Here is a 132,660-nt window from a genome sequence, read left to right as displayed (position 1 = left end):
ATGCTTCATTCAATGCATTTGCGGAAACTGTCCATGTCTTCTTGCTGGAATGGGATTTTGCTACAGCCATTATTTTTCTGGTTTCAGGGATCACTGGCAAGGACCTGTAATTGTTTTGTAGCACTCATTTCATTTACAGGTACCTCCAGTGTTCAGGCATCGCCCTCAGTACTAACTGGTGGGAGAACCTGTTCTAGTCATGTTAAGTTTCAGGACCGTGTGGGGCAGGAAACAAATTTGGACCAAGTTCTCTGACATGAGTCTAGGTTAGAGACAGCAGGTACTAGAGCCAGTTCTGTTATCTACTCAGACTCGATTGTCAGTTCATTGTGAAGATAGTGGAGACTTGAAAATTAACTTTAAATCTAAAATATTGAAAAAAAGACTTTAAAAGGATTCTAACTTAATATCTATAATTATAATATTATCCAATGCATTAAGTATTGAATTTAGAACATTAGTTTCAAAATAATTTGTAGGTTAGATTTTCTCACTCTGCATGAATTTCTGTGTCTATACAATGATTGCTAAGAAATCACAGAGAATTTTAAATGAATTCATTTCTTATAGCCAAATTTAAATAAATTCAATATGATATGGGGTATGACTTATGAAATGATGAAGGCATTAGCTTTGAGAGTCATGAGAATCTAGTGAGAGGCTGCAACAAGCAGTTTTCTAGCTTTATCTTCCTAAATGCATTAGCCAGCATATCAGTAGCTACTGAACAAGCTCACACTGGGTTTATCTGACCCTCTGATAGAATGACCCAGAAACAATAATCCTTTCTTTTATTGTTTGGGTGCTCTCTCTGCAGGTTTTCTGTGGTTATTGTTAGATTAAGGTGCTGTAATACTGTAAAACTGTAGTGAGTAATATTTTTGAAAAGGCATACTTCCTAGTGAGACACACCATGGAGGTCCAAAAGTGGAGCTGATAAAACCTAAGCCAGGATTGAGGAGGTCCATTATTGGAGATGCACAAGGGTATCTACCCCCCATTATTATTTGTATTATTCAATGAGCAAGCATTCAGTAAGTACTTCTTATCCGCTAGGCATGATAAAAATAAAAAGCCAAATAAAGCATGGCTGCTATCTTCAAGTGCTCACAAGTCTAGTAAAAGGAGATGTGTCATCAAATAAGTACAGGGCCAGTAAAGGGTGTGCGGCATTTTCCCTTGGGAAGGGAGATGTCAAGATAGGCTTCCTAGAAGAGGTGCCAATTGAGGGAATCTTGAAAAATGAGCAGGGAAAACCCAGGTACAGAGGGAGTGGGGAGGGCATTCTAGGTGGATGGAACTGCTGTGAGCCAGAACTTTATGTAAGGGAGTCTACATAATCCAGAAGGGTCGAGTGGGAATGGAAGGGGTTGTTGAAGCCATGACAAAGCTGAACCTCCAAGGGCACTGCAGTAGTCTTCTGTGTTTACATAGACTCTAATGAATGTTGTTACCAGTGATTAAAATGGAAGTATTGGCAGGCTCAAGAAGAAGAACATACAGTTATGAAATTTCAGGACCTCTAGCAGCTCCATTTTGGAATACATAAATTCTAACCTCAACAGAGATTGGTATAAGCATATATAACGTGCAGAATGATATTTTCTATTAAAAGGATTGAATTATTTTACTATTACCATTATGTTTACTATTTGCTGTGTTTATCATTTACCACTATTACTACATATTTACTATTAGTATAACTATTATGCTAATGTTGATTTACTAATTTGATTTACTAATACAGTAATATACTTATTAATCCATGGACTACTTTGTTGCGGTGCCATCCAGCAGCTCGGCTCCCAAAGAGGTAAGGACAAACAGAGTAAGACAACACACAGTAACCGCTCTGGAGGCGCAGCCTGGTGGCGCAGGTCCGATTTATTGAGGAAGTGTTATAGCTTTTATAGGCTGTGAGGCAACGTGCAAGCAGCTTACTGGCTATGCTAATTTAGTGAGGCTGATTGGTTCACGTGCTCTAGTTGCTGAGGGGAAGGCAGATTTCTGAGGGACATGCCTGGGCATGTCCTCCGCATGCCTCGGCCCCATCTTTTGGGTGGAACCCCAAAGGCCTTATAGTTAGAGAGGTTTTCCTACGTCTAACAAGGCATCGGCGGCTTGCCCACACTACTTCCCATTCTCAGGACACAGTTTGTACTTGCCGTACCTAAATTTGCTCCTGAGGGCGCACGGCAGACAGCGGGCGGTGTCAAGGGCGGACGCACAGCGGCGCGAAGAATGCTGCGGAGACAGAGAGTGGTGGCAACGCGTCTGCTTTATTGAGGAAGACAAGCGTTTATATAGGCTAGGGCGCTGGCGGTAGCAAGGCTGAGCCAAATAAGGCAATGTATGTGAGGGGAGGCCGCTAATTGGCTGGGGGACGGTTGGGGGTGAGGTACGAGGGTAAGGGGCGAGGTGTGGGGTGCGGATTGGCTTAAGCTGAAGGCGACCTCCGATTGGTTGTTGGAGGCTGTTGCTAGGTAAAGGGGCAGAGGTGAGGTTATCATTCTGGCGGGGGGTATAAGGGGGCTAGGGCAGAAGATAAGGGGAAGTTGTGGGTTGGGTTCTGGTGAGGCGCGGGAGAGGCAGGCCGATTACCCTAGGGTGGCCCCTATGGAGACCGGATGCTGGGTGGAGATAGAGGAGGCAGCCTTTACGGGCAAGAGTAGCAGGGGGGGCGACAATCTACCCGCGCCAAGCACTCACCCAGCAGGAGACGAGGCCTCATCTCAACGTGCTGGGCCTGCCCAACGATGGTAGCATGCTTGTTACCTCAGCTCCTGTTATGTTCTTGTCAATAAAAGCCTTCCCATCACTCCTTAATGAAAATTATAGCCATTTGGTGCATAAAAAAAGCTTTGAATCTGTGTGGAGGCCACTCTTTCTGAAACAGCTATTTGTTAGAGGGTAAAGGGAGAAGCGACTAGAGTAATTATGTGTTGACTTGGAAATTTTTCTCATCAACCCACTGCTCTGGGCATAAGTCCCCAGCCAAGGCTAACACATGCTCCTGGCTTCCAGTTAAGTTTGGAATGTCCTTGGTCGTTCCACTGATCAGGACCAGCAACTGCAGAGCCTATTGCTATGCACCCAGTCTCCTCTACCATGCTGCCGCGAAAGCAAGGGTGGCTTCTCTGTGCACTTCCTCATTCTGCTAATGTCCTCTGCCGCTCCATCGTGTCTCTCAAGCCCCAGAGACCCTATGGAGGACTGTCTGTGGCTTACGGTTCCAGGCAAAGGGTGGCAGGTTTGGCTTCTCAGGATGTGCTAAATAATATTGGAAGATTCTGCATGCATATTATTCAAATCCACAGAACCATGTTGGCTCTCAGATTTCTTTCACAATTGGGTCCAAATTTTATTTTATACAGAAGCAATTATTCATACATTGTTTTCAGATTTTGCTCTGTTTCCTATGTGCATTGAATATGAATTTTCATCTCCCTTTCACACATCCCACATTTACCAGGTCAGCTTGCGACCTTAACCTGCTATCCCTACCGTCAGTCCTTCATGTCTTTACATATCACTGCCAGTTATCCTCCTAAAATTGTTACATGGTGTCACTTTCCTCCTGTAAAACCTTTTTGGGGCTTTGTGGCCTTCAGCATGATATTCCAGGTCTTCTACGACAGGATGGAATCCCACCTTTCCTGCCTCATTTTTCTCTGCATCCTTCCATTAACCTGACACTAAATGTCAGGAATATCCCCATCCCGCGACCCATTCATGCTTTTCCCACAGTGTACCTCTAAAATTGCCACTGGGAAACCCTCCCTGTTGCCCAGTTAAGATCTGCTTCTATGTTTCCAAGCTTATGCTATAGTTAGTTATTTACATTTCTATATCCCCTACCAAACTTTTCTCATTTCAAGGTAGGATTTGTATCATTTCTCCAATCCTATAGTATGTGCCACAGCAGCTCAAACAACGGTGCTTAATATGTGTTGACTAATGGAAACCATCGATGACACATTTACAATTGGGAATGGTAACTTGGTAATCTGTTTCCTGGGAGTCTGGGCAGTATAAGACTTTATCCACTCCCCCACCTCTACCCCATACCCTGGCCCTGCCCTCTTAAATTGGGGCATAAGACCTATGTCCTCATAATGGGCAAAGCATTTCTTAAGATCCACAAACACAAGCGTGGCTGAGAGCAGGCTCTCTCCAGGAATCTCACATCTGCAACGTGAACTTGCCCTTACTAGGACCACAACCTACATCAACATAGTGTTGATCTCAAGTCTGTGTTTTAAAAAAAATCAAAACCGAGGGAAACATCAAAACCGTGGGAAAACATACACATATGTTAGAGATTCATAGTAGGTAGCTATGGATATTTTTTTTATCCTTTATCATTTGCAACGTTTACCCATCTTTTGTAATCAGCATATATTTGACAAATTTAAAATTATTAATAAATATTTTAAAAAGTACTTCTGAGAATAAATTGCCTTGAAATACTGTCTTGAAGTATGTGCAAAATAAATGTTTCCAGGAGATGGCGCAAAACCCTAAGCCAGAATAAAACACTTAAAAATAAAATAATCTACTAACTCAAGAATAATTGTGTGAAAGGCATATTTCTTAGGGTCCAGGGATCAGAAAATGGACAATGGTTCCAGAATTTCCATTCCTATTAAATATAATTTGTTTAACCTCTTCTATGGTTGAAAGTGAGACACTTTGGGGGGAAAGGGGGCCACTGTGCTGAGGGAATGTGTGGAACCCCCATAGGCTGCAGAACAGGCTAGCCTGTGTAGAAGATTCTCAAAGAGGAGACAGGCCAGATGTCAACATGATGCCACACCTGGGAAGGAGATCATGTAGTCCATCAGTTTTTAAGACTTTTCTCTAAATAAAGTCCAATATAAGAAACTAACAAAATTGGAGCTATCCTAATTGAAGTGGGTAGATGGTGGGGGGGAGGGGGTGGTATGAACTATGCTGGGTCTTCTCTTGCCCAGCCCACCCCCACTCCCACATACTTGGTGACTGAATAATCAAGTATTGACTATCTTTAATCTAAATATCTGGAATCCACAAAATACCTCCAAGAAGGCCTGGGGAAATTCACTAGTGCAGTCCTTTCATTTTACCACTGAGGAAAAGGGATGTTCAGAGGAGGGGATTTGCAAATTAAAAATTGAAAATTATGTATTTAAAAAACCCACATTAATTGCTTAGGTTTTTAAGGAAAAAATTAAAAAGGACATTTAATATACATCAATAAAGTTAAACACTAATATTTTCCACGAATTTGCCATCTGCAATTAGAATTTATAATGATTAAATTTCTGATATTTTAAACCTTGGATTCACTTAAATTTATTTTTATGCTTGTATAAGGCTATGAACTCAGTATTTCAGTTAAAGCTGGCTTTCATGAATAATATAAACACATTCCTGGCCATATTTATATCAATAAAGTTGCAAATATCTTTAAGTTGTACTTAGTCTATAAATTTTTGTGTTTTTATTAACTTTTCTTTGCTAGTAGGTTAAGAGAAATATTATGCATAATATATACAAAATACAAAATTCCTATTACCACCGTATTATTAACTCCTTGCATTAGTGTGGTATACCTGTTATAATTCATGAAAAAACATTTTTATAATTATACTATTATATTATAATATAATTATACTATACCATTGTTTACAGTAGGGTTCATTGTGTTGTACAATCTTGTTTTTTTCTTTTAATTTTTATTCTAGTAACATGTATGTGATCTAAAATTTCCCCCTTTTAACCATATTCACATATATTTTTCAGTGCTGTTAGTTACATTCACAGTGCTACCATCACCACCATCCATTACCAAAGATCAACTGAAAAGGAAATTCTGTGTGATTTAAGCATTAACTACCCATTCCTTACCCCCAACCCAGCCCTTGGTAACCTACACTCTAGGTTCTGACTCTGTGAGTTTGTTTTAATTCTTTTTTTTCTTTTTAAAGATTTACTTATTTATTTCTCTTCCCTTCCTCGCCCCCACCCCAGCTGTCTGTTTCCCGTGCTATTTGCTGCATGTTCTTCTTTATCCGCTTCTGTTGTTGTCAGCGGCATGGGAATCTGCGTTTCTTTTTGTTGCATCATCTTGTTGTGTCAGCTCTCCATGTGTGCGGCACCATTCCTGGGCAGGCTGCACTTTCTTTTGCGCTGGGTGACTCTCCTTACAGGCACACTCCTTGCGCATGGGGCTCCCCTACGCAGGGGACACCCCTGCGTGGCACAGCACTCCTTGCGTGCATCAGCACTGCGCATGGGCCAGCTCCACACGGGTCAAGGAGGCCCGGGGTTTGAACCGCAGACCTCCCATGTGGTAGACGGATGCCCTGACCACTGGGCCAAATTCCCTTCCCTGTTTTAATTCTTTCATATTAGTGAGATCATACACTATTTGTCCTTTCATGTCTAGCTTATTTTACTTAACATGATGTTTTCAAGGTTCATTCATGTTGTTGCATGGATCAGACTCCATTCTTTTTTACAGCTGAATAATATACCATCGTGTGTGTGTGTGTGTGTGTGTGTGTGTGTGTATCCCACATTTTGTTTATCCATTCTTTGGTTCATGGATACTTGGATTACTTCCATCTTTTGGCACTGGTGAAGAGTGTAGTTAGGAACATAGGTATGCAAATATCTGTTTGAGTGCCTGCTTTCAATTCTTCTAGGTATATAGCTAGTAAGGGATTGCTAGGTCATATAGTTGTTCTAAACTTAACTTTCTGAGGAACTGTCTTCCATAGTGGCTGCACCATTTTAATTCCCATCAGCAATGAATGAGTACTCCTATTTATCCACATCCTTTCCAACAATTGTAATACTCTGCTTTTTAAAAACAAATATTCTGATGTGACAATAAATAACTAATGATGTGACAGGATGAAACTAGTCATTTAAGACTTCTGCAATCCCATAAAAATTTGTCCAAATAGTGTCTGCAAAGTAGATGCAATGACCTATTTAAATGTGTTTACCCAAAGTACCTTATAGTTCAAGTTCAAATATGACTATTCTTATAAAATTATTCTTAGAAAGTTTTCCTTTATTGTGAATGCCATGTCTACATGAAGCACTGCCTATTATTTCCAAGTTGCCTACTTGATACGCTGCCTTTCCAATCTACAGCAGAAGTGTGTGTATTAAAACTTTTATATGAGACTTCTCAGCATAAAATTGTTTTGACCATGTTCTCACTTAAAAGGTGAAAGAAAAACCCAAAGGCAAATGGGGTTTGGCAGCCAGAGTGGATCTTAAATTCTAGCTTCTGCCGCTGCTAGCACTGGGACTCCAAGCCTCTGTTTCCCCATGCGTTATCAACAGAATTATACTGGCCTGAGTTGGTTATTAAGCCGTTGTCTCTCAATTTCGAATCCGCCTTTTCGTTCTCGGCTTTGTGATGTTAGGACTGGGTGGGACTCCGCAAACCACAGGTTTGCTTTGCCGGCGGCTCCCTGTTGGGCTCTGCCAATGGGGGGCGCTGAGGGGCAGGGGAAGGCTGAGGAGGGAGCAGGGACTTGCTCCTTCCTGTTCGTTTCCTGTTCGTTTCAGCACTGTCCCAGCAATGATTTTTTCAACCTCACGGTGACTGTTGGATTCCATTGCCTCTCACACTCCCGGACTCGCTCTAGTGTGTTCCCTCGTAGCTACCTGCACGTTTTGAGCAGAGCCGTCTTCAGGATCTTAGCTCGGGCGCCCTTCTGAGGCGGCAGCACCAGCTCCTAGGTTCTAATCAGCCCATCTCTTCCATCATTGCCCCTGCAACAAAACTGCTTCCTGCAGTTCCTCCCTGCTATTTCAGTGTTGCTCTTTCGCCTTTTCAGTTGTCCGATATCAGTTCCTTATAAGTTCTCTCAGTCAAAATAATTGGTTTATTCTCCTGGCTGTACCCTGACTCATACAGTATTTGGTACCAGCAGAATCCCAGTAAACAGGCTCTCAGAGTGGTATTCTGGGGTTGGCTTTGATAAGGCTTTTTTTTTTTTTAAGATTTATTTTTTATTTATTTCTCTCCCCTTCCCCGCCGCCCACCCCCTCAGTTGTCTGCTCTCTGTGTCCATTCACTGTGTGTTCTTCTGTGTCCGCTTGTATTCTTATCAGTGGCACCCAGAATCAGTGTCTTGTTTTGTTGTGTCATCTTGTTGTGTCGGCTCTACAGGCTCTTCATGCGGGCGGCGCCATTCCTGGGCAGGCTGCACTTTCTTTCGCGCTGGGCGGCTCTCCTTACGAGGTGCACTCCTTGCGTGTGGGGCTCCCCTACACGGGGGACACCCCTGCATGGCAGGGCACTCCTTGCGCGCATCAGCACTGCGCATGGGCCAGCTCCACACGGGTGGAGGCGGTCCCGGGTTTGAATCCTGGACCTCCCCTGTGGTAGGACGCCCTATCTGTTGGGCCAAGTCCGCCTCCCTGATAAGACTTTTGACCTTGAAAATAGGTCAAAAGCAGGTGCCTTGGGGACTGCCTTGGGGGACTGAATAGCTGCTGCGTTTAACCTCTATGACTGCAATGATTGTGGAGTGTGATGGCGGTATTCTGAGTGCACTGAAGCAGTTACAGAAAGAAAATGACCAGTTCAAGTTATCACCAGAGAACCAGAGAACGTCTAAGGCTGCCTTAAAAGAATCCCTTGTTTCTTGTTGCTGCTCTGCAGGATGCAAGTTGAATTCACAACCTTGCCAGGTCTCTAATGTGAAAGTTAGTGCATTGATTGGGAAGGAGTGAGACCCTGAGATTTAGAACTGGGACATCTGGGTGAACTCAAGTAAATGGAAAACCTTGTAACTCCCAGTCCAGGTTTCTAAATTCTAGTGATTCCAACTCTTCTCCCTTATTCCCCCAGCCCAAGAGCTGCTTCCTGCATCTATTAAGTGTGTTATACCTTGGGATTCTTCTTTGGCCTCTTCAGTTCCCTAATAGTGTAACGGATATTTAACACTTGTTTTTAACATAGAGCATTAACAAAAACTGGTGTGGTTTCTGTTCTTCTGACTGGACCCTAACAGATACACTGCACAGGGTTGTTCTGAGGGTAAGATAAAGTGGGTGTAGCACATAGCTCAGCGTATCACACAGAGGGCACACAACAGGTAGATGTTCCTGCTGACCACATCTCTTCCCTACAGTATTATGCTACTTACAGTTGGGCAGGTCATAACTCCTCTCTGAACTTATTTTATTTATAAAATGAGTATATTTTCTCTAAAATTCAGGGTATGTGTTTGGCAGAGGAGGAGGAAAAAGGATAAGCATTCACATAGGAAGAGAGGAATTGTTGGACTGGTACTCTCCCTTTGCCTTGCTCTCATAGGAGCTCACATACACTACCTACCATCTGGAGCTGGGTGGTCAGGAAGGCCTCCCGTTCACTATCGTAAGTGGAAAAGAGACTTCCTCGAAGAAGCCATAGCTACTCTCTGCTGTGGGACACCCTTAGGATAATCGCCTAAATGAAACCTGAAGCTACTGTTCCCTCTCATAGGAACTGACCGTACCCAGAGATTGTGCTGACCAGCAGTAAACTATGCTAAGACTGAGGGAGCCCTTCTAAATGACAGGGTGGTCCTTGCAAGGAATGGAAAACTCAAAACTCCCGCAAACCCAGTGCTTAGAGCCCTGTGTGGACTCTATCTTCACCCCACTCTGGGGCATGGGTCACCACTGCTCCCCCTCAGCTCCCGCTGGAGCAGAGGCCTACCTTGCTCAATTTGTTTAGAAAGGGAAGGGAAGGGGAAAAGTCCAAATAACTCCTAAATATTTATGCTATGAAAAATATCTTTGACGAATGTTGATGAATTAGAGAGAAGAAAGAGCTGGAGGCAAAATATGTGTGGTTTCAAATCCTGCTAACCATGCTATGTAATTCTTTGCATGTGGGGAGGCTATTAAACTTCACTTTTAAATTCCCTTTAAGGCATTGCTTTGGACATATTAATCCTGATAGAGTATGGATGAAAAAAAGATAGCATTTATTGGAGCAAATAGTGGGTTACTTTGCTTCACGTCTTTGTTTACTCCTCAGAATAAATTGCTGTATGGATTGGCCCAGGGTTCTAAGTCACAGAGGGCCTTAAACATCAGATGAAGGCATTTGTTCTTTCAGTTAAAGTCAACAATGGAAACTCACTGAATGGTTTTGAACAGGATAGAAGCATAATATTTTTAGAAAATTTTTTAAAAATTTCAAATTTCCAAAATGAAAAAAGCATTAATACATTGTAATTTTACTAAAATTTTTTTAGGGAAAAAAGTATAAAGTAAACTGGTTGGGTTGAAGAAAAAAATTTTTTTTCATTTGAGATACTCATACTCTGATACTGCCCCAGAATCAGTATCACCCCACCATGTTATTGCTTTATTGTTACCACACTAATCAATCAACAATTAACTTGATTTTATTCTAAGTATAAGATAGGATATAATAAATTGTAGTGCTTTTCTGGAGTAACCAGCTTCACCCAAGAAATTATGCACATGATCCAGAATTCTTTTCCTACTAGAGGAAGAACTAGTAGCCAAATATATGGGCAGTTGATTTTGGATAAACACCTTTAGACAGTTTAATTACAACATCAAAGCTCAGACATAAAGGGAATTTGTTTAATTTTCAACAAATGGTCTGGAGAGATCAGTCTTTGTGCTCTTTGGACAGGATCTTATCAAAAGGCCGGGCTTGGCATCGCCTTACCTGGAGTCAGGACCAGGAAGTGTACTTGGTGGATGGGGGCACTAGGCAGAGAGACCATGGACAGCCAGGACAAAGACAGCCAGGAAAAAGGAAGGCTGAGTTCACTCAGGTGAAGGGGAGAGAGGAAGAGCAGGGGGCCTGAGAGGGGGAGGGAGGGAAGGGAGGGGGAGCAGAGAAAAGCAGTTGAGAGAATCTGTGACTACAAGCCTATGAAAAGATGAGCTCAACCATCAGAAAATATAAGGGAAGTACAGAAAGCATGTTTAAGAAAACACAGAAAGTATTGGAGAGCAACAATTTGAAGACATGAAGATGTTTTACTGCTTAAAATGTAAACTTCTAAATTTAAAGGAAAAGTCTCTGACCTATGATCTGTGGTTCAAGACTGTGATTTGGTTTGTTGCCATGGCCAGGTCCCAGAGCCTCCCATTCACTCAGGGAGAATATTCTCTTGTGAACCAAACTTTTCCTCAGTGTGTACTGTATTTAATTTTGGTGGCAGTAATGAATACAAGAAATAGAGGAAAAACCTTGGATAACATTGCCTTGAGTTTATATAACATCTTTGAAGACTTTCCATTGAAATAATTTTCTTCTCTCTTTACAATATCACTCTGAGGTAGGTAGGAGAGCTATAGTTTTACCCCATACTACAAAAAAAAAAAACCCCAAACAAAACAAAATTAAAAAAAAAACAATTTAAAAAGCAGGAGTAAACCATACATACACAAAGTCTAGACTAGGAATGATTTCCTTAGCTATGTTTAAAATAAGTTGGCCCAAATTATACAATGTTTAAAGTAAGTTGGTCCAAATTACAGTTAGATTGAATTTAGCCAAGTTAAATCACATTTCAAACCTAACCCCAAGCACAAAACTATAAAGATTCTGGTCTCATTAGCTTTTTAGTTCTTTTCCCCCCTCATCTCCTGAATGTTAGCCCATAATTGCTACTGTCTTTCAGCATTGGTATTTTTGTTCATACATTTTGACTAAAATAGTGTCTGTCCCACAGGTGAGTACACAACCAAGAGCTTCCCGGCAGAGCCTTCGTCTCCTTTTTGGCTTCCACACTCATTTATCTTTTTGTGACACCACAAAGTTCAGTAGACAGTAAAGTGTGACACAATGCAGTAGGTACTGTGGGGAGAGCAAAATGGGGAGGAGACACAGCTCTTGTCTTTAAGGCACTTAATGTGGCTCATAAAATCCACTTTTTCTTTATTTTTAAAACTAAATTTTCTTTGGCTTTTCTTTTTCTAGCGAATGCTATTTTCTGGTTTCTGTCTCATTACTATTGTTATTTTCCCATTGATTTTTAAAATACTAAACTAAATAAACTGTAGACTATTGCAAATCTGTATTTTCCTCAGAAAAGAATGTGCTCTTCATTAATGCCAATGATTTAATATTCCACTGGCCTTCACAATGGAATAGGCAAGACTTTCTGAGGTGAATTTGTTTTTAAAAGGCATTTTAAGGAAATTCTGTGGATTTCTAGCCCAAGATAAAATGAAATCTTCCCTGGAAATACAGCAGTGTTGGCAAAATCCTCAGCAATCCTCCCACCTCAGGAACAAAAGTGACAAAAGGGGGAAAACAGGACTCTAAGAAGTAAATGAGACAGGAAAACAAATAATAAACGTGTGGTCCTCCAGAGTCACAGTGTTGGAAGACAAAACTGAACAAAATACATCGTAATATGCAAGAGGTGTGCTGAAAGTGGCCACTGAGCTATGTGTTTTTCCGCAGCCACTCAGCTATCCTGGCACTCCGCTTTCTTTTTTTCAGATTCTGGTTCTTTATTGTCTGTAATTTGGCATGAACTGTGATCATCTGGTGCTCCTCCAACATGTTACTGAAAAACTGCTGCAGCTGAAAAGACAGAGAGACAGTTGATAAATGCAATCTAATTTCTCACTTAGACAAAATAAGATAGTTTCTATGAAGTAGCATCAAAATTTTGCAAAGGATGATGATGGGTAGAATGAGTAGAAATTTGTACCCTGAGATTGTGCGTCTTTGAAGAGATGCGGGTGCCTCAATATGATGAAGATCACATCTATCCCTGATGAATCAGATGTGAACTGGAAGTGCCATGAAGCAGGAACTTAGTCTACCCTGTTCATGGCTCTGTTCCGAAAGCACATAGTAGATACTCAATAAATATTTACTGAATATATACTGGATATTACACAAGGTTTGTGGACAGAAATACTGGGAGTCCTTTTCTTATTTCAAAAGAAATTTGCAGCTTCCAAAGCTCAAAACTAGTACATAACATTTGTGTCATTACAAAGTTTATCTTTTTTTAAAAAAGATTTATTTATTTAATTTATTTCTCTCCCCTTCTCCTCCCCCCTCCCCATTGTCTGTTCTCTGTGTCTATTTGCTGCGTCTTCTTTGTCCACTTCTGTTGTTGCCAGCAGCACGGGAATCAGTGTCTTGTTTTGTTGTGTCATCTCGTTGTGTCAGCTCTCTGTGCATGCGGCGCCATTCCTGGGCAGGCTGCACTTTCTTTCGCGCTGGGCGGCTCTCCTTATGGGGCACACTCCTTGCGCGTGGGGCTCCCCTACGTGGGGGACACCCCTGCGTGGCACGGCACTCCTTGCACACATCAGCACTGAGCATGGGCCAGCTCCACATGGGTCAAGGAGGCCCTGGGTTTGAACGGTGGACCTCCTGTGTGGTAGACGGATGCCCTAACCACGGGCCAGATCTGCTTCCCACAAAGGTTATCTTTTATTTAAGAATATTTTACAGATTTGTCCATATGTTAAATTCCCTCTTTAGCTCAGGTCAAACATTCAGTTATGGGAATATTTGCTTCAATATTATATATAAGCCAGACCCCAACAGATCAAAAGTTATATTTCACATCCATTTCTGTGTCTGTGGATTAGAATTCAGAACATATATTATCATAAGATGATAATGTACCCATACCAGCTCGAAAAAACTCAAACCCTAATGCACTCGTAATTGAGAAGTAATAGGGCTATCAAGCATTAATCATAATGTAAAAGAAAAGTACAGTTCTGGGGAAAAGTAGGACAGGGAACCAGGAACAAACCCCTGGCTCTCTCCTGCCCTGCCTGGCTGTGGGAACCGCCCACAGCTCCTTATTACTGGGGACGCCCGGGGTCTAGCTGCCACAGCGGGTGGGGAGTGTGGTGGGGTGGAGGGGTGGAGGCGGCGTGGGGATCTGAGGGGATGGGTGTAGGACTTCTGGCATGTTTCAGGACTGGAATGAGGCCAGGCTTCTAGCAGAGTGGAGCATAAGGACCAGGGTCAGAGAGGAGGGGGAATGCGGGAACTGCAGGTGGAGAAGGAGAAGGATGCAAGTGACTTGCTTTTCACCCTGGTTTCTCCTCACTATTTTACATACTATCATGTGATCTGTCGTATCATGGTAGGACGGTTGGGCATTTACATTTTTGGACAAGCATATTTCTCATAGCTAATTTGCTTTCAAAGTTGCAATAACTTAATCACTAAATCCATTTTTGCATTTTACTGTCAGTGACAACAGATATTTGGAACTTTGAAGACTGCTAAAGTTATACAAACTTTACTCATTCATTCAACAACAACAAATCTTTACTGGGTTCTGGAGAAGCAACAAGGAATTGATGCACTTAGAAGAAATGAACACAAATTCAGCCGTGATTCTTGCAGCTTTTGTCCAGCATGTTCTGGGTGTTCCCTTCTCACTCTCGTCCAGGGAATCTCTGATAAATCAGGTCCTGACGGCTCAGCCTTAGATAGGCCAAAACCCAAACAAAGACAATTCCCTTAGGAATTAGCAGTTCTTCTCCTCTGATAATAACAACTATCAGAAATTAGCTGTTTTTCCCCTTTTTGCTTATGATCAAGTGCCAGGACTTTGTGAAATACACATTTATTTGTTTAATTGCCATTGAGGGTGGGGTTGGGAAGCTTGATTTTCCTTTCTTATTTACAAAGGCTTTTTCTTTTCTGATTAACAGAGTTCTGAGTCTTAGAGTTTACTTTATATTTATAAATACATTTCTATTTTTATCATTTTATTGACATATAATTTCTGAACAATAAACTGTATCCACTTAAAGTATACAAGTAAATGAGTTCTGATCCATGTATCCACCTGTGAAACCACAGTCACAGTCAAGATACAGAACATTTCCATACCCAAAAAAGTGTCTTCATTCCCTTTTGCAGTCCCTCTCTCCCTCTGTCCTGAGCAACCAGGATTCAGCCTTTTGCCATGGATTAGTTTGCATTTCTTAGAATTTTATATAAATGGAATTGTATAATATGTTTTCTTTTGTGTCTGGTTTCTTCTACTTAACATAATCATCTTGAGATTCATCCATGTTGCTACGTGACTTCATTCCTTTTGAACTGCTGGGTGGTATTCCATTGTATGGATATATTACGTTTTCCTTATCCATTTACCTATTGAGGGACCTATGGATGGTTTCCAGTTTTTGGTTTTTGTAAATAAAGCCACTATGAATATTCACCATAAGTCTTTGTGTGGACATAGGTTTTCATTTCTCTTGGGTAGAAACCTAAACTTGGATTTGTTAGGTCATATGTGTCGGATTAACTGTTTAAAAACCTGCCAGTTTTCCAAAGTGGTTTACCAAGTTACATTCCCACCAGCAGGGTAAAAGAGTTCCAGTTGCTCTATATCTTTGTCAACTTTGGTATTGCAAATCTCTAATTTTTGTTATGCTACTGGGTGCCTAGAGGATGTATTTATATTTTACTCTTGTTTTACTTCATATGTGTGTGGCTTTTTTGTGGACATTTGCTTTTGCCCCTTCAGTTTACTTTCCAATTAAAGTAACTCTTTTTCTCCTCCCTGATTCTCTGTACCTGTGGTTTGGGTAGAGCTGTTTCTAGGAGTGGGTACGTGACCCAGGCAAGGCCAGTCAGGGTATTTCATCATTCATGAATGCAGTGATTGGTGCTTGTGACCCAAACAGGACCAACCAGAGTCCCTTTTGCAGGGATACTTGTTGCTGACAGAGAAACCAGGATCCTTCTCTACTTAGAATGCTGAGGATCAGGGAAATCTGGAGCTATGCTTGCTACCGTGTGGAAAAAACTCACTTAAGAAATCCACTCAAAGGGAAGCCAAGACATGGCAAGCCCTGTGGAAAGTTCTAGAATACAGATATCCCCACTCAATGGTGGGGATGGGCAAAAATGAGGCTAGAGGATAAGGCAATGTGCCAGGTTATGAAGGGCCTCATATGCTAAAGAAAAGATTTAAAAATTTCTCCTAAGATATAGTGTTAGTCCTCAAAAGGCTCATTATAACTTCATGGGATAGACAGATTTATACAATTGACTGCAGTATAATATGGTAAGTGCTATAATATAGCCATTCACAGGACAGTTTGGTAACATGGAGGAGTAAATCAATTCATGAGTTTATGAAAATCTTTCTAGAATAGATAGTTGGACCAGGGCCCCAAAGGATAATTAGGAATCATTCAGCCAAGAATGGGGATGGAAAGGGTACCCCAGAGAAAATGTAGTGCATTTCTGAAATTTAGAAGATGTGAAACCACAAGAGAATTTAAGAGAATCTTTAAATGCTTCAGTATAGCCAGGAGAAGTTGTTTGGGGGATGTCTGTCTATCACTCATTGGTGGGGATGGGCAAAAATGAAGCTAGAGATCAAGGTAAGGTACCAGGTTATGATGATCCTCATACACTAATGAAAAGATTTAAAAATTTTTCCTGAAAATTATGAAGGGCAACTAAATATTTTGGAGCAGGGCAATGACTGGTAGCAATGTGAAGGCTAGGATGGAGTAAAAACTAACCAAAGCCAGAGTCTCCTGCAGTAATTAGGTAAGAAAGGATGAAGTTTCACCCTCCATAAACAATCACAGTCTCTATTTCAGGGGCAGGATATAATTTTTAAAATCAACAATAAAACATTCTTTTTTGCAGTATAATAGCACCACTGAGAGCATAGACTATAAAACTCTGATAAGCATATTATTAGAACTCTAAATTGTATAAAAAATAATTTCCAAATTATCACTGTATTTCATAATATTTAAAATACTTACTTACCTCTATGACCTGTAAATCCGTACTTATAGTTCTCCCTATTATATACATTAGAGTGACCAATGACTGTGTTCCATACCTACAAAGCAACAAGATGCTAATCAGGGATGGAAAACATTTTGCAAGATAAAGTTGTATTTTATACTGTTGATTAATTCTAAGTATGCAACCCCTATTAATTCCTATCACTGAAATCGAATTGAAAGCATGTATGAACTAGCTTAACTTCATCTTTCAATAGAGAATCTATCATGTAGAAAATTCTATTACTACTAAAGAAATATTATAGTAAAAAAATTGTGTAACGTGTAGTTTTAAAAGTTTTACTTAAATATAAAAAGCTCTTCTTAAAAACAACAGTTATTATGCCTCAACATGCCATATGCCTAGAATTAAGAACTTTTATAAGGGAGAAAATAAACATTCAAATAGTGCCTCTTAAAAACCAGTAGGTAATTGTGCTCAAAGGACATTCTTAGGAAAGTAAAGTGACAACCTACACAATGGGAGGCAGTATTTGGAAACACTTCAACTTAACAACACAAAGATAAACAACCCAATTTAAAAATGGGCAAAAGGCTTGAATAGACATTTCTCCAAAGAAGGTATACAAATGCCCAAAAGGGACATGAGATACTCAACATCATTAACCATTATGGAAAAGCAAATCAATACCTTGAAGTACCATTTCATACCTACTAGAATGGCTACAATTAAAAAAACCAGAATGTTACAAGTGTTAGAGAAATAGGAACACCCATTCATTGAGTAAATGGGAATGTAAAATAGTGGATCTCCTGTAGAAGACTGTTTGGCCTGTTCATTAGAATTTAAGTATAGATTTACCATACAACTCGGCAATCCCATTTCTAGGTATATACCCAAAAGAATTGAAAGCAGGGACTCGAACATCTATTTGCACAGCGGTGTTCATAGAAGCATTATTCACACTGCCAAAAGATGGAATCTACCGAAAGTGTCCATCAACTGATGAATGGATAAATAAAATGTTGTATATACGTACAATAGAATATTATTCATTTGTAAAAAGGAATGAAGTTCTGATACATGAGACAACAGGGATGAACCTCAATATGTCATGTTAAGTGAAATAAGCCAGATGCAAAAGGACAGATACTGCATGACATCACTGATAAGAAATAATTAGAATAGGCAGATACATAGAGCCAGATTCAAGGAAACAGGGAACTGGGGATGATGGGAGGACTAGGGAGTTAAAGCTTAAAATGTGCAGAGTTTCTACTTGAGACTTAGGAAAAGTTTTGATAATGGATGGTGGTAATGGAGTACAACATTGTGAATGTAACTAACAGCACTGAATTATATGTTTGAATGTGGTTTAAAAGGGAAATGTTAGGTTGTGCATATGGTACTAGAATGAAATTTAAAAAAAAAAGCTTCCATGAAACTGCACAACAGAACAGTGGACCCTAAGTTAAACCATGGACTGTGGTCAGTAATATAATTATAAATATATGTTTCCATCAGTTATAACAAATGTACCACACCAATGCAAATTTCTAATAATAGGGTGGTATTTAGGAATCCTGTATTTGATGCATGACTGTTCTGCAAACCCAAAACTTCTCTAATAATAAAAAAGCAGGTAACATTGGATCAATTTCAGAACCGCTGACTAAAACACTCTGGAAACATATTTAGAATTCTGTATTTTTGTATGCTTTTTGAAGAGATGATCTTTATCTTATGAGATTCTCAAAAGGTCAGTGATGGCTGAAGGTTAAGTACCACTCTCTATTGAGCTCCCTCAAACAGACATAGTAATTTAAACTTCCCCTTGAGTTTAGTGACCCTGAATATCCAACAAGAATCATCTAAATTTAAAAAATAAACATGAAGTGTTGTCATGGAGAAACAGCAGATAATAGCTGCCCAAAATATTACTGTGGTTAAAAAGGCAAATAAAGAACTCTGGGATGCATTTAAAAAGTAAGAAAAACTAAAATAGGGCTAAAATAATGCACACAATAAGAAAATGGCTGAACTATCCTGATAACAGAAACAACTGATTTACTTCAAAAATGTATACTTCGAATTAACAAAATTTTAGAGTTACTTTGGCATGATATACAAAGGTGAAAAAAAATAGTGCTTTTGTTCTTTTTAAGTTCCCAGCTATAACTTAAACTATGTCTACTTGAGCAAAGGAGAGGGCAAGAGACCTATTTAATTAAGGCAAAGAAAACCTGAATTTTTCTAAGGGGAAAGTGGAAATATTCCTCACTTTTTCATCTTAATTGGCCAAGTAGAAAAAGGCTGTGAGACAACCCAAGAAATTTGGCAAAATCTGCAAAAAACAAAACAAATTCCAATATTGATAAAAGGGAGGAGGAGGACAGAGGTAACGTACCCAGGGCGCTAGATGCGTGATTTTCTACCAGACACAGGAGAAAAGTTACCGCAAAAGGCAGGGCTGGAATTCAAAACTCCCATCTCCATTGTATACTAGCTGCGTGACCATGGGCAAGACACTAACTTTAAAAATCTGGAATAACATATACTTAGAAATGTTGTTCTGGAGAGTATATGAGACCGTGTATATTGAAGCACCTTAATCAGGGTGCCTGCAGAGTTCATTCCTTCCTCCTCTTACCAACTTTAAGAGGACATATTTTGAGGCAAAGATGATTTATCACTCTTGCTGAGAAAGCAATTTCTTGAAATATTACTGAACAAAAACACACATAATACCAATAGTTTATTCCCACCAGTACTCAAATACATGCTAATTAACCTAAGGCAAAAGCCAGTGTATTTCTAAAAATAGACAACACTTAATACTAGAGCAGTGATTTGGGCACTCTCATCTGGCTTGCCTTCTGGCCCCCCTTCTCACATTTCCCCTCCCCCACCTCCCTGCAAGAGGGATGACCCTCTGCTACCACCCAAGCTGGTTTGTGTACCTTTTCAACCCTTTCAACTCTGAGCTCCCTGTCAAGAAATATAACAGAGGAAATAAAAATGAGTTCAAGTTTTCAAGCTTGGGATGCTAGGCAACAATATTCGGAGAAGAAATCAAGTGTTTGGTAAAAAAGAGAGTAAGGTTCATTTTGGACCAGTTGAGCTAGAAATTGATTGTGCCTTGTATTCTCTATTCAGATAAAACCAGGGCTTTCCTATAGGCTTCGAAGCCTACATTTTTTCCCCCCAAGAAGTACCAAAGCATCAAAACTAGGATGCTAGGGCACAAATATCATTTCTACCACTCAGTAAAAAGTCACAAAAATTCTGTTGCTTTATCCCTATTCAGACATTTTTTCATGGGACCGATCCATGACTGTTTGCATATGCTGATTTTTTCTGTACCTGAAAAATATCTTTATGGTCCATGGAGGCTCCACCTTGGAATCAGTACTCAGGCTGATGGAGTTAACTCCATTCACCCACCACCCAGTACAGTGATCTACACATGACAGTGAGGGGCAGGACCCAGGCAATATTTGTTTAACTCAATCAAATATTCTAAAATATGTTTCCAGATTGAGAATTTTTCCTGGAAGAACTCTTGGCCTGGATGAGGGGAGCAGAGGTTTCTGGACTGTTCCTGGTGGTGTGTCCATGGGTCTGCCTTCACGTCACAGCTGAAACTGTGCGACACGTGCTCATGGGGCAAGAGGGGCGGACGCAAAAGCACAGCATCAGTTATACCACCCAGGCTCAAGCCTGGACTTAGATATACATATATATTTTTGTGTTTGGGTCATCTGCCTCTACCTGCCAGCCTATTCCTCTCCCCATGAGACCGCATCAGAGACCACTCTGCACATGAAAAATACATAAACCATCTGGAACAAAAAGTAGATTATTCAAGCATTTTCATTAAAAGGCAACAGAAAAAAAAAAAGGCTACAGAAAAGTTACTCAATTTATTTTAAAATGTTTCTGGAATTTGGATAAATAAATAAAGTCATGTGATTAGCTCTCAAAGTAAAACAAATCTCAAACTCCAGAACACATCATAGCATCTCAAAATGTTTAGAAAATATAACATTAAGCTAGTCACTTGAGGTATGAATTAGGAACACATTAAAAGATTAAATATTTTGGATGGTATTCTCCATCCAATTATTTTCAAATCAATAATTTGAAAAGTAGCATTTCCTTATTTAGCAGGAAGTAAAGGAGAGAACCTGGGAATCAGAGCTGGAGGATACTGATTCTAGTTCAGGTTATTTAACCTCTGAATCTTGGTTATTAATTGAGAATTGTTTCACAAGTTGTTGTGAAAACCATAATTATTACATCTATATAAACATGTTATTTTAAGAGGTCAACCTTAAGGCACTTTTTTTTACGTTTTAGTTACGGCATTTCAGCACTGCTGAGGGATATTATCAGTGCCATAAAGTTGGAAATGACAATATTGAGAAGGGGAAGTACACTGATTAACAAAGGGATGCAGTAAAGCAGATATATTTAACATAGCAAGGTAATATTAATAATAATGAACACTAATTAAACATTTATTATGTGTCAAGCACTTTAGCAAATTTTTAAAGCATCTTAAAACCTAATTATTATTATCACCATCTTATTAATAAGGAAGTTGAGGCTTAGGAGGCTGGAAATCTTGTTTGAGGTCATACATTTAGCAAGCTTGAGAATGATCTGATTCTAGATTCTGTGTTCTTAGCTTGATGACACATTGTGCCTCCAATGGATACATTTTTAAAAGAACACAATAAATAAGAAGACAAAGGAAAGTAATGGGGAGACACTTTCCGTAATTTTCATAGGAAGAAACCACCACTCTACTACACTGCTCTAGAACTGCTCCTCAAAAGCTTTACCATGCTTGCAATCATTCTGCTGTCATAATCAGACATAACCAATGTATGCCTCACATACTCCTCACGAGCTGGAAATAGGAGACCACCAATGAAGAACACCTGAAATAAAGCACCTTGGCATGACATCCAAAACCTGCTATTATTCATCACTTCCAGCTTATCTTCGTACCCCATATCCTCCTTTCTGGTGTCCTGGTCCAACCCAACCATTATTGTGGCCAGTCCCAAGCCAGTCTCTCCGTTGCTTCCAGACATTTCCTGCAGTCCTTTCCTCTACACAGAAGGTGATTGTTTTCCAATTCTGCCTGCTCAAATTACATTCAAATCCCTTTCTTCCCTGGGATCCCCAAAGCTCTCTCCATTTCCCCTCTACAGCATTTATCAGATATCCTGTGTAGCAGTTTGATATGGCTCATGAATTCCAAAAATAGATATTGGATTATGTTTGTAATCTGCTCTGTACCTGGGCATGATTGAGTTATGATTAGTGTGTTGAGTCCCCCAACCCATTTCTGGTATTTTGTATCAGCACCCCTTTGGCTGACCAATACATCCTGCTTTAATCAACTCTACTCTCCCAACAAAAGCTTGAACTCTAAGTTGACTTAGAAGAAGTGTAAGTTTTATTACTAGAAAGAACCTTAGAATTGATCAAGTGCAATATCTTTCACTTTACAGAAGAGGAAACCAAGGATTACATGTGAACTAATAGGCAAACCGTAGTTAGATGTTGTTTGAGTTCTAGGTCTAGATGAAAGAGTTGGAGAATTTAGTTTCTCTCCTCTGCCTTTCTCCTAGAACAACCAGTCTATTAGCAAAATGATACTTTTTTATGTGAGCACACCTCAAGTGGGAGTTCAGCAGGATGACAGCTCCAAGATGCTGGGCAGTCAAAGCAGTGTGGAAAACTCCAGGTTTCCTTCTGCAGGGCTTCTTGGAGCCTATATGATGCTAAATATACACTGTGAATTTGCAAAAAGTAGGGGTTTCAAACAGTTTCCAAACTGATAGGGCAACTGTCATCTTTGCTTATAGAAGGTTTATTAATGACTTCCAGGAGTAATGTTCAGTGCAACACACTTGAGAAACACTAATTTAAGTGCTAATTTGCTAGTGAATAGTCACATTTTAGTAGATTTAGAATAAAATACTTTTCATATAATTAGTACAGAATTTAAATTGTCATAATCATCTGTTCACATATCCTTTTATTCTCTATCATTACATGAAGACTGGTGACATGCATACATATTCACCTCAAATATAACTGTTTACTAAGTGGTAATTACATAATATGATGTACAATGAATTAAGTAAACATTCCTGTGTTATTCTGAGCATATATTTTAATTTTTAAAAACAATGCTTAATTGCCTTCTAGAAAGCTGTAAACAGTATTACTGCCCATTCAAACAAAACCATGAGCAAGATTGTACAACACTACTGAGTATAAATTGAATGCCAAAAATAAATGTATTATATATATTAGATGTAGAAAGCATATTTATTTGAGTCTGAAAGACTTTTTGTAGCAGTGTGCAGGAGGAGTGAACTAAGATGAATTTATCACAAATAGAATAGGAATCTATTTCATGATTATGGCATTGTGTCTTCTAAAAATATTCTGAGACATGGTTAAAGTCCATGCATTTACAATTCTAGGAACTTTCTGGGGATAATAAGATCCACTTACAGTTTTAAAAAAAAAGAAATTCCTGTATGTTCTTATTTTATAGTTTTGTAGATCATTTAAAGAAATAGTCTTTAATGGACTCTCCAGACAGCAGAATTTAAACCTCAGCAGTATGTTGACAGTATCTTCCTGTTCTCTGAATTCAGGGATGAAAAGGTTCTTCCGAGGAATGGAAATTAAAACACATCTGAAATCACTTAATTAAGCTCATTCTTTCCCACCATGTGTTAGAGAGGCAAAGGTGTAGTGCATCCTCTAATGTTTTTAATTAACTTTTAATTTTAGAATAGTTTTAGGGTTATGGAAAAGTTGCAACACTATTACGGAGAGTTCCCCTATACTAGGGATCCAGTTTCCCCTACTGTTAACATGCCTTTGCGTATTTTCTATCCTCTAATTTTTGAGTAAGAAATCTAAAGGATTAGAAACATGTCTCAATCATTTATTTTTATTTTCTAGAGCCAAGAGGGGTCAATACAAGGAACACAACACGGGGTGAGAGCTGTCCATCCGTGAGGTCAAATATGTTTCTTAGGTACAACCATGGGGATTCTATGCATTGCTCAAAACCATTTTCAGGGTTCAATTTGCTGTGTATAGTATAAGAAGAGAGGAAAAAAATGAAAGGAGAAGCTGTTTGACCCCTTAGATGAGTGCTGTCCAGCTGAACTTCCTGCAGTGATAGGAGCGTTCTATATCTGTGCTTTTCGGTGCAGCTGCCACCAGCTACACATGCCCATAGAGTACTTGGAATGTACTGAATTTTTTATTTTATTAAATTTTAATTTATTAAAATTTAAACCTAACTAGTCAAATGCTGCTAATGGCTGTCATAATGGACGGTATTGCCTCAGGTAATTTTTTAAACACAGTGTTCACTCTTTGTAAGTTAAACTGTAGCAGTGCTACCTGGGTTGCTTGTGAAAGGTACTGATTTCTTGCCCTACCTGGGAAGATTCTGATTTTGAACGGGTAGCTAGGCCTGGGAATCTTCATGTTCATTCACCTCCCCAGGTGACCATGATGCTTCCCTAAATCTGAAAGTTTTGGTTTGCGCTTCAGCTCCTCTGAGAGTATGAGGCTGCCTGAGGCCAACCGACACCTCCTAGCCTGGAGCGACAACAATACTTACTTACAAGACCTAATATGCACAAGTGTACACCCAGGGCCGGGCACTGCTAAATATGAAACCCAGGAAGTAACTGAGCCTGTGTCTCACCTCAGGACCCACAGACTGTTTTAGAAACAATGGGGAATGTGACAGCTTGTGTGATTAGTTGAGCCTTCATACAAATCATGAGGTAATGATTGCTCAAAGGAACATTTCTCTGAGCACTTTAATTCCATAACAGCTGGTGGAAAGTTCTGCAGGAGGCTCTGGAAGAGAATAGCCAAGGAGTGTAGCTGTGAAAGACCTTGGGCAAACTCACTCAGGCAGCAAGGGCACAAACGCCTTCACAGAATAGGTGAAGGCAGGATGACAGACCTAAGGTGGGTATGATAGGCACAGAGATGTGTTACAAGCTCCATGGAGAGAGAACAGAAACTAACCCTATAAGGTACAGGAGACTCGTTTAAGGATTTCTGATTTATATCTCAACTCCCAAATTCCCACTGGGAAGTAGGGTACCAGAAGAAGGGGAATAAATTTAAAGACCTAAGCAGAAACAGAAGACACAATTTATCTCAAGGTCTTAGGGATCCCAGGAAATGTAAAGGATTTATAGGGTCCTCTGAAGCAATGAACCAAGAATGATGGATAATTTAAAACAGGAGACAGGAGAATTTTCTCAATATGTGGGTCCCAAAAAAATGGTACTGTAAAGATAAGCTTTTATCTACAATTTTTTTACTTCTGATTTTAAAACACATTTTTTTGTGTGTGTAGTAAAGGTATTTTATTAATATTTACAAAAGAACAACCTTTCATTATTTTGTTCTGTCAGTGAACCATATTCACATTCTTAAACATTTATATTATAAAAATACTTTCTGCTCTAAAGGGATAAACTTATTTATAAAGAGAATCTTCCAACTTTATAGGTGTTTGAACCTGAGCTGTTTATCTACTTTGTATCCGTTAAATCTGCAGGATGTGAGTATTTGTGCGGCATAAGTTTGGAATTTTTAAGAATGTATAGTTGAGTAATTTTCTAGAAAGATGAGCCATCAATGGTGTAGTATCTTTTTGCATGTTAATGCATATTTTACACAACAAAGGAGCTTCTACAAAGCAAGGGGATTTATCCTTAAATGGGGAGAAATATAAAAAACTTCAAGCCCAGGTATATTAAGGTAATCTGACAAAAGACATTAACAACATCCAGGCTGATGTATTAATGGGCATTATTGTTTCTTAAAGATAGGGTGATATCCTTCACAAACTAAATGAATGGTTGGTATACACTCATACCAAAAAAGTGACTCTAATCTGTATCTCTTAAGGTAAACCTCTTTGGGGCACATTGGGAGACAGATAAGTATCTCATGCAAATCTATTTTCATAGTAGAAGCCCAAACTGAGATTAAGTGACCTTCTCCCTTCTCTTCTACAACACAGTTCATGGTGAGACTAAATGTAGGAAATCACTACTTTTCTGGTCAATGCAGAGGCCTTTTGTGACTTACCCAGTTTAAGTCACAAATCGGTAACCTAAATGAAATCGAGGCCAAAGTTGCCTTCTTACCTGTCACTCACAGCTTGCCAATTGTTGACCAAAAAGTCCTTTGCAATGTACCGGCCAACTTCAGAATCTGCGACAAATTCAATTACATTTGTTTCATTAAAATTGAATGTAGATGTGGTGATGGCATATTCCATATATCTGCAAATGTAAATTTGAAAAAAATATATAGAGTTATTATAGATAGAATTAAAATCCCAAATGGTTCTAAGTTAATCATGCACAAATACACATTGCTTTAATTCTTGTATTAGTATTTTTATAATTTTGTATCTTATATTACTATTTTTCTCCCTTTGCTTTATTAATTGCATTCCTTCTCCAGGGACTTTCAAGGTAAATTGATCATAATCACCTGTTAAGTATCCATGGGTCTTTACTGCAACTCATGGCATGAATAAGTTGAATCCTTTCTTCTTCGTTTGTTTGTTTAGTGTAGATATTTAACAAAAAGTCCCATTCTTTATCACTTCCCAAGGCAATGCCATAGCATAAAATCACATTTTTGATCGGATAAGGTATTCTGTAAGGTATGATATGCAATGATATTTTTCATAGTAATTAAATTACACATGTATCCAAGTTGTCATCTATTTAGAAGTATACATCTAGAAAAAATATTTGAGATCTCAGATATAAAGATGAAAAGTAGGGCTCTACAGAGGCAATTGTGGGAACTGTCACTTGCATTAACACTGTGAGAAAACATCACTAAAAAATTAGTTTAGAAACTAAGGAGTTCTAAGGGAGAAGCAAATTAGAATTTTATAAAGAGGATGCGTTGATGACTCAGTTCAGTCTAAAATATTATTTCCATTCCTAAGTGTTTGTATGAGATGATATTTTAGAGATAATAAACCGAAATAATAGTCTTAATCTTTACCTTCCAGGAAACTGCAAACTCGAGGCGAGACGGGGGCTCTGATGCATTTAGACATATAACAATAATGAACAATAGTAAAGAACAACTATATAAGACTCAAAACGAGGTAAAGGTAAGTGCTTATTAGGAGAATGCACTGGCAACAAAAGGTCTTGGGGTGACAATCCACTGTAAAAAAAAGTCCAATCTTCTACTGTTATGCAAGATCTACATTAGATAATTGATAAGAATGTATTTGAAAAGAATAGTAGTAGAGAGATTAATCAAGTGAAACAAAGTGATCTCTCCTAGAGTGAGAGCATCAAAAAGGTAGAGAAATTGTTGAAGATGAAATAGGATAGAAACAAGGGAATTATAACATTATCATACTCATTCTCTGGCTGGTTTGCCCATTTTCTGAATAGTTCTCTTGATAGCTGCAGACAGTCTTCAAGGCCCAACCAACATGCAGTTTCAAAAAGTTTTCCCAATGATATTCTTGAAAGAAAAGTCAAAGAAAACAGTTTGTTTTGCATTACTCCATTTATTTTCTCTGCCTCCAAGAATGTGTTTAATAAAAGATAAGTAGTTTAAAACACCCTTCCAATAACATCAGTTTTTTTAAAAAAATATAGCTTTTGTGGATGACAAACATTTAATTATAATTCAGAAAAATATTTGCTGAGAGACTCTGGGGCACCAAAAAAGTTCCTAAGACTGGTACTTTTGAAAGTTAGAAATAAATTACTGCCATCCTTCATCTCCCTCAAACACACATGGGCATACACACACTCCACATCTGTTGCCAATTTATTTTTCCTTTTTTTACAATAATTGCCTTATGGATAAGAAAAAATGACTAGAGTATCTGATCTAACACATTAAAAATAAATTCTTTCTACAAGAATAGGAGAAAAAAGAGCTTATTTCCCCCATTTCAACAGTGTACATTCCCCCTTGTGAAACTTCTGCTTCTTCTTCTACTCCCCTATTAGGGTTATATTGAGGAAAAAAAATAGAGGATTTTTGTTTTGTTTTATAGCTAAGCAGAGGAATATACAATATGATTCAAAACAAAATTAATTTAAAAATACAATGAGGAGCAATAAGAAATCCAGGTAAACAGTGCCTCGTGGTGTCTCCCTATCCTTGCCAAGTTGGGGTCGGGGTAAAGGAACCCAAACTGGCCATGAGGCTCCAGAAAGGGCAAGAGCAAAATCTCCATTACTTCATCTTACAGTTTCATCCCAGCCTGTCTGCCTTCCTGATAAGCAGAAGTGGAATGTCCAAGGGCGGAGGTCCTCAGAGAGACAGTTCTGGACTCTTATTTACATACTCTCCCACACCCTCCCATCCCCAAGCTGGCTGCAGCAAGATGGAGTTCTGTGGAAGTGCAGTCTACCTCCCTAACTCTGCACCTGAGCAGAACTAGCCCCAGGGATGCTACAAATCTAAAGTAGGCCACTTCAGTCCAGGTAACATGAGTTAAAGATATGGCTGATTAAAGTATGTCCTGCCTGATTAAGCACACTTCTGCCAATCTATTCACTAATGCAACTTGCCTGCCCACTCCATATCCCATCCAGTCCTCACTGACTTCCACCTACTTGTCCACTGAACTCTCTGTCCTTCCAGTCACTAAAAATCCAATGTACTAGTACTGAAAATGTTTACCCTCTTAGAGGCATATTAGAGACAGAAAAATCACATTTTCCTGCTTAGTTTAATTGATTTGTATTTGATGTTGACTAGAAAGAATATGTAGATACCATCTCTGGACTATTTTGGCTATCAACTCCTTCCCTAAATCCAAAAGCCCAGCCTGCACACAGACCTGGGGCCACAGGGAGACCAACAGTACCACCAGCCACATGCGGACTTTCAGCTTTTTCCCAGGTCATTAAGGTAACATGTTTACAACCCCACCACATCGGTAATGAGAAAATCATCTGCAGAGCTTACGCATCTTCACAGATAAATGACTGATATGTTTCACTGTCAACCTCTCTCATGTTGTTTGCAGAATGGTAGAATTTATGTTACCAATAATATCAGAGAGGACTTTTTGCCCCTATGGCCTTTCCAGGCCTTTCAAATCACTGGTGTAGGCAGGCTTTGCTTAGCACCAATAGAAGGATGATCTTAAAGTTTCAACCAGGAGCCCAAGGTATGAACTATAAACACTGATATGTACAAGAAAGTGCTTTGCATGTAAAGATCTTAATAGCTTGCCAATCCCAGAGCTACTGTTCTCAAATAATATACAGACTGTATCAATAAGTCATAGATATTAAGATTTTATTTCATGACTCTGGAAGTTTGCCTATTAATATGAATCACTTTTATTCAATTATCACCACTGAAAAAATACTTACAGAGCGAAATAGTCATCTTGCAATGCTGCCACATTTTCACGAATAATAGTTGAATAAGTATTCCATATTAAGTTAAGTTTCTTTAGTAGATATTTCTATAAAAAATAAAATATATTCTTACTACTGGCCCACAACACTGAATTTGCACTATATTTCTCTGTATCTGAAATGATATTCATAGAAAAGTGACTGCTATTTCTTCAGAAGTGATCTTTGTTACTAAATTATGTATTTTGGCATATTTTTTTTAACCTAAGTTTAGTTTCCTAATAAGTAAAATGGGGTACTAATATTATAGTGTCATTGTGAGGATTACAAAGATAATTCATGTAAACTGCATGGCACATAATAGGAACTCAATAAAGACTAGCTCTAACTATTGTTTAAAACATTTCAGGTGGTCCTCAAAATAGAGAAACCCTGTAAAAATACTTCTACCTCAAACTACCATGCTAAGCATATGTATGCATCCAAGAAAATAAGGAGAACTGATTGATACTTCGGACAAATTCAAGCACTCACCTTAAAGTCTATTAGATATAAAGTTCTGAGTCTGAAACCAAGTTTCTCCAATTCAACTATCAGTTGATAAATAACAAGGCTGTAAAAGTTATACCTTTACCAATACATCCCCAAGAACAAACTAGATGTTATTCATTAGAATTCTTTAAAAACAAATACTGCTTTCTTTTTTTTTCGCCACAGTTTTACCACCAGAACACAGGTGTGTTGTGAAAGCCATTACTATATCTTAAGCAAAAATGGAAATGGAAAAGACTCATATCAACATTGTTGTCATTGGGCATGTAGATTCAGGCAAGTCCACCACTACTGGCCACCTGATCTCCAAATATGGTGGAATCAACAAAAGAACTATTGAAAATTTTGAGAAGCTGCTAAGATGGGAAAGAGCTCCTTCAGTATGCCTGCATCTTGGATAAACTGAAAGCTGAATGTGAACGTGGTATCACCATTGATATCCCCCTATGGAAATTTGAGATGAGAGACTATTAAGTGACCATCATTGATGTCCCAGGACACAGAGACTTTCAAAAACATGATTGCAGGCACATCTCAGGCTAGCTGTGCTGTCCTGATTTTGCTGCGGGTGCTGGTGAATTTGAAGCTGGTATCTCCAAGAATGGACAGACCCATGAGCATGCCCTTCTGGCTTGCACACTGGGTATGAACCAACTAATTGTTGGTGTTAGCAACATGGATTCCTTTGAGCCACCTACAGCCAGAAAAGAGATGAGGAAATTGTTAAGGACACCAGCACCTACATTAAGAAAATTGGCCACAACCCTAATAGTGCCATGTGTGCCAATTTCTGGTTGGGATGGTGATAACATGCTGGAGTCAAGCCTTGATTCAAGGGATGGAAATTCACCTGTAAGGATGGCAATGCCAGTGGAACTATGGTGCTGCCTGGAGCTCTGGACTGCATCCTGCCACCTACTCATCCAACTGACAAACTCTTAAATCTGCATCTTCAGATGTCTACCAAATTGATATCCCATGGGCCGAGTGGAGACTGGTGCTCTCAAGCTTGGCATGGTGGTCACCTCTGTTCCAGTCAATGTTACAACTGAAGAAAAGTCTGTTGAAATGCATCAGGAAGCTTTGAGTAAAGCTCTTCCTGGGAATAATGTGGGTTTCAGTATCAAGAACATGTCTGTAAAAGATGTTTTTTGTGGCAACGTGGGTGGTGATGGCAAAACTGACCCACCAATGGAAGCAGCTGGCTTCACTGCACAGGTGATTATCCTGAACCATCCAGGTCAAATCAGTGCTGGCTATGCACCTGTGCTAGACAGCTCACATTGCTTGCAAGTTTGCTGAGCTGAAGGAGACTGATTGCTGTTCTGTTAGAAGCTGGAAGATAGCCCCAAATTCTTGAAATCTGGTGATCTGCCATCATTTACTTGGTTCCTGGCAAGCCCATGTGTGCTGCGAGCATCTCTGACTATCATCTTCTGGGTCATTTTGCTGTTTGTGATATGACACAGATAGTTGCTGTGGGTGTCATCAAAGCAGTGGACAAGAAGGCTGCTGAGGCTGGCAAGGTCACCAAGTCTGCCTAGAGAGCTCAAAGGCTAAATGAATAAAATCTGTAACACCTGCCCCCACCCCCCCCCCTTGTGTCTTTGAATGGTGGAGGAACAGTCTCAGAACTGTTTGTCTCAATTGGCCTATTCAAGTTTAATAGTAAAAGACAATGCATAATAAAACCTTCAGAAAGAAAGGAATGTTTTGTGGACTTTTTGTTTTCCTGTGGCAGTTATAAGTTATTAGTTTTTAAAACCAGAACTTTTTAAAGGGAAATAACTAGACCAAAAATCTGCCACAAAATTTTTTTGTGATAATAAACTTTATTTTTAAAGAAGTTTTAGAATTATAGAAAAATTATACCAAAAGTATAAGGAATTCCCATAACCCCCCTCCACCCATACACATAGTTTCCCCTATTACTAACATCTTACATTAGTGTGGTACATTTGTCACAGAATTTTGAGACCCATTAAAACAAAGTTTAATGAGAAAAAAACAAAAACAAATATTAATTTTTTACTTTTTAACCTAGAACCAGTCAGCAGATATTCTCAGCGAGTCAACTCAATCCCACAAAGATTTTTTTTTAAAGATTAATTTTTAAAATTTTCTTTCCTCCCCCCCCCCCCCCGCCCCCCTGCTCCCTCCAGTTGTCTGCTCTCTGTGTCCATTCGCTGTGTGTTCTTCTGTGACTGCTTCTATCCTTATCAGCAGCACAGGAATCTGTGTTTCTTTTTTGTTGTGTCAGCTCTCCGTGCGTGCAGTGCCATTCTTGGGCAGGCTGCACTTTCTTTCACGCTGGGCGGCTCTCCTTATGGGGTGCGCTCCTTGTGCGTGGGTCTCCCCTACGCGGGGGACACCCCTGCATGGCAGGGTACTCCTTGCACGCATCAGCACGGGCCAGCTCCACACGGGTCAAAGAGGCCCAGGGTTTGAACTGCAGACCGCCTTGTGGTAGGCGGATGCCCTATCCATTGGGCCAAGTCTGCCCAACAAAGATTTAATGGTCTTCTACTCATGTCTATCCCCACATTCAGCTAAGTTCCATCAGCACTTTGGATATTAGAAAAAAAAGAATGTCTAGAACTTTCAGGTATTTGATCATTTCACCCTCAGGCTGCCCCAGAAATTAATCATCTAACACACTTTCACATTTGCTTGTGCTCCCTAACAAAAAGCAAAGGGTTGCTCCCTGTCTTTTGCTTTGATTTTACCTGGGCCATCTGTTGTATGATTGCTCTTTAAAACCTAATGGAATTTTCCCCCCTTTTTTATTTTTTCACTTATGAGGGTATGTTATTTCTTCATTAATTCTAATTTCTCTCTTTCTCTTCCCAAACATCAAAAGCAGCTTCAAAACTTTTGCTTTCTCTGGAAAATACCTCCCTGGTTTTTAGTGCTGGCCCTGTAGATTAGAGTATTTCAGTTATGACTATGGGGTTGCTAAAAGTCATTCCCTTTGCCTAACAATCTCTTAGGGAAATGGCTGCAAATAGGCATGATACTGTTCTGAAAGAATAAAGGCATACTGCTTACATCTGGTTTCTTAGGATTCACTTAACCTAGAGAGAAGAACCCTTTCAAACATCTTTCCTACTCATCTTAGACCAGGTCTAGGACTGAGGTATATTCTTCTAAAAATAATCAGCTATTACTTAGAAAAATATGTATATATGGAACTAATAGACTATTACTTTGAGAAAAGACCTGTCTCACAGAAAAGAATATGGACAGAGGAAGAGAGGATTTTTTTTAAAACCACAAAACAGAGAATGAAATTACCTTTAGTAATGGGTATATATCATACTTGTTCACATCGGAAAAAAGATCCCTGGTTACCAGGTTTACCAAGACTGTGTGCCATACTATGATTTCATCTTCTTTAGCAAGGTACTTGGTTAAATCAAGGGCTGTTTCAATCTCAATATAATTGTTTCTGTTGGTTTAAAAAAAACATTTACTCAAAAGACCTTCACTTGCTAAGTGATTTGTACATTTTCCATATTTGTTTCATGTTTCAAAGCCTGACGCCAACCAAGGCATTGGTTAACGAGATGCTAAAGGGTTAAGGTACCATCTTATTCATAAGACAGAACCCAAGCACTGTTGACAGACATTCTATTTCAATTTGGCATATTCAAATACCCAAATTCTTGAAGGTTATTGAAAATCCAGGCCAAATGTTGGGCAGACTATGGGCAATAAAATAATTGTGCATTATTATGCATTCTTATGAGAGCATCATTTCTACTCAAATATTAACTAAAAGTAATTATTTAATACTCTGTTAGCTACTGGTCAGATGATACAAATCTCACCAAGTATTGAGGAGCTTATTAGTTCAGGGAGGAGCTAAAACTTACGCATAAGAAGCTGTTAATGAAAGGTCTCAGCAAAGGTAACGAATACTACAAAACAGCAAAAAAAAAAAAAGGAAAACATACACAAGTGATGTAGAAGTCAGGAAAAATCTCATGGATGAGAAACTTGAGAAGGGCAATGAAGGGTGGGTAGGATTGTAAAAGGCAGAGAGAAAGTGGATGGCAGCCAGGGCAAAAAAGATAGAGCCGAGATGAGTGTGATGGGTAGACCAAGGGGTCTATTTGTATGTAGTGAGAGGTAGGTGGTAATAGGTTAGGTGTGTCAAACCTGTGGAGAGCCTTGACTGCTAGGATAAGGAGTTTAGATATGGTAGGAAGGCACTCTAGGTATTTGAACATGACTGGGGAAACATCGTGGAATTATGCCAAAATTGTATTGCAACAGTGCTGAAAAACAGAGGATGGAATTCAAAGGGACAAAGGGCTGGAGACGAATGCAATAGGCCAAGCAAAAACATGATGAAAGCTTGGCTTAGTGTGGGAGCAGTAAGATGATAATCCAGAAGACATAACCAAGAATGAATAGATAAAACATAGTGAGTGGCTAAGCATGGATGATGGAGAGAGGGAGAAGTATCAAGGAAAACACTGATGTTTCAAGTTGGGATGATGGGAAGAAAACTGATATTGGGAGCAATTTAGAGACAGAAATAAAGTTCAGAGTTTGGGGCACTGAATTTAAAATACCACAAGATAAACAGAAGACAGGAGGAAAGGCAAGTAGAAATGTCAATTTAGAAGTCATTATGTTTTCCACAAACACTTACTGAGTACCTTCTATCTGCTGGACATTGTACATGTACATAATAAAATGATCACGGAAGCCATAAGAATGAATGTAATATGAAGAGAAGAAAATAGCAGATTGGTTGATTGGTCTTGAAGATTTTCACAGCATCAGGAAGAGGAGACGTCAGAAACAGAGGAGAATCAGGCTTGACTATCAGAGTTTCAGGAATCCAAAAAGGAAGCTGCCAGGAGGATGTGTCCACAGTAATCTTAGAGTTTCAGCAAAGTCGTGGGCCAAGAAATGAGCAGCAGGTTGCAGAGGGAAAAAGCAGTCAAGAAATGAGAGATAAAATAAGCAGATATTTACTCAAAGATTCTCACAGGCTAAAGAAAGAAGAACACAATGGAGGATTTATTATATTCCTTAATTTTTATTGTATGAACTTTTAAATTCTGAACATGAATTAATACACCTGGTTAAATACATAGCAGCATAGGTCATACTGAGTAAATCTAATATAAATAAAATCAATAATTCTGCAACGTACTAAAATACGGGTCAGATCCCATTAAAACTGCATGCACGGCCATGGCACTTGGGCAATAGAACTCTTACTAAAGTTCTTAAAGTACACTCAAAATCCATCAGAGAAAAAAATGTACTCACTTAGACAAGGAAAAGGCATCATCAATCAACTGCAGTCTGTGAATAACTGGAATTGCCTGCAGAATGCAGTCCAAACATGTTCAGGAAAAAAACATTTTTTAGTAAAAATATAACTTTCAAAATAATAACACTTCAATATCTTTGATGCTTTACAGAGCACTTTCATGTGAATTATCTCATCTGCAGAGAAGTGATAATTATTTATTAAGCATCTGTTTTTGATAAGTGATCCCTCTGGCATCAATTCATAAGGCTCAAATATGGCAGAGAATTTTGCCAAAGTATTCTGTGAAACACACATATTAAAAAATAAAATAGTACACCAAGTTTAAAATTCTTCTCAAAATCAGAAAGTATACATTAATCTGTATTGCAATGTCCAAATTATTTTTTGGGGGTGATTTTTGGCATCTTGAATAAATATTATTTAGCACCATTTTGGCAATACTGGGGTACTGTTTCAGATGCTATCTGTCTTCACAAGATTTTACAATTTGACACAATACCTTCAGCAGAGTCTTTTTACTTCATGGAAAGGCAGGAGTCAATTGCTAACCCAACACTCTAGACTTCTGTTTGAGCTCCCTGTCACTGTCAGGCCACAGGACTCTTCTGTCTCAGCTTCAGTCCCCTGATGTCCCCCAAGCCTCCTATAACATTCCCTCAACACATATGGCACTTTGATATATTTTATCCTAGAATATTTATCATCACATCATCCCTTTGAGCATCTGAGCAAGCCAAGCTGAGTTCTTTCCATGGTGGTAGTCTCATTTCTTTTTTGACAGTAATAACCCTTACATTTCCTGGAATGAGATTAATAGTCAAAACCCTGTTTCATTTGTTCACCAATTATGTTATAGAAATAATTTACTTCAGTTTTCCAATAAGTACATCTACAAAGGTTTAAAGAAATCATTAATACAATGGCATGACCTAGTGTTTCCATGGCTTAGAATACTTTTAGAAATTAATAAGTTTAGCCACTCTGATAAAGATCTGAAAAGAAAATATTACCGTTTTTGTAGCTTTATTTTAAAGCTCAATAATAAATTTTTAAAATTACCAAACATGTTCTGAACACTGAAGTGTGTCAGACTTCTGTTAAACATCATGCATGCACATCTTATTTAATCCTTGCAAATACCCTATAAGGTTGGTCTATTACAGCCACTATACAAATAAGGAAATTTAGACAGAACTGATCAAATAAAGGGCTCAAGATCACACAGCTGGTAAATGAAGAACAAAAGTATGAAATCAAATTAATCTGACCCAAAACCCACACTGGACCAATATGCTCTATAGTGTCTCCTGTGCTAGAGAGGCTGCTATGTATCTCAGAGAAATTTAGAAGAGAGACAACTCAGATATTATTTAGTTGAACAGTCCAGTTTTACAAATAGAGCCTAAGTGAAATGCCCAGGATTTCATGGCAAGTTGCAGCAGACTCAGTCCTACAGACTCCCAAGCCAGCATCCATCTCCACCAATGGAGACTTGGTTTAATTCAACCAATTAAAATCTGGCTGATTAGAGTTAGCCAAAGTTTTAATGTCTGTACATCATATAATGACTCATGGGCATTTTATAATTTAAAGTGATATTGAACTATTATGTATTGATACTTTGTGAATTCAATTCTTTCCTCTGAGAAGAGTGGGAATATGCTTTCAGGAGTACTGTTAATGTTTTCTAGCATATACTGAGTCCTGTTATGGTCTTGGAAATTTTAAGGATGTATTTACACTTATCATCTCTAATCCTCAAGATGAATAAAGTGTGATATTACTTCCATTTCAAGGTGAAGAAACGGAACCAGAGCACAGACATACCTTGCCTAAGATCACAAAACTAATGATCAATCAGAAAATCTATTCTGATTCCTACCTGGAAAGGTAAAATTGTTGTGGAAAAGCAAATTAATGTTCAAAAATACAACATAAGGGAGCAGATGTAGCTCAAGTAGTTGAGTGCCTGCTTCCCATGTACAAGGTCCTGGGTTTATTCCCCAGTACCCCCTAAAAAAAAAAAAAAAAGCAATGTATTCAACCAAACTCTCCCCTAAGAATAATTTTTTAATTATTATGCCAGGGGATGAGAATGGGAGAATAGTTTCCTTGTCCCATATAGGTTTTTGAGTACTCAACCTCAAAAAGACTGGAAAGTACATTATTAATGATATTTTTTAAAAAGTATCAAAACATTCTTACCTTAGGATATTTTTCAAGCTGTTGATTTAATTTCTTCCAACCTAATTTATCATAGTTAACTCTATAGTATCCAGTCATATTCAAATTTAAAATCACCCAGTCATGGTCAGAATCTGAAACTTGCATTTCAGGAAATACTTCTACAAAGGAATATGTGAATAGTTTGAAGTGGTACTTTTTGAAAAACTTTAATACATGTTTACACTATACACAAATAATTCTAAACAATAAACTCACCAAAACAAAGACAGGAAAAATTTCTAAAATAGGTATTGATCTTAACGATTTACATTTTTCCACATATCATGACTTTAAATATTTTTTCTTTATTACAGAAGGTATGGGTTTATTGAACAATCATGAATCAAATACAAGATTCCCTTACACCACCCCAACTCCAACACCTTGCATTGGTATGGAATGTAAGTTACAGTTGATGAAAGCACATTTTTATAATTGTACTGTTAACTCTAGTCCATGGTTTGACTTGGTGTTCCCTATGTATTGTAGTTCCATAGATTTTAAAAATTTATTTCTGTTAACATAGATACAATCTAACATTTCCCCTTTTAATCATATTCAGTGCTGTTAATTACATTCACCACCATCCATTACCAGAACATTTCCATTATTCCAGAGAGGAACCTTGTACATTTTAAGTCTTAATTTCCCATTCCCTATTCCCACTCCATTCTCTGGTTACCTATATTCTAGATTCTGACTCTACGCATTTGGTTATTTTAATTGTTTCAAATCAATGAGCTCATACAATATTTGTCCTTTTGTGTCTGGCTTATTTCACTCAATATAATGTATTGAAGGTTCAGTTGTATGTATCAGGGCTTCATTCCTTTTTATGGCTGAATAATATTCCATTGTGTGTATATACCACATTTTATTCATCCATTCATCTTTTGGCAATGGTGAATAATGCCACTATGAATACTGCTGTGCAAATAGCTTTTGAGGCCCTGCTTCAATTCTTTGGGATATATTTAGTAGTTCAATGCCGAGTCATATGGTAGTTCTATCTTTTGCTTTCTGAGGAACCACCAAACTGTCTTCCACAGTGACTGCACCATTTTACATTGCCACCAATAAAGCCTGAGTATTCCTTTTTCTCTTCATTCTATCCAACACTTATTATTTTCTGTTTTGTTTTTTTTTAGACAGCAATCATTCTAATGGGTGTAAAATGGTATCTCATTGTGGGTTTTTTTTAAATTGTGATTTTGATTTACATTTCCCTGATGGCTAATGATGCTGAGTATCTCTTCATATGCTTTCTGGCCATTTGCATATATTCTTTGGACAGATATCTCTTTAGGTCTTTTCCCTATCTTTTAATTGTTTGTCTTTTTGTTGTTAAGTTGTTTGTCTTTTTGTTGTTAAGTTGAAGGACTTCTTTATATATTCTGGATAGTAAACCTTTATCAGATATATGATTTCCAAATATTTTCTCCCATTGTGTAAGTTGTCATTTTATTTTCATGGTAAAATACTTTTTTGGGACAAAAGTTTTTAATTTTGATGAGGTTCTGTTTATCTATTTTTTCTTTGTTGCTTGTGCTTTGGGTGTAAGGTCTAAGAAACCATTGCCTGAAGATGTTTCTCTATAATTTTTCTAGGAGTTTGATAATTCTAGTGCTTATATTTAGGTCTTTGATCCACTTTGAGTTGATTTTTGTTTATGGTGTGAGGTTGGGGTCTTTTTTTTTTTTCAAATAGGGATACAATTTTCCAAGCACCATTAGTTGAAGAGACTTTCCCAATTGCTTGGTCCTTCACCCTTTGTCGAAAACCATTTTGCCATAAACGTGAGGGTCATTTTCTGAGCTCTCAATTCAATTCCTTTGGTCTATATGTCTGGCCTTATTCCAGTACCATGCTGTTTTGTATTTTTTATTTCAGAATTTTCTTTAAAGCTATATGTTCAACACAATGATAAAATATTTTAGTTTTAAATGAGATAGCTCTTCAAAGCTAGACATTTCAACATTTAATCATCTGCCTTTATAAATATATGAAGATGATTTTAAAATTTTCTACTTACTGTTTCTTTTATCTAGCCAGACTAAAGGTTGTGTAGTTCCATTTTTTATCCAAAGAATGGGAACAATCCATGTGCTGCTTATTAGAAAAAATTAACATTCAGTTAATTTCCACATATAAGAATATAAACTGAGCCAATATTAAATGAGGTGATTAAAATAACAGGCAGAACTCTTTTGTCCTTCTCTACAAACTAGTTTTGCTTTGGCCATTTCTTTACTCATTTCTCTTGTGTCTTATAGAATTACTTCTTATAACTTGGATAGCTAATAAGACTGTGTTGAATCTAAAAGTGCCAAGGCCTGCTTATATTAAATTATAGCACCTGGCCTCATCCAAGGTAGTTCAAGTGCTGCTGACTGACCCAAATGCATTCTGGGCCAAGAGAGATGAAGAGTAATTTAAGAAGATAAAGCTTTACAGACATTTCAAAAATACTTTTAAACCTCAACTTCTCCCTGCTCTGAAACATGTTCCATTGGAATTAGCCAGGACATTTATACTTATTGGATATCTAGAATGCCTACATTCTTTACATATTGGTGGATGTGATCTGGATGAAACAACCACCTTCAGGCAGTACAGGAGTCTTCTGAAGAGACACACTACTTAGAATTTGGATATTTCCAATCTTGCCTGGCTTCTCAAAGATTTTGAATGACGAGCCTGTGTTTATCTGCATAGCTAAGACGCACACCTCTTCTCAAAAGTCGCGGACCACCACGAGAAAGAAGGAAACTTTGGGTCTCCATTTCTCTGCCATGGGCTTTTAAAGAAAGAGTAGGGCTACCTGAAAATTTTGGTGATGTATTTTAAAATGAGTTACTCATTTGTGCTGATACTACAATGAAATGTAATGATCAAAACTAATAAAATAGTTGAAAATTATCTAACAAGTCAAAAAATGGAAAGGAAATGGAAAGTGATTAATGCTATGCTACTTTGCACTCTTATTTCATTTCAGTTTTACAATAATCCCCTGGGATGTGTGTTATTGCATTCACTTTAAAGATAAGGAACTAAAGCTCACAATTCAAATAAAACTGAGCTAAGGTTTAGATTTTGATGAAATCAATATCTGAACCCTTGTCTAACTGAATCTAAAGCCATATTTCTAATATTATAGGTATGATTACAAATACACTCACATACACACACTCACAGACATATGGACACACACACAGGCATGCACATGCTTCTTCCTCAAGGATTTAGTTATACTCAGTATTGTTTCTGAGGAAGAGAAGATTCCTTTGCACAGAACCCCTTTTTCTCTTAAATTATATGTGGGTATCTTACTGCCTCTCACCCAGAATCCTGAGTGATTCATTACCTGTTTGAAGACCAAAGAGGAAAAAAAAACACCCTAAAGCTTTGTCTCTTGTCACTGGTGTGGCCCTAAATTCCAGGGGAAAGGGTAGTGCCTCGAATCCCTAAGTGCAGGTGTCTGCGCTTGCTCAGCACATCAGGGGCTCTGCCTCATCGGTAGCACCCCAATAACATTCCTGTGTGGAACCTGAGGCTGCTGTCCCTGAGTCACTTTGCAGAAGCGTATGTACTCAGCAGGGGCTTTGCTTCCTCACCCTCAGGCTAGTTTCCATCTGATCAGAGCTCAACCCCATGGAAGGAGATGACAAAGAAAAGCAAATCTACTTACTTGTGGGTTAGGAGAGTCTGATTTTGAACCTTTCCAAGATAAAATGGCTCCTGTTTCATGATGCCAGTGGATACGTTTAAGGTGATAACTGGAAAGCCACTCTGGTATGTCCAACTGTCCATTATGCTTTTTACTGTTGCTGGCAAAATAATTTTACTCTGGTCATCTACAGCCTGTTTTTTAAAAGAAAATATTACAAGAGCAGATAAATTTATCACCAAAACCTTTTCAGGAAGCAATCTTATAAAAGAAACTAGGGAGCTATAGTATTCCTCATTTATGTAGTAATACCCAGGGGATGATATTCTGGACCAAATTCAGAGTGCTGCTCATCAATATATGAATGACTACTTGGTTCATTCATTCATTCCTTCAACACATATCTATGGGTCTAATATGTGCCATGTTCTGTTCTGGGCACTGAGAATACAGTGGTAAAGACAAAAGACACAACCTCTGACCTAAGGAACTTTCACAAACAAGGCAAAATTGTTTCCCTCTGGTATGGCTATACACGAAAATGTCTTCCAGACCCTGTTACACTGTAACATACAAAATAACTCAGTAAATATGTATCAGAAAGACAATTACCATTTGAAAATGCCTCCATAAATCATCTTGCTCAGCATTTGAGTAAGAAAATGTCTCCAAATATGACTGTAAGGAAAGAAAAGTTAAGGTTAAAAAGAATAACATGCCAAAGCAATTTATGTCCACTGCCATCAGGTAACAAAAATTTTGTAAACTCACCTTGAGTGCGCTGACAAACAAACTCTCATTCAGGAAACTAGAAAGCATCCGGGCTATAGATGCTCCCTAGAATGTAAAAAGCCATCCATTATTTCAGCAAAATTCTAAATGTCTAAATACTAACACATCCTATTTTTATAAACAGTATTCTATGCTGTGCTCCTAATTATATTTTCCACTTCAGTTGAATGTTTGGGTTATCCCAAAATATGATAATAAAATAATAAATTGTCAGCAATTAATAAGTAAAAGGTGAGTAAATGTCCTACATGAAAAGAGTCCAGGGTAAACAGTTTCTTAAAAAATTGAGATAATTACATGGTAAAAATAAATTTGGACCAAACAGAAGGGTTTGCTTTAAAATTGCAAGTTAAATCTATTTATAATGGTTATATGGTACTACACTCTAATATGGACTTGATAAATACTTATTAGATGAGAATTGATTTAATCCCATTTTCTGAAACTTCTTAGTGAATAAAGTTAAACTTACTTGTATCAAAGTTTTATAATATCATATAAATCTATGTCCTTAGACTCATTTTATGTAGCTTTCTGGAAGAGTGTAGAACAAAAGGAAATATTTGACTGCTTTTACCTTATGATAAGTATATAGATCAAAGAGTTCATTTATTTTACTTGTTTCTGTGAAATTTTTCACTTTCATGGACACAGCTCTAGATACCAGGGCGTGGTCTTCTCTGAGGATGTATTGTAAAATGTTAGAAAAAAAGACTTCGTTCTGTAAAGGAAAAGATTGAACCATATGAATTTTCGAGGGATCCCAGAAATACAAAATTCAGTGTTCCTAGAATACTTTCAAAAATTGATATTGAAGAAGGAAAAAAACCCAGTAATTATGAAAGGCTCTGTAAATTTGCAATATTTTAAATAAATCAGGATTCCTTGAATAGCAAAACTCTAGGAAAGTTTCCTTCCTACTCTGTATCTTTTTATTTAAAAAAATTTTTTAGACAATTATAAAGGTTAATATGGTTTTTAAGGGAGCCATGTATAATTGCCCATGAGGAGGTCCCTGGCCACCCTCACAAGCCTCCCAGAGAACAGCCTCCTATTAATCTTTGAGAGTTTTATTGATCATTTTATTAGTAACTCTTTAAAATTCAACCATCTGTCTTAAGTAGACTTTTTTTTTAGTTACCAGGGCCAAGGTTTGAACCCAGGACTTTGTATGTGGGAAGCTGTTGCTCAACCACCGGGCCACATTAGCTCCTCTGACTTGTTTTTTGTTTGTTTGTTTCTTTTTGTTTGTTTGTTTTTAGGAGGCATCTGGAATCAAACCCGGGACCTCCCATGTGGGAAGCAAGTGTTCAACTGCTTGAGCCACATCTGCTCCCCAAGTGGACATTTAGCAACCAAACACATGCCAGATTAACAAATAATTTACAATCTGAAATAAACCCACAGACTGGATCCTACAGTTTATGGCTTATACATTATGGGAAGACTATAATGCAAATGAAACAACTATCCAAAAGACAAGACATGTGGCAAGGTCCACAGTTCAAACCCCAGGCCTCCTTGACCCGTGTGGAGCTGGTCCGTGTGCAGTGCTAATGCACGCAGGGAGTGTCGTGCCACGCAGGGTTGTCCCCTGCATAGGGGAGCCCCACGTGCAAGGAGTGCACCCTGTAAGAAGAACCGCCCAGCGCGAAAGAAAGTGCAGCTTGCCCAGGAATGGTGCCGCACACATGGAGAGCTGACACAGCAAGATCACGCAACAAAAAGAGACACAGATTCCCATGCCACTGACAACAACAGAAGCAGACAAAAGAAGAACACGCAGCAAAATGGACACAGAGAACAGACAACTGGGGGGTGGGGAGGGGATGGGGAGAGAAATTTTTAAAAATAAATAAAAAATAAAAGAATTTGCTTTAATTTAAAAAAAAACAGTTATAGATGGCACTAACCATGTTTAGATGCTATTTTTAAACAGAGAGAGAAATAATTATGTAGTTACAGAGTATATGCAAAGAACCATTGAAGATAACTAAGATTTATCGTGTGTATGTAATGTTTATAAATATAGTTTATTTATATAGTCAATTATACACACACACACCATTAAGTCCTTGAGAATGAGAACACTCTCATGAGTTTTATCTGTAGAGCCCCGTGGTTAAAAGCATGGGCTTTGCAGTCAGACAGACTGGGAATTGAATCCCAGTTCTGACATTTAATAGTTGTGAGACCTTGGAAAACTTACTTTTTCCCTCTTTGCCTCAGTTTCCTCATCTGTAAAAGAGAGATAAAAACTACTCTAATAGGGTTGTTCTGAAGGTTATGTAAGATCATGTATTATAAAACTCGCATTGCCTGGCACATATTAAGCCCTAAGTGCTCAGTGAGTGGTTAAGTACAGTATTATTGCTGTTATTATCGTCAGTATCATCACCAGACTAAGTCCAGAAAAACCGGGTTATAATCACTGTTCTGTGACTTTTGATCTCCTGATCTATATAATATGGACAACTTGGGTGAACCTTGAGGACATGAGGCTGAGTGAAATAAGCCAGACACAAAAGGACAAATATTGCATGGTCTCACTAATACAAACTAAATATGAAGAATAAACACATGGAGTTAAAACCTAGAGTATAGGTTACTAGAAGACAGGATGAGGACTAAGAAGGAATACTGATGCTTAACATACATGTACAATTTTTAATTGTAAAAGTGTGGAAATGGATAAAGTTGATGGTAATACATGATAACGAGTATAACTAACATGGCAGGTTTATAAATGTGATTGTGGCTGAAAGGGGTAGTCTTGCAATATAAATGTCAGTTGAAAAAAAGCATTTGGTACGGCATTTTAATAAATCCTTAGCAATTTGGCTGGCTTTTTTTGGAGAGTGTCCTTACCTGTAATATTTTTAGGGTCTCTTATATCATCTTTGGTTTTTCCCATTTAGCCATCTCAATCCACTTTTTTTTTAGGTGATACCAGGGATTGAATGTGGGACCTCATACATGCAAAGCAGGTGCTCAACCACTGAGCTACGCCTATTCTGCTCAATCCATTTTTAAACATTAAAAAAATTTTTTTTTTTACCCAGACAAATCTATATGTACAAATTGGAAAAGCAGAAAGGGTAGCATCATCCAGCACAGTCTTTTTAGTCAGAGGGTTTTTAAGGCCCTGGGCCAGGCCAGGCAAACCCCTTTAGTTGCTAAATCATGGTTTCAAGGGAATGGCTGGGGCCTTCAGGGCACAGAGTCACTCAGGATTGCTTTACACAAAAACACTAACAACAAAAGAAAAAATAAATTGAACTTCATCAAAATTAAAAACTTTTGTGGAAAAAAAACCTTTTGTGCATTAAAGGTCATTATCAAGACAACTTACAGGATGGGAGAAATTATTTGGAGACCTTATATCTGATAAAGGTTTAATATCCAGAGTATAAAGAACTCCTATATCTGAACAACAAAAATAACAAAAAGACAAAGAACCCAATTTTAAAATGGGCAAAGGACTCGAACAGACATTTCTCCAAAGAGGATATACAAATGGCCAATAAGCACATGAAAGATCCAAACTACAATGAGATACCACTTCATACCTACTAAGATGGCTATTATTATAAAAATGGAATGTAAGTGTTGGCAAGAATGTGGAGAAAAAGGAAACTTTGTATATGTTGGTGGGAATGTAAAATGGTGCAGCCACTGTGGAAAACATTTGGGCAGTTCCTCAGAGTTAAACATAGAATTACTGTATGACTGGGCAGTGAGATCCCACTTCTAGGTATATCCTCAAAAGAAGTGAAAGCAGGGCTCAAATAGATATTTGAATACAATGTTCACAGCAGTATTATTCATAATAGCCAAAAGGTAGAAGCAACCCAAGTGTCTATCAACAGATGAATGGATAAATAAAATGTGGTATATACACACAATGGAATATTATTCAGACTTAAAAAAGAATGATGTTCTGATATATGCTATAACATGAATGAACTGTATAGACATTGTTAAGTGAAATAAGCCAGATGCAAAAGTGTGGGAAAATAGCGTGAATTTGAATGTGGGAACCTGGCTTGAAATTGAAACGTTTCCATAATGCAGATAAGAAGTGTGGGCTTAAGAACACCGGCCTTGACTAGACAGGATGCTGTCTGGTCAGCACAAAAACTGTTTGCAAGTGGAGACGTTTGAACTTTGTCATGTCCTGCTCCCTAGCATTGCCAGTGTTACAGCTTTAATAATAAGCAGCCTTGAAAGTAAACATAGATAACTACGGCTTTGTAATTTCTAATAAATACGATGTGGAAACTAGGGTCAAGGCTCTCAGTTCCAGAAGCTGTTGAGTCCCCTGGTCCCATCTTTAATTTCTCTCTTGTGTCTTTCTTTCTGTCCTTTTATTTCTTCAGTTCTGTTTTGCCTTCCCTTTGTGCAAACCTGTTGCTGAGTTGGTCTCAGCAACTGGCGCTGAACAGGGACTCAAGAGGAAGAAGAATCCCTTTGAGCGAAACTAAAGGTGTTGTCACAGTGCAGAATGCCAAGTGGTTTAGAAGGCCTTCCAAGTCCTCGGTGAGTAAGGACACTCTCGGGTATTTCAGCAGGGTTATGATGGGAAACGGAGACAGTTAACAAAATATTGCCTGTATATCTGTCTTTTAAAACAACTCCTCAAGGCAAGAGGAGCCAAGGCCAGTGAGTCTCATATTTTAGAACTCTTACAGATTATAGAAGAATATTGCTCATAGTTCCCAGCAATAGGAAGTTTAGAATTAGGAGGTTAGGAAAAAGTAGGAAAAAGAGTTAAAAATATTACATGTACAAAGTATTCTGCCCCCTCTTACTATTTGGCCACTTGGACAATTATTAAATCTGTTTTGATACTAAATCTAAAGTTTTGCCTTCAGCGTCTTCATTAATTGACTTTAGAAAGTCACTTTCCCCTCCACTGACACCTCCACCTCCTCCCATACCCGGAGAAGCTCAGCCCAAGTTGTCAGCTTTACTACAGGACATCTTGAAGGCTAGAATGGAGGGAAATCATGTTGAGCTGCTTTTGCAAGGAGAGGTTAAGTCACAAATACAACAATGTCCCACACAGGCAAAAGTGCTAAATAAGGACCTTGTTAGTGAAATCATTCTTGTAAGAAAATTCTGTTAAAATGTTGACTAAGATAAGGAAAATATTCTGACAGCAACTGTGCCACCCACCCCCCCACCCCCGCCCCGCCTTTGCTGCCTACATGATAATGTGGCTGTGGGCTAGTGGGGGCTAATAGAATTAAACTGCTGGAAGAGGAGGAAAATATGGCAACATTGGTGTTCTGTTTTGTTTCCATACTGATTCTGATTGGGCCTATTTAGCCAAATTAATAAAATTAGTACAAAATTTTTAACAAGTTGTTAAAAGGAATATTCAGTTTTGAATCAATAGCTTACTCCTGAACTTCAAGTCTTAGTGTAGTCTTAAAGAGTAGTAATCCAAAAAATGTGTATTAACTGTCTAAACTGCTAAATAAGAGCTTAACTGCATTTATGCTGCTCAAGTTATTCTAACTGGTTGCTGATTACTAATAAAAGTGTTTCCAAGAACAAGCTTGCATGTTACAGGCAACATGGGTTCTAAAAGAAATCTTAAAAGCAATATAATCTAAGATGTGAAATGATGGAGAACTTAAAAACAGCTATACCAGAAAAGTAAGAATTATGAGTCAAATTGTAAACTTTAAGTTTCTGTTGGTGTGTTGCAATTGTTTTTGTGTTTGTCTGTTTGTTCAATGTTAGTGTATATTTTGATACCCCTAGATAGTAATATAAATTAATAAATAAAAATTTCTATTCAAATGGCCAAAAATTAAATAAGCACTTATATTAATACATGAGTTTAAATGTTAATAAGATCTCTACAATGATAAAAATTGTAAGTCTTGATTAACAAAATTACTGTAAGTTTCTTCATAAGGAATAGTTTTTGCCTAAATTGAAATTAACAGTTTATTTTTCTTCACAGGATAAAATGAAGGATATAAAACTTAAATGAATATTAAAGAAGGTAAAAAGTTTGTGGGAGTGCTGACTGAAATTTAATAAATTGTTCAAAAAAAGTGTGTTTTGTCCTAAAATAAGATGGCTGGTTTTCCTAAAATCAGAATGAACATATGCAGGACAGGACTTGAATGCATATGGCAAGTTGTAGAAGGTATTGTGGTAACCATAAGTGAGGGAATATATTCTGTGAAGGTGAAATTTGTCTTAAAATAATATAATTATAGTCTTTATGGTTATAAATAATTATAAGAAGTTTGTGGAAGCACTGTTTGAATTAAATTGTTTGGCTAATTCCAAGAAGTCATTATTAAACAGAAACTGAATTGATAATAATAACAATAATTTTATAACAGGAGAAATTGTTGGCAGCCAGCCTCCCCTGCCAACTTATTTCTAAAGACTGTTTCTAGTATTGCATGCTACTAGGTATTTAAAATAAAGTAATTTTTGCATATAACCAAACTAAATCATTATTTTTAAAAGTTTGTTTAGTGTTAATGGTAATTGTATGTTATAAGAAGTTTGCTTGGAGACAGTCTCCAAAATCATTTTGGTAACTTATGTATGTAGGATGTATGGAATGTGTTTTTATTATTAGAGAAACAGAAAACAATTTTGTCCTGAGATAAAATGATTGGTTATTAAGAAAGAGTAACATGTGGGACAAAACATGAATGAATATTGAAAGTGCAGAAGGTTCGTGGAAAAGGAATTTCTACAGTTAATGTTGAGTAAGATTTGATGGGTCTATCTATAAAGTTTTAAAAGCTTTAGTATACTGATGCAAAGTTAAAATTTTGTTCTTTCTCTGTTACTGTGACAAAGTTTCTCAAATCATTACTCTGTTTTAGTAAAAGTTTATAGAGTTTTTCTCCTGAATAATCAGTATACAAAAAAAGAAACAAGTCTTATCTTTTTTAAAGGAACATAATATTCGAACCTGCTTTCTCAAAATCAGATCCTGAAAAGTATCTTTTTATTTCAAAATATTGCAAAAAATTTGTTCTTTACCTTGAAAAAATTAAAGTAATAAAATAGTTAAGTTCCTTTAATATATTATAAGTTGAATGGAAAGTGTTTAAAAGTGTTATAAAATTAAAAGGATTATTTAACCTTCTGTTAAATAATGAGTAAAAATTTCATGTGAATACTTAAAGAGTATGTAAAATTCCTGGATATTTACCAATGTTTCAGTTTAATATTAGACAAAAATACAATATTGTTAATCATGGTTGTAATTATTTAATAGTATGTGTCACAGAAACAACCTCTTACCATAAATTAAAGTAACACCATTGTAGTATGCAGCAGTCCCAAATATTGCTGGTGTGTTGCAAAAAATTAATATCCAATTGTGTCACTATCACTTTGTTTTAAGACTTGCTAAGACTTTCTTTAGTATTTCCTTAGGCAAGTCAAGCCAGCCCGCATTCTCCCACCTGTAGAAAAGTCAGCAATGGACTTTTGCAGTGCTTCCCCAAGGCTGTGTGCATAGCCCAACCATCTGCTTTGGCCTGGTGGCAAAGAATCTGGCTGCACAGAAGAAATCTGTGGCTGAAACCCTACTGATGACATTACACTAACCAGTAATCCTTTTTTCAGAATTAAAAGAAATATGAGAGAAATACTATCTTATCTTAAGAGCCTAAAATAGGCAAACAATTGCGACAGGCTGCAGGGTCCCTGCTGCTCTATCAAATTCTTAAATGGTATTTGGCTGGGTAAGACAAAACTATAACCTCTGCTGTGACTGATAAAGTACAATGTTTTCTCATGTTAATGTAGTTTGTAATACTGTTGGAGTACTAAAAATCTTTCATCCCTCACTTAGCTCAAATATTAAAACCATTCTATGTGTTAATGGGGAAAGGTCCTTCATGGGAGTAGGAGGACCTCCAGTAGGCTGCCTTAAAAAATAAAAAAAAGGAGGGAGAAGGTAGACATTGACTTAGCCTAAGAACTGGATGTAGCCAGCACCAATACTGGCTTTGGGTGGGGTTTGTGGCAAAGGCAGCATTCTAAATAAGTACCCCTTGGGTTTTAGTCACAACTCTGGGAAGGGGCCAAAAGTACAATATAAAAATAAAAATAAAAAAGCAATTGTGTGCAGCATAGGAAGCCCTGCTGAAAGTGAAAGGCTTAATCTAATAGTGTCTGGGCACTCTGAAGCCTGCCATCCCTAACTAGGGGTGTATTGCAAATACTAAAAACAAGACAGAAACAATAGACTGCTGTGACTCACCCTCTGGGGGAGAGATCTGTGGAAGAACATCTGGGACTCCTGCCAGCAGTGAAAGGTAACAGTCTATCATGTCCCTGCCCACTCCTCTAACATCTCTCTTAGGACTGTTGAGGCAGATGCCTTCATGAACATCCAGAGCCATATCACTGAAACCTGAGAAGAAGCAGATGGCTCCACCAGAAAGGCAAACATATTGAGTACCAAAACTTGTGGTGCCTAGCCCAGCAGTTTTGGCTGCCTGTTACTCGCCAACAGCCCATGGACTTCACCATGAGTGTCCTTCATGCTCACTCCAATGACTGTGACATCGGTCCCCTCCTGCTCTGGGGAGGGATGAGATGCTTTCACTGCTGCCGACGCTGCATTGGGACTCTTATAACAAGACAGCTACTATTTTCTGACTAGAAAATGAATCCTCACAACAATTGACTAAGTTTAAATTCACCACTGAGTTGTAGTCCCAGGTCCAGTAAAGAGGCTAACAGCGAGACCAACGAAGGCATTGAAATTATGAGTTAAAGTTCCAGGTGCCGCACAGCCCAAAATGGGGGAGTAATAATAATTTGTCGCTGCCTATGCCTCAAACTATACAAAATGGGCAAAACGGAGGTCATTTTTTATTGAGTACTGGCCTATATCGCCTTGCTGGTTGGGAATCTTAAGCCCATGAAAAATGAAAATCTAATCATTAAATGTCTGCTAGTTGGAAGTCTTATTGTTTATTGTTGTATATCTGCAACTACAGATTATGTATAAAATGCAGTTTTGAGCTTGGGAGAAGAATTGCAAACTGTAAATATGTGCTAATGCCTACAGTGTGATTGGAATGTATCTGGATTTTGTATGACACCCTATGTATATAATAGCAGTGATATTCCTTAGAAATCAGTGAAATGTCATTTGCGTGGTCATAAAAACAATTTAAGCTTAGATATTTCTCAGTTACAAGCCCAAATAACAAGTATTCAACATGCTCATTTGCAATTGCTTCCTGCCTCAAAAACTATGACAAGATTTGTGAGTGGATTAACAGTGGTTAGGGCATCCGTCTACCATATGGGAGGTCCGCGGTTCAAACCCCGGGCCTCCTTGACCCGTGTGGAGCTGGCCATGCGCAGTGCTGATGCGCAAGGAGTGCCGTGCCACGCAAGGGTGTCCCCCGCGTGGGGGAGCCCCACGCGCAAGGAGTGCGCCCGTGAGGAAAGCTGCCCAGCGTGAAAAGAAAGAGCAGCCTGCCCAGGAATGGCGCCGCCCACACTTCCCGTGCCGCTGACGACAACAGAAGTGGACAAAGAAACAAGACGCAGCAAATAGACACCAAGAACAGACAACCAGGGGAGGGGGGGAAATTAAATAAATAAATAAATCTTAAAAAAAAAAAAAAAAAAAAAGATCCTTAAACCATATCATATGGATTAAGAGTTGGAGAGAGGGTTTTCTAGGAGGTATATTAATTATCTGTTCCTGTCTGTTTTGTATGTCTTTAGTCCTCATATGCATGCTACAAATCCTCTGGGGTATGAAGCAGCAACAGATCTCCAAATCTGCCTTCACTGCTTTGCAAAAACAAAAAAGGGGGAGATGTGGGAAAATAGCTTGACTTTGAATGTGGGAACCTGGCTTAAAGTTGAAACTTTTCCATTGTGCAGATAAGAAGTGTGAGCTTAGGAACGCCGGCCTTGACTAGACAGAATGCTGTCTGGTCAACACGAAAACTGTTTGCATGTGGAGACGCTTGAACTTTGTTATGGCCTGCTCCCTAGCATTGCCGGTGTTACAGCTTCAATAACAAGCAGCCTTGAAAGTAAACATAGATTAACTACTGCTTTGTAATTTCTAATAAATACGATGTGGAAACTAGGGTCGAAGCTCTCAGTTCCAGAAGCTGTTGAGTCCCCTGGTCCCATCTTTAATTTCTTTCTTGTGTCTTTCTTTCTGTCCTTTTATTTCTTTAGTTCTCCTTCCCTTCGTGCAAACCTTTTGCTGAGCTGGTCTCAGCACAAAAGGACAATATGATTTAACTTATATGAAATAACTAGAATATGCAATTCATAGAGACAGGAAGTAGATTATAGTTTACTAAGGGTTGGGGTGGGATGAGGAGTTAATGCTTAATATATGTGGAGTTTCTATTTGGGGTGACAGAAACTTTTTGGTAATGGATGGTGGTGAGAGTAGCATGACATTGTGAATGTAATTAGCACCACTGAATTCTATACTTGAAAGAAGTTAAAATGGGAAATTTTATGTTGTGTTGCCACGGTATTTTTTTTAAAAGATATTATATAGAAACATTTAAATATCTAAATAAAAGAAAATCAAGGAAGTGGAAGTGGCTCAAGCAGTTGGGTGCCCGCCTCCCACATGGGAGGTCCCAGGTTTGGTTCCCAGTGCCTCCTGCAGAAGACAAGTAGACAGACAAAGGAGCCATCTCGGGGTGGGTGGGTAGAATAAAAATTGTTTAAAAATAATGTTTAATGATAGATCATTATGTGATTTAAAAAAGCAAATCAATTTAGCTCTATTAAGCCATTCTGAAAGCACTACCTAATTACTTCTGAACAGTATAAGAAATATAAATTACAGTTGAAAAAGTCAGAATTGCCAATTCATAAATTTTTTTTTTCAACATTACTATTTACCCAAAGCAGTATCAGTGATAATATTGAATATAAGCTTCTAAAGTAACATATTATGTATTAAAGTTATGACTTTAAAGTCTATGGACTAGTGATACAGCAACTGCCTTAAAATTTAGTATAGGTAAGAAAAATGAAATTAATCTAAAATCTAACAATTAGGAAAGATTATATACAAACACCTTATAAGGTAATAATAAAATATTATGCAACCATTAAAATTTTTGTTTTCATCAGCAATTTAATGATTTGTGGAAATGCTCATGATATAAGAAGTAGAAAAAGCATTACAGGGAAGCAGACGTGGCTCAACTGATAGTGTCCACCTACCATATGGAGGGTCCAGGGTTTGATCCCCAGGGCCTCCTGACCCGTGTGGTGAGCAGGCCCACGCACAGTGCTGCAGCACACAAGGAGTGCCATGCCATGCAGAGCCCCCCCCATGTAGGGGTGCCCCATGTAGGAGAGCACCCTGCGTGAAAAAAGCACAGCCCGGCCAGGAGTGGCGCTGCACACATGGAGAGCTGACAAAGCAAGATGAAACAACCAAAAGAGACAGTTTCCCAGTGTGTCAGGATAATGCAAAGTGGACACAGAAGAACACACAGCGACTGGACAGAGAGAGCAGATAATGGGGGGAAGGGAGAGAAATAAATAAAAATAAAACTTTAAAAAAAAAGAACTACAAATCCCATATAATTCCCTCTTTTAAATATTTATAATGGGTGAAAACCTAGAGGGAAAAACACATAAAAAAGATAACAATGATCTTCTCTTTTTATTATAGATAACTTAATATTCCTATATTTTCTGTATTTTATACATTGTCAGACATGAATGTGCATTACTCTTGTAATTAATTTTGAGAAAAATGTTAATTAAATTTAATGAAAATACTTACTCTCGGGAGTTTGGGATTGAAGTAGTTAACTACTCCAAACTCAAAATAAGATGCGAAACCCTCATTGAGCCAGACATTGTTCCACCAATTCATGGTCACCAAGTTTCCAAACCACTTTTGGAGATGAGAAAAAAAAGAGGATTCTTAAATATAATTTATGTGATATTTACTATAGTTGCATGTTAGATAAATATAAGGTCAAAAGGCAAAATTATATTGCTTGTCAATAATAATACAACTTAAAAACAGGATTCCAAAAGTCATATAACATGAAGAGATATCAGTAATGTATTGCTCTGAAATATTTCACATCCAATGATTGAAAGCAATTTTTTGCTTTAAAACTGCATTGTTCAAAACTTAGGTAAGCTAGAGTAACATTTATTAAACTTTGTCCAAAAGTTATGTTATTTTAAATAAAGCAGAAGTTCTGAACACTGATTTAATACATACTAACTACAGCAACACATACTCTAAATAGGCTACATCAGGATTTTGATGTAAGCTGTTATGATGTTTTCAGAACATGATTTGGTCTTTGCCAAGTACAAATCACTGAGGTAATCATATATTCTGCTACATGGTTCAGTTATAAGTATTTTCTATTTGAGCTTAAGAGAAAGAAAGAGGATGAACAGAATCAGGAAAGAAAAACAGTAATTTCCAAAACTAACAAATCCATGCCCTAGCATTTAACCAAATTCTTACAACATCTGTGATATACTAAGGTTAGCTGCCAATACTCCAAAAGAATATATCACTTAGGCTATAATGAAAAAATGACACTTGGGGAGACAGATCAAAACTTACGAAAGTGTTTATTGATGTTGTAACTCAGTCCTAGCAAGTCACTCTTTTCCAAAACTTCTTATAGAGCCATATAACTTAGAAGGTAACAGTTTCGCAGATGAAATGATTTTTTTTCTTAAACTTGTATTAGTGGAGTACAGGCCAAAATGCAGATGTGAGATTTCCCATCAAATCAAAATGTTAAACTTCTAAAATCACCAATATGAAAGCATACAGATCTAATGAAATTAATCCTTGTCTGCCTCACCTTGGAGGACACCTATTTACTGCTCACTGTACTCCTTATTTTTTAAATATATTTTTAATTTATTTTTAAAAGATACATAGATCACACAAAATGTTACATTAAAAAAAATATAGGGGTTTCCCATATACCCCACACCCCTCATGCCCCACTTTTCCCACATCAACAACTTCTTTCATTAGTGTGGTACATTCATTGCAACTGATGAAGACACTTTGGACTGCTCCTTATTAATGCAGCCTGTCACAACAATCTACTGATAAAATGTGGCTCTCCTTTAGTGACCTTTTTGAATATCCCTTATTTTAAGGTGGAATGAAAACCAAGTAATCATCGCTCTGCTTGGCTTACTTTTCCTGAAGCCGATTTGGTAGAGCATTTCAGCCTTTGGGTGTAAACACCCCGTTCTCAACTGCACTGTCAGTTTTCATTAGTATGATCCATCGACAATAGTTCAAACCGCCCAGAATCTGGTTACACAGCCCTGTCCCTGCTCTAATCATTGTCAAACCTTTCAAATAATTTTCTTTTAGGTTGGTATGCAGGGATTTTTTTGTTTTTGTTTTTGTTTTTGGTAGAGCAGCTACAGAATACCTTCCTGTGAAATAAGAAAGAACATTTTACCACATGCCTGATGTCCGATCTCATGGGAGATAACGTAGGAGATCACAGACTTCCTCCCTGTCAGTTGATCGTCTGGTTGCAGCAACAATGCCGACTCATCGAACATCAATAGTCCCCAATTTTCCATTGCACGGTTGTCAAAATTAGGCAAGGCAATTATATCTAAGTGGATTTAATGGAGGGAAAAATGAAATAACCTCTTCCAAAAATTTGTTATTTCCAGAAATAAATATCACAAAATAAAACTATAAGATTACTGAAAGAAAATATAGAAGGAGGAGCAGGCTTTTAAAAGACTAATACCAAAGACAAAAAACATATAATAAACGGTTTTGATTGTAAAAAATCAAATGTTTTTAACCAAAAAGATATGATAAACAAATCTGAAAGGCAAACAACAAAGTGAGAAAAATATTTGCAGCATATATTTTAAAAACTAAATAATATATTTTTTTAATATTTAAAGAACAGTGACATATGAAAAAGAAAACAAAACAAAGGTATGAACAATTCACCAGAGATCATTCAAACAGCCAAAAGACTTGTTTAAGTGTTCAACTACATTACTCAAAAAAAACAAAAAAAATTACAATCATGATCTAACTTAATCTTTCAAATTTATAAGATGAATTGGTATTGGTGTAGGTACAGGAAAACTGGCACAAAACCTGTTGGTAAGAGTGCAAGTTGGCATAAGCTTCTGGACCAATCTGGCAAAATGCTTCATAATTTTTGAAATGTTCCTATCTTTTGAACCATTCTACTTCTGGAATTTATACCAAAGCATACAGCATAGGTATTTGCAAATTTTTCCTAACAAAGTCCCCTTTAGTGTTTTTAAAATAGCTTTTCAAAAAAGTAGAAGCAGTCCAAAAGTCAAACACAGGAGAATAAATTATTTTGGTGTATCAACACGTAGACATTTTGTCATAAAAATTATAATACAAAAGAACAGTTATCTGGATCATATTACTATACACTGTTAAATTTTCAGAAGCCACTCAAAGAACAGTGTCAACTCAATGTTGCCATTTTTTGTTACAAAGAAACAAATATAGGGAGAAAGAAATTGAGACTAAGACAGATACTGGAAAAAATATACAACAAAAATGTTAGCAGAGTTTGCCAACACATGGTAGCATTACCAGAGATATTTTTTCTCTTTTTTGTGCTTTTCTCTATTTTTCCAAATTTTCTACAGTGTGATCATTTATTACTTTTATAACTCAAAGAATATTTTTAAAATTTATTTTCTTTTTCTAGTGAAAGAAATAGCATTCATATATAATACCTATACTACCTTTGCCTAAGGAATGTTCTATGCTGTGCTAGGTTAAATAACCCAATGTTACATACAGATTGTGCGTAGTAAAGTATAAGCAGGTCGTTAAATAGCCTCCTCTGGTTGGTGCTCTAATATCTGTGCAAACACACAGGTGGGTGCCTCAGCCTGGGTTTCCCATTCTTCTAACCTTCAACAGTCTGTCCCCACCCACCAACCCACTCCATCCCTCACACAATGCTCCTCTGCTCCACTCAAATCAATCCCTTTGCTCTCTACAACCACTGAGACTTCTTATGCTCATATCCTTTGATATCCCAGAAAGCCCTCTGCTCAAACCATGAATGCCAAGAAAGCTGTTGATCAAAGCTCACCACCTTTAAGAAGCCATTTCTTATTAACCCCGATGACTATTTGATATTTTTATTTTTTACTAGAATTGGATTAAACAAAATCCTTGTTTCTTGATAAACTATCATCATTGATACACATATGACCCTGCTTTATTTTATTTTGATAAAATACTTGTATCTTAATGATAAACTATTTATAAATATTAATATGAACATTCATAAGCCCACTGCCTTAGGCCTTGGGGGCCATGTGCTCTCTTGGCAACTACTCAGCTCTGTCATTGCAGTGCCAAAGTAGCCGTACTTCTGCATTACAATGAATGAGCATTTATACAATGAATTGCATATATGAATGAGCATGGCCGTGTTCCACTAAATCTTTATTTATGGACACTGAAATTTGAATTTTGTATAATTTCCACATCATAAAATGTTCTTCTTTTGATTTTTTTCAACCATTTAGAAATGTAAAAACCATTCTTAGCACCTGGGTGATAAAAACAGACAATGGGCTGGATTTTGCCCACAGACTATAGTTTGTCAATGCCTAGTTTAGAATATCACCAATAACTCATATCATGGTTCTCAGACAAGCTACATCAGCACTACCTGAGAACACACTAGAAAGCAAATTCTGGAGACACCTCCCAGACTTATAGAATCAGAAACTGCTGGAGCCCAGAAATCTGTATTTTAACAAGTACTCCAGGTGATTCTAACACATGCTAAAGTTTGAGAACCACTGACATAAGTTTTCCTTCCCAACTCACCCATAAGCCCATTCTTCCAGACCATTCTCCTGCATTTTGAGTTTAATTATTCCCTTGTGTGTGTGTATGATGTATAGTTTAGCTTGCTTTGAAATTTTAGAGAAAGTGTTTCATTTTCATTGCTATAGAGTATTCCATTGTGTGAACAAAGAACAATTTATTTATCCATTCTTCTGTCATCGAGCATTTAGGTGGTTTTTAGTTTGTGGCTTTTATTTTTAAAATGTAGCTATGTACCACTTCCAAGTTAGGATAAGTTTGTACTAAGTAAAATTCACGCATGAACAAAAATCCATTTTTGAAGTTCAAAACACAATTGTGCAATTTATAAAGATGAAATTGATCAGTGGTTTTGTAGGACTGAAGAAGGCATGCTAAGGGTATGGAGATTTTCTTTTTGGAATAATGAAATGGCTCTAAATTTTTTTTAGAAAATCACATAGCATTATGATTATACTAAAAGCTGCTGATTATACACTTTGGATAGATCATATGGTATGTGAACATATCTCAATAAAACAGCTACATAAATAAATAGATAATTGTGCAAGAATAGCCAGAAATAGCAGTTATGTACAGCAGAGGAAGCACAGAGAGATTGTGAGGTGAGGAATTTTCTTGTTTGTTTGTCTTTTTGTTTATTATTATTATTAAAATAATGAAATGCTCTAATAATAATTGAAGTGATGAATATACAATGTGATTATCAAATACCATTGATTGTACACTTTGGGTGAATTGTATGCTTTATTAATATGTACCATTAAAATTAATTTTTAAAAAAACCACAATTGTGATGTACAATACCTACTACTGTATACTGTTTAAAAGTACTTAACATGAAATTTATTAAAGACTTAAATTATCAGTTTATTTAACAACCATGTAAGAAGCTATTTTTGTAAATCAAATGTATTCATTGAAAGAAATTTATCCCGTGGAAATTTCCCAAGAAATGTAGCTATGAACATTTTGTACATGTCTTTTGGTACATATGTGTTCAAATTCCTCGCAGGTATATACCTGGAAATGGAATTACTGAATTTTAAGGTATTCTAATGGTCAATATTGCAAGATAAATATTTTTCAAAGTGGTTGTAACAATTAACACTCCCATCAATAATTTCACATTTTCTTCAACAGTTGGCATTTGTCAGAATTCTTACTTCTGACAATCAAATGGGTATAAAATTCTGGGTCACTGTGGCCTGGATAGTCATTCCCCAAATTTCTAATGAGGTTAAGTATCTCTTCATAAGTTTATTCAGCATATGTATGTCCCTTTCTGTAAAACATCTATTCATGCCTTTTACTCATTTTTCTATTGGGTTTTATTTTTCTTATTTATTTAAAGATTACCTTTACATATTTGGGATACTCCAATGGCCACTTCTTCATCCTCTGTCTTTGAAGACTTTTACTTTATTTCTTGCTTACGTAACTTGTTGCTTTTGTTTCTAAAGATTTAGAAGTTATCTCCCTAATTCAGCAACTTGAACAGAGCCCCAGCTACCCACTTCTTCTGTATTCATACAGTACCCAGAAATTTCCATTACATAGAAAAGTAATATGTACCCAGTATTTTCTTAGTAAATTCTCATTCATTATAATCTTTATATTACTGCTTTCTGACTGATCTCATATACCTGAGTGTTATTGCTACCAAAATATAATCCTTGCTGGAATGTATAATAATACAATTAGTCTATTATTGTTACAAGTTAAGAACATGATCACAACTTAAAATGGAAGTTACCATATCATGTTTGCAAATCTGAAAGGCCCGTGTTTATTCCTAAAAGTCTCAGGCCACTTTATTCTTCAAGATTTATAAAAAATAACCCAAATACCTATCTTTACCAGTCTCTGTAATATTTTGATATTTTTGTTCACTTTTGAGTGAATTAAAATGATAGGACAGCAGAAAAATTCTGCTCTATGAAACAGACACATAAGCATAGTTTATATTATCTAGATTTGAAGGCTTAGAATTCACTGAGCATGCTACAAGAAGATGAACTGAAAGAGCAATATCGGAGGAATGAACCAAATGGCTTTTCACTTGACTCACTGAGAAAAGGATGGTGTGTGTGGGAAATGCTGGTAGAGAAAATTTCTTTTGTTTGTTTTGTTTTGTTGTAATAACTCCGGAAGAAGTTAAAGTAATTAAGTGACTTTTAGTTATCTTTCTCCTAAAAATCAGGTAGTAAAGAAGTTGCTTGTTTTGATCATCTGTCAATCAAAATGTATTTTGACTGAGCACCTCCTCTGTGTAGCAATGGGCAAGATGCTATCAAGGATACAAAAAGAAGTCAAATATAACCCTGGCCCCCAAGGGTGGATAATCCAGTCAGAATTTAAGTGGAATTACAGGACTAATTGCATGTACTTATTCCTCCCACCAAAAAAGTATATGGTTTTCCACTCTGAGACAAGCACCATGACAGGCCCTGGGGGTACAAAGAAAAAGACAACCCAGATTCTGAGCCTAAGTTACAGATCTAATGGGAAGGACAATTAGGGTTCAGCAGGGCAAAGATGCTGATGGAGGGGTGCAGAGGGTACTGTGGAAGCACAAGAAAAGTAGTTAGTGGAGTCTTTCTGGAGGAGGGGACACTGAGTTGAGAAATTCAGGAATGAATCAGTGGGGCACAACGAGTAGAGTGCAATCCAGGGTAGAAACGCATTCCAGGATGCACCAACTGCATGTGAAAGAGTGTGGAGGAGAAGGGAGGGGATAAGAGCACAGGAGGGGACAGAGTCAGGGCTGGGGCACCTTACACAGTGAGGAACTACCAAGTTCCAAGAGGTCGGCAAAGGATGCACTGTTATGAAGAGATAGCACAGAGTTTGACCTTTATCCTCTGGGCAATAGGAAGGCACAAAAAGGTTTTTAAGAAGAAAGTAACATGATCAGATTTTGCCCTGAAAAGATCCCTCCAGCTTCAGTGTAGAGGATGCATTGAAGAAAGCAAGATAACCAGGTGAAAAAAAAAAAAAGATAACCAGGTGAGGGCTATGTGGTAGAGATGTTGGTGATCTACATTAATGTGAACTAGAGGGATGGTGGTAAGTGGAGGGATGTAGCAGATGATAAACTGGATAAAGGGGATGCTCTGAGGGGATGGACTATGAAGGAAAACTCTGAACTTCTCTTTATCTAATGAACACAAAAGGAAGTTTTCTTGGCTAGACAAGGGTTATCTTGAGATCATCTAGTCACAGAAGTGTCAAGAGATTGACCTTCGAGCCTGGGCTCCTGCTTGCCCCCCATCCCCTAAGGGACAGATATCACCTCCAGGATCACTGAGTGAGTGAAAGTGGTCCTCATGCCTTCTCTCCCCATTCTGTTTAGCCAGAATTCTTCAGTGCAGAGCTCTTGGCTTCCTGGTGCTCAGGAGCCTCAAGCTCCTAAAAATTTACTCCCTGCCTTCTTACATTGTCTACTGGTATAAGCAGAGCATATTTTTCCCCAAAGATTTCAACAAGTACGTCAGAGGAACAAAAAACATTTGCATGATACTCTCAATTTAGAGAGAAAATCACTGAACAACTTTCTGAGCTGAGTGGCTCATACAATTATAAGAACATACAATGTAGATCTATGAGAGAGAAAACATTTACGTATTTCCTTAAGATCATATTATTAACATATTCACACATGATTCCAATTTTATACATTGAAAATTCACAGATGGGACCACGAAGTCCAAATCCAATGACTCACAGCTGAAAAATATTTTAAAAAGACTTATGAAAGGGAACTAGAGTAACCCACACAAGCCCACTAAGAGGATCCAGAACACTGCACTGCACACTTGCATTATAAGAACAGTACACAAGAAAGAAAGCAGGGGCTGGAGAAGGTTAGGCAGACATTGAGTATCTGGGAGGGATCTAAAGCTTGAGAGATCTCTGAACAAACTCTGAACACACGGCACCATAAACAGAAGGAGCACACGGGCCTTTATATGTTCAGCAATGTTCAAGAGCTCATGTTGCAAGGCCAGTGGAGCTAGCTCCAAAATAGCAGCTAAATGATAACAATGGTCCTTGGAGAATCTGCTGGGCACCCTTTGGCCTCAGCCCCGAATTCCCATAATGGGAAACCAAATGCATTGAAAATTAAGATACCTCACCTGTTTTTGGAAGAGGGTAACTAATATTAAATAAATCTTCCAGAAAAGAGAACATGGGACCTGTGATGTTCAAAGCAAAGTCTGCACTCCCATTTGCGATGGCATCCTTCCGGGCCCAGATGCGTATCTAAATCAAAACAATTAAGCAGTGATTAAGAAAAGCAGTATTGATTTCCAAAACAACAGCCTGCTTGCCCCAAATCTCTAATGTGCAAGAGCCAGTCCTACCTTTTCAGAAGTGGCAAGATAATAAAATGTTCAAATGTGTACACATGCTGAGAAAAGCCCAGAAGGCTGCTCACTTAAATTGTAAACAGCAGGTCCCTTGGAGAGTGTGTTATTTCCACTTTATATAATAATATGTGTGCATAACTTTTGTAATTAAAAAACAATCTTTGATATGGTCCACACCAGCATCTACTCTCACAGAAACTTTAGATTCTATGTAAAGATGAAAAAGCACCTTGTATGCTTGTTTTTCTCCTTAGGACATATTTCTAATGATCCAAATAGAATTTGCAGTTAGTGGATGTTATACAGTATGGTCCAGTTAAAAGCAAATTTGATGGGAAACTGTATGACAACAAACTACACAACCTAGATGAAATGGACAAATTCTTAGAAATGCATAAACAATCTACACTGATGCTACAAGAAATACAAGAACTTAACAAACCAAACACATTTAAAGAGATTGAATCAGTCATCAAAAATCTCCCAAAGAAGAAAAGTCCAGGATGGATGGCTTCACAGGTGCATTCTATCAAGCATTCTGAAAATAATTAACACCAATCCTGTTTAAATTCTTCCAAAAAATTGAAGAGGAGGGAGATTTACCCAACAGATTTTATGACACCAACATTACCCTAATACCAAAGTCGGATAAAACAAGAAAAGAAAATTACAGACCAATCTCTTTAATGAACACAGATGCAAAAATTCTAAACAAAACACTTGCAAATAGAATCCAACAGCAAATCAAAAGACCAAGTGGGATTTATTCCTGGTATGCAACATTGAATCAACATAAGAAAATCAGTTAATGTAGTATACACATTAACAATTTCAAGGGAAAAAAACACATGATCATGTTGATCGATATAGAAAAGGCATTCAACAAAACTCAGCATCCTTTCTTGATAAAAACACTTCAAAGGACAGGAATAGAAAGAAAATGCCTCAATGTGATAAAAGGCATATTTGAAAAACTCACAGTCAACCTTGTACTCAAAGAGAAACAGTTGAAAGCTTTCCCTCTAAGATCAGGAACAAGACAAGGATGCCCACTGTCATCACTGTTATTCAACATTGTGCTAGAAATTCTAGCTAGAGCAATTAGACAAGAAAAAAAAGTAAAATGCATTCAAATAGGAAAAGAAGTAAAACTCACTATTTGTGGATGACATAATTCTATTTTTAGAAAATTCTGAAATGCCTAAGACTACTTAAGCTAAAAAATGAGTTCAGCAAAGTAGCAGGATACAAGATCAACATGCAAAAATCAATAATGTTTCTGTACACTAATATTGAACAATCTGAGGAGGAAATCAAGGTGAAAATTCAACTTTTAATAGCAAAAAAAAGACTCAAATACTTAGAAATCAATTTAGCCAGAGGAGTATAGGACCTATAAGCAGAAAACTACAAAACAATGCTAAAAGAAATTTTAAAAGACCTAAACAAATGGAAAGATATTCCATGTTCATGGATTAGAAGACTAAATATCACGAAGATGTCAATCTTACCCAAACTGATTTATAGATTCAATGCAATACCAAGCAAAACTCCAACATCCTACTTTACAGAAATAGAAAAGGCAATTACCAAATTCATTTGGAAGGGAATATGTACCCAAATAGCCAAAAGCATTAAAAAAAAAGAGAGATGTGGGAGAAATTTCACTGCCTGGCCTTGAAACATATTACAAAGCTACAGTGGTTAAAACAACATGGTATTGGCTTAAAGATAGACTCATCCATCGGTGGAATAGATGAGAATCCAATAATAAACTCTCATTTCTACGGCCAACTGATTTCCTACAAACCTACCTAGCCATGTTAATGGGACAAAACAGCCTTTTCAATACATGGCGCTGGGAGAACTGGACATCCATACCAAAAGAATGAAGGAGGACCCCTATCTCACTTCCTATACGAGAATAAATTCAAAATGGATGAAACACCTAAATATAAAAGCCAGGACCATAGACCTATGAAGAAAATGTAGGGAAACATCTGAAAGACTTTGTGGGAGGTGGTACCCAAAGCACAAGCAACAAAAGAAAAAACAGATGCATGGAACTTCCTCAGAATTAAACACTTGTTAGATAAATGGGACCTCCTCAAAATTAAGCACTGTTGCACCTCAAAGGACTTTCAAAAGGGTGAAAAGGTAGACAACTCAATGGGAGAAAATATTTGTAAATCAAATATCTGATAAGAATTTAATATCTATTATATATAGGGAGAAGCTACCACTCAACAATAGAAAGACAAATGAACCAGTTAAAAAATGTGCAAAAGACTTGAATAGACATTTGTCCAAAGAAGAAATATAAATGGAAAAAAACAAAACCATGAAAAAAATGCTCAATATCACTAGTGACTAAGGAAATGCAAATCAAAACTACAATGAGCTATCATTTCACACCTATTAGAACAGTCACTATTAAAAAGACAAAAGGCAAAGAACCACAAGTGCTGGAGAGGATGTGGAAAGACAAGAACGTTTATTCACTGCTGGTGGGAATGCAGAATGGTAAAGCCACTGTGGAGAACTGTTTGGCAGTTCCCAAAAAGTTGAACATAGATTGCCACATGACCCAATAATAACACTACTGGGTATATACCCAGAAGAATGGAGAGCAGTGACATGAACAGATATCTGCACATCGATGTTCAAAGCAGTGTTATTCACGGTTGCCAAAAGATGGAAACCACCCTGGTGTCCATCAACTGAAGAATGGATAAACAAAGTGTGGTGTATACACATGATGGAATATTATACAACTGTAAGAAGATTTGAAATTGTAAAGCATATGACAACATGGATGAACCTAGAGAACATTATGTTGAGTGAAGCAAGCCAGACCCAAAAGGACAAATACTGTATGACTGCACTACTATGAACTAAATACATTGTGTAATCCATGGAGTTAATAACTTGAATATGGGTCACGAGAAAATAGAATGAGGTTAGAGAATGGAAAGCTGAAGGTTAGCGTGTACAGAATTGGTAGAAAGTATGTGTATTAATCTTTGGAAATGAATAGAAAGGTGAGAGCCCAACATAGTGTCTGTATCTAGCAGTACTATTATGAGGGTTTGAAAGTGGTTTGGAAGGAAAGTCTAAGGTCATGTTTACTACTAAAAGGAAAGTTTAATAAATGTAACATGAAACTGTATAGCATAGTAAAATCACATAGAAATTGTGAATATGGGTAAAATTGCATTATAAGACTGTTTTTCTTTAAAATTGAACAATAATGTTAACACTACAAGATGTTATTATCAGATGAAAAAAAAAACCCGTTACACTAAGCGAAAAAAACCAGACACAAAATACTACATATTATATGATTCCATTAATATAAAATGTAAATATAAATCATTAATAAAGATGAAGTTAGAGTAGTGGTTATATAGAGCTGGGGAAGGACTGCTAAGGGGTGTGAAGTTTTTCTTTTTGGAGAATGAAATTGCTCTCATAGCTTTTGTGGTGATGAGTGCACAACACTGTGATTATACTAAAAGCCATTGATTACACTCTTTGGATAGATCATACGGTATATGACTATATCTCAATAAAACTGCTTAATAAATAAATAAATAATTATGCAAGAATAGCCAAAATAGCAGCTATGTATAGCAGAGATTGAGGGGTAAAGAATTTTCTTGTTAGCTTGTTTGCTGCCTATTATTATTATTGAAAAGAATGAAAATGCTCTAAGGATGATTGATGTGATGAATGCACAACTACGTGATTATACCAAATACAAGTGATTGTACACTTTACATGAATTGTATGCTTTATTAATATGTATCAATAAAATTGATTTGTTTTAAAAAAGCAAATTTAAATCATGCAAATTTAAAATGGTATGATAATTTAAAACATTAATAGTGCCACTAAACTTCAAATTTGAAATAAGGTAAATTCCTCTAATTAGAAAAGAATCATCAAATGTCTTTGACTTTAAACTGGGAAAGTTGGCAAATTATAAACTCTAGATATGCTATTGCCACATGGAACCTCTACTTCAGTAGGTAAAGAGAAATCCCTGACATGTTTTGTCTGTTTTAGGCACCCATGCTGTTTTTTTGGGCCCCTGGGAACTTTGATAACTAATGTGCTTTTGTTTGAACATACATTATTATTGCAATATATTTTAAATGGAGTTGCTACTGTTAACACTAAAGCACATGCATGTAACTCAATAACCATGGAACAAAAGTTAGAGAAATGAAAACAATTGCCCTGATGCAAATGTCATTAATTTAAGAAAGAGCCCTCTGTAAAAGATTGGAGATAATGCTAAGAAAACAAAAAGCAGCAGTACAATACTTGCAAATTTTTGAACTCCAAGAACAAAGACACCTTACTCTATTTTTATTTCTGCTGGAAAATTTGTCTTGAATTATGTCAATTTTGAAGTATGTGAGTTCTTCAAGAACACTCCCCTTTAACAAAATGCAACCACCTGTTTGTGAAGGTGCCTGCCTCGATCCCTTCACTCACTTAGGGCTCCCCTATGCAGCAGGGGCCTCCTTATCCTGGCAAAGAGGGCCCAGAACTCAGCCCTACCCCCACGCTGAACTTAACCTCCCCTCACTCTGTCTTGCAAGGCAACAGGTAGGAAGCCTGCTATGACTAAGTGGAAATAAGTCCTCTCTCCCCATGTTCAAGATAATGTGCACATTTTAACTCCAGTCTGTTGGAAAGAACAGCAATAATAATTAATGTTTGTATATTTGTTTTCAGTTTACTTATCTCCTCTCCATAAACGACCTCTCTCTAAGGCCAAAGAGAAGCAAATGATGGTAATTTCAAACTGAGCAGGAGGAGAGGATAGCGAATGGCAGGCCAAAAGCTATGAAGCTATGAAGTTCCTTCAAAATCATATCTGCTCCACCAGGGTACTCTTTACAAACATCTTTACAAACATCTGTGTGAGCTAAATTCTACTCTAAATATGTAAAGACTATCCTAGTCACGTTTCCTGTGGTTTAGCCTCATACTACACATGAACCACATTTTCAATTTCACTAAATTTTTATCTCTTGCTTGATGAGCTATTTTTGTATAGGCTGCATTATGTGCCAAGCATGTATTTTGGTTCCCCTGAAGAACATGTGGTGGACTCATTCACATCATAGAGCTGAGCCATAGCCAAATGCAACATTACACTGATAAATTCATCCCAAACTTGTATTTTCTAGCTAAGAGCATTACTTTCTTAGCCATGCTCCATTTCCTCTATGCTTCTGTGGTATCTGGCTTTCTTTCTAGTGTGATATTTCACAAAGAAACAGATTTCATCCCTTTATAAGAAGTATTGACCTGCAGCAGTTCTGAAAGCAATGAGGTACTTGAGAGGGAATTCTGAGGGGCCACCATGGGAGGCTAATTGGCTATGGGGCCTGCGCCTTCATTCCGGAGTCTAAGCCTGTGCTTCCAAATCATGCCTGAGCAGACTGGTCATTATATATCATGAACGTTTGGCCTAGTCAGTGTGCTGTCTGTGAATGTCAAGGATCTATTAGTGATTAGTCAATAAAGGAACTCAGGCTGCAGCCAACAGCAGAAGAAGATGGTGAACTGTTGTATGCATCCAATACCATGTTATGGATTCATCATGAGGTCTGAGATGTATAGGAGGAGTAGCTTTGAGTGAGTCTCACCCCGGTGCTGGACTTGGCTTTCAGAGCATCCTTGTCTCCAAGAGTCAGTGGTCAGAGCCTCGAAGATCTTGGGGCCCAGGAGAGGGCCTTGGCCTGCTGTAGAAAGGAATTTTCCTCAGACCCATGAAGTTGATCTGACTAGAAAAAACTGGGTCTAAATTACTGATCTTACTTATCTCCCTACTCTATGCAAGGATGTGAATCAGTCCTATAAATGATCACCAAGCTCTGCCATGACCTCAACATTTTCCTAAAATGCCATTATATAATGATGGCATAATCTGGGTACACACTTGGTATTTCTGGACAAAGTTTCCACTTTACACAACCCTGGGGGGGTGTCCATGCTTCTGAATAGGAATGCCTTTAGCCCTCATTCTCCTTTTAGCCACACCAGTTGTTTCTGGCTGTTTGGATTAGTTGGCACCCATGCCATACTGGTTGCTAAAAGTTCTGAGTACCACCTGAACTTCAAGAGTGATATTAACATCATGGGCTAAGGAAACACTATGCACTAAACCTGAGCTCCAAGGTGCCAGCATGGCAGCCCTTCTGCTCTCTCCTGTCCTCCGTGACAGCGCAGCAGGCTGGGAAGAAAGGGCTTGGAACCACTCCTTGGAAACCCTCCACAGCTGCAGTGGGAATTGATGCATCTGACTCATGAAGTCACACTTAAAAAGCTTTACAGGATCTGGGAAAAAGCTGGAGAGAGAAACAGGAAGTGACAATGGGACATGTAAGCCTAACCCCTGGATGCAGAAAGAGTAGAGGAACATCTGCAGTCATTACATTTTCTCTTACCTAGATAATCTTCATTACTCACCTCCTTGCCCCTTTCAGTCCTGTTGACATAGCCATAGTCACATAGAGCAAATGCTGTTAAATAAGTTGGCATCTGAGGTGTGGTGTAAAAGGATGTAACTGTCCATTTGCTTCCATTCGCATCTTCTTTTTCAGACTGACCTAGAGAAATTCATTTTAGACCAAATCATTGTAAACCTAAGCAATAGTATCTGCCTTTGAAATAATTCAAGACACTTGTCTCACAGCTACTTCTTCCCAGCCACTCCCCATAACATAGTAGTTTGGATTTCTCCACCTCTAAACTATCAAGAACCAAACTAGAAAGATCACAGCTCAAGTGCAAGTCTGTATCTGGACTAATAAGGATTTGATTGAGGGCTAAATACTTGAGCACTGTAAGTCTGCAATCCAGTCTGTCTCCTCTCTCTTCCACCTACTTCTTTGTTTTTTTGTAATTAAAGAAGTTGTGGGTTAATAGGAAAATCACACATAAAATACAGGGTTTCCCTCTCCCACCCTATTATTAAAACTTTGCATTAGTGTGGTACATTTGTTACAATTGATGATAGCACATTTTTAAACTGTACTATTAAATATAGTTCATGGTATCCATTAGGGTTCACTGTTCATGTTGTACCATTCTGTGAATTTCTAAATTTTTATTCTAGTAAATATATACAACCTACATTTTCCACTTTAATCACAAATATATAATTCAGTACTGTTAATTGCATTCATGCTGTTGTGCTATCACCAGCACTATCCATTAACAAAACTTTTCCATCATCCCAAACAGAAACTCTGTATAGTTTAAGCATTAACTCCCTATTCCTTCACCCACCCTATCTTTGGTAACCTATATTTGCTTTTTCTAAATATTTCATATCATTGAGATCATTCAATATTTATCATTTTGTGTGAAAAGTTCATCCATGTTGTCACATATATCAGAGTCATTCCTTTTTTTAAAAATTTCTCTCTCCTTCCCTCCCCACCCCCTCCAGTTGTCTGCTCTCTGTATCCATTCGCTGTGTTTTCTTCTGTGTCTGCTTGTATTCTTGTCAGCAGCACCCAGAATCTGTGTCTCATTTTGTTGTGTCATCTTGCTGCATCAGCTCTCCATGTTTGCAGCGCCACTTCTGGGAAGGCTGCACTTTTTTTGTGCGGGGTGGCTCTCCTTACAGGGTGCACTCCTTGTGCATGGGGCTTCCCTACTGGGGGACACCCCTGTGTGGCACGGCACTCCTTGTGCGCATCAGCACTGCACATGGGCCAGCTCATCACACGGGTCAGGAGGCCCTGGGTTTGAACCCTGAACCTCCCGTGTGTTAGGCAGATGCTCTATCCATTGAGCCAAATCCACTTCCGGAGAGTCATTCCTTTTTAAGGCTGAGTAATATTCTGTTGTGTGTATATATACCACATTTTGTTTATCCATTCATCTTTTGATGAACAGTTAGGTTGCTTCCATCTTACATTCCCACTAACAATGAAAGTGTTCCAATTTCTCTACTTCTTCTCCCGCACTTGTAATTTTCCATTTTTAAATAATAGCCATTGCCATGGATATGAAATGGTATCTTGTGGTTTGGATTTGCATTTCCCTAATGACTAATAATATTGAGCATCTTGCCATATGCTTTTTAGCCATTTGTATATCTTCTTTGGAGAAATGTCTAGTCTACTCTTTTGCCCATTTAAAAAATTTGGTTGTTTGTCTTTTTGTTGTTGAGTTGAATGTTTCTTTATAAATTCTGGATATTAAATACTTGTTGGATAAGTAGTTTACAAATATTTTCTTCCATTATGTAGGTTGTCGTAATACTTTCTTGGTAAAGTCCTTTAACACATAAAAGTTTTTCATTTTGATGAGGTCCTGTTTATCTATTTTTTCTTTTGCTGCTTTGTGCTTTGGGTGTGAAGTCTGAAAAACCATAGCCTAATGTGAGGTTTTGAAGATGCTTTCCAATGTTTTCTTCTAGGAGTTTTATACTTCTAGTTCGTGTGTGTGTGTGTGTTTGCATGTATGTCTTTGATGCAATTTGAATTGACTTTTGTATATGGTGTGAAGTAGGAGACTACCTTCATTCTTTTGCATATGGTCATCCAGTTTACCCAGCACCATTTGTCAAAGAGACTATTCTTCTCAATTGAGTCATCTTTGCCCCTTTGTCAAAAATAAATTGGCCATAAATGTGAGGGTTGATTTCTGAACTGTCAATTCAATTCCACATGTCTGGCTTTGTGCCAGTAATCCTGTTTTGATTACCATTCTGAATAAATTTAATGATTGGCTTTCCATATCTGCAAAGAAATGGAAAAATGACTCAAAGAAGACTGTTGGCATTTTGATTGGGATTGTGCTGAATCTGTAACTTGCTTTGGTTAGAATTGACATTTTAACAAAATTAAGTCTTCTAGTCCCTGAACATGGAATATCCTTTTATTTATTTATTACTTGATTTCTTTTAGCAATGCATTATTGTTTTCTAAGTACAAATCCTTTACATCCTTGATTAGATTTATTCCTAGATATTTGATTCTTTTAGTTGTCACTGAAAATGGAATTTTTCCTTGATTTCTTCTTCTGATTGTATGTTACTAGTGTATAGAGGCACTCAGTATTTTGGGGTGTTGATCTTGTACCTTACCAATTTGCCAAAATCACTTATTAGTCCTAGTAGCTTTGTTGTGGGCTTATCAAGATTTTCTGTATATAGGATCATATCAATTGCAAATAGGGAAAGCTTTACTTCTTCCATTCCAATTTGGATACCTTTATTTTTAATTTTTATTTACTTATGTATTTCTTGCCTGATTGCTCTGACTATAACTTCCAGTACAATGCTGAATAACAGTGGTGACAATGGACATTCTTATTTTGCCAGATTATTAGAGAGAAAGCTTTCAGTCTTTCACTACTGAACATGATGTTAGCTCTAGGTTTTTCATATATGCCCTTTATCAGGTTGAAGAAGTTTTCCTCAATTCCCATTTTTCTAAGTGTGTTTATCAAGAAAGGATGCTGGATTTTGTCAAATGTCTCTTCTGCATCAATCAAGAAGATTGTGTTTTTTTTCCCTTCATTCTGTTAATGGTAATCATTAAAAAACATTAATTAATTTTCTCTGTCTTGAACTACCTTTGCACACGTTGCATAAATCCCACTAGATCATGAGGCATAATTCTTTTACTGTGCTGTTAGATTTGGTTTGCTAGTATGTTGCTGAGGATTTTTGCCTCTACATTCATAAGAAATATTGGTCTGTAATTTTATTTTCTTCTGGTATCTTTTAGCTGGCTTTGGTATGAGAGTGATGTTGGCCTGTAGAACGAATTAGGACATATTCCCTCCTCCTCAAGTTTTGGAAGAGTTTGAGTAGGATTGGTGTCAGTTCTTCTTGGAATTGTTTGATAAATTCCCCTGTGAAATCATCTGGTCATGGACTTTTCTTTATTTGGGAGTTTTTGTTTTTTTTAATATTATTATTATTACTGATTCACTCTCTTTACTAGTTATTGATTTGTTGAGATTTTCTATTTATTCCTGAGTCAGGGTAAGTAGTTTGCATGTTCCTAGATATTGAGCTAGGATAGCTAATTTGTTGGTGTACAGTTGTTCATAGTGTTCTCCTATAGTCTCTTTTATTTCTGTGGGGTCATTAGTAATGTTCCCATTTTCATTTCTTATTTTAGTTATTTATGTCCTCTCTATTTTTTTCTGTATCAGTCTAACGATAGGTTTACCGATTTTATTGATCTTTTCAAAGAACCAACTTTTAGTTTAGTTTTTTTTTTCAAATCCGCCCCCCTCTTGTGGCTTTTTTGCTTGCTGTCTGCTCTGTGTCCATTTGCTGTGCGTCCTTCTGTGTCTGTATTTATTTTTTATTTATTTCCTCCCCTCTCCCCTTGCGGCTTGCTTGTTGTCTGGTCTCTGTGCCCATTTGCTGCATGCTCCTCTGTGTTTTTGCTTGTCTCCCTTTTTTGTTGCATCACCTTGCTGAGTTGGCTCTCCGCGGCACCTGCAGTGGGGCAGCACTCTGAGCAGCACCCGGAGGCACCCAGGCCAGGCAGCTCTCTGCAGCGTAAAGGTGAGCCTGCCTTCACGAGGAGGCCCCGGGACACAAATCCAGGGCCTCCAATATGGTAGACGGGAGCACAACTGATTGAGCCACAGTTGCCTCTCTCAATTGTTTTTTAATTCTGTTTCATTTATCTCCCCTCTATTATTTCCTTCCTTCCACTCATTTTGGGTTTAGTTTGTTCTTTTTCTAGTTCCTCTAGTTTTGAAGTTAGGTCTCTGATTTTCTTTTTTAATGTAAGCATTTAAATTTATAAATTTCCCTCTCAGCTCTGCCTGTGCTACATCCTATAAGTTTTGGTATGTTGTGTTTTCATTTTCATTCACCTCAAGATATTTCCTAATTTCCCTTGTGATTTCTCTTTAAACCATTGGTAGTTTAAGAGTACTTTCTTTAATTTAAACAGATTTGTAAAATTTTCATTTCTCCTTATTACTGATTTCTAGCTTCATTCCATTGTGGATGGAGAAGATACTCTGTATTTTTTAAACAAATCAATTTTATTGATAGATATTAATAAAGCATACAATATATTAATAAAACATATAATTAATTAAAAGTGTATAATCAAAGTGTATAAACGAAGTGTATTTCGTATAATAACATTTGTGAGTTTATCACTACAATTATTATTAGAGCATTTTCATTATTTCAATAATAATAATAATAATAATAAACAAACTAACAAGAAAATTCTTCATCTCTCAATCTCTCTATGCTTCCTGTGCTGTACATAGCTGCTATTTTGGCTATTCTTACAAAATTATTTATTTATTTATTTATTTATTAAGCTGTTCTATTGAGATATATCCATATGATCTATCCAAAGTATATAATCAATGACTTTTAGTATAATCACAATGTTGTATATTCATCATCACAAAAAATTTTAGAACAATTTCATTATTAAAAAAAAAAGACTCCACACCCTTAGCATTCCTTTCTCAAGCTTACATAACCACTAATCTAACTTAATTTTTATAAATTGATTATTTTTACATTTTATATAAATGGAATCATACAAAATGTAGTACTCTATATCTGGTGTCCTTCATATAGTATAATTTTTTTTGTCTGATATTAACATTTTGTAGTATTAACCCACATTTGTTCAGTTTCAAAGAAAAATGATCTTATATATGCTATTTTACCCATATTCATATTTCACATAATATATTTATATTTCACATAATTTAATTAGTTCATAACAGTGCAATCATATTTGTCCTTTTGTACCTTGCTTGCTTCACTCAACATAATGCCCACCAGGTTATTCATGTTATCATATGTTTCATGACTTTCATTTCTTCTTACACAGAATAATATTCCATCATGTGTATACTCCATAATTTGTTTATCCATTCATCAGTTGATGGGCACCTGGGTTGTTTCCAACTTTTGGCTATTGTGAATAATGCTGCTATGAACATTGGTGTGCGGATGTCTATTCTTGTCACTGTTCTCAGTTCTTCTGGGTATACACCTAGCAATTGAATTGTTGGGTCCCATGGCAAGTCTATATTCAACTTCCTTAGGAATTGCCAAACAGTCTTCCACAGTGGCTGTACCATTCTACATTCCCACCAATATTGAATAAGCATTCTTACCTCTCCACATCCTCTCCAACATTTACAGTTTTCCAACATTGTTACAGCAGCCAGTCTAATAGGTGTGAAATGATATCTCATTGTAGTTTTCCTTTGCATTTCCCTAATCCCTAGTAATGTCAAATATTTTTTCATGAGTTGCTTTACCATTTGTATTTTTTCTTTGGACAGTTGTCTTTTCAAGTCTTTGCCCATTTTTTAAATCAGATACTTTGTCTTTTTATTATTGTGTTGTATGATTTCCTCATATATCATGGATATTAAACTCTTATCAGATATGTGATTGCCAAATATTTTCTCCCATTGAGTCAGCTGCCTTTTCACCCTTTGACAAAGTCATCTGAGGTGCAAATGGGTTGAATTTTGAGGCAGTCCCATTTATTTACTTTTTCTTCTGTTGCTCCTGCTTTGGGCATAAGGTTTAATATACTACTGCCTACCACAAGACCTTGAAGATGTTTTCCTACACTTTCTTCTAGGAGTTTTATGGTTATTGTTTTTATATAATATTTAAGTCCTTGGTCCATTTTGAGTTGATTTTTGTATAAGGTGTGAGAGAGTGGTCTTCTGGTCCAGGGCTTTTCATCTTTGGGAGGTTTTTGAAGACTGTTTCAATCTCTTCACTTGATTGGTTTGCTGAGGTCTTCTATTTCTTCTAAGGTCAGTGTAGGTGGTTTGTGTGTCTCTAAGAATTTGTCCATCCCGTCTACATTTTCTAGTGTTTAGGCATACAGTTGCTCATATTAGTATCCTCTTATGATTTCTCTTATTTCTGTGGGGTCAGTGGTAAAGTTCCCCCACTCATTTCTCATTTTATTTATTTGTGTCTTCTCTTTTTTTTCTTTGTCAGTCTAGCTAAGGGTTTGTTGATTTTGTTGATCTTCCCAAAGAACCAACTTTTGGTTTTGTTGATTCTATTGTTTTTTTTTTTGTTCTCATTGTCATTTATTTCTGCTCTGATATTTACTATCTTTCCTTCAACTTGGTTTGGGATTAGTTTGCTGTTCTTTTTCTATTTCCTCCAGGTGTGTAGTTAGGTCTTCAATTTTAGCTCTTTGTTATTTTTTAATGTAAGCATTGAGGGCTATAAATTTCCCTGTCAGCACTGCCTTTGTGGTGTCTCATAGGTTTTGATATGTTCTGTTCTCATTTTCGTTCATCTCAAAATATTTGCTGAACTCTTGCAATTTCTTCTTTGATCTAATGATTATTTAAGAGTGTGCTATTTAATCTCCATGTATTTATAAATTTTTCCATTTTTCCATCCATTATTCATTTCTAGCTTCATTCCATTATGAATAGAGGAATTGTTTTGTATACTTTCAATCTTTTTAAATTTATTGAGACTTGTTTTGTGACCCAGTATGTGGTCTATCTTGGAGAAGGATCCATGAACACTTGAAAAGAATGTACATCCTGCTATTTTGAGGTACAATGCTCTATAGATGTCTGTTAGGTCTAGTTCATTATCCTATTATTCAAATTCTGTTTCTTTGTTTATCATCTGCTCATATAATCTACCCAATACTGAGAGTGGTGTCTTAAAGCCTCCAACTATTATTGTAGAGACATCTATTTCTACCTTCAGCTTTGCCAGTGTGTGCCTCATGTATCTTGGGGTATGGAGGTAAGGTGCATACATATTTAGTATAGTTATTTTTTCTTGACGCATTACCCTTTTTATTAATATATAATGACCTTCTTCATCCCTTATAGTAGTTTCACATTTAAAATCTATTTTGTCCTATATTAGTATCATGACTCCAGTCCTTTTTTGGTTACTATTTGTGTGGAATATCTTTTTCTAACCTTTCACTTTTAACCTGGTTATCTCATACATCTGAGATGAGTCTTTTTTAGACAACATTTAGATGGCTGATATTTTTTAATCCATCCTACCAGTCAATGTCTTTTGATTGGGGAGTTAAAACCATTAACATTCAATGTTATTATTGTAAAGGCATTACTTACTTCATCCATTTTGACCTTTGGCTTTCTGTTTTCATATCATACTATTGTCTTTTTTTTAATTCATTTTTAAAAATATTACATTAAAAAAATATGAGGTCCCCATGTACCCCCAACCCCCCTCACTCCACTACTCCCCCCATAGCAACATTCTCCTCCATCATCATGACACATTCATTGCATTTGGTGAATACATCTCTGAGCATTGCTGCACCTCATGGTCAATGGTCCACATCATAGCCCACACTCTCCCCGTTCCATCCAGTGGGCCATGGGAGGATCTACAATGTCTGGTAATTGAACCTGCAGCACCACCCAGGACAACTCCAAGTCCCGAAAATGCCTCCACATCTGATCTCTTCCTCCCATACTATTGTCTTTTAAACCTTTAATTTACCATTTCTAATAATCTTCATTTCTACACTCTTCTCCATGTCTCCTGCCCTTATTTTTTCCTTTCAGGCTGCAGCACTCCCTTTAGTACAGTACCTCTTGCAATTCTGGTCTTTTGGTAATATATTCTGTCAGTTTTTATCTGTCTGCAAAGACTTTGAATTCCCCTTCATTTTTGAAGGACAGCTTTGCCAGATACAGAATTCTTGGCTGGCAGTTTTTTTCTTTCAGTACCTTAAATATATCATACCACTTTCTTCTCTCCTCCATGGTTTCTGATGAGAGGTCAGCACTTAATCTTTTTGAGTTTCCCTTGTATGTGATGCTTTGCTTTTCTCTTGCTGCTTTCAGAATCTTCTCTTTATCTCTGATATTTGTCATTCTGAATAGTAGGTATCTTGGGATAGGTCTATTCAGATTTATTCTGTTTGGGGAATAAATATCTTCAATATTGAATTTATGTCTTTCATAAGGATAGGGAAGTTTTCAGTCATTTCCTCATATGTTCTTTCTGCCCCTTTTCTATTTTCTTCTCCTTCTGGGACACTGATAATGCATATGTTTTTGCATTTCACACTGTCATTCAATTCCCTGAGACTGTTCAATTTTGTCCGTTCTCTTCTCTTTCTGTTCTCTCATCTTTTCCAGTTCAGATGTTTGGTCTTCAAAATCATTAATTCTGTCTTCAAGTGATTCAAATCTGCTCTTATGTACCTCTTTTATATATATATATATATATATTTAAATATTTATTTCTCCCCCACTCCCTCATTGTTTTGTGCTCACTGCCTGCTTTCTGTGCCCACTTGCTGTGTGTTCTTCTGTGTCTGCTTGTCTTCTCTCTAGGCAGCACTGGGAACTGATCAAGGGACTTCCTGGAGTGGAAGAGAGTTGCCCATTCTCTTGCACCACCTCAGCTCCCTGGTCTGTTGCATCTCTTATCATCACTCCTCTGTGTCTCTTTCTGTTACATCATCTTGCTGGGCTAGCACTCCGTGTGGACCAGCACTCCTGCACTGGTCAGTGCTCTGTGTGGGCCAGCATTCCGTGTGGACCAGCTCTCCACTCAGGCCAGCTTGCCTTCACCAGGAGGCCCTGAAAACCAAACCCTGTACTTCCCATATGGTAGATGGGAGCCCAATCGCTTGAGCCACATCTGCATTTGTCTAATATTTTCAATATCATTTACTGTGTCTTTCATTTCCATAGTTCTGTTACTTTTATTTTCAGACTTTAAAATTGTTCTTTATGCTCACCCAGCATCTTCTTAATATCCTTTATCTCTTTAGTCATATTTTCTTTCAACTCTTTAAAATGATTTAGGAGAGCTGTATGACTGTCATTGATTAATTGTCTTAAATCCTGTATTTCCTCATAATATTTTCTTTCTTCCTTTGGCTGGGCCATCTCTTCCTGTTTCCTAATATGGCCTGTAATTTTTGCTTATGTCTAGGCATCTGAATATGTTGGTGAATTTACTCTGATGGCCATTTTCTCTCTCTTGCCTATTATCATTATTTTTTCACAGCTCTTCTTTGATATTTGGTTTGACTTATTCTAAGTCTTTAAAATTACCCAGCTTAAGTTACTAAAATCATGCCAGGGATTCACAAATGGGGCACAGATTTTCTCCCAGCAGTTAGAGAACAGAGAGACCAAAGTGCAGTTTTTGTCCATGCAATTTCCAGACCAGCCAGCAGATGGCACTCATTGGTGCACCCTTCTATGGAGGTGTATGTCTTGGGTTTTTTTTTTTTTTTGTTTGGTCTGACCAGAACTGAGAGTTAAAGCAGTCTCCACTGGCTGAATTCACTAAAGAAAAATCCCCCATGTCCCCCTCCCTTTTCCTTTGTAACAGCTAACATGGAGTAAGACCTCTGCTCCCCTCTCAGTGAGCTGCAATGAGCCAGGGGTTTTACCTCTGCTTAATATCTTGGGAAGGGGAGACCTTCCTGGAAGTGGGAGGTTTAATAACTCATAGTTTGTTGTTGCAGGTTCTTCCTCTCTCTATTCCTCATCCTCCTGGGAATTGTGAAGCACTGACCTTGTCTGCTGACACCCAAAGTAGGTCCCTCCATCAGCTTTGGCTCTATCTCCATTGTTTTTGTGAGAGAATTGAGCCTTGTCTGCCTAATCCCCTGGCATCTTCCCACAATCTTCCTGTATCTTTTCAATATTTTAAAATTTACTGAGAATTGTTTTGTGATCTAACGTATGGTCTATCCCGGAGAATGATCCCTGTGCACTAGAGAAGAATGAATGTTGCTGGTTGAAGTATTCTATATATGCCTCTTAAGTCTAGTTGGTTTAGAGTATAGTTCAAGTCTTCTATTTCCTTATTGATCTTCTGCCTAGATATTCTTTCATTATTGAATGTGGTATATTTAAAGTTCCTACTAGGACAACTGTCTACTTCTCCCTTCAAATCTGTCACTATTTGCTTCATAAATTTTGGGGTTCTCCTGTTCAAAAATTTGTATAATTTTAATGTCTTTTTATTGAATTGACCCCTTTATCAATATATGTGACAGTTTGAGGCTCTCTTCTAAATCCCAAAAAGTGAAGGATTATGTTCTTAAACAAATCTATTCCTGTGGATGTGGCATGCTTTGATTGCATTTGATTCACCTTAGAACACTTGATTAAATTGCTTTTTGGTTGAGTCTCTGCCCTCTTACTGGAGCTAATATAAACAGAGACACAGAAAAAGACAGACACACAAAAAGAAGGAAGTCACCATTTTGATCCAGTCATGTGAGAAACAAGACTGCAGGAAAACAGAAGCCCTGAGAGAGGTCCCAGTGTTTGGAACCAGCAGAGTACAGAGACATGGAAAGAGACCGCTGAGGGGCTGGTCTCAAAGAAGAGCCCACAGCTAAAGAGATGAGCCAAGGCTGAAGAGAGGAGCCGTGTGCCTGATAATTTGCAGATCAACTCAGGAAGAAAGCAGAATAGTAGAGACTGAGGGAGAAGACCTACTAAGGCTCTATGCCTCATTGCCCACAGCTGAGCTCCAAGAGAAGGGAAATTCTTGAGAAGGCTGAGACCTCAGCAGAGATTGGTGGCCATCTTTGCCACGTGGCAGGACCCCAGAATCAATAGTAGCTGACTTTGGTGAGAAAGCATCTCTGATGGTGCCATGATTTGGACATTTCATGACCTTGGAACTATTACCATTTATCTAAAATAAATCCCCTTTATAAAAGCCAGCACATTTCTGGTACTTTGCATCAGCAGTGCTGTGGCAAATTAAACCAGTATATAATGACATTCTTTTGAGAGTTTACTTAAAGTATTTTATCTGATATTAGTGTAGCTATCCTAGATCACTTTTGGCTAGTGCTTACATGGTATATATTTTTTTCATCTTTTCACTTTCAACCTCCTTTTGTCTTTGAATTTAAGGTGAGTCTCTTATAAATAGCATGTAGTTGTGTCATGCATTTTCGTCCACTCTGTCAATCTTTGTCTTTTGACTGCAGAGTATAATCCATTTACATTTAAAATTGTTACTGGGAAGTGGATTTGGTTCAATGGATAGAGTGTCCACCTACTACATGGGAGGTCCAGGGTTCAAACCCAGGGCCTCCTGATGCATGTGGTGATCTGGTCCACTGGTAGTGCTGATGTGCACAAGGAGTGTCATGCCACGCAGGGGTCTCCCCTGAGTAGGGGAGTCCCATGCACAGGGAGTGTGCCCCATAAGGAGAGCCACCCTGTGCGAAGAAAGTGCAGCCTGCCCAGGTGTGGCACCACACACACAGAGAGCTGACGCAACAAAAAGAGACACAGATTCCTGGTGCCACTGACAAGAATCCAAGCGGACACAGAAAAACACACAGCAAATGGACACAGAGAGCAGACAACAGGGTGGGGGAAGAGAAATAATTAAAAAATAAATAAATCTTTAAAAATAGATAAATAAATAGAAAATAAAAGTGCTACTGACAATGCAGGACTTCTGCCATTTTGCTATTGATATTTAGTCTTTAATGCCTATTTTCATATTTATTTGTTTTGGGTTTTTTTTTGGTATTGTACCATATTGAGTCTCTTCTCATTCAACTTGACTTCAACAGCATATAGGTATGATGTTCCTATATACCCATCCTCCTCCCCACCTCTTTTTGTACTTGTTACCAATTATGATTGTTTTCTCTCAGTACTTTAAGTATTTCAATTCACTACCTTCTTGCCACCATGGTTTCTGATGAGAAACTTATATTTAATCTAAGTGGGGTAATCCCTTGTACATAACACATTGCTTTTCTTTTGCAGCTCTCAGATCTCTCTCCTTGTCCTTTGCACTTGACAGTTTAGTCAATATGTGGTGGGGCATGTTTCTGTTCAAGTTTATCCTGGTTGCTATTCTCTGTATTCTTGGATATACATATTTATGTCTTTTGCTAAGTTTGGGAAGTTTTCTATCATTTCTTTGAATAATCCTTCTGTCCCTTTCTCTTTTTCTTCTCCTTTTGTGATTCCCATATTGCACTTATTGGTATGCTTGACAGTATCCCAGAGGTGTTTGAGGCTATTTTCACTTTTTATAACCTTTTTTCTTTCTGCTACTCTGCCTGACTCATTTCAATTGCCTTGTTTTTGAGTTCATTGATTCTTTCTTCTCCCAGCTCCAATCTGCTGTTAAAACCCTCCTGGGAGTTTTTCATTTCAGTTATTGCAGTCTTCAATTCCTGTAGTCTTGTTTGATTCCTTTTTAAAATTTCTGTGTCTTTACTGAGATTCTCATATTCTTCATTCATTGCTTTCCTGATATCCTTTAGTTCTTTCTCTTAAATTTCCTTCATATCCTTGAACATAGTGAAGATTTTTTATTTTTAAATCTTTGTCTGGTATGTCTATAGTCTGGTCTTCTTTGTTGCTGTTTTCTGAATTTTTATTCTTTTCCTCTGGATGAGCCATCATTTCCTCTTTCATTATTTGTTTTGTAAACTTTTGTAGCACACTGTATGTTTTACTATTTTAAAATGTTAACTCTGGGATTTATTCCTTGGCATGTCTGTTTCTTGACTGTGTATTCAGCTAGTAGTATGACTGAGGTTTTCTTGAGTGTAAGGAGCTAACAAAACCAAGCAAACTGAAGCCAAACAACACCTTTCACAGACTTTGCAGATTGGTTTTGCATTGGCTGGTGCTCTCCTTCAGAGTTCAGCCTTCCTTTCAAGAAGGTCAGTCCAAGGTGAATGCAAAGTGCAGAGTCCTCCCTGCCTTTTCTGGGCCTGTATCATATCCTGCACTTGTTCTTGGCATGGCCTTAGGACATCCTTTGTTTACAGGAACTTGAATTCCCCCTCTAATCCTCAGGAAACCAACCTCCCTCTCCTGGGTATTCCTGTGCAGGACTTAGTGCAGGTAAGCCTTTGCCTTCTGGCCACCAGATTCAATTATTTCTTACTCTGTTTTTGCTGTCTCAAGCTGCTTTTACCTGCAGGGAAAGCTATAGAGAGGGAAATGTTGGAGAAGAGTTTCCCAAGTTAGTCTTTCCCAGCACAAACAAGGCCAGGTTCCCACAAAGGGAGTGCCAGCCAGCTCCTAGGAAGATGGGAAGGGAAGGGCCAGGAAAGGTGGCAGGAGCTTCTTCCCACAGCTCCCCAAAGTTGTGCTTTCTTGTCTAAGCACCTGCCCAGAAAATGCAGCCTTTCACTGTTGCCCTCAGCTTTGAGAAAGTGTGCTGTCCTTAAGTCTCTTCTGCTCCCTTTGTCCAGAGTGGGGTAGAACAGTGGCTGCCCTCCGATCCAGGCCCCCAGTGATCTGAAGTTGCTAATCAAAAAGCAGTGATCAGTGCTCAGACTAAATACCCCTGGAATTTTGGGAACTGGGTTTTTATCTTCCACTCTGGCACCAGCAAACTGCATTTGCATCAGCACCTTGCAAGCTGCATGGTTGGGGGATATGTGATGGTTGCCACTGCATGCACACTGTAATTCTGTGGTATTAACTACAGTTTACCAGCCTCTTCCTCCCACTCTTCTCTGGATGCTGTACACTCTTCTACTGTACTCCAGAGTTTTTGAAATAGTTGATTCCAACAGTTCTTGCCTGTTTAATAGTTATTCTGGTGGAAAGACTGCTTTCTGGAGCTTCCTACTCTGCCATCTTCTCACAATCCCCCCTTCCACCCACTTCTACTGCTTCCTAGTCCAGCTCTTTTTTCATAGCATTTAATCTAGAGCTGCCCAGGCCCAATGTAGGATAATGAGATGCAATTCTGTCACTCTTGTGTCTCAACTATGCCTGTAGTAATAGCAATCTGGGGCTTTTAAGGCAGAAATCAGAAACTCAAATACCTATGAGGGCCAAGAGTTCAGGGTGAAATAGGCTGGTGTACAGCAACAGGGAGGGGGGGAGCACAGACACAGACTAGTGGAAGCAATAGCCACTTCTCAGCTACAACTGCTTGCTATCACATAGGAATTGCAGGCCCACTGTTGCCAGACCTTCTGACATTTGAAAAATTTTTTATCTCAATTTTGATGTGAAATCTTTGGATTTTTAAAAGTAGGAAACTAAATGAATCAAAAGGAAAAAAGTCATGTGATCAAATAAAGCACATCTGTGCACCAGATTCAGACCAAATCCACTATCTTGTTTTTACTAATGATGAATAGTTGAAGCCCAAATGTCTCCAAACTTCTTCAAGCTCCCCAATGTTCTTATATATTGGCAGGCTGCCAGTGCATAAGAAAAGTATAATGTCCTTAGCTTCTAATACAAAAAGAATCAAGATTTACCATCTTCAAGATGTGGATGCTGGCACACACCCCAGGTGAATGATCTCCTTGAACACATTCATCTACATGTTACCATCTCTCCCTAGGACCAACCAGGAGGTTGAATGCACTGACATAAATTGACAACAGAATTGTTTGAAGACAATACTCCAGTATAATGTTTTAAAATCACTGTCTTTCTTCAGAATTTTAAAGAAAATTCCTAATACTTTGGGTGAACTGTCATCAGTGATATCAATATGCTAATTATTATGCAACAGTTATAATATACTATTAACACATGGCCAAGAAAAGCTATTGCTATAAAAGCTATTACAAAATTAATATATAAACATATGTGGTGACAGGAAGCATTACTTACTTAGACGTGGCATATTGGAAAGGGCCACATAACTTGGATGATGAATAATTGTAATATTAAAGGTTGCCTTCAGAGCAGGCTCATCAAAACAAGGGAAAACATTCCTTGCAAATGTTGGTTCCATCTGAGAAGCCAGCAGGGCCCTGAAATACAGGTGTGGGGAAAATCCATTTATTTGTATCTCAATACATCAATGGAAACAACATATATATATATATACTGAGGAACAATGGCTTATAATTAAGACTGGGGTGCAGGAAGGAGTAAGAATGCTTTCCCTTCATCTCCTTCAAGGCCCTCCCCATAAGACACACACAAACCCCCAATTCTCACTGCCCTTTCAATTCTTGTAAGACCCAAAATATTTTTAAAAACCTTATATGAACACAAAATAACATTTGCTTCATTGCATCACGGGCCTATAAACCTTTTTACAAACAAAATGAGAACAAATATAGCCAATATGCTATGCCAGTCTTTCGAGAACAAGATTTTTGCAAACAGGATTATTTCTTTAGGAATGGTTCATTGCTTTAATCCTCTACCAAAGTAAAAGTCAGTTGAAGAAAGTTTACATTTTTCTTTTTCTCACATATCCCTGTCTTCTTCTTAGTTGAAAACATAAAAATGTAAACAATAACAACTTTCATGTACATGTGAGTAGATTTATCAAATCCCCTCTGGTCCTTCCTTCATCTCCATGGAAAAAATGCAAATGTGCCATTATCCCACAGTGACTAATGATTTATAGGTAACAGTTTAGGGACAATAGAATACTCTGAGCAAGCAAGGACATTGTCAGGTTCACCTTCTGACAACAGCATGCATTCTAGTAAACAACTTTTTCCCCAAAATAAACCTGGAGTCTCCTTATCCTATTTTCTAAGACTTAGTGACTTGGGAATTTGCTTTAGATGACTACTGTAATGTCAAATTCCTCTTTCTCCTGAGGACCTAAGACTTAGTAGTTCAGGCCCAGCTCTTAGAAAAATAAAAGGTGAACTCCATAACAATATCATCTCAAGAACCCATACCCTTTCCATTACCCACCTCTGTGAATCCCTCTTCTACCACGGTGAGGCCCCTGCTCACAGAAAAATCCACACAGATGTAGGAAGGAACACAATATTAACAACACATTCAAAAACGTCTCACGGTTAATTGGATGTATCCATTACCTCACTGTGACAAAACTATCATCTCCAACAAGCCTGTTTGGGCCCATTTGCTCTCTCCTAATATATTCTAGCACGCATGAAATGTAGGGAGGCCTGTGGACTCTAACATCAGCTAAGGGGTCCGTCTCATGACCAAAATCCTACATGTGATCTTCCAGACCCGACCACAGGCAGTTACAAAGGCTTTACCTGCCAGGTCTCATGGGGAAATCTGCCCTCCCCACACAGACTTTGCGCACAGCCAGTGCATTGCAGTCTCTTAAGGGAGTTGCAGTCAAGGACTCAGGCCCATCTGACCAGTCATATTCTTATGCACATCTGCACTCCTAGCCCAGAACCTCCATTTGGAGACCTCCTTTTCAGCCAAGGCCTTCCCCAGGCACCTCTGCTGACACCTCTTTATTGGGGGCAGAGGGAGTTGGTGCACCTTGAAGACACTTTTCTTGACTCTGACTCAGTACTTTTCCACTCTTAGCCTTCCTTCATTCCCTTCCCCCAGTCCAATTCCATAAAATCGCAGAAGCTATTTATTTGGGGCTTTCTCAGCAATGAGATGATTCCCACATCTGAGATGATCTGACCATCACCCAGCATTGTTCCATGTAGGAAAATAGAAAACTGAAGGAGTTAGCATTTTATCTTGCTGAACCTTTTGCTTATACTTCCCCAGCTAGGTGAGTAAAGGCTTGACTGTTACTTTCATTTTGGCTTGTTATCTTGACTACATCAACACCTGGCAACTCAATGCTCTCATCTCAGCTAAGTACTTCAGCTACAAGACCCTGCTTTATCTACTAGCTACTGAGCAATTCTGGAAAAGTCATATAACCCTGCTGAGCCTCTGTTTTCCTAGCTAGGGAATAATAATACTACCTACCTCATATTGTTTTTTTTTAGCTTTTACATTATTATTAACTATATTTTACAACAATATGACCATTAAATTCTCCTATATTCCTTCTGCTCTCATAAATTGTTTTGAGTCAGATAAACTGTAAAGGAATTCAAAGAGGGATAAGTACAGGGTAGGGATAGAAAGTTGGAAATCACTAATTACAAATGCATTTTAAAAGGCCCCATGGGTCACAGTTGACCACAAGTTGAAAATAAGTTGGGTTTGTCTCCCTCAACAAATTTTAAGTTACTGGAAGTTGGGGATTATGTGTTTCTTCTCCTGTATCATTTACAATACTTGGCAAAAAGCTGGGTTTACAGCAGTTGAGTAGGTATTTGCACAGCCTTGGAGGTACTATAAAGACAGCTTGATACTAATATATACAAAAGAATTTGAACTACATTTGCAGAGTTTGCGTCACTGGAATTTGTTTTGTAGTTTTTTGATTGCTATCTTTCCAAGAGATGAGAAAAGGTAGAGAAGATTCAAGCAACTGGCAACAGAGTAGAAAGAATGTTGAGCAGGGAATTCAGCAACCTGAGTTCCTGCTCGGGATCAGCAGTGTAACTCAGTTGTTTAACATAGGGAAAGTTACTTACACTCTTACACATCCATTTCTATAAAATGCCAGGATGGGAGTAGATGATCTCTTGGGCTACTTAAAGTTCTGAAAAATATCTAACAGGATGGAAAAATGAGCCCATGAAATGATTATAACTGAGTCATCTAGAGTTGAGATAACGGTTCCCTTAGGGGTTCACGCCCCACCTTCAGGAGGTCTATGAGTGCCTGGACATTGTAGGAAGGGGGATATACTAACTTGAAAAAAACTATAGTATAAAGTGAAAAAATACATCTAATTCTATAATATACGTTTATATGTTTGGAAAGTCAACAAATGCCTAATGCTTTTGTAATAGAAACTACAGAAAGTAAAGTTGTAGCATCTCAGCGGCTATGACTTCACAGAGCACTACTGACTCTCAAAGAGGGAGGAAGGTGGGAAGCAGGGAGAAAATCAGACTCTCCAAAGAAGTGGGGAACTAATATTCATTAAAAGGAGCTATGGGCTCAAAAAGGCAAAAAGATACCAGCTTAGAGAGTTTCCACTTTAATAAATCAAACATCATGCAAGTGCCTTCCAATTCCGTGTTTCAGATCTCCAGAGAAATGAAATAAAAAACTTCTTTTGGATGTTGTTCAACTATTTCTCTTCCTAGTTTTAAACAAAGAGAAAAAGTTAGGGGGAAAAACCCTATAATATGTGGTCTTCCTGGCCCTCAACCTTAACTGCAAAGGTCAGGGACAAAAGCAGCACAGCTAATCTCACTGGACCACATCTGGGGAAACTCAGGCTGGTGTTTCATTCCTCCTCTCTCTGTAGTTGGCTCAAGCAACTCTGTAAGGATTTCATAACTTCAGAAAATAGAAGTATTCACCACCCTCTCTTCCCTTCAAACCTCACTGGAACATGCTATTATAGTGCCCACTAAGTCTATATTTAGAGTGGTCAGCCTGTGAGGGAGCTAATGTGGAAGAATTTGTCTTTCAGGGGCTCAGTATTGCAGAGCCATCTTCTGCCTTCTGGTATAGCCAGAGAATCATGACTCATTACCTTTTTGTGCTGGAAGAGATCGTAATGATCAAGAAACACATGGTGCCTTGGGGATCGATCTACTACCCTGTAAAAATATCTACTCAGTAAAGTATTTCATTTTAAATTATTTTATGAATTCTGTATGCCTACAGATCTAGTTAACAAGTGTTAAATAACATAAGCTGGCCAAGGATTAAAGAAGATTCTTCAGAGTATTATCCAAAAAAAGTGTTGTTTTTTTTTTTACACAATAACACATCCAGAAATTGAAATGTTTAGTAGAGCCAGACATTACACCACTGGACTGTGGTTCAAGGAGTGGCCCATGAATCATGTTTGTTTATTACTTATGTAATAGGATCTTAAAACTGAAGTTTCCACTTAGGCAACAAAACAGATGCAAAACTCCAAAGAAAGGTGTCAAACCATCCTATAATGGTTTTCAATGTAAATGACTTTGAGAATCTGTTCCATGACTCTTGGGCACCTCAGCTATATCAAGGGCATAGAAGAGGGTCGGGGAGTGGAGAGAAACATGATAAGAGAAGAGATCTCTTGGCATGGGGTGAGGTTAAGATTTTGGCAAGCTCTTTTGCCAGAGAGTTAGGAGGATGTGCAACCCTCTAACCCTGAGCTAGGGAGAAAGGACCATTCAGAGGGGGATGTAAAGTATTTCCTGAGGCTGAGAAACTTTGAGGCTGGTGCTCAGTTCACTCTGGAGAAAGCTGAAATTGACACTGTGGCTAGATCAAACTCTTATCAGTGGGAAGCTAAAAGGCAATAGAAGAGTTAACTGCTTTGGAGGCAGAGCCAGAAGAGTACTGCTGTTTTAGGATAGGCATCTGTCTCAGGCAAAGGATGTATGAATGTTCCTTGGAAGAGCCATGGGCTCTGAAGCACAGAATGAGAAAAGAGTAAGGTCTTTTTTGGGTCCTGTTGATAGAGCTGATGGAGCCTGGAGATGCACTACTTTATGCTCAGGGGTCAAGGAAGGAGTGACCATTAGAACAGAGAAATAAGAGAAGCATCCTGCTGGGTCAAGGAAATTGTAGGAGAATGAGAAGCAGCCAGGAAACTCTGAAGAGTCCAGGAAAATGCCAGCTAAAGGGATGAAGGCAACTGCTACACCAGAATGAGACCAATTAACAAGAGTATTAGTTCAAATAAGAACTCCCATGTATCACTTCTCTCTGCCTCCCCCAGCCCCACTGACTATGGTGGGGTCAAAACAGCAGGTATCACGATACAAGGAGAGGAAGAGGAACATGAAGTGGGGAAATGGAGAAGACCCACCATCCCTTGCTTACTGCAGGCTTCCATCCTAATGCCCAAGTGTGGGGGACATGAAGGCAGAGCAGGACTGGATTTTCTAATTTCTGCATCAGGACTGTATTTACAGCTTAGTGACTGCAGATCATTCATGACCTAAGAACGAGCAGAAACTCATGGGCTTCTTGAGTCTTCATGTAGGAACAGGAAAGATTTATTCCATAGACTAAATTATAAAAGGATAATGCATTTTCACTGAATTATGAAGTGTGCTTTTTCAATAGACCAGCTACACTTGTTTTCAAAAGATAGGGGATCTAAATCCTTGACGAGTAAAACTATCTCCCAGAAAAAATTGCTCATCCACATGAAATATGTTGGTTCCATACCTGCATAGGATAATGGAATGACCTCTTGTCTCTGTAACAGCAATGACATCATGTGCCTAACATTTATGCTCACAGATCTTGTTTTTACAGTTCTAAATTCTTTCCAAATATTACTCAAATTTTGCTCTTGCTTGTCATACTATAAACACCATGCCAGATTAACTTGCATAAAAAGCAACTGCAAGGAAGTCAGGTCTGTTTGTTCTGACTACACCTGCACAAATGGATTGATTTTGATCATGCTGTTCTCACCTTTATTTGTCGCAAATAAAGATGTTACTTTTCTCCAACTATTTCATACTATCAAGCCATTCTCACTTGATCTTTCTATTTTCTTTTGTATAAATATTTCCCAGATTATTCTTATCTTTCATCAAGGGAATGTTGTAATCAGAATGTAAGAAGTATGCCTAAAGGAGTCTTTGAATAAGAATGGTATTATACATTTTCTCTTTTACTGAATTTCAGAAGTGGAAGAGACCTTGATGAATTTACACATGCAATAGCTGAGGCCCCAAGCATCTGTGCAATTCCTTAGACAACTAGTAAATGGCAGAGGTAGTACAGGCACCAGGACTCTAGCTCCCAAGTTTGGGGTCCTTTCCAATGCACTGCCTGCTTTGAAGTACAAAAGGTAATAAATACTAAAAGTAAAGTAAGATATCATGAAGATGACTGAGAAATAACTTTATATTTAATAGCATCTCCTAATCTACAGATGATGAGATTTCTGCTTTCTATCATTCAGGAGTAACATGGGCTGTATTTAGCTTTTTGTTGATTCTGCTTTAGGTGTTTTCACAGCTGAAAAATCTGGCAAAATATATGAAACAACTCTTTTCAGATATTGAATAATAGGAGGCACGGGATTATGATCCCCAAGAGAAGAGAAACAATAAAGGTCAACTCTATGACTACTCTGCCTTCGTACCTGGAAGTAATTTCTAAACTGTAGCATATGGATGGAGAACTGAAACAAGAGGCCAGTAGTCTCACTGAATTGAGGAGAAAAGAGAATTGTGTTCAGGGAGGCCTAATCAGCTATAATTTGCAGAGCAAAATAGAAGAGAGGAGAGAGTTATACAGAGAAAACACTTCAGAAATCTGCATAGGATTCCCCTTGAGTCTTTGGTCCAATAATCATCTGCATAAGTGTAGGGTGAAACTTCATATGATTAGGCAAAGAGCAGCTGGCATGGAAAGAACTGCCAGGGAGCAGTAAGCTGAGCAATTCCTGGAGCTCAAATAGTGCTTGGTGTAGTTGGAATTTTCACAAGCCAGAGTATAGAAATCTCCAGAGTATAATGGTTTTTCAACAAGATCAGAAGAGAATGTCTAAAGAATGTACTAAAGTAGCTCTAGTCTAAAGACTACTCTAGAGCAGCCCTGAAAGAGCTTAAAAACAAGCCTCTAGAAGATCTAACTGGTCAATAAGTAACTTAAGTGTTTATCAAAAAAATACCAAGATTCTTTAAAGCAATATAATAAAATCCAGCACTCAAAAATGTAATACCTCATGTTAGGTGTTAATGTCAGGTGTTCAATAAAAAATTGGAAAATGTACATTATTTGGAAACCAAAGAGTACGCTTCTAAATAACACACTTATCAAAGAAAAATCAAAAGGGAAATTGTAATTCAAACTGAATGAAAATGAAAAAAATATATATATAATAGTAGTTTGCCACTAAAGCAGTAGAAAAGTTATAGTTCAACACTTCCATTAGAACAGAAGAAAGATCTCAAATAATACCAATTACACACAAATTATTTAAGAAAATTGAAGAGGAGGGCATACTTGCCAACTCATTCTCTGAGGCCAACATTATTTTGATACAAAAAAGAGAGAGAAATAAAAACATTGCAAAAAAAAAGATGCAAAAGTTCTAAATGAAATTTTAGCGAATCAAATCCAACAAAATATAGAAAAGATAATACATCTTGACCAAGTGAAATTTACCTCAGGAATGCAAGGTTTGACTTTAGGAAATCAGTCAATGCAATTTACCATATTAACAAACTAAAAAGAAAAACCGTATGACCATCTCAATAGATGCAGAAAAAGTAATTGACACAATCTGACATCCACTCCTGGTAACAACTCTCAGGAAATTAGAAATAGAATGAATTTCCTTAACCTAATAAAGGTAACCCAGAAAAAAAAAAAACCATAGGAAAAATCATAATTAAGGGTAAAAGAGTGAATGATTCCCCCCAAACTGAGGAGCAAGAAAAGGATGCCTGTACTTATCATTTCTATACAACATTGTATGGAAGCTCAAGACATTGGAAAACATAAGAAAAAGAAATGGAAGTCATCTATGTAGCAGTTCTAATGAAGTCATTAAAAATGCTGCTAGAGGTAAAAAGTGAATTTAATACGGTTAGAGCATACATAGCATAGTCAATATACAAAAATTAGCCAGCCACAAACATTTGGAAATTGGAATTTTAAAAATTACCATTTACAATAGAATATGAAATATGAAATCCTTAGGGATAAATCTGACAAAACATGTACAAGACTTGTACATCAAAATTTACAAAACATTGCTGAAAGAAATTAAAGACCTAAATAATGAGAGAGAAAGATACCATATTCATGGGGTAGAATACTTAAGTTTTTAAAATTTGAATTCTCCACAAATTGATTTATAGATTCAATACAATCCCAGTGAAATCCTAGAAGGCTAGCAGGCTCTTTCTTTTTTTTTTTTGTAGAAATTAACAAACTAATACTAAAATTCATATGGAAACACAAAGGACTTTAGAATAGTCAAAACAACTTTAAAAAATAATAAATTTGGGGAATGAATTCAAGACAACCTGATTTATTTCAAGACTTAATATAAAGCTATAGTAATCAAGACTGTGGAATTAGCATAAAAATACATAAACAGATCAGTGGAACAGACTAGACAATCCAAAAATACACCCACATATATATGGAAACTGATTTTTTTCCACAAAGATGCAAGGACAATTAGTGATGGTGAAAGAAGAGACTTTTTAAAAAATGGTGCTGGAACAGTTTGATTTCCATAAGTAAAAATATGAACTTCAATCCATACCTCACAAAATATACAAAAATTAACTCAAAATATACCATAAATATAAAACCTAAAACTATAAAAATACATAGGAAACCCTAGAAAAAAATCTAGAAAAAAGCATAGGAAAAATCATTTGTGAACTTGGGATAATTAACCGTTGCTTATATAAAACACCAAATCCTGATGCATAAGACAGGCTAAAAGTAAAAGGATAGAAAACGTTTATCATGTAAACACTAATCATTACAAAGCTGGAACAGAAAGACGGGAGAGAGAATGCTGGTACAAAACATGATCTGTATAAGGCATATTCTCTTGAAAGTATCATGGGCAGGCCGGAAGGGGTTAGTATTTCTAGTATAGATTTATTCTTCGGATTTATCAAACAAAACAAACAAGACCTCATTCCAAACATCCTCAATCTACTTATGCCAATGAGAAAAGGAGTTGTCCCTAGTACTTTCTATTTTTTTGTTATTTTCCATGGAGTTAGATCCCCTGCTTCTCACATTCATTCAAGGCTTATATAAGTCTTTTTTTTTTTTAATTTATTTAATTCCCCTCCCCTCCCCCGGTTGTTTGTTTTCTGTGTCTTTTTGCTGCATCTTGTTTCTTTGTCCGCCTCTGTTGTCGTCAGCAGCACTGGAAGGGTGGGCGGTGCCATTCCTCAGCAGGCTGCTCCCTCCTTGGCGCTGGGCGGCTCTCCTTATGGGCGCACTCCTTGCGCGTGGGGCTCCCCTACACGGGGGACACCCCTGTGTGGCACGGCACTCCTTGCGCGCATCAGCACTGCGCATGGGCCAGTTCCACACGGGTCAAGGAGGCCCGGGGCTTGAACCGCGGACCTCCCATGTGGTAGACGGACGCCCTAACCACTGGGCCAAAGTCCGTTTCCCAAGGCTTATATAAGTCTTGCAGACAGTAAATGATGAAGTAGATGCAAAAAATTAAGGACCTTTTGAAAGAAGGGAACATCTTGGGTTCTCCTGACTGGCATGTCTTGAGTATCATTTCCTCCTTAATAGTCAAGCCTCAGTGGTTCCCATTGCTGGATGTGGCCCTCTCCTGGGCTCTGGCTTGAAGGTCAGTCCTCTGAGCCTGACTGCAACTCCCTTTGGAGCCACACCTGGGTGACCACTACTTCTGTAGCATTCTGCTACACAGTCACTTTGACCCCAGGCATGGTGGCCCTCTGTAACTCCCAAGTCCAAGTCAATGTCCTCAGCCCACAGGGGAACTTATAGATCTCCTTAGATTTCCCAAAGACCGCAGGGACCATTGGCCTAAGACACATCGACAATAAAGGGAAGGAAAGGGTTTCTGCTTTAAGGTACTCCCCAGACTCTCTTGGGATGTTTGTTTGTTTTTGTTTTTTTTTTTTTTTGCTGTGCTCTCCACCCTCCATTAGGTTCTACTCAGTAAGAGGCAAAGTGAGTCCTCTATCCATATCTCCTCAGATCTCTTTATCATTTCTGCTTCTGCTTCCACTAGCCAGCACCTGTGTCTCCTTGTGGATCTGTTTTGCCTGCACCCTGAAGAACAGAGTGTCTGGGTATGAACTTGGTCCCAGGGCCAGTCCATAGCCAATGACTTCCAGATGTGGGTGGTATAAATGCCCCAACTCCTTTGCTCCTGATGGGAACAACTCTGAAGTGTGACTTACGCTCTTTCCAGAACTCTCTGTCAGGAAACTTTGTTTGATATCATACCCTGGCTTGGCCTCCTTCCCTTCCAGTTGCTCTTCCTCATTCTCTGGCTGGTTTTTCCTGGGAACACTTTCTAATACATTACTCTCACAAGAAAATTTCTCAGGGTCACACTGTCAGAAAAGGAGGACAGTGGACATGAAATACACTTGTTCTCTCACTTATCTTTCTTTCTAGCCCTTCTTCCTACACTAGAAGGGCTTTCTGCTGCTCCTTACTAAACAGCAACTGCTCTTGTCAAAAAGAAAGGGGAGCAGGGGCACTAAATTTGGTTCAATACTTGAAAAATCAATCGTGGAAGACACCCTATGAACGGGTAAACAAGAAAAAAGTCACATGATCATACCAATTGATGCAGAAAAATAATATTTATCTGTACAAGCCCTCAATTAATACCCACCCATCATTTTTTAAAATCTCAGAAAAATAGGAAGAGAGAGAAACATCTTAAACCCGATAAAGAACATTTGTAAAAAAACCTTACAGCTAACTTCATACTTAATGATAGAAGAGTGAACGCTTTCCCCCTAAGATCGAGGCTCGGCAATAATATCCACTCTAACCACTGCTATTCAACATGTGCTGGAAGTACTCTCCAGCACAATAAGGCAAGAAAAGGAAACAAAAGTACAATGATGTTATGTAAGAAATAAAACTCCCTATTTGCAGATAACCATGATGATACATATAAAATCCCAAGGAGGGAAACGGACTTTGGCCCAGTGGTTAAGGGCGTCCGTCTACTACATGGGAGGTCCGCGGTTCAAACCCCGGGCCTCCTTGACCCATGTGGAGCTGGCCCATGCGCAGTGCTGATGGCGCAAAGGAGTGCCGTGCCACACAGGGGTGTCCCCCGCGTAAGGGAGCCCCACGTGCAAGGAGTGCACCTGTAAGGAGAGCCGCCCAGCACGAAAGAAAAAGTGCAGCCTGCCGAGGAATGGCGCCGCCCACACTTCCCGTGCCGCTGACGACAACAGAAGCGGACAAAAGAAACAAGACGCAACAAAAAGACACAGAAAACAGACAACCGGGGGAGGGAGGAGAATTAAATAAATAAATAAATAAATCTTTAAAAAATAAAATAAAATAAAATCCCAAGGACTCTTTTAAAAAGCTTCTAAAAATAAGTTCAGCAAGCTCACAGGATACAAGATCAACATGCAAAAATCAATTGTATTCCTATATATTAGTAACAAACACATGGAACCTAATTAAAAATAAAAGACCACTTAAAATTGTTCTAATAAAGTTAAATACTTAGATGTAAGGCTAACAAAACATGTAAAGGACTTATATGCCAAAAACTACAAATAGCTGATGAAGCAAATCAAAGAAAATCTAATAAATGGTCATGGATTAGAAGACTCAACATAATAAAGATGTCAATTCCACCCAAATTCTTATCAAAATCCCAACAAGAAGATTTTTTATATATATAAACAAAAGTATTCTAGAATTTATATGGAAAAGCCCAGGAACTAAAATAGCTAAAACAATTCTTAAAAAAAAAGGGGGAAGCAATTTTGGCTCAACTGATAGAGCATCTGCCTACCATATGGGAAGTCCAGGGTTCAAACCCAGGGCCTCCTGACCCGTGTGGTGAGCTGGTCCATGCACAGTGCTGATGCACAAGGAGTGCCATGCCATGCAGGGGTGTCCTCCCACATAGGGGAGCACCACGTGCAAGGAGTGTGCCCCATAAGGAGAACCACCCCACATGAAAAAGCACAGCCCACCCAGGAGTGACGCCACACACATGGAGAGCTGACACAGCAAGATAACACACACACAAAAAAACACAGATTCCCGGTACCTCTGACAAGAATGCAAGCAGACACAGAAGAACACACAGTGAATGGACACAAGAAAGCAGACAATGGGGGAAGGGGGGAAGGAAAATAAATAAATAAATAAATAATAAATGTTTAAAAAAGAAAGAAAGAATAAAGAGGGAATCACTTCACCAAATTTCTGGACTTATTATATAGTTACTGTAATCAAATCTGTGGTATTGGTGGAGATAAATGGAACAGAGTAAAGAACCCAGAAACAGCCCCATGCAAGTTTGACCATGATTGTTAGTTTTGTTTTTGTTTTGAGGTACCAGCACCAGGGATTTAACGCAGGACCTCATATGTGGGAAGCTGGTGGTCAACCTCTGAGTCACTGGGAAACACTGGCTCCCCTGAACTGGTTTTTTTCATTGTTTCTTTGTTTTGTTTGTTTTTTAGGGAATACTAGGGATTGAACCCCAGACCTTGTACATGGGAAACAGGCGCACAATCACTGAGCTATATCTGTTCTCCTGATTTTTGAATAAGATGCAAAAACAACTCCATGGAGGATGGATAAGCTGGGGCAATTAAATAACCATAAGCAAAAAATGAATCTTGATCTAAACCTCACATCTTACATAAAAATCAATTAGGGAAGTGGCTGTGGATCAATTGAATGGGCTCCTGTCCACCATGTGGGAGGCCCTCAGTTTGCGTCCTGGGGCCTCCTTGTGGAGGCAGGCTCACCCATACACCGTGGAGCACTGCCCAGCCAGCAGACGCAGCGGAGAGCTGACTCAGCAAAGGTGACACAACAAAAAAGAAGGGAGACAAGTGAGAACATAGAAGAACCTGCAGTGAATGGACACAGACAGCAGACAGCAAGCAAGTTGCAAGGGGGGGGGGGGAAATAAAATAAATACAGACACAGAGAGCAGAAAGCATGCAAAAAAATCAATTAAAATGGATCATTGATTTAAATGTAAAATTATATAACTTTTAAAAGATAATGAGGGGAAAATCCTCAGGACCTAGGAACTGGTGAATAATTTTTAGATGTGGCATGAATGCACAATCCATAAAAGAAAAATCAATAGACTGGCCTTCATCAAAATTAAAACCTTTATCAAAATTAGAACCCATTAAGAGGATAAAAAGATAAACTACAGATTTGGAGATAATATTTTTAAAGCACATATCTGACACAGGTCTCATATCTAGAATATACAAGCATCTCAAAACTCTAAAGTGAAAAAAAAATTTAAAAAACTGTTTAGATAATGGGCAAAAGACAGGAAGAGACAATTCACTGAAGAGGATATAAATATGGCAAATAGCACATGGAATGGTGTTCAACATCCCTGGTCATTAGGGAAATGTTAATTAAGACCACAACAAGATATCACCACATACCTATCAGAATGATTAAAATAAAATAAAATAAAATAAAAATTCAAATAACACTGACAATACCAAATGGTGGACAACAAGCAGAGAAGCTGGGTCTCTCTCATACATTACTGGTGAGAATGCAAAATGACACAACCATTCTGGAAAGTAGTTTGGAAGTTTCTTATAAAAATGGATATACTTACCATGTTATCATCCAGCAGTTGCACACCTGGGCACTATCCCAGATGAATGAGAACTTATGTCTGCATAAGAACCTACAGACAAATATACATTGCAGCTTTATTTGTAGGATCCCCAAACTGGAAACAACAAAAATGTCCCTCAATTGGAGAATGGATAAACAAACTGCAGTACACCTGTATTAGTCAGCTAAAGGGGTGCTGATGCAGAATACCAGAAATTGGTTGGTTTTTATAAAGGGTATTTATTTGGGGTAGGAGCTCACAGTTAACAGTTCATAAAGCATAAGTTACTTCCCTCACCAAAGTCTATTTCCATGTTTTGGAGCAAGATGGCTACTGACGTCTGTGAGGCTTCAGGCTTTCTGGGTTCCAGCGTTCCTGGAGCTTGCTTTTCTCTGGGTTAAAGGTTCCTTCCTTCCTGATGCTGCTTCTCTTTCATCTGTGTGAGACTTCCCAGGGCTCCAGCTTAAGACTTCAGCATTAAACTCCAACATCAAAACTCCAACACCAGTAAAGCCTTAACTCTGTTCTTTGCTATGCCTTATATCTGTGAGTCCTCACCCACCAAGGCCCTAATCATAACTCAGTCATGCCCAGGTACAGATCCAATTACAAGTATAATCCAGTATTTCTTTTTAGAATTCATCAATAATAGTAAACTGCTACAACACCCATGCCATAGAATACTGCTTAGTAATCAAAAGGACCAAACTTTTGATATACACAACAAGAATGCATCTCAAGGACATTATGCTGAGAAAAAACAAATTATAAAGGTCACACACTGTATGATTCCATTTATATAAATTTCTCAAAATCACCAAATTACAAAGATGGGAAACGGATTAGTGGTGCCAGGTGTTAGAGGTGGAGACTGGGAGAGGTGGGTATGACTATAAAGGGTCAGAGAGGTCTTTGTGGTGACAGAATAGTTCTACTTTTTAATTGTAATGATGGTTACACAAATCTACACAGGTGATAAAATGACATAGAACTATATAAGTGCATAGTACTAATGTTAAATTCCTGTTTTGATATTGCACATTAATATAATTATGTAAGATATAACCATTGGCAGAAACTGTATAAAGGATACAAGAGATCTCTATACTACCTTTGCAACTTCTTGTGAATATATAATTATTTCAAAAAAAAACTTTTTTTTTAAAATGGGGGCACTTGTTGTAGGCATCAAATTACCTCAGGCAAATATAAATCTCTGAACGCCACTCTGAATTGACTGATTTAGAATTATTGAGGTGTGCCACAGGAATCTGTTTTTAACAAGTTTCTCAGGTGATTCTGATGGACAGTAAAGTTTGTGAAATGACCACTTGAATACAGGATTTTCCAAAAAAAAAGGATTTGAAAAGATTTTTGGCAACCCCAAACACATTACTATGTAGCTCTGACATACACATGAAAAAGTCAGTCTTTTACCAATTTTCTGATTATATCAACAGAAAGTCTCAGGTTAGTGTTATTTACCTTAAACATTTAATTCTGTTTCTCCTTTGTAGCAATAGAAAGCATCCTTTAGATTCAGAACCTTCAGAGTCTTTATCAGACAACAGGAATAAGTTCAACTGAATAAGATTGTTTCAGTATTAGTGCCATTACCTTCTATAAATTGCAAGTGGTTTTCCATTTATGATAACGGCACAGAATTTCCTTTTTAAATAAATCTACTTACTATTTTTGTTTAAATCAATTAACATTTTTAGTAAATATTGTGGCAGTAGATAATTCAATACCCATGATATGCCAGTGAATGAAGGTTGGGAAACACTGGTTTGAGGGACATTAATATTTGGATCTTGTTCTCAACTTTCTACATGTGGAAGGAAGGATCCAGACACATATATAAAAGCACAGGGTGGGAAGAGGATGTGGCTCAACTGATAGAGTGTCCACCTACATATAGGAGGGTCCAGGGTTCGATCCCCAGGGCCTCCTGACCCATGTGGTGAGCTGGCCCACATGCAGTGCAGCTGCAAGGAGTGCCATGCCATGCCGGAGTGTCCCCGTGTAGGGGAGCCCCACTCGTAAGAAGTGTATCCCGCAAGGAGAGCCGCCCCACATGAAAAAAGCTCAGCCCACCCAGGAGTGGGGCTGCACACACAGAGAGTTGACACACAAGATGACGCAGCAAAAAAGAGACACAATTTCCCAGTGCCACAGGCTAATGCAAAAGGGCACAGAAGAACACATAGAGAATGGACACAGAAAGCAGACAATGGGGGAAAGGGAGAGAAATAAATAAAAAATAAATCTTAAAAAAAAAAAAAAAGCACAGGTTTAAAGCACCCAGAAGATGGCTCCATTATGGCAGAAAAGTGATGGCTCCTGCTAAGTTGAGAAACGTAGAGGGTGGGTGAGAAGTATCCCTGAGCACCCTCTGTGGCTAGAAAACAGTAACCATAAGTCCTAAACTTTTGAATTATGAGATTGATGCTCTTTGAATATTCTCAGACCATTTTCCTTCCCTTCTCCATAATTCATAATTTAAAAACTGAACTGTGATAAAGTGTTGCCAGAGAAGCAACATAAACATTCCAAATGCTACATCTGGAATTAGAGAATTTCCAGGAAAAATACAAATTCATGTTTTCCCATCTGGAAATATTCTACTTGGACTCATATCTTTTTAGGAACTTGGCAAGTTCCAAGTTTAGATAACAAGAAGTTTGCTCCCTAACAATTATAATCTGATCTAATGATAGTAGCTACTGTTGCTCCATTGTGAGCCTGTCAGTATGTACCCCTTTATCATTTAATCCTCAAAAAGTTGACAGTTATTATCTCTATTCCATGAAATGAGGCAACAGACTCAGAGAGGTTAAGAGACTGGCTTAAGTCAAGACAACTAAGGTTCAAACCCAGACATGATGAGCTTCAAAAATCTGCCTCACCACCAGCCATTATTTTGTAGAGACTTCTTTGTGACCTTTGCTTCAAGCACAACCTTGAGGTTTCAGAAACAAAGAGGAACAAGGTAACTGCTCTCCCAAGACACAACTGCCTTGGCCTTTGCCACCCAATGCTCTATGAATATCTGAGGGACTTAATTAAGATTTCATTGTTTGTGTTTTAATGTTCTCAAACTATGGCTTCTAGTTACCTTTACAGATGGCAGCACAATAGAAAAATGGAAAAGGACTTCCATATTTCATATTTGCAGAGGGCTGTGGACCATAGCCATGCTAAGACAGGAGGAAGGTAGAGATGGGTAAGCAGATGACGTGGGGGTTTTTTGTTTTATTTTTATTTTTTAAAATTTCTCTCCCCTTCGCCCCTCCGTCCCCCCAGTTGTTGTCTGCTCTCTCTGTCCACTTGCTTTGTGTTCTTCTGTGACTACTTCTATCCTTACCAGCGGCACCGGAAGTCTGAGTCTCTTTTGGTTGCGTCATCTTGTTGTGCCAGCTCTCTGTGTGTGCAGCACCATTCCTGGGCAGGCTGCACTTTCCTTCCGTGCTGCGCAGCTCTCCTTACAGGGCGTACTCCTTGCATGGAGCTCCCCTACGCGGGTCCACCCCTGCGTACATGGCAGGGCACTCCTTGCACGCATGGGCCGGCTCCACACTGGTCAAGGAGGCCCCCGGTTTGAACCGCGAACCTCCCATGTGGTAGGCGGATGCCCTATCCGTTGGGCCAAGTCCGTTTTCCCAGATGACATTTTACTGACAGAACAGACAGTAGAAAACAGTGAAACACTCACTGTTGAGAAATGTGTGAGAAGAGCATGCATTTTTTTTCTGTGAAAGATCTTGCACCTTGAACTACACACAGTTATCATTTTAAGTTTCCCAGTGCCCATAAGTCCTGTAGCACATCATCCTAACAGAGATTTTTCAAAACTGTTTTTCAAGCATGGATGCATTTTTAGAAGAGAAAACCCAGGAATGCTGTACATAAAAGAAATGTTACAGATTACACATTCATGAAGGCAGCTCATTAAACTTATTTAAAAGCCCTTTAAAATTTTGAAAATAGTGCAGGGAATGGATTAAGGTGTAATTATTCGGTTTCTTTCTCCTCAAAGAACATCTGAGTGCATTTTCTCTAATAATAAAGGGCAAAGTACATGCAATTGTGTAAACCGAAAATTCTCCACCAGCATGAGTGAAGAGAGAGAGCGCCAGTTTGCCAAAGGACCTTTTAGGCGTTTTCCACATAAACCTTCTCCCCAGCTCTGGCTGGAGGTCAGTAATGTGGTCACAGAAAAGGGAAAGAGGCAACTCATCTTGAGCAGGGGCTGGAAACATTCGGTGTGGGAAACTTTATCTCAAATGAGTGTAAGGAGAACGCATGTAAATTACGTGAACTTACTGAAAGTTTTCTTTCTATCATCTATTATCTATCTATTATCTATGACGTATCTATCTATCTATCTATCTATCTATCTATCTATCTATCTGTCTGTCTGTCTGTCTGTCTGTCTGTCTGTCTGTCTGTCTACTTATTTCAGCTGAGGAATCCAGAAACCTCCGGTCCCGAGGTTCTGCAGAGCTTGATCAGAAGAGGGAAGAGATAGCGACTGCGACTACCAAGGGCAAAACGGAACTCGGGCCCTAGGCAGGGGGTGGGAAAGGATGAATTACGGCAGTTGCGAAGTGTTTGGGAACCTTAACTAAAAAGGATACAGGCGCAAACAGCTCCAACATGGATCTATTTGTTCAAGAGCAGTAGTTACAGCGAGCAGAGAGGAAACAGGGGCAGAGAAGGTGGCTGAGCCCCAAGGGACTCTGGGTGCGGGAAGAGCAACGAAGCTGAGAAGGGTTTGAGGGTGAGTGCTTTAGCTCCGCGGGTCCCTAATTTCGATGCTGTGAATCCCTTAAAGATCTCGTTAAAAAGAAGACTCTGGTTCTCTTAGTAGGGTGGGGTTGTGAGTCAACCTTTCTAACCACACTTTCAGTATTACTGCTGCTGGTGGTCCACGGACCACACTTTGAGTAGCAAGGAATTTGCTAGAGAAGAAAGGAAAGGAATGCCGTTTCTGAAGACAACAAACTTCTGAAGTAGAAGGGATGCCAAAGTGGGTAAAGACAGAAACAAACCGGATGGGCTTGGAAAGAACAGAAAACTGGCCTGAGGAAGAATCATGGCCTCGGTGCCTTTATTCCGAACAAGGTCTCTGGAGGGACGGAAGGACGGAAACGCTCTGGCTCTGGAAGAAAACGTCGTGTGAGGTGGGCTGATGGCCCTTTGGGAAGGGGCAGGAGACGCGCACCTGGCCGCCTGCGCGGGAACCTGGGGCGGTCCTTACCTGCGCTCGCCCTGGTCAGTGTAGGTGTTGAGGAAGAGTCCCTCTCTGTTGTCCTGGTATACAGGGCCAGAGAAGCTAAGCTGAAGCTCGTAGCGGCCCCCGGGCTGCAGGGCCTCGCCGAGTTCCAGCACCATGTACTGTGTGTCCAGTGCAAACCACATGTCGTCCACGGGCACGCGGCTCTCTGTGGCTTTCCCGGTGCCGGGGGACAAGGGACCCCGCATCTCCGCACGCTCGCAGTCCAGAAAGAGGCTGTGCAACAGTAGCCGCGTGGTGGCCACCGCGCAGCGCATGGTGATAGTCACGCGGCCAGTGAAGCGCAACGACGGCGCCGAGAGCTCGTTGGGTCGCAGCCGGGGCCACAGCTCCAGCTCATAGTGCAGCGGCACGAGCCAGGGCGGCAGGCGCAGCTGGTCCCAGGGCCCGGGAGGTCGCAGGTTGCCCGGAGTGGCTGCCACCGCGGGCTGGCCCGCGGGGCCGAGCTGCGGGGTTGGCGGCGTCTGCTCCTGCGGGCCTGGCGGGAAGAGCGTGGCGCTCGGAATCCCGCGACCACTCAGCTCCGACGGCGGGACGCGCGCGCAGTGGCCGTACAGGGCGGCGAGCACCGCCAGCGTCAGCAGGAGAGCGGCCTCCAGCCCCGCCAGCAGAGCGACCACCGCGCGGCTCACGTAGAAGCCGGAGCTAGACGAGGGCTTCATGGCGGGGGTCTGGGGCGAGGACGACGTGGAAGCCTGGCGACCACAGCGGCGGCTCAAATCCCGGCCGGGGTGCTAGGTGATGAGGAACCCTTCCTCTCTGGTACCGTCCCTCCAACTCCTTCAAGAGTCTGGGAGGACTGGGAGGCTGGAGAAAGCAGCTGGGACCACGGTTTCCCCCTCCCAGCTAATCAGATGCAGGGCCGCCTGCCCACCCCACCCCACCCCACTCCCCCGCCCGCGACAGAGCCGGGGGAGGAGGCGGACCCCGCGCACCGAGGAGCGCGCCCCTTCGGGTCTGAAGGTAAAAACCGCGCGCAGGGGGCTCTCAAGATCCACAACGGGAGGGACGGTCGGATAAAGCTCAAGTCTGGACACCTCTGAAGTGGGTGTTTGGATTAATGAGATTTGCTGGGGGTGTGCTCCGGGTACGATTTCAGGAGTTGTTTGAAAAATGGACAGGTACGGAGCACCCTCGGCTCTTAAACCGCAATGCTGAGAGCCGGCAATCTCTGCTCGGTCGCCACCCCGACTTCGAGCGCTAGAGGGTGGGGTGGGGGAATCGAGGAGTGGGACCTTTGGGGGCTGGAGACGCTCTCTGAAATGCTCCTGTGCTGCGCGATCACCCCAATTAGAACAAACTTCCGGAGCCAGCTCTTTGACTCTAAATTCACCTGAACAATACCTGGCGGCACACTGTCCAGGAAACGAATGAGAGAAAGCCAACAAGTCCTTTTCGGCGGTTGGAGGACCGGGGGTGGAGGGCGAGAGAAAGTTGGGGAGTGTGGCGTCGGTATCCCCAGAGAAGGAGAGGGAACGGCAGCCTTACCGCCCGCACCCGCGGAAAGCATTCACTAAGCTCGGCATCTGCCCGAGGCGGGGTTTCGAGTCCCCGGGCGGGGTCTTGCTCTCAGCACGAAGACCCCTACCCTAGCAAAGGAAGACCTCCTGCTTTCAAAACCTGCGCATTTCCAGCAAAGGGAGTAAAACAATCAGGCAGCCAGCTTTTCCACCCGGAGACCACGCGGCTGGAATTCGTTTCCCAGGCGGTGCCCTAGCCGATGAGGTCTTTGGCATGCCGGGCATCTGTTTGCTATTTAGTTTGTGCGCTAGGGAGAGTTCCCGGGCCTGTGCGTAGGGTTCGGAGTCTGCACGCACGCACTCGGGTGATTTTGGGCTGGGGTTGCAAGTACTCAGAAGACTCTGGGGGCGGGGAGCTGGGGGGCGGGGGAGGATAGTTAAAGATCTGATTGCCGGCTGAAGATTTATTTGAGCGTGTCCAGCCTTAGATTCGTCCAGTTTTTCAAGGCGAAGTGAATTTTTTCATCACAGGTAATCAAACGAATTTCGCTTTCCTTCTTTGAACTGTTATTTCCCTTCCTACAAGAAAACCCTTCCACCTGAGGTCTGAGAGGGTAGAACGCTGTGATTCTCTCTCGGGAAATGTGGACTTCCCTGCCCCTTGAACCGAAATGAATTACATTAACTAAAACAAGACAGGGAAGAGGAAGGAGACACCAAGTCACACAGATGATTCTTGCTTCATCTATGGACCTGTCTCCTGATTTCCAAATTGGATTTGTTTTCTTCAGAAACGAAGCAATCGTATTTGAAAATAATATGACCACATGCATCACTCTCAGACGTCTTGGCTATAGCTAAGAGAGGAGAAGCTCCTTCTCTTTACCTACCCGAGGCTGCTAGAATTGTCAGCTGCTGTGCTAGTTTGCAAGGGCCTCTGGGTTTAGGTAATTTTCAGAAGGGGATTGTCACAGACACGGAGCTAAGTAATTAATTGCTGGCCTTACCAGCCCCTGGACAATTTCTTGAAGGAAGATTTAAAGATTACAGACTACCAAGGAAAAGTAAAAAGAAGTCAGTAAAAGATTTGTTTCAAACTCACATTAGAGGTGCCCCATCAGTTATATATAAGAAACTCTACCGAAAAGTATAAACATGGATGCATAGTATTTAATTCCATTTTTCTAATGTCATTTTAAAAAATTGCCTCCCACACAAGTTTTTAAAGTAATAAAATCATACCCAAATGATTCAGCAACTTAAATAGCTTATTTCACAGGAAGATTTTCTGATAAATCATTAATGTTACTCAAAAGAAGTTGCAAAATAACATGCCATCTGAGTCAGGATTATGATAACACTAAAAAAGAACTGGTAAATACTATTAATGTGAAAGATTTGACATCTCAGTGAAAGAGAAGTTATGGGACATAGATCAGTTGCCAAGAGCATATTCACTAGAATAAACACCCCTCCTCCCTCAATTTTTAAAAATCAGTTACTATTCCACTTAGCTAAAGCAGGGACATTAAACATTTTATAATACACTGGACAGCCCCCCACAACAAAGAAGTGTCCTACCCAAAATGTCAATAGTACCTCTGCTCAGAAATCCTGAGCCAAAGTGATAGATAATCCAAGACTTATATGCTACCAAGGCAAATCTTCTGCTTTACATCTTGTCCTGCTGCTATATACCTCTGTTATATTTTTTTATTGTTTTTAAATCAATTTTAGTGAAACATAGTCATAAACCACACAATTCATCTAAAGTGTACAGTCAATGACATTTGGTATAATCACAGTGAAGCATTCATCACTTCAATATTACAGCATGTCATTTATGTTTATGCTTTGTCATTTCTATTCTTTTCCCATCGTTATTTCTTGTATTTATGAATTCCTATAATATTGTATTAGCCATATGACTTGATTTTTTTCATTTATTTTGGCAATTAAATTTTTGAATAGTTAATATATTAAAAATGATAAGGGATGTACCACTTAGTACTCCCATCAGCAGTATATAAGATTGCCTTTTGAGTTGCCAATACTTCTTACTTTTTGACATTTAGTTTTCAATTTTCCTTATAGCATTTCCCCCTCTGTTTATAAAATAGTACATTTCCATTGTGGAAAATGTGGAAAAATATGGGAAAGTATTTTTTAAAAACTGCTAGTGGCATGACCCTAACTGCTTAAAGAGAGCCATTGTTTATTTGCTTTGTGTGTTTTTCTAGATATTTTATTATTAGAGTTGATACATATAGTGTAGGCAATTTTCCTCATTCCGTTTCAGTTCATTCCTTAAGTATTTGTCCATAACATTTCCTTGGTGAAGAGTTTATCCTCAATGAAATCACATTAAAAGACATAATTCAAAACATATCTAAATCAAAGCCTGAAATTGTGCAGAATATGACTGTCAGGATTCTTTCAGGAATCAGAACCCATACCAAATAGTTTAATAGTAGGAATCTAATCAGGGAACTAGTTTCAATGGTTTGAAGAAATGAAAAGTCAAACAGAATATGGTGAGGCAACCCAGCAGGTAACAGCAGCTCCCCATGGAGCTAGGGAAGAGGTGATGTCAGCAGGTCCCAAGAGCAGGGTTCATCTGGCAGGAGATGAGAGCATGAAGGGAGGGGCTGCTTAGCACAAGCTGAGGAGACTCAAGGAGCACCAGAGATACCAGGAGAGAGAAGAGTAGAAATTCCCTAGCTTCTCCTCTCTGCCCACCCTCAAAATCTCCTATCAATCCTCCCCTTTAGTTGAACCTATATGGAAACCAGTTGACAAGGCAGCCTCAGAAATTTAATTTGCAGGGGCTATATCTTGGCAATACAGAACATATCAGGGACAGGAAGGTCATGGATCTGATGAAATATAGGCCCAGGACCAATACAATGATGGACATGCAATAGAGAATGTGATTCTGCAGTTGATAAAACAAGCTTAAAAACTGTGGATGTGGCTCAAGTGGTTAAGCACCTGCCTCCCATATGGGAGGTCCTGGGTTCAGTTCCCAGTGCCAGTTCCCAGTACCTCCTAAAAAACAAAACAACAAGCAAAACAAAAAACCAACTAAGGGAAGCTGATGTGGCTCTGTGGTTGAGTACCGGCTTCCCAATACAAGGTCCCAGGTTCAATCCCCAGCCCCCGGTAGCTCAAAAAAGAAAGGGGGGGGGGGGAATTATAGGGGTTAGTTGCAACAGTTTTGTCACCAGAACACAGGTGTGTTGTGAAAACCATCTTAACCAATCTTTTTAAAAAAATTTTAAAGATTTATTTATTTATTTCAGCCCAAGTTGTCTGTTCTCTGTGTCCATTTGTTGTGTGTTCTTCTGTGTCCACTTGTACTTTTGTCAGAGGCACTGGGAATCTGTGTCTTTTTTTGTTGCATCATCTTGCTGCATCAGCTCTCCATGTGTGTGGCACCAATCCTGGGTGGGCTGCAGTTTCATGCAGGGTGGCTCTCCTTGCACAGGGGCCACTCCCTGTGCAGGGGGCACCCTAATGCGGGGGCGACTCTGCATGGGCAGGCACTCCTTGTATGCAGCAGCATGGCACGTGGGCCAGCTCACCACACAAGCCAGGAGGCCCTGGGTATCAAACCCTTGGGCCTCCTATATGGTAGGCGGATGCTCTGTTGAGTCACATCCGTTTCCCCATCTTAAACAATCTTAAGCCAAAATGAGAAAGGGAAAGAGTCATATCAACATTGTTGCCACTGGGCATGTAGATTCAGGCAAGTCCACCCCTACTGGCCACCTGATCTCCAAATGTGGTGGAATCAAGCAAAGAATTATTGAAAATTTAAGAAGAAGGCTGCTAAGATGGGAAAGAGCTCCTTCAGTACGCCTGCATCTTGGATAAACTGAAAGCTAAATGTGAATGTGGTGTCACCATTCATATCTCCCTGTGGAAATTTGAGACGAGAGACTATTAAGTGACCATCATTGATATCCCAGGACTCAGAGACTTTCAAAAACATGATTGCAGGCGCATCTCAGGCTAGCTGTGCTGTCCTGATTTTGCTGCTGGTCCTGGCGAAATTGAAGCTGGTATCTCCAGGAATGGACAGACCCATGAGCATGCCCTTATGGCTAGCACACTGGGTGTGAAACAACTAATTGTTTGTGTTAGCAACATGGATTCATTTGAGCCACCTACAGCCAGAAAAGAGAGGAGGAAATTGTTGAGGAAACCAGCACCTACATTAAGAAAATTGCGTACAACCCGACATTTGGGCCAATTTCTGGTTGGCATGGTGAAAACATGCTGGAATCAAGTGCTCACATGCCTTGGTTCAAAGGATAGAAAGTTACCTGTACTGAGGGATGGCAATGCCAATGGAACCAGGCTGCTTGAAATTGCATCCTGTCACCTACTCATCCAACGGATAAGCCCTTATATCTGCTCCTCCAGGATGTCTACAAAATTGGTGGTGTACTATCCCTGTGGGCCAAGTGGAAACTGGTGTTCTCAAACCTGGCATGGTATTACCTTTGTTCCACTCAGCATTACAACTGAAGTAAAGTCTGTTGAAATGCACTATGCAGCTTCCAGTAAAGCTCTTTCCTGGGGACACTGGGCTTCAGTGTCAACAATGTGTCCATAAAAGATGTTCATCATGGAATATAGCTGAGGGCAGCAGATAGGACCCACCATTGAAGGCAGCTGGCTTCATTGTTCAGGTGATTATCCTGCACCATCCAGGTGGAATCAGTGCTGGATATGCACCTCTGCTGGATTGTCACACAGCTCATATTGCTTGCAAGTTTGCTGAACTGGAGGAGATTGATTGCTGCTCTGGTTAGAAGCTGGAAGCTAGTCTGATATTGCAAATTCAAAACTTCTATAATAGGTGGCGGACTTGGCCCATGTGGAGCTGGCCCATACGCAGTGCTGATGCGCGCAAGGAGTGCCCTGCCATGCAGGGGTGTCCCCGCATAGGGGAGCCCCACGAGCCAGGAGTGCTCCCCATAAGGAGAGCCGCCCAGTGCAAAAGAAAGTGCAGCCTGCCCAGGAATGGTGCCACACACAAGGAGAGCTGACACAACAAGATGACACAACAAAAAGAAACACAGATTCCCGTGCTGCTGACAACAGAAGCGGACAAGGACTATGCAGCAAATAGATGCAGAGAACAGACAACCGGGGTCAGGGGGCGGAGGGGGAGAAGCGAGAGGAGGGGGAGGGGTAGCAGGAGGGAAATAAATAAATCATTTTAAAAAACAAAAAAACAAAAAACACTTCTATAATAAGTTTCTGGCAAGAATTCTATAATATGGTTCCTGGCAAGCCCATGTGTGAAGAGCTTCTCTGACTGTCCTCCTTTTCCTGGTCATTTTTCTGGTTCTGGTATGACACACACAGTCGCTGTCAGTGTCATCAAGGCAGTGGACAGGAAAGCTGCTGCAGCTGGCAAGGTCACCAAGTCTTCCCAGATAACTCAGAAGGTTAAATGAATAAAATCCAGAACACCTGCCATCCAGTCTTTGGCTGGTAGAAAAACAGTCTCAGAACTTTTTGTCTCAAGTGGCCATTTAAGTTTAATAGTAAAAGGCTGGTTAGTGTTAACAATGCATCATAAAATCTTCAGAAGGAAAGGAATATTTTGTACACTATTTGTTTCTTTTGTGTGACCATTTTAAGTCATAAAAAATTTTTAAATCAGTGCTTTTAAAATGGAAACAATTTGACCAAGAATGTGTCATGGAATATAGAGACCCATGAAAACAAAGTTTAATGAGGAAGAAAAAAAAGTACTATATAGGTCATGAAAAATAAGGAAAAACTTGAGAAACTGTCATCAACCATAGGAGACTAAGGAGACATGATGACTAAATGCATTCTGGGATCCTGGATGGGATCCTAGAGCAAGAAAATGACATGAGAGGAAACACTGGTGGTACCTGGATAAAGTCTGGAGTTCAGCTAATACTAATGTACCAATGTTCATCTTAGTTTTGACAAATGCTCTGTGGTAATGTAGAATGTTAACATTAGGGAAAACTGGGTGAAGGGTATATGGGAACTCTCTGTACTATTTTTGCAATTTTCTGTAAATCTAAAATTATTTTAAAATAAAAAGTTTTTAAAAAGGATATTACAAAGATATATTAAGTGAAAAAGGAAGCAAAGTACAGAACAGTGAGAATAAAATGCTGCCACTTGTACTGGAAAAAAAAAAAGGCATATTACACACCAGTCTTAGAAGAGTCACGGTTGCCCTTGGTGAGGGACAGGGGACAGGGGCAGGAGTTAGACTTACTTTTCGCTCTCCACCCTTTTGTATCTATAGAATTTGTACTGTGTAATCCCTTTATATTAGTTACAGAAGAGTCTGAAGCTGGACTTATCCTGACAGATTGTTTAGAAGACTTAGAAAGAAAGCCAGATTTTAAAGTTTCATGTTAAGGCAGTCATAAGGAATGAGCCTCACAACCTGGGCTGGGGCACACACACAGTCCAAGATTTGGAGGCAGAAGAGAGCCGCCTCTCTTTGGGGCAGGATAAGGATTCAGTAAGGAGAATGGCCAGAAAAGCCTAGGATATGCTTGGTCAGAGAGGGTAGGACCAGATTCTGGAGGGCTTAGAAAAACAGGGTTATTGTTTTTTGTTTTTAATGTGTTTTTATTATAGGAGTTGTGAGCTTACAAAACAATCATGCATATGTGTAGAATTCCCATACAACACCCCTTCCCCAACACACCACACCATTGTGGAATATCTGTTACAGATTATGAGATAATATCATCAGACACATAACTATGGTCTATAACCTACATTGGGCATATTTTTTCCATATGCCCTCATTATAACACAGTACATCTTTGACATTGATGCAAGAATATTACAATATTGCTGTTAACTATAGTCCATAGGTTACATTAATTGTATTTCTCCCATGCTTCTCCACATTCCCACCACCCTGTGCAATAGTGACATATATCTGCCCTAGTTCACAGGATATTCTTGCTTTTGCACTATTAACCACAATTTTCATCCACCTCTGGGTTCACTGTGTTATTCAGTCCCTATGTTATTCCCTAACTTTCTTTCAATTGACATTTATATCCCTGAACTACCATTTTCAGTCACAATCCCATTGATGAACCAATTGCTACTTACTATAATGTGTTACCATCAACTCTATCCATTTCGACACTTTTACAGTCAAGTTCATTAAAATTTCTACATGCATTAGCATCAGTACTCCTTCACAGTCCTCCTCTTATCTCCTAATAACAAATACTCTATATTTTAATTCCATGCATTTATTCTTTATATTTAGTTCATATCAGTGAGTTCATGCAATATTTGACCTTTAAGTCTGCCTTATTTCACTCAGCTTAATATCTTCAATATTCATCCATACTATCGTATGTGTCCCAATTTCATTTCTTTTTATGCAGCATAGTATTCCATCATATGCTTCTACCACATTTTTTTTATCCATTCCTTAATCAATAGACACTTAGATTGTTTACATCTTTTGGCATTTGTGAATAATGCCACTATGAACGTCGGTGTGCATATGTCTATTCACATCACAGTTTTTACCAGTGTATGTAGGTAGTATGATTTTAAAGTCCAGAAGTGAGAGGCCTCTAACTTTGCTTTTCCTTTTTAAGATGTTTCTGACTATTCAGAGCCATTTACCCTTCCAAATAAATTTGATAACTGTGTTTTTCATTTGTTTAAAAATGCTGGAATTTTTGTTGGGATTGAATTGAATCTGTATATCAGTTTGGGTAGAACTGGCATCTTAATGATATTTAGTCTTCTAATACTTGCACGTGGAATGTTCTTCCAGTTTTTTAGGTCTTTTTAAAAAATTTCTTTTAGCAATGCATTGTAGTTTTCTGAATATAATAGCTTTACATCCTTGGTTAAGTTTGTTTAAAAATATTTGATTCTTTTAGTTGCTTTTGTAAATGGAATTTTTCCTCTGACTTTCTCCTCAGATTGTGCATTACTAGTATATAAAAACACCACTGGGTTTGGTGTATTGATCATGTGTTCTGACACTCTACTGATAATGTTTATTAGCTCTAACAGCTTTGTTGTAGATTTTTCAGGACTTTTTGGTATAGGATCATACCATCAGTTAATAGTGAAAATTTTGCGTCTTCCTTTCTGATATGGATGTCTTTTTTTTCTTTTGCTTGCCTGATTGCTCTAGCTAGAACCTCTAGGCACTATACTGAACAACAGTTGTGATACTGTATTGAACTGTTTGTCTTGTTCCTGATCTCTCAGTGGGAAAGCTTTCAGTCTTTCACCACTGAATATAATATTAGCTGTGGGTTTTTCATATACAGCCTTAATCATGTTGAGAACATTTCCTTCAATTCCTATCTTTTGTAATATTTTTTTCAAGAAAGGATATTGTATTTTTTCAAATGCCTTTTCTGCATCAATCAATAGGATCTTGTGACTTCCTTCTTTGATTTATTAATATGGTGTATTATGCTGATTGATTTTTTTCTATTGAGCTACCCTTGCATGTCTGGTATAAAACCCACCTGATCATGATGAATCATTCTTTTAATGTGTTATTGGATTTAATTAGCAATTCAATTAGCATGTTTTTTTAAAAGAGCTTGGTGCTTGCTTTTTTTTTAAGGATTTATCTATTTTATAATTTATTTACTTTCCCCCCACCTTGAGGCTTGCTTGCGATATCTCTGTGTCTATTCTCTGTGTGTTCTTCAGTGTCTGCTTATCTCCCTTTGTTGCATCATCTTGCTGCACCAGCTCTCCACTGGTACAGGCCATTAGCTCTCCATGGGCAGGGACTGTCAACTCTCCGTAGGCACAGGCCATCAGCATTTTGCGGGCATTGGCCATCAGCTCTCCCTGGTTGTGGGCCAGCTGGCCTTCACAAGGAGGCCCTGGGACATGAACCCAATCAATTGAGCCAATTAGCAAGTATTTTTGTTTCCATATTCATTAGGGAAATTGGCCTCTAATTTTCTTTTTTTCATGTATCTTTATCTGGCTTTTTGGTATTAGGGTGATATCGGCTTCATAGAATGAGTGTGGTAGCATACCTTCTTGTTCAATTTTTTTAAAGAGTTTGAGTAAGATTGGCATTAAATCTTCTTTGAACGCTTGGTAGAACTCACCTATAAAACCATCTGGTCCTGGGCTTTTCGTTTGGGGAATTGTTTGATGACTGTTTCAATCTCTTTACATGGGATTGGTTTGTTGAGGTCTCATTTCTTCTGGAGCATGGGTTCTTAACAAGGGGTCCACGAGCTTGAACTAAAATTTAAAAAAACTTTCTTGTGAGGACATGTTGGTGCAGGTGTGATATATTTACTAAATAATACACAGTATAGTGTAGACTTAGGAAGGGGTCCTTGAATTTTACCTGACTGGCAGAGGGGTCCATGGAACAAAACAGGTTAAGAACTACTGTTCTAGGATCAGTGCAGGTTGTTCATACTTTGCTAGGAAATTTCCATTTCATCTACATTGTCCAGTTTGTTGGCATACAGTTGTTCATAGCATCTTCTAGTGATTTCTTTTATTTCTATGGGGTCAGTAGTAATGTCCCCATTTTCACTTTTTATTCTATTTATTTGCATCTTCTCTCTTCTTTTTCTTTGTCAGTCTGACTAAGGGTTTGTTGATTTTGTTAATCTTCTCAAAGAGCCAGATTTTAGTTTTATTAATTCTATTTTGTTGTTGTTGTTGTTTTCAATTTCATTTATTTCTGCTCTGGTCTTTGTTATTTCACTCCTTCTGTTTGTTTTGGGGTTAGTTTGCTCTTTTTCTAGTTCCTCCAACTGTGTAATTAGGTCATTGATTTGGACTCTTTCTTCTTTTTCAATGTAAGCATTGAGGGCTATAAATTTCCGTCTCAGCACCGCCTTCACCACATCCCATAAGTTTCAATATGCTGTGTTGTCATTTTCATTCATCTCAAGATACTTATTGATTTCTTTTACAACTTCTTCTTTGACCTATTGATTATTTAAGACTGTGTTGTTTAATCTTCATGTATTTGTGAATTTTCCCACCTGTCATTGATTTCCAACTTTATTCCATTATGATAGGAGAAAATGCTTTGTATAATTTCAAACTTGTTGAATTTATTGAGATCCGCTTTGTGACCCAATGTATGATATATCCTGGAGAAAGATTAATGAGCCCTTGAGAAGAATGTATATCCTGCTATTATGGGGTACAATGTTCTGTATATGTCTATTAGGTTTAGTTTATCATTGTGGCAGTTTGAGATTATTTATGAACACCAAAAAAGAGAGATTATGTTTTTGAACTGGTCTGTTCCTCTCAGTATGATACCCTTTGATTGTATTAAATTCAAAGGTTTTATGTTGCTTGATTAAATCAACTTAGGGTCTTTGATTTGATCAAATCAGTAGGGCATGACTCAGGGCTGAGTCCCCACCCCCTTGGTGGGCTGATATAAATGGACACTCACTCAAGAAGACATAAGGGGAAGCAGACTTGGCTCAATGGGTAGAGCATCTGCCTACCACATGGGAGGTCCATGGTTCAAACCCAGGGCTTCCTTGACCAGTGTGGAGCTTGCCCACGTGCAGTGCTGATGCACGCAAGGAGTACCATGCCACGCAGGGGTGTCCCCCACATAGGGGAGCCCCATGCGCAAGGAGTGTTCCCCGTAAGGAGAGGCGCCCAGCACAAAAGAAAGTTCAGTCTGCCCAGGAGTGGTGCTGCACACACAGAGAGCTGACATGGCAAGGTGATGCAACAAAAAGACACACAGATTCCCGGTGCCACTGACAAGAATAGAATCCTACACAGAAGAACACACAGTGAATGGACACGGAGAACAGACAACTGGGGTGGGGGAAGAAGGGGAGAGAAATAAATAAAAAATCTTAAAATAAAAAAAGAAGACATAGGAAGAAGAGAGAACTTGGTCATTTTGGTCCTGTTATGTAACTGAAAGGAAGAAGTTCAAACAGCTAAAGCCACAGAACACCATAGACATGGCAGAGGAGAGAACTTTGATCCTGGAGCCCCAGGGAAAGATGATGGAAAGTAAAAAGCCCTATGCCAGCCTGTAGCTAAGAAAGAGGAGGCTAAGCCCCTACAGAGATCAGCAACCATCTTGCTTCAACATGTGGCAGCTGACTTGGGTGAGACCACAACCTTGAGTTGGATTCTTTAGGGCCTTGTAACTGTAAGATTTTACCCCAGATAAATACCCTTTATAAAAAACTGGATTTTTCATTTTGCATGAGCACCCTTTGGCTGAGTAATACAATCATATTATTCAATCTCTCTGTTACTTTATTGATCCTCTGCTCGGATTTTCTATCCAATGCTGAGTGTGGTGTATTTGGAAGTCTCCAACTATTATTGTAGAGATATTTCTTTTTCCCTTTAATTTTGCCAGTGTTTGCCTTGTGGAATTTGGAGTATCCTGGTTAGGTGTATATATACATTTATGATTCTTTCTTCCTGGTAAATTGTTTTATTAATATGTAATGTCCTTCACTGTCTCTAATAACCATTTTGCCTTTAAAGTCTATTTCATCTGATATAAGTATAACTACTCCAGCTTTGTTTGTTTGTTTACTGCATGCATGGAATATCTTTTTTCTAGCCTTTCACCATCACTCTATTGGTATCTGTATTAGTCAGGGTTCTCTAGGGAAACAATCAATAGGAGATATCTGCTAATAGTATGGGGTTTTATAAGATTCTCTCACATGACTGTGAGGATGCACAAGTCCAGGTTCCACAGGAGGGTGCAAACCAGTGGCTCTAATATAAGTCCAGTGAACGTCCTTAATGAGTTTCCAGGAGATGTTGGCTGTCCAAGATGAGATGGGAAATTCTCTCTGAATGCTGAAATCACTTCCCCTTTTAAGGGATTCAAATGATTGGATAAAACCTCAATCATTGCAGACAGCAATCTCCCTGACTGATGTAGATGTAATCAGCTATCTATACAGAAAATTCACTGGTGATTAAAGTCCAGAAACATCCTTATATTAAATTAGCCCAGTGCTTGCTTGACCAAATAACTAGGCACAATTACCTGGCTGAGTTGACATATTAGCCTAACCATCACAGTCCACTCCTTGTTATCTCGGCAACCATATACATTAAACCATACTTAGTCTCTGAGTGAAAACAATAACAAGCATGCATATATATATATATTTTTCCACCTAACAATGTTCAAATCTGCGTGCAACCAGAAATGCATTAATTCCCTAGAGAATAGGGTGCCAGTCCTTGAGTAATATTCACTCTTAAACTTGACATCCTCAAATATTGTGACATGAAACTAATACAACTTGTCATATGATAAGGGAATAGGCTGGGGAAGAAAACAAAGAAATTTATTTTGTGTACATACACAATCATACTCAACAAATCAAAGAAGAAAGATTCATGACCACTACAATCCTCATTTCTGTAACTGGTCATGTGGTCAAAGTTCATATTTATCACTACCTTCTTCCAATATCCATTCCATGTTCCCGTTACCCTCAGCAAGCACTTCAGCTGGTCATGGTTCTTTGCTTGGTCGGGTAACCCAAACTTTCATTCCTGAAGATTTTGGACCTTTGTTAGCCCTGCTTGGATTGGGTTGTTGCAATTTTCCATTGATTTTAATCACAGGACATGGCAGTACTAGGAGATGTCCTAGAGGATCTCCTGTATTCTGGACAAACTCTTTTTATCCCTAATATGTAGATGCAGTCCTTTTTCCCCTTGATAGTCAGCATCAATCACTTCATCTAGTACAGTAATTCCCTTCTTTGCCTATTGATTCAGAGGTAAGAGGAGCCCAAAGTGGCCAGGTGACAGTCTTAACTTCCAGTTAAATGAAATCATTGTTGTATTCCCTGATGGTAGCATTCCTCTGTTTGGGACTACAACCTATAGACCAGCAAAGCTTAAGGTTGCAGGGACAGGAAGCAAAAATTTTCTTAGTGGACTGTTAGGGGTAATAGTGAGTGGTGTCACTCCAATTTCCACCCCTTGATTCCTGGACCCATGGATCCTGGTTATGGGAGAAACAGTGCCATAGAGGGGATGCTGATTTAGAGCATACACAACCTCCTGGAAAGCATTTCCCCAGCCCTGCAAGATATTGCCACATAGTTGGCACCATAATTGAGTCTTCAAAAGGCCATTCCACCATTCTATCAATCCAGCTGCTTCAGGGTGATGGGGAACATGGTAAGACCAGTGAATTCCATGGACAAGTGCCCATTCCTGCAAAATATTTGCTGTGAAATGGGTTCCTTCATCAGAAGAAATGCTGCATGGAATGCCATGGCAGTAAATAAGACATTTGGTAAATCCACAGATGGTAGTTTTGGAAGAAGCATTGCATGCAGGAAATGAAACCCATATCCAGAGTATGTGTGTATTCCAGTTAAAACAAATCACTGCCCCTTCCATGGTGGAAGTGGTCCATTGTAGTCAACTTGCCACCAGGTAGCAGGCTAGTCACTATGAGGAATGGTGCCATATCAGGGGCTGAGTGTGAGTCTCTGCTGCTGGCAGATTGGGCACTCAGCAGTGGCTGTAGCCAAGTCAACCTTGGTAAGGAGAAGTCCATGTTGCTGACCCCATGCATAACCTCCATCCCTACCTCCATGGCCACTTTGTTCATGGGCCCATTGGGCAATAACAGGAGTGTATGGGGAAAGAGGCTGAGTGTTAGCCACAGAGCAGGTCATCTTTTCCACTTGATTATTAAAATCTTCCTCTGCTGAAGTCACCCTCTGGTGAACATTCACATGGGACACAATTATTTTCATGTTTTCTTCCCAATCAGGAAGGTCTATCCACATATCTCTTCCCCAGACCTCTTTGTAACCAATTTTATAATCATGTTCCTTCAAAGTCCCTGACCATCCAGCCAAATCATTGGCAACAGCCTGTGAATCAGTATAAAAATTCTCCTCTGGCCATTTCTTCTTCCAAGCAAAATGGGCAGTAAGGTTGCACTGTTGAAGTTCTGCCCACTGGGAGGATTTGCTCTCACCACTGCCCTTCAGGGATATCCCAGAAAAGGGCTGCAGTGCTGCAGCTGTCAACTTTTGGGTGGTACCTGCATATTATGCAGAACCATCTGTGAGCCAGGCTGGAGTTTTCTCTTCTTCAGTCAAATGATTATAAGGGACTCCCCAAGAGGCCAAAGCTGTGGGCTGGGAAAGGGAAGATAACATGGCAGGGGTGGTGACCAAGGGCATTTGGGCCACTTCCTCATGTAACTTACTTGTGCCTTCAGACCCACTAGAGCCCTATCATGTGTATACCACTTTATTATGGAGTGCTGCTGTTTACTTTATTATGAAGGGCTGCTGTTCACACCCAACTTTATGGTTTGGTAGGTTAGACAATACCTAGCTCATGATAGGCAAGTCAGGTATCATGGTAACTTGATGACCAGTGGTTAAGTGTTCAGTATCTATTAAGACCCAGTAGCAGGCCAAAAGCTGTTTCTCAAAAGGAGAGTAGTTATCTGCAGAGAATGGCAGGGCTTTGCTCCAAAATCCTAAGGGTCTGTGTTGTGATTCTCCTATAGGGGCCTGCCAAATGCACCAGACAGTTTCTCAATTTGCCATGGAAACTTCCATCACCATTGGATCTGCTGAATCATGTGGCCCATGTGGTAGTGTAGTTTATACAGCACCCTGGACCTGTCACAGAGCTCTTGTTCTGATCCCCAATCAAAACTAGCAGTCCCTCATATTCAGTTGACTGAATAAGAGAAAACTCCAGGTCACTTAGGTCACTCAGTACGGGCCAGAGTAACACACCCAAATAAGAAATGTGTTGTCTCCAAAATCCAAATAGACCAACTAAGCATTGTGCCTCTTTTTGGTCATAGTGGGGGCCAGATGCAACAACTTATCCTCCAATAGAAGGGATATCTCAACATGCTCCATACCACTGGACATCTAGAAATTTCACTGAGGTGGAAACCCCCTGTATTTTTGCTGGATTTATCTCCCATCATCTCTCATGCAAATGTCTTACCAATAAGTCTAGAGTCTTTGTTATTTTTTGCTCACTAGGGCCTATCAACATAATATCATCAATATAATGGACCAGTGTGATGTCTTGTGGGAGGAAGAGATTATCAAGATCCCTATGGACAATATTATGACATAGGGCTTCAGAATTGATATAACCCTGAGGCAGGACAGTGAAGGTATACTGATGGCCTTGCCAGCTGAAAGCAAACTGTTTCTGTTGGTCCTTACTAATGGCAAATGAGAAAAAATCATTCACCAGATCAACAGCTGCATACCAAGTATCAGGGGACATGTTGATTTGCTCAAGCAATGATTCAACATCTGGGACAGCAGCTGCAATTGGAGTCACCACCTGGTTAAGTTTACAATAATTTGTCATCCTCCAAGATCCATCTGTTTTCTGCATAGGCCAAGAAGGAGGGTTGAATAGGGATGTGGTGGGAATCACCACCCCTGCATCCTTCAAATCCTTGATGATGACACTAATCTCTGAAGTCCCGCCAGGAACCCAGTATTGCTTTTGATTTACTATTTTGCTCAGTAGGGGCAGTTCTAGTGGCTTCCACTTCACCTTTCCAACCATAAAGCCTGCACTCCCCAAGTCAGGGATCCAATGTGGGGCTTCTACCAGTTACTGAGTATGTCTATTCCAATTATGCATTCTGGAACTGGGGAAATAACTACAGAATGGGTCTGGGGATGCAGTGGACCCACAGTGAGATGGACCTGAGCTAAAACTTCATCAATCACCTGACCTCCATAAACCCCTACTCTGATTGGTAGACCACCATGACATTTTGGATGTCCTGGAATTAATGTCACTTCTGAACCAGGGTCTAATAATTCCCCAAATGTCTGGTCATTTCCTTTTCCCCAATGTACAGTTACTCTGGTAAAAGGCCATAGGTCTCCTCATTCAAAGACCTCTGAGTCTGTAAACTGTCTCAAGCCTGGGAATTGATTAAGGGGCCACGATTCTGTGCATCTGTAATTTGAGTTAGGGTTTTGTTCACTCGACCTAGAACTCTTCTGTTCACTAGACCTAGAACTTTTCTGTTTATAGGTCTTGAAGAAATTTATTAGACTGCCCATGTATATCACTTCTAGGTACCCCATGATGTACTAGCCAATACCATAATTCCATGTGACTCAGACTATTTTGAGTGCTGCTTTGAATCTGCCTTTCATTGCAGTAGGCACACCCACCTTGTCTTTGGCGACTAACTGCCAATACTTGACTTCTACTGGACTAAGATCTGATCATCCCCATAATGTTTAAGGATTCTACTTCCATTACAGCCCTCCCTATAAAAATATATGGACTACAGAGAAGAACAACCACAGAGCTCTTCAGGGAAGATGCTTTAGTCTTACAAATTTATTCCTCACAGTCCTGGTTAAAGGTATGTCCTCTGGACATTCTTGTGGTGCGTGGGCAGCTCTCAAATGGTAAATCCATTTTAGCATCCCAATCTTTCTAAGCCTTTGAATTCCCTCTTCCACTGTATACCAGGGCAAATCGGGCATCTCAGCCTCAGACATGCTAGGCCATCTTTTGGTCCATGTGTCAGTCAGTCATCCAAACAAACTGTTAGAGTCCTTTCTAACCCCTTGAGCTACTGTGTCGAATCCAGAATTTCTGGTTCATGGGCCCATATCAATAAATTCAGCCTGATCCAGTTTTATATTCCTTCCACCATTATCCCATATCCGTAGTACCCATTCCCACACATATTCCCCTGACTTCTGTCTATATAAGTTGGAAAAGTCATGCAGCTCTTTCCAAGTATAGCATCCTTCCTCATGGGTCACACTTCATATTTCACCTTTGGGGGCTTATTGTGGTTTTAGTCTAGTAATGGGTCTTGAAGACAAGAGTAGTGGTGGGGGTGGGTAAGGAGAAAGATTAGAAATGTCTGGCAAGCTACTGAGTTTAGGGCATTCCTTTGCATTTTCTACTGCGGAGACAGGATTAATCTCTTCAGGCAGGGATTAGAAGACAGATTCCTCAGGGCAGGCTGGAGGCTGAGCAGTGCATGCTGGAGTTTAACTGCTATCTGCCTCAGGGATGGGAGGAGGTCCAGACTCCCTGGGGCAAGCCAGAGACTGGGCAGTGCAGGCTTCAGTTTGGCTGGTACCCAACTCAGGGCTGGAAGAAGGCCCGGACTCCCTGGAGCAGGCTGGAGGCTGAGTGATACAAGGTCGACAAGGCATGGTCTCCACAGGGCAGTCCATCACAGGCTTATCTGGTAAAATCTCAGCAGAATTTAGGGTTCCCATGTCCCCATTAATATTATCATCATACCATATGTCTCCACCCCAATCCTCTGGGTTCCACTGCTTTCTAACCAATGTCTTCACTTTAGCTGCAGAAAACCTGCATGGTTGATATTTGTTTCCTTTGTAACTCTGTTGCTCATACAATGAGAGTCTGAGTTTGGTTCTCAGATATCTCAAGCCTGAAGCTACAGAAGACAAGATTTTCTTTCAGAGCACACAGAAAGACTTACACATCATTCATGCTGTGTGTAAGTCACAAATTTGAAGGCTTTAGATCATCTCTTTATTTTGTAACTGTATCGAGTACCTCTTTATTTTGTAACTGTATCCAGAGTATCTAGGAGGAGCCAGCCAACATCACTATACTTTTTGACTTCACAAAACTCTATTAAGGTGTTGAAAACACTCTCACCCACATCCTTGCTTCATATAAGCAAGGAAGTAGGGGAATCTAATGGTTATATTTTGTGTAACTCTATTGCCAACACTCCATGGACTGTTAGCAGCCTCTTCATTATTGGAGAGGGAGTCATTAGTACCGTTGAGTCCAGTTAGAGTAGAGAGCCAATTGAGAACTTCCAGAACCACGACAGACATCCATGTTTAAGACTCTGTTCCTCAAGAACCACTCCCATACCAAGCTGTATTAGTCAGGGTTCTTTAGGGAAACCAAACCAAAAGGAGATATCTGTCAATAGTTTGAGGTTATATAAGAACAAGTCCAGGTTCTGCAGGCAGGCTGCAAACCAGGGGCTCTGAGGAAAGTGTAATGAAGGTCCTTGATGAGTTTCCAGGAGATGTTGGTTGTTCAAAGATGAGCTGGGCAATTCTCTCTGTTTGCTGAAATCACTTCCCCTTCTAAGGGATTCAAATGATTGGATAAAACATCACTCGGTGCTGACTGGCAATCTCCCTGATCGATGTAGATGTAATCAGCTATTTACACAGTAAATTCACTGGTGCTTAAAGTCCATAAATGCCCTTGTTTTACAATTAGCCCAGTGCTTGCTTGATCAAACAACTGGGCACAGTTACCTGACTGAGATGACACATCAGCCTAACCATCACAGTATCCTTGGGTCTAAGGTGATTATCCTGTAGACAGCATACAGATGGCTCATACTTTCTTATCCATTCTGCCAGCCTGTATCTTTGATTGGGGAGGTTAATCCAGTAACATTCAGTTATATTACTGTAAATATAGTTCTTCACCCAATTTTGACCTTTGGATTTTATCTGTCATATTTTATTTTTACCACTCCTTTTATACTTTTAGTTACTTTTACTGTTATAATCTTCATTTCTAGACTTTCTTCCAAGCTTTTCTCTTCTGTCTTTTCTTTTCAGGCTGTAACACTCTCTTTAGTATTTCTTGCAAAGCCAATCTCTTGGTTACAAAGTCTCTCAGTTTCTGTTTATCTGTGAACATTCTAAACTCGCCCCCATTTTTGAAAGCCAATCTTGCTGGATATGAGATTCTTGCCTGGCAGTTTTTCTCTTGTAGTATCTTAAATATATCATACCACTGCCTTCTTCCATGGCTTCTGATGAGAAATCAGCACATAATCTTATTGGATATCCCTTGTAGTTATGTGTCACTTTTCTCTTGTTGCCCTCCGAATTCTCTGTCTTTGGCATTTGACATTCTGATTAGTATGTGTCTTGTAGTTGGTCTCCTTGGATTTTTTGGATGGGTGTATATTGTGCTTCTTGGACACAGATATCTATGTCCTTCAATAGGGCTGGGTAATTTCTACCATTATTTCTTAAGATATTCCTTCTGCCCCTTTTCCCTTATCTTCTCCTTCTGGGACACCCCTTACATGTATGTTTGCATGTCTCTTAGAATCATTTATTTCCCTGAGACTCTGTCCAATGTTTTCCATTCTTTTCTTCATCTGATCTTCTGTGTATTTACTTCCAGAGGCCATGTCTTCAAGCTTATTGATCCTTTCTTCTGCCTCAAAAATGCTATTATATGCCTCCAGTGTATTTTTAAATTTCATTTATTGTGACTTTCATTCCCATAAGATCTGCTCTTTTTCTATGTATGCTTTCAAATTATTTTTTGTGCTCTCCCAGTGTCTTCTTAATATCCTTAATTTCTTTAGCAATCTCCTTGAATTTATTAAGAATATTTGTTTGAAAACCTAATTAGTTGTCTTAACTCCTTTATGTCATCTTGAGACTTATTTTGTTCCTTTGACTGAGGCTTATCGTCCTATTTCTTGGTATGGATTGTAATTACTTGTTTGTGTCTTAGCATCTGGCTTACTAGATGTATTTTTCCTTGGGTACAGTTTCTCTCTTTAATTTAGGGCTTTCTTTTCTCCCTTGCTGGTTGTGTCATAGGAGCTGAGAATGTAGTTGGTGCTGTAAGCTGTGGAGGCTGAAGTTGGTCACATTGGCCCAGGAACCAATGAAGCTTCTCCCACCTTTCTCCTTTTCCAGGGGTGGGCACAGTCACAACTGTGTGTAATAATCCAAATCATGCAGGCCAAGACTGTCTGTAGTTGCCCAGGTAGATTGACAAAGCACCAGCCCCCCCCCCCACCTCCTCCACCTGGGGTGGAGATGGACCCTCAAAGTGCCCAACATGAACCTGCCAAATGAACCTGCAGTTGCCCTAAGAGGCTGAGGAAGTACTGTCCATTCTGCTCTTTAGGTGGTGGGGATGGAACCATAGGCACCCAACAGTTCAGTCCATTTAGGCTGAAAGAAAAAAAGCAGCTTTTTGAAAAACAAATTGTTACTTTTTTCTTAAGTAGCTGAATCTAGTTCAAAAGACTCAAAGAGGGACTTCCTTTGCTCTTTGTGATGTATTGCAGCAGAGTCCATTAGCTGAACCTCAATGTACCTCTTCCCCTTACATCTTATGTAATAAGAATTTGTAACAGGACACTTGGTGGTCCGGAGTGTAGGCTGCATGTATGAGTCTCCCTTGAAGTTCAGTATGGCCAACTAAATGTTGGCCAATGGAATATTGGTGAAGTCCCATGTGACAGTTTCTTGGAGTTTCCTTTATGAGGTAGACCCCTTTGTCTTTCTTTATTCCTTCCTCTATCCTGCTCTCTGTCTTCTTTTTACCATGAGGATGATGGACTCACCTTAACTCCATGGAGCACCATACCACACTGACGTTATGTACCTGGACTTTTACAAGAAGAAGAAATATGCTTCTCTCTTGGTTTAGTCTTTGTTGTTTAACTGAACTTACTCCTGACTCTCCTTCCTACAAATTTCTCATTTATGATGAGGAAAGATACAAAGAATCATTTAAAAATGTGGTCATTCCCAGGAAAGACTATTAAAAATACTTTATTGCTTCTACTGGAGATATTTTAGGCCCCTTAGACGTATTCCTCATATTTTATAGCCTTTTACAAATATCTTTCGCATGGAGGGTCTCACTTTAGTCTCACACACACATGCAAAATTCCTTTCTGGTATTATACATTTATAAATGAAACACTAAGCTCAGACAGGTTGAAAGATTCATCTAGAGCTTTGCAGTAAGTGGTGAAGATCAAAACTCAAACCAAAATTTCCCTAAAGTTTATTGCAAATTTCTTGAACAAAAAATTAAATAAGTACGTAGAAAACTGCATAAAATGGAAATACACAGCTTAACAAATTATAAAGCAAACATACATGTAATCACCACCAAGTCAGAAATATAACATGACCTACATTTCTCCCAAAAGGAGCTGTCCTCATTTTTATGATAGTCATTTTCCCTTGTTTTCTTTATCTTCCCACCCAAGTATGCAACCCTAATCCCTATTTATTAGTTTTTCATATTTTTGAGTTTTATGTAAGGGAAACCTTAATATTAACTCTATGATATCTGGCTTCTTTAGCTAAACATTATGTTTTTAAGATTTATACAAGAGGTTGCACGTAACTTTGGTTCATTTATTTTATCTGTGTATAGAATTCCATTGTGTACATATACCATTTATTTATTCATTCTATTATTGATAGATATTTAAATTACTTCCTTCCCTGAGATGGTTCCCTCATCTGTTTGCTCATTGTTTATTTGCTGTTTTTGCTTGTTGTTTGTGCTCATTGTTTTTGTTCATTGTCTTCTCACTGTTATTTGCTCATTGTCTCTTTGTTTTTTGTTTTCTTTAGGAGGCACTGGGAACTGAACTCAGGACCTCCCATATGAGAGGCAGGCCCTCAACAGTTGGTGCAACCTTTGCTCCCTGTTTTTTTATTTTCTTTGCTTGTTGTCTGCTCATTGTCTTTCTCATTGGGTTTTTTTTTTTTGCTCATTGTTTTTTTTCTTGTTATCTGCTCATTGTTTTTGATTGTTGTCTGCTCCTTGTTTTTGCTCTAAGTCTGTTCATTGTTTGTTTATTTTCTTTAGGAGGCATCGGGAACTGAACTTGGGACCTCTCATGTGGGAGGCAGTTTCTCAACTGCTTGAGCCACATCTACTCCCCATTAAGTTATTATAAATGTGTGGCTTTTATGAAAAGAGCTATGTTTAACATTCTTGCACATATTTCCTAGTATATATTTATGGGTTTTTTTGTTTTTTGTTTTTAAAGATTTATTTATTTATTTATTTATTTATTTATTTATTTATTTATTTCTCTCCCCTCCCCCCTCACCCCAGTTGTCTGTTCTCTGTGTCTATTTGCTGTGTCTTCTTGGTCCACTTCTGTTGTTGTCAGAGGCACGGTAATCTGTGTTTCTTTTTGTTGCATAATCTTGTGTCAGCTCTCCGTGTGTGCAGCACCATTCCTGGGCAGGCTACACTTTCTTTTGCGCTGGGCAGCTCTCCTTATGGGGCGCACTCCTTGCGTGTGGGCTCCCCTACACAGGGACACCAGTGCGTGGGACAGCACTCCTTGTGCACAACAGCACTGCACATGGGCCAGCTCCACACCGGTCAAGGAGGCCTGGGGTTTGAACGGCGGACCTCCCATGTGGTAGACGGATGCCCTAACCACTGGGTCAAGTCCGCCGCCTATTTATGTTGAATATATACCCAGGAATGAAATTATTAAGCCATAGGCTATGTTTGTACCATCAACTTGAGCAGATAATACAAAACTGTGGACTGTACTAATTACATTCCCACTACTAATTGCTAGGGATGTCATGAGCACACACTTAGCAACCATCTGCCAACCCTCTCCTTTTCTACTGTGCACAGATGTTTCAATCTGTTTCCATTCCACACCCCAGGGGAAACATTAGGTCTGATGAAAAGGACCTACCAGACCTTAATCCTGGAAACTGGGAACCAGCAGCCTCAGCTACTTATCAGTAGGAAATCTCAGTGGCAGGGCCCCCATCCCCTGGATCATATAAATACCCCATCCTTGGCAGCATAGATTTGTCTCTCCTTTCCAGGGTGAAGTGAGGCAGGCAAAGCATCCACCGATCCTGACCCAAGCATTGACCTTCCCAGGAGACCGGCAATGATGGGCTCTCTTCCCCTTTTCTTTTGTACCCTTTGTGCTATGTAAGTAATAAAGTTGCCATTTGCTGAAAGTTCATGTTGTGCTTGAGCCTGTGTTCCAATGATGTACCATGTAGCATTTCACTCCATAGTAGTATACAAGAGTTTCCAGGGACCCACAACTTTGCCAATACTTGATATTGTCAATCTTTTAAATTTTAGCCATTTTGGTGAATGTGTAATTGTTTATAAAGAGGCTGAGCACTTTTTCACATGATCCTTAGTCTTTTGGATTCCCTTATTGATGAAGTGCTTGCTTAAGTGTTTTGCACATTTTTCTATTGATTATCTGTCTTTTTCTTCTTGATGTAAATATTTTCTAGATATGAGCCCTTTGTTGATTATGTGTGTTGCAAATAACTTTTCTGATATTAAAGCAGGATAGAGACATCAGAAGAGAGAATAGTAGCCTTCAGGAAGAAAGGAATTTCCTTTCAAATATTTACTTTCAAACTCTGAATTCCATCCATCTCTTTTATAGTCTGGTTGGCTTAGCTTTCTCTAGGTCACCTTGGCTGTTCTTTGCTCCATTCTGCTTAGATGTGTCTATGAACTTTTAGAATTTGCTAATATTTGTCATCTATGATCCTGTGTTTTAAGATTTCACTGATCACATATAGCAGCCAAGGAAATGCATCACTCAGAGCTCCTGCTTCAGTGAGTGTAAATCAGTAAGGAGACTGGTCAGTTCATGGAGAAGAATGGGCAATGCTTGGTTGACCAACTTGTCAGCTTTGTTGATAGACAGTCCCAGCTGCTGCTCTTAATCTTTCACCTGTTCACCCTGAGACTGTACTGCCCATGGTCTATACCCAGGAAGTGGACTGAGCAGGGATGCTAATAAAGGACTACACTGAGGGTAATTTCGGCTGGAGAACTTCCCATCTGCCTGCCAGAAACTTTCGAAGAACTGCGTTGCAGTCTGATACTCTTCCAATTCGACTTTCCTTTCTTGCCTCCCTCCTAAATAGGGGTCAGACCTGTATTATCATCTGAAGTCTCTCCCGCCTCATCTGGCTTCCTGCCTTTTCCCTCACAGTCATTTCTCCCAATAAATCTCTTGCATATCTAATCCTGTCTTGGCATCTGCCTCTTGGAGGACACGAAATAACACACCATAGAAAAAGTCCTGTTTAAAATTCTGTTACACATCTGTCTGGACACATATAGATTTTTTTTCTATATCCTTATAATTCAAAGATTGTTGCTAGGATGTATTTAAGGGCAAACCTCTCTTTATTGATTTTTTATTAAAACATCATGAGTTCTTTAGAGATTTGAAATCAGGAGGGTTTTTTTTTTTAGTTTAAGAACATTTTATAGACTTATGCTTTTAATTATTACTTCTTCTCTTTCAATTGTTCTTGTTCCTTCATCAGAAACATCCATAATTCTTAGGTTAGATCTCTGTGTTTTGTCTTCTTATTTATTATACTCTTTTTCTTTATTTTTATCCAAAGTCATTTTTTGCTGTAGCTCTTGGAGAATTTATCAAGTGAATCTTCTTCACAATACAACTGTACAAAAGGGAAAATCTATTCAATGCTGGAACTTGGACAAAGATAATGTACAGTAACTGCTTTCTAGGCTTAGGTCTGAGAAAGATATTTGTCTAAATAGGTATAAAGTGGAACCAAGAGTTCTTCACACCTGCTGATGATGTGATTTGGGTCTAATACAACTCTCCTGTCATCTACTTTAGCACAAAAAGGCAGAAATAAAACCTCTACCCCCTGCCTCCACCACTACCATCACACTGCCTGGGTCTCTGACCTTGAATAGATGGAATATAATAAAAACTATAATGCTCAATAGACTTTTCTGCCTCCAGTCTCTGCCACCACCTAAAATGCTTTACCCATGGAGATAATACTGCCTTGCAAGTCATTCACTGGATACCTCTCCTTAGCTCCCTAGGTATTGTAATTATTTATTGGATGTAGTAAGAGAGTGGAAGAGAAGAGGGTTGGGGGATGGGTGGTGGAGAAGAAGATTGGAAAGGAATAGCCATAGCACTATAGCTGCCCCCAAAAGTCAAACTCATAAAGCAGGCATCACCTCTAAGTCTCTAGTTAGAACAATGCCCCTGTTTCCAATCTATGGAGTGGACAATTAGAAGGCACACACAAAGCAGAAATTCATCCTAGATAAAAATACTAAAAACATATATTAAAATATGTGCTTATTTCTTTTTTTAGCTCTACCTATAATTACATAAAATCAAATTAAAATCTTGATTTTCTATAAAATATTTTGCTTGGTCACTTGTTTATTTAAATGGAAAATTAGGTTTTATAGGAGAACTTGGACAAATTTGCACAGAACAGTCAATTGCCATATGTTACTGCCAAGTGAGTCCTAACAGATTAGTTAAGGTTTGGGCTAAGCTGCTATTATAAAGGGATGCAAAATGCTGTGGCATAGGCAAGACAGAGGTTTATTTTTTCTCACACAATTTTTCAGAGGTAAGTGGAGGGTCCAAGATGGGTAGGTGCTCTCATCCATGGCATCATCCATCCCCCCAAAGGGGTGGTCCTTGTCTGCATGCTCAACACTGCTTCACCAGCACCACATCTGTAACCTGGCCTCCAAGAAGGGAAAAGAAAGTGGAGGACTAGTGTTTTCTTTTAGGGAAGAGATGCAGATGTTGGACATATCTTTTTTGCTCACATCCCAATGGTAAGGAAATCATGTGGCTATACCTTGGCTATATAGAAAGCCAGAAATGATGGGAAATTTCTATGACTAAAAGGAAGAAGAAAAGAAGGGATATTGGAAGATAATTAGCAATCTTTGACATACTTGGGAAAAAATATCAAAATAAGATCAATAATGAAAAGGTTTTATTTCATTCCTTTGTCTGGGGCACATCTGATCAGTGGCCAAAGACAAATTCACAGGTTGACAAATATTAAGATCAACAGGAGTTTCATAAAGGTCTGTTTTACCCCCAGCAGCACCTTGCTGGAATGAAATTGGTATCTTGTTCTGATTATTCTGTTTCCTGCTCCCCTAATCCAATCTTTGCCCTGTTCTCTGTCCTGGGAGACTGAACTCTATCAGCTACATTAACCAGGCTCTCTCTCTCTTTTTTTTTTAAGATTTATTTATTTTATTTATTTCTCCCACCTCCCCCCCATTGTCTGCTCTCTGTGTCCATTCACTGTGTGTTCTTCTGTGTCTGCTTGTTTTCTCATTAGGCAACTCTGGGAACTGATCCTGGGACCTTCCAGAGTGGGGAGAGGTGATCATTTTCTTGTGCCCCGTCAGCTCCCTATTCTGCTTTATCTTCTGATTGTCACTCCTCTGTGTCTCTTGTTGTGTCATTTTGCTGCACCAGTTCTCTGCGTCGGCTAGCACTCCTGCACAGGGCGGCACTCCTGCATGGGGCAGCACTCTCACATGGGCCGGCACTCTGCATGGGCTAGCTCGCCACGTGGGCCAGCTTGCTTTCACCAGGAGGCCCTGAGCATTGAACCCTGGACCTCCTATATGGTTGACAGGAACCTAACTGCTTTAGCCACATCCATTTCCCTAACCAGGCTCTCTTGATCCTGATTCTAGTGTGGTTTGGCCAATGAGAGGCACTGTCTGAAGATCAAAAGAGAGAGATTGAGATGTTTCTTCTCCCTGGGTCCTTCTCACTTGGCATGATGTACCTCAGCACTGTCTTCTGGCAAGGGTTGAACTCCTCTATGACCATAGTTTCTGTTGAATGGCCCTCATCCACAGTTCCAGCTTTCTTCAGGCTCTGGTAATATCATTTCCTCTTGCCTCCTCAAATCTAAATATAATGATTTCTCATTGTTGCTAATGCCTGGGTGCTTGACAATTCTCTATTATTTCCCTTAACCCTGTCCATATCTCTAAACATGGTCCCTTTATTAAATACCCTTGGGGGCGGCAGACTTGGTCCAGTGGTTAGGGCATCCGTCTACCACATGGGAGGTCCATGGTTCAAACCCCGGGTCTCCTCGACCCATGTGGAGCTGGCTCTTGTGCAGTGCTGATGCGTGCAAGGAGTGCCGTGCCACGCAAGGGTGTCCCCCGCATAGGGGAGTCCCATGCGCAAGGAGTGCGCCCTGTAAGGAGAGCCGCCCAGCACAAAAGAAAGTGCAGCCTGCCCAGGAATGGCGCTGCACACATGGAGAGCTGACACACAAGATGAGGCAACAAAAAGAAACACAGATTCCTGTGCCGCTGACAACAACAGAAGTGGACAAAGAAGACGCAGCAAATAGACACAGAGAACAGACAACCTGGGGCGGGGGGGCGGGGAGTGGGGAGAGAAATAAATAAATAAATCTTGAAAAAAAATACCCTTTGGTTAAACCAGTGGATTATAATTTCTGTTATCTGCTAGGATTTAACACAACAATTTTATAGGAATTGTCTCAGACAAGAGACCAAATGTGGCTATGGGATTGGGTAGCTCACATATTTGAAAAGCATATGAATATCCTCCTTTCCAGGAGAAAAATGGGACAGTATTTACTCAGTTTTTCAACTATGGTGGTATAAGATAGATTTCAGGTAGAATACGTCAAGGGATATGGAGTGGCTGTGGGATATACTGCTATGAGGACAATATGATTATGACAATTATAGGTTATTATAGCTGCTTCTTTTGACTGCCCTGAAGAGACTCCAAAAAAGAAAAAGTAAAGTAAATAAACTTAAGGTTTTAAGCCATCTTCTCAAGTTCTAAGTGGAGAATTGGAGATCTGTGGTGATCCTAAAAGTGTCCTTTATCTCATGTAGCTGCAGGGCTAACATAGTTTAGAATTAGTCTCAGAGTTACAATGACATTTAAATGGGCCATCCCACCAAGTGCCTAGTGCTAAGTTAAGGGTGCTGTTTGGGAAGGAGTGGGAAACTGAGACTTGGGGTAGGCATATTTGGACAGACACAGTCAGAGTTGAGAACTTTGAACCATCAGTTCCCTCTGAACCTCCTTCACCAGTGCAAGCAGTCTCTCTCTCTTGTCTGAGGAAACAACCCTCCCCTGCAGAAAACCCATTGTGTCTCATCTGGAGCAATTGCCCTGAAAAGGGATGTTTATTCTCAGAACTCTCACTCAGTGATCCTCATTGCTTCTGGGCTCAAAATGAGATCTTAAAATAGGCCGAAGTACAAGATCTGCTCCAGGATGAGAGAACCTACACACCAAATGATCTTTCAATTTTTTATCAGCAAGAGTGTGGGCAAGCATATATGGGAATGGATTCTAAGAGAGTTAGAACAAATATAAGATTCCATAAGGCCAAATGTATTGATTTTGATGATCTCATCTAGGATTCCATATTTAATATACTGTTCTCTGGGTTTACGATTGGAATTAATTGAAACCCGAACTCAGCAGTAACCTACAATCAATGAGCCTGAGATACCAGAGCTAGAGCAATACTTCTCAAATCTGGCTGCACATTAGAATATCTGTATGAGTTTTCAAAATATACTGAAGCCCCATACCCAGAAATTCTGATGTAATTAGTCTGAAGTGAGACCACAGCATTGATATTTTTGAAAGCTACCCAGGTGATTCTCAAGTTTAGCCAAAGTTGAGAACCACTATTTTAGAAAAAGGAATCAAATGGCCCCTGCTGATGGAAATATTGGAATGGATCTATTATGTGTGACCTGTTCTTCCACCTCCTAAAAATACTCATTAGAGGGCTCATTGGTATTGCAGAGCAATGGTCTCAGAAGCTCTCAGAAGAAATAGGTGCAACTACCAGTGAAAGAATGTCTGCCATGTGAAAGGAGTGGGTTGACTGTCCTGAGTGCCCAGGACAGGGGTCACAAAGAATAAAGGATATCTGCATCCTTTATTCAGTGTTGTAGACCAGTTGAAACATGTACAGGTGAGAGTTGATACACTGATGCACACACACAGATAAAGCCCAAGAGTTGGTAGTAGACGAAAGACCTAAACCTATACTGTTCCATGTGAGTGAAAGTTACCAAAAATCAGTATGTCATCACCTTCCTGGCAGCCCAGTCTGACATAATCCCATGAAAGAAATATCATAT

General features: G+C 39.0%; 1 protein-coding gene across 3 annotated transcripts; it reads right to left on the bottom strand.

Moving 5' to 3' along the window:
* Positions 1-11,241: 11,241 nt before the first annotated feature.
* On the bottom strand, positions 11,242-103,223 carry LVRN (laeverin). Of its 3 annotated transcripts, none has more exons than XM_004467260.4 (20): positions 102,356-103,222; positions 83,634-83,776; positions 68,490-68,629; positions 61,767-61,893; positions 55,230-55,384; positions 53,545-53,658; positions 42,325-42,468; positions 41,727-41,792; positions 41,568-41,633; positions 40,977-41,149; positions 39,321-39,397; positions 37,268-37,407; positions 35,056-35,111; positions 33,061-33,214; positions 29,227-29,321; positions 27,242-27,349; positions 26,345-26,512; positions 25,993-26,130; positions 16,784-16,859; positions 11,242-12,580 (listed from the first exon to the last, which is right to left on the bottom strand). In XM_004467260.4, the coding sequence occupies exons 1-20, from the start codon at positions 103,051-103,053 to the stop codon at positions 12,440-12,442; spliced, it is 2,979 nt and encodes a 992-aa protein (XP_004467317.1). In that variant the 5' UTR covers positions 103,054-103,222; the 3' UTR covers positions 11,242-12,439. The 3 variants fall into 3 exon arrangements, with proteins under 3 accessions (XP_004467317.1, XP_023447129.1, XP_023447130.1); XM_023591361.2 differs by lacking the exon at positions 11,242-12,580 and adding an exon at positions 14,288-14,464 and having other exon boundaries at positions 102,356-103,223; XM_023591362.2 differs by lacking the exon at positions 11,242-12,580 and adding an exon at positions 14,288-14,464 and having other exon boundaries at positions 39,321-39,394; positions 102,356-103,223.
* Between the last annotated feature and the right edge of the window lie 29,437 nt (positions 103,224-132,660).

Source organism: Dasypus novemcinctus, chromosome 2, assembly GCF_030445035.2.
Source record: "Dasypus novemcinctus isolate mDasNov1 chromosome 2, mDasNov1.1.hap2, whole genome shotgun sequence".
NCBI classification, from domain to species: domain Eukaryota; kingdom Metazoa; phylum Chordata; class Mammalia; order Cingulata; family Dasypodidae; genus Dasypus; species Dasypus novemcinctus.
Note: the sequence above shows the minus strand (reverse complement) of the source record. Positions and strands in the feature narration are given on the sequence as shown.

Excerpts from the sequence above, each read along its gene's own strand:
- LVRN (XM_023591361.2), bottom strand. The coding sequence starts at position 103,053 with ATGAAGCCCTCGTCTAGCTCCGGCTTCTACGTGAGCCGCGCGGTGGTC. Across the intron at positions 83,777-102,355 it reads ACTGACCAGGGCGAGCGCAG|GGCCCTGCTGGCTTCTCAGA; the intron begins GTAAGGACCGCC and ends CCTGTATTTCAG. Across the intron at positions 68,630-83,633 it reads TTCCAATATGCCACGTCTAA|GTCAGTCTGAAAAAGAAGAT; the intron begins GTAAGTAATGCT and ends GAATTTCTCTAG.